Below are 144,179 nucleotides of genomic sequence, written 5' to 3' on the forward strand. Positions count from 1 at the left end.
TATCAGTACTGTTTCTGGCCAATAAGCAAACAGAAAGGCAGCTCCTGCTTCAAAAGTATAAAATGTGATTTAATGGAATTCCACAGAAATGTAGTATTAACTCTAAGCATACCCTTCTCTGCCATCCTTTTCTGAATCCAGCTTGATATCAGGGTAGGAACTTGCAACTTATCTGATGTTGTTAGATTTCAATTTCATCAATCTCAGGCAGCAAGTTCAATCACAAAGTTAGAAAGTTATAAATGGCAGTTTCCTACAGAAAACTCTGGGCGTCAAGTATAATATTAAAACAAATATTTTAGTAAAACAAGACATGGAAGTATGTTTATGGTGATTCTCAATCTTCCAGGTCATGGCTGTCCTAAAAGTGCTTCTTCTAAAAGGCAACTGGGCTTTTTTGGAAAGTAAAAAATCCAAGAAAGAAAGTCCAGTTGCCTTTTGGAAAAAGCTCCTTTGGGATAAAACATGGAAGCTTGGACTAAAAGCAACTATAACAATAAAAATATGCTATGGCTCCCCAAACACATTGCATTCAGGCCTGAGAATATAGCTTGGTCTTTTCTTTTTTCTTTTTAAAAAAACAAGTTTTATTAATTTTCTAATTTTACAGCCAAATATTTATGAAGCAATGTGGTGATTGGATAGTCAAAAGTCCAATAGCAAAATCTTTTGGTACATAGTTCAGGGTACATCAACAAAAATTCCCTCTCCAATTCCCTTAGTTACAATATCAAAATCATATTAATACATTTCTAGGTATGACACAGTCAATTAGAGCAATTATCAATATATTTTCACATATACTTATACATGTCCTGTTTTTAAATTTTACCTAATTTCAGTACAGTATTCCAGATTAGCCTGTAGTATCTAAAAAAACTTAATTTATGGGTAATCCACATTTCCCCTATTTCATTATATAGTAATTATCATGTCTGAAATACATATATTGTTCATTTAAATGCATTCTTGTTTTATTTCAAGAACATACTCTATTTATCATTTTAGTAATTCATCAATTATTAAAAAGGTATCTTTTGTTGTGTCATTCCAAGTTCTGTAATATAATTCCAAGTTATGTTCTAGTAGCTAATTTTCATTTGCCTTAAAAATCTAAATCCTAAATATGAAGACAGTTTATGTCTTCTAAAGATTCCCCTTGGCCCATTAATTTTTTAAAAAAACTCTATCATTACAAATCCCAACATTAAGAAAAAACCCATTTTTAAATCTAATTCTAGCTTTCTTTTTGTGCCAAAAAGCTTTCCATATCAGTGCCTTTAGATTCTCAAGTGTGTCTCCCTTTCTTCCTAAGCATGTTGTTTGAATCCAGGGAGACCATCCATTTGTCAATTTTTCAAATAGAGCGACCCCTTTATAGTCATTGAATTATTGCTCTAGTAGATCAAATTTCCATGTTTGATGTAGTATAATTGACATTAGTTCAGTCTGGTCTTCTTCTTCTTCCAATCTCATCTGGCTGAGGAAAGAGGTCATGTCCGGTGTTATAGTTGTTGTTTGGTTGGCTAGATTCTCAATGTACTGTGTTTGGAGGCCTCTGGCGTCCTCCATTTTAGTATTGCTTTCTTCAGCTTCTGTTGTTTGTTGAATTATAGGTTTTATAGTTGAAATCAAAATTTGGGCATCAAGGTTCTCAGTAGGTTGTACTTGTTGTTCTTTAAGGTCCCCTATTTTAATGTTAATTTCCTCCTCTTCTGTTGGTTTTTGGATTGTCAATTCATCAGTTGAATGAATGAATGAACGAATGAATGAACCTTTATTGTCAAAGTACAACCATGTATACATTGAGATTGGCTGAGCCTCCCTTCGTGCCTCTACCCCCAACTCATAGTGACAACAAACCCTCCATCTTATTACACCATGTGAGTTAATTGCACAACACACCGGCCTCGCAAGTCAATCATACATAAAGTTTATAAAATTATTTCCTGTTCAAGAGCCTAACAGCCCATGGATGGAGTCGAAGTCTCATTTGGAGAGTTTGCTTTATCATTGGCAGGATTGTTTCCAGTATAAGTTTATAATCAAGTGGTGGATAATATTCCTTCATTTCTTTGATGTTTACAGACAGGTCTTTAGTGAAGGCTATTTTAGTAAAAGTCAGTAAATGTCCACCTCCACTATTCCTAAAGATTGTTTTTCAGTGCCAGGTGTTCCCAATTCTTATCTTTAAAGATAATGTTAAGGACAAATCTGAGTTACAGCCAGGTCTCACAATAATTAAAAGGTTTACTTGCTATACCAGGTTTCGCCACGAGATGTCCTCAATAGTATGTAAAATCCTTTTCCAGACTCACATGAGGCTTTTATCCAATTTATCCATTTCTTTTCTTTTCCCCTTCTTTCACAGCTTAAGAAGTAAACAGTGTAGTAGGTCCCTGCAGAAGTAAGAACTTTTTAGTAGCCCCAAAATTCCAGAAGTACAAGTAAGGTTGCTTAATTATTTAGCTTAATTATTTCCATTTCTTTTGAGGCTTTAAAATTTTGGAACCCCAAGTAGGCAGTCGCCGCTCTTCCAAGAAAGGGGGAGAAAATTTTCAGAAGAGTCCCACAGGAAAGTAATTAGGGAAGTAAGAAAGGTAAGGTCTCACCCAAATCCCCCAGATTGCTTTGTTGTGCTTGATGGTGATTTTGGCTTTTGGCAGGGAACGGCTTAGTGATCGGCCATGTTGATGGCCGATCTTTTCTTCTTTGGGCCAGAGGAGCTGCTCGGGATCAAACGGATGGCTGCCACCCTTCCGCAATTGCTCAGAGGGCCTCCTCACGGTCGTCCTCCAGGGTGACTTTTGACCCTTTTCAGGGTTCTCCAAGGAAGAAAAACCGGACAGTGGGGAGTGTCCTTTCTGCACGTCTGCTGGCGCCACATGTGCAAATCGGAAGCCCAGAGCTTGGTCTTAAAGGACTCCCAGAACCTCAGGAGAATGGCTACCTTATGTATATCTGGGAGGATTCTGTTCCAGAGGTTGGGGGCAGTGACAGAAAAAGCACACTTGCTTAGTCTCTCAAAATCAATTCTTTAATTGAAGGTCACCCATTCCCCCTGAATGTAGACAGGTAAAGGTTATTGAAAATAGCCCTCAGATAAACAGGTCTTATGCCACAAAGGGTTTTACAGGTAACAAGCACTTTGAATTGTACCCAGAAACCAGCTGGTGGCCAATGCTGTTTGTGAAGAAGTGGTGACACATGGCAATAACACAGAAGACCAATTATTACTTGCACTGCAACATTTTTAACCACTTTGTTAAAAAATACAGGTTAAACACTTGTAACTTCTGGATGGCATTCAAGAGCAGCCCCATGTAAAGCACACTGCAGTTCCTCAGTTGTGAATGGCCTCAGCTGTGAGGTTCTTCTGGTAGTAAAGTCCCTCCTGGCTACAGCTGCAACCTACAAATTGAACAGGACCTGCAAGTCCAGGAGACACTTCCCTCCAAGTTGTGTATCAATCTTGATTAGCAACAGAGAAGAAAATTTGTAGCTCAGTGTTGAACTGTGGGATCCATAGTGCTTTCTGAACTTGGTTGTTTTCTTGCAGATGTTTCATTACCAAACTAGGTTAACATTGTCAGTGATAGCAAAGAATGGTAATGCAACATTTACAAGAAAACAACCAACCTCAGAGAGTACTAAGGCCCCTCACAGTCTTGAATAGTGAAATTCAATCCCCTCTAAGATCAATGGTGGAAAAGTCCCTGACTGAGGGGAAGCCAAACAACCAGAACCAAACAGTCTTGTCAGGACTGAACCAAAGTCAGGACTTCTGGAGCAGAAATCACTCTGTAACTCTGCTCCAGGTTCTTGAAAAAGCCAGACTCTCAGCAGGTAAAGGAGTCCCTGTAGATTTTACTCTGCTAGTTTTTGCTGACTATAAATGGTGGTGCTCATCTCTGTTTCAAGGCCTTTGAGCCAGTGCTGTCTGAAGACATTTTTACAGTCATGTGACCAGCATAACATCATGGAGCACTGTTACCATCCCACAGAAGTGGTGCCTATTTATCTACTTGCATCTGTATGCTTTTGACTACTAGTTTGGCAGGAGCTGGTGTGAGGAAGTGAACTCACCCTGTCACGTAGAGCTCGGGTCTTGAACCTGGGCTGCCGGCTTTCCAGCTGATAAGCACAGCCTCTTAATCACTGAGCCACTGCGCTGCCCTAGACTCCCAGTATCTGCACATACAGTATTTTTTCCTAAGTAAGGAAGATTGCATTTGTCTTTATTAATTCTGATTATATTTCATACTTTTCAAGATCATTTGAAAAGTTGTTTCAAACTTCTGCAATCTTAGTTATTATACCCAATGTTATGGCATCAGAAACTTTGATAAGCATTCCATCCACTTTTTCATTCAATCCTTAATTAAAAGTTTAATTAAACCCTGTGGCATCCTACTAAATGCATACTCTTTGAATATATTTTTCAAGTCCTCTATGGACCAACTATCAACCATACAACAGAACTCATTTGTACCAGGATCTCAGATGGTATTTTTCCCAAGGCTTAACTAAAATCGAGACATATTATATCCATAGTACTCCCACAATCTGCTGAATAAGTTATCTGATCAAAAAAGAAAAGAAAAATCCTGAGTGACAAATTCTTGTGGATTTGTTCTTAACACTTCTCACTATCATCTGATAATTCTATTACTCTCAATTTGCTTACAGATTAATTTCTTTATAATCTACTCTGAGATTTTCCTGGAGATTTATTTATTTTATTTAACTTATATACCGCCCCATTCCCGTAGGACTCAGGGCGGTTTACAGGGCAATTAAAATCCTACCATACAGAAGTTAAAAAATTTAAAACAGTTAATTAAAACAGTTAATTAAATTAGAGCCCAAAATTTAAAAGTTAAAACATTAAAACCCAATTAAAACCCCTCAGTCTAGGCCCGACAGCTCAAACAGCCACGTTTTCAGGTCCCGGCGGAATGAGCGAAGGTCAGAGGCAGTCCTAAGTTCCATCGGAAGTTGGTTCCAGAGGGCAGGCGCACCCACAGAGAAGGCCCTCTCTCTGGGAGTCACCCGCCGGCAATCCTTTACCGGCGGTACCCTAAGAAGGCCCTCCCTGTGGGAGCGCACTGGACGAAGGGAACTTGATGCCAGCAGCAGGTGTTCCCTGAGATAATCCGGACCCAAGCCATTTAGGGCTTTCTAGGTCATCACCAGCACCTTGAATCTCACTCGGAAGGCAACCAGAAGCCAATGCAGTTCGCGGAGAAGAGGTGTTACACAGGCGTATCGGGGAACTCCCATCACAACTCGCGCGGCCGCATTCTGCACTAGTTGAAGCCTCCGAGTGGTCCTCAAGGGCAGCCCCATGTAGAGAGCATTGCAGTAGTCTAACCGGGAGGTCACGAGCGCATGGGTGACTGTGCATAGGGCATCTTGATCCAGATAGGGCTGCAACTGGCGCACCAGGTGAACCTGGGCAAAAGCCCCCCTGGTCATGGCTCCTATATGATCTTCAAAGTTGAGCCGTGAGTCCAGGAGGATGCCCATGTTGCACTGTCTGGTTTGTAGTTGCCTGGATTTTTGTTTTACTTCTTTCTGAGTAAAGACATTTTCTCTTCTCTGGTCATCTGGCTTCACCCATTCTCCAGTGTTTCTCAGTTGACAGGCAGAAGTTCCTGGAATCCGGTTCCTTTGGCCCTAATGTCTGAACTCATTTGAAGTGAATAGTTGATCCAGATAGTCTGAATAACCTTTCCTGCTCTATAATGTATGTGTGGACATAAAAGTGAAGTATGTCTGTGGCATTACCAATGCATAATTAATACCAAGGTGCAAATGAAGTGGCAGCAGATCCATCTCCAATTTCCTGTACTCTATTTGATTCACCCATTTCCAATAACAATCTGGTATGGCATGAAGGGAACCTTTCAATTTTTAATTATGACCTTCACCTTCCATGCTAGGAAGAATTAGGTTTTTTAATCTTTCCCAATATTCTTCTTAATAGCCTTACCACTGACAGTGTTGATGATAATACCAATCCTTTTGTATCAAGCCCTCTTATCATAGATTTAAAAGCAGAATTTGGATCTAAAGCAGGGAACCAAAGGCAAAGGCTGATTTATAGCAAGAGAAGGCTAATACCTATTCCTGATGGGCTTTTGTTAAAGGTCTCGGATGGTGCAACAATCATGAAAGCTGGAAAGGGTACATCTGCCCTCAAATGACTGACGGGCCTTTATTATCTGCCTTAAGCTGGCTGGTGAGGTTCTGTCTGATCCTATTCTTTTTAGCAATCACTGCACTTTTTCTTACAGGGGTGGGTGTGAGGAGTAGATTTCTTGTGCTTCTGTCTCAGGACAAGGAATTCATTTAATTTTCATATGAGGACATTATTCATTCGCTGATGCATTTTGATTGTATTACTTGGCCCTGAACTCTGCCCAAGCTGCAAACTACTTTGTGCAAATGTGTTGCTGGTTGCTTTAATCTCCTCCAAGCTTTGCAATGAAGTCTTGCTGCGAGAGCAAAAATGGCAAAAATGATTTCGGGGCTTATAAGAGCATTTTATTTTTATTTGGCGGGCTTTTCTGTTTACCAAGTATTTTTAACTCATGTTCCTTCAGCTGTCATCAGTATTGTACACAGTCATTTCAGCTGATTATTTTATATACTGTACTACATTTAGACTACCTCTATAGTAGCTATGGCAACTACTTCCCCCTTAAGCCCAGTTGAAGATGTTGGCTCGCTTTCATTTAGTTGCAGAAAGGGAGAAATGTTCTTATAAGACCCCAAATCATTTAAATTATTGCAGATTTTCATATTACTTTCTGCAGTGTTAGATGACTGAATTCTTGTTTCCTTTTTTCTGTTTCTCTATTGTTGTCGTCATCATCATCTTAAAAAAACTTGTTCTGTTAAAGGTATGATGAGGTAGAAAGAGTGGCTTCCAAACATGAAACTTTGGACTTACCTTTCTTGCAACTTCACCATTATATTAATGCATAAAAATGTAACAGGACTCAGAATATAAATAAGAGAAATAAAATATTTAAAAAATCAATTTAAATCAGTTTAAACTCTCGTGGCACAATATATCCAAAGATTCTTTATCAAGGGAAGTATTTTTTTTTCTTTAAAAAAGAAATAGTAATTTTTCTTTTAAAAAAGTAAAACAATACTAGATTTTAAACTGTCCTTGGGATTTTCCAGTTCCAGCTGCCTGGTTTTGAATGCTTTGTATAATAGTACAAAGGTCACTGCTATTGTAGATATTTTATTGCTTTGTTTTATTACGTACTAGCAGTAGGGCTTTCTTTTCTAGATTGCATGCTTTTTTGTTGGCTTTTTCATTTTTCCATTTATCTATGGAATTTTTGAAAGGCACAGATATACAGTATGTGACAGGAAGGCTCATAGCATGCTGCCTTAAGCTAGATCAGATGATTTCTCTGTTCAACCTTGTATATATATCTAAGGGTGAGAAATAATACATTGGCTCTAGGACCAACAACTCTGAGAGGACATTTCATTATAGCATGTGACGATCTTCAGCAATAGGAGCTCTCCGAATTTGAGAAGAGCACTTGAGCCCTTTTCAATCCCAGTAACTCCTCTGAAAATATCCTCTTGCTTTTAAAAGCCTGATTGCAGTAATGGAAGGGAAGATCCTGGGAAGAAGGGAAGTGGGGCTTTTGAGGAGAAGCATAGACTTCTGTCTGTTCAACTGTAGAGATGTGATATGATTTGAACATGCTGTACCAAGGTCAAAATGATTTGCAAAGTTGCCTCTATCAAAGAGATGGTACTGAAGTGTAATGTTTAAATGGAGTTACTTATGAAAATCATGCAACCAAAGAAGATTTTCTTCTGTGCTGTAAGAAGAGGACTATATCTTTTTTCTTAGCTGGTGTCAGTGTATTCACACATTATCATCTCTTCTATCCAATCTGACATCACAGCTCTGTGATAATATACCTTTTTGGATCATGTTTCATAAAAATTTCCATAAGTGCAAAGCTGGAATTTGAGCTATGTCTGGCCTTTATATTGATTCCGTTTGTTTCTTTCTTGAACCAGGAAACTAAATTCTGTAGATGCAATGTGTTTTCAACGATCCTTTCCCTTCCCACACTGATTATTTTCATTCAAATTGCACTGTAAGAACTTGTGAATATTATCTCAGACTCTTTTTAAATTGCTGCTAACCAATCTTTTGTTAAGTATTCCTTTTGCTTTACAACACAGAGATGTAGAAGGGATTTAGTCTTTGCGAATTTTGATGAAAATTGGCCCAGTATTTTGGGATTATTAAGGAGGGCAGAATTAATTAATCCTCTAGTTTATTCACTGAATTGTGTGGAAGCCTGAAGAAAAGATGGGCTGCTTTGGTGAATAATAGAGAAGCACCATGCTTACACAAAATCCTATATACTTCTGAATCATTTTAGACAGTGTACATCTTCCCACTATGGAAAAATCATGGTTTAAGAACTGGCAACCGGTATCCACTTTCAGTTTTCTCATCCAATAACAAAAGGAGCTTCATTCAATAAGGTTAAAATCAGGATAAAAACTTTCACAAGGCAAAACGCTGAAAAGAAAAAGAGGGGAGAAATTTACAATTGTTCTTGGCATCTGCATTCCACAGGTTTTTCCCCCTGGAAATATCAATGAATGGAAGCAAAGGGAGAAGACCTGATAACCTACATAAAAATGTTGATCAGTTAACCAAAAGGAGAAAAAGTTGAAGCAATTTATATTTTTCTTCATCACACTTTTTCTAAGAAATTAGACCATTTTCTTCTACTATCAACAATTTTCAACAGTCTTCATTTAAATTTGCCCTCATCATAACCTCTGAGTTATCAGCATGCAGTTGATTGCTACCTGGGGATATGATGCCATTTCACTCATTATGCAAGCTATAATTTAGTGGGATTATGTGTCTCATTCGTATAACAATGGTACATGGATGAAAATAGCGGTCTCCTTGCCTCCACACCAAAGATACATAAGCAAATAGATAGATGCATGTTTTGCCAAAGATGATTTGATGCATATCCCCTCCCCTAATATTCATGTAGTTATTAATTTTCAGAAGAAAGGTCTGCTGTACTAAATGGAAAATTTTGGTACAACACTTTGGCTACAAGACTACATTGGTTCCCTGTTCATATGAATCTGTTAACATCAGTTGATATTAAATATGGAGTCCTTTGTGGTCTTTGAGCTTGGGTATTCATTTGCAGATGTTTCTGTCAAGCCCTGTGGGCTCGACATTGATGGGAGGGGGGAGGGAGATGACGATACTGGGGAGTAGGCCAGCGATGATGCCGAATGGCTGAGAGGTTCTATGGCCCGGCAGACAGACAGCTGTTCAGCATGGGAAGGCCTCAGGGACGAGAACAGCAGCAAAGATGTCCGCCAGGAGGAAGCTAGTGGGGAGACATTAGGGAGGAGCCAGCAGTGGCTAGCGACAAGGACGAGGCCCAGGGAGAAGCCAGGGGTGGCCCTATCTGAACAGCTGAGCAGCGGCATGTTCCACAAGCAGCTGATTGGTGCAGGAGCACCACCCAGCAGTGTGAACTGAACGGTCTAACAGAGAAGAGAGCCGGGGCCTGCGTCACGATCTTAACGTTAGCCACCGGATGCTGGCTAGGTGGATAGGGGGGTGGAGCTGGTGGGCAGGACTGTATGTAAGGTGCTGGGAGGAAATCACTTTGCTTGCTGTGATTAAATGCTGGTCAGACCATTCCAATTTTTGATGTCTACCACTTGTTTTCTGTGGGAACCAGGGGTTGGTAAGGACACTGACAGAAAATTAGTGCTCCTCTTTGCTTTGTCCCTACCCATTACCCTGTGCTCTGTTCAGGGAATGGCTGAGGGTACACATGAGATGGAGCTTGTGGGTGAAGGGGGTGAGCCAGCTGAGGTGGCAGCGCCAGCTCTAGATATGAGAAATGAAGATGTCCAGCTGGTGGTGCAGTCCAAAGTGTGTGAGTGTTAGGCATATGGTGTTAGCCTACAATGTTGGGTTGAAAATATATTAACCATAATGCTATGTCTTTAAGATGTTAATTGGCCAATGGGTGTGTAAGTGTTCTCATGGCCATAAGAGGAAGCTAGGAGCGTAGTTTTTCTCTCTCTCTGATTTCACTGATCTCTACTGTTACTGTTTTTGCTCTGCTGTTAGTTTACTACTGTTGTAACCTAAACTGTGTATTGACCTCTGGACCGGTAAGAAGACTTTGATTACTCCTTGGACTGTTGCTATTGTGAATGACCTGGACTGTTTATTTTTGACTGTGCATTTTTTGTTCTTACACCACCTCAAAAGTAAACTACTTTTTGTTTTTATAACTCAGTGTATTCTTGTGTGACTTTACTGCTCTCAGTACCATTCCTTGTCTGTGCAACTCTTTGGTAGCACAAGGAGACCTCTGCACAACAAATTCCTTAACAGTGAGTCCTGGCCTGCAGGTACAGTGAGCGATACACAGATGGTTCCAGGGGTGACACAGGATGCAGGAGCCTCAGGACAGTGGTGGCATAGTTCAGCTGTCACTGGTTTGGTAGCTGGCCAAGTACACATACCGGGCACTTTGGGCCACCCCATGATGGAGTGGAGAGAGAGGCGTCTAACGGATGATGACTGGAGCTATTCCATGGCACCAGGGTGACACACAATGGATGTTCTGAGGGAGAGGTTTGGAGAGGTTGGATTCCAGGATCCCCCCTCATGGCTGAGGTGGAAGGTGGGACCTGAGATGGCTTCATGGCCACAAACGGGGACCCGGCCAACCCAGTTGGGCCAATCAGGTTTTGTTTGTCCAGCCCAAAGTTGAAGTTAGGTGCCGGCCATGCTTCTGACACCCCACAGGTGAGAAGTTCCAATCAGGGTGTGTTCCTGCCCATTCCAACAGGACAACTGCAGGGTGCATGGGAAGGAAGGTCACTGATGGATACAAGCACGGCTCCCCCCAAGGCATCCAGTTCCAGAGGCCGGATCATTGGCCCAGCAGGGAGTAGGGACTGGGGAACAGTGCTCTCCACCTGTGGTTGACACTCTACAAGGCCTGGGATTGCTCTTGGGGTCATGGGCTCAGGGGATGGCCTGGGGTCCTCCATCATTAAAGGTGATGTTCAATGGGAACCCGGATCATTTGGCAATGTTCTTAAGTCAAGTCATTAACCATTTGGACCAATATGCCTGCTTTTATCCATCCCAGTGGGCGATGGTGGTGGCGGTAACTGCACGGTTGCATGGCAAAGTGGCGGAATGGGTGGCGGATTTATACAGTGACCATGCCAGGGAATTTGCCAACACCAGCCTGTTTCTGGAGACTCTGTGTTCCTGTTTTGAGGATGTATCATGAGTTCAATGAGCAGAGGGGGGTTGCTGGCACTGAAGCAGCAGGGCCGGTCCATGGCTGACTATGTACATGAGTTCTGGCAGGTGGCCAGCAGGCTGTGGTCCTGGCTGGAATGCCTGATGGTTCACCAATTCCAGGCAGGTTTGGACTGGCACCTGCACCAGACATGTGTCTACTGTGGTGTCCCAAGTCGGTTACATGACTGGTTTTGTGTGGTAGTGGACCTGGATGCAGGACTGCAGGAATTCCAACCAAAAGGAGATGGCCCCTCAGTGCCATGCAAGGCCATGGAGAGACCAAGGGACAAAGGATGGAGGGCCCAGGGATCTGGTTCAGGTTCCTCTGTGGGTATTCCTCAGCCATCATTTAGATGCTTCTTCTGCAACCAACTGGGACATCAGGTGGCAGAGTGTCTAGTCCTCATTCCAGGGGGAAAGCCAGGGACCCCCAGGAGAGCTGAAGCCACACCCAAGAAGACCCCAGAGAAGTTGAGGGTGGCACATCAGGCAGAGAGCCCCACCCCTCAAGGGGGGATCACAGAGGAGGAGGAGGCAACAGCTGCCACACGATATCAGCTGGTAGCCTATGACAGTGAGGATGAGGCAGCAGAGGATCCAATGGTAAGTGAACCTGTACAACCGTTTGTCATCCCCATCATTTTGACAGGTCTGCAAACAGGCCACCGTGGGGAGTACAGGGCCCTAATCAATTCCAGCTGCACCTGTTGCCTGATCAGCAAGACCATAGTGGCTGAGATGGGGATCAGAGTGAGCAGGTGGATGGCTCCCTTCAGGGGGGTGCCCTCTGGCTACTCTCATAATGGAGCCAGTTTGGCTGGAGATGGGTGCCTATTGGGAGGACCTCCGGTTTATAGTGGTCCCCTCCATGACAGAGGCCATTATCTTGGACTAGCATGGCTGGACAAGTGGGGCCCTACGATCTGGTGGGAAGGGGGATACTGAAAGTTATGGATTGGTGTTAGCCCTCAGCTGCCTGCTCATGAACAAGCAAAAAAAGGTGGAGAGAGAAACAGGGAGGCAGCAGCGGTGCTAGAAAAACTACTGAGGGCACACCTGTATGTGAATCTGTCTAAGTGCGAGTTCCACCAAACACGGTTGGATTATTTAGGGTACTGGATATCAGGGGAAGGGGTGGAGATGGACCCTGCTAAAGTCAGGGCCATGCTGGAGTGGCAGGCACCACAGACCTGCTGTCAGCTGCAGAGCTTCCTGGGATTCTCAAATTTCTACCGGCAGTTCATCCCCTCATTTGCTATGGTGGCCCTACCCCTAACGGACCTGCTCTGCATGAAACATACAGTAGGCAAGCCACACCCCGGTCAACCACTTGCGTGGATTTTGATCTGAAAAGTAATTGACCTTTCTAAGCAGGCCCATTTTGTTCCGTGCAAGGGTTGCCATCCACTCGTAAGCTGTCTTAACTATTCATCCCACAGGTGTACTGCCTGCACAGGGTGCCCTGATGGAACATATTGGATTGGGGGGTGCAGTTCATGGCTCGCTTTTGGTGTGAGTTCATCTGTTCCATCAAGTCGTCCCAAGGACTCAGCTCAGCTTTTCATCCCAGTACCATTGGGGCGGCTGAACGGGCCAACGCTATGGTGGAATGGTATCTGCGGTGTTACGTCTCTTACCAACAGATGGACTCGGTTGATCTATTACCATTCACAGAAGTAGCATATAATAACACAATTCACAGCAGCACCGGCTTCCCCCCTTTCTGGGTGGTACATGGCCACCCATGAGTGTTTTCAGGGGGACCCCTCCCCATGGCAACCCCATGATTGGAGAGCTCACATTGGGGGGGGTTGGGGGAACAGGAAGAAAGCTTTACTAAAAGCAGAGGAGGCCTCAAAGGTGCAGGCAGACAAGAAAAGGAAGCCCCAAAAGCCTTTTCGGGTAGAGGATATGGTATACTTGTCAACTAAGTACCTACGTCTGCGGTTGCCTTGCAAAAAGCTAGGGCCAAAATTTATAGGGTCATTCCAAAACATGCAGGTTATTAATCCGGTAGTCATGTGACTACAGCTATCCCGGCGTCCGGGGAAGATACACCCAGTTTTCCATTGTAGCCTACTGAAACCGGTGGAGGGGACCCCCTTGTCGCACATTACAGCTATGTCCTGAGCATCCTAAACTTATACACAATATAGTCTTCATCTTGTCCTCAACTCATGAGTAAAACTAACACTTTCAGAGAACATCATATAAGTCAGCTTTATCATGTTACAAGTTTCTTGTGTGCAAAATCTATAATGTTCTAACACTCATGATCATGGAGGCCAAAGTAGGTAATCTATTGAGAATCAGAGAGAGAGGTGAATTTCTGGCAGTGTTAGGAAATGCAGGACCACTCAATCCTCTCTGGTTACTGGTTAACCTCTACTACAAAAATTTCTCTCTTAGGCTTTATCCTGTCCATGAACAATATATTCTTTGAGCTTCCTTTTTTGCCTGTCATCCCCTCAATTTCTATCCATGCTTACAAGATGCAGATATCCTTTACTTTATTTGAGAAGAAGAAAGGGATGTATTATCACTAGTTCATTTGACACTGTTCTGAAATGAACTCGGCAGATATCTTTACTTGAAATGCAGTGGCCATTCATTTTCTTCAGAATAGACTGAGAAATGAGATTTTGCCACTTATTTGCCAGTTTCTATTAGTTTTTTTCACCCTTCCCTTGAAGTAAAAGATATGGGTGCCATTTTCAGCTTTCTTGTTCTACAAAATATCATTGCTTGCTTTTATTTCACTTAACAAAAAAACAAATGTTGGATGGTGCCCAAGTGTGCAAGGATAAGCAAACAATCCAGCCTGTAGAAGTCCAGACAGAGTCCCTGATTCAGATCCTCTCCATTTCTCTGCAACATCTTAACTTGTTGATGTTTTTCCTAAAACATCTGCTGCTAACATTGGATGTTCCCTGATGAAAATGCAGCCATTTTCTCTATTCCTTTAACATGCTTTTTCTTGCTTTAGAAATTAGGTGCAGCAGAGGGGGGGGCGGGGTTGGGATGTAAGCTAACATAACGCTGTGGTGGAAACCCAAGGACAAGCTGATAATGTTTTGGTGGGCTGAGGAGCTGAGGAGAAAGCCTGAGCTTTAAGCTATTTGGGGAATGTCATTTATGACAGTTTATTGGGGGTGGGAATTGCACTTTGTTACTTTGTATGGGGTGGGTGGGAAGGGAATTTAGCTTTTGGGTTCAACTATGTAGTGCCGATATTTTGTTTCCCGAATAAAAGATTCTTTAAGGAAAACAATGCCTCAAAGTTCTTTTGAAGGGTTTCATCTATCAGAACCATGACAGATGACATGTTGAAAGGGGATCACATCAAAGGCAGAGGAGAAAATTGATTCCTTGCCTTTAATGATTGATACATTGACAAATCAAACAAAAAACATTCATAATGAGTTGGAACAGATGCAGTCGAGATAAGATAAGGATTTACAATGGGACAGCACATTTTGTGCCAAAGTTATTTCAGTAACAGGTGGGTAGTGCTCAATAGTGAAGACAAGTTGTTTAGGCTATCACAAATCTCTTTGTTGTTTGGAATAAGGTTACCCCATAATTTTCCAAAGTTGATAATGTATTTTTCAGGGGGAGGAAGAAACCAGCCAATCCCAAAGACAATGGTATCATTTCTACTAAGTCTGGAGTCATCATAGATTTCTTTTGATTTTTTTTAATTAGGAACTAATCTTATTTAGGAAATTTATGAAGTTGCCTTGTGCTGAGCTACTTTCCTGGAACAACTCATTTACTATCAATATCAACTGACAGCAGCTAATTGGTTTCACTTAGGAGTTTTTTCAGACTATCTAGAAATGCTGGAGGCAAAATTGCAAACTTTCTATGAGGAAAGCAGATGTTTTCAACTGGGCCATGGACCCTTCTTATTTAAAGCATCATCAATATGTGTAAACAGCTTCATGACCTTTTAAAGGAATACCTTATTGCACTGTTTCTCTTTGTTTCCTTTCACAGAAAAATTAGAGGGTTTTCTTCTCTTTAATGTAGCCACTTATTTAACCAACATGTGATACAAGACCCAATGCAGCCTCATCACAGAGGGTTGCTGGACACAACTATACTGTTTAAAGGTATGTGAAAGAAAGTTTGCAATGATGACCAGAACAGGATGTTTTGGGAAGGTGAAATAGACAAAAAAATACTTCTTTGTACATTCTTTGCTATAATTAAGTGGCTACTTTTTCAGTAAAAAGAGATAGCATGATTTTATTTTTATTACTCATGATGTTTGATAATTATCAATAGCAAGTCATATTTAATGAGATCTATCAGGGCTAACTAGTGTCTTGGATTGAAAAGCAACAAAATACTTTGGATAGTACAAAAGTAAGGAACTCATGCAGAGATCCCACTGTGTACTCTCTATATGTATTAAATGAAATATTCCATTATTCAGCAGTAACTTGCAGGAAACAAGAATAGACATCCTAGTATTTCATAAAGAACAAACATCCATGCCATTCACAGGAGGTTTCACAAAGAAATCATGTTAGATTTGCTTCGAGCAAAATTGTAGAGCTGGAAAGAATCTGACAGTCATATACACTGAGGGAGCGTGCCATCGATTGATCCATCCATCCATCCATCCATCCATCCATCCATCCATCCATCCATCCATATCTAACAATATGGTTCATACTTTCCACATTGATAAAGATGTTTGTTTGTTGCAGCAAACCAATAAAGAATCTTGTGACACCTTGAAGACTGACACATTTTCTATGGAAGGAGCTTCTGTGGATTAAAGCCTTCATCAGATGTACGAATTATTATTACAAATTGACAGAGGAGAAAAATGAATAAGGTCATAGGGAAATGAAGTGCAGAAGATAACAGGTTGTGACCGCACACAAGCAGTGGTGATAACAAATGTACCAGACACTGTTAACTTCCCTAATAGCTGCATTATTTGCAAAATTCAGATGCATATGTTATGAATAAGACATATTTTTTAATTTGGTTTTTTAACTTTTGTATGGTGGATTTTTTAATTCCCTGTAAACCGCCCTGAGTCCTCAGGGAATAGGGCAGTATATAAATCTAACTAAATAAAATAAATAAATAAAAATATACCTCATGATCTACGGTAGTTCCTATTTGCATTTAGTCATATACAAATTGTTATACTTACAATTAAATGCTTAAGGAAGAGAAATACAGCTAAATTACAGAGGAGAGGGATAGTAAATAAGCTCACAAAATTTGGAAAGATTTGTTTTTATTCAACTTAATGATAGCAACACACACATACACATTTTTTTAACAAAAGCAGATGTAATATCAAGAATCACTAAATGTGATGATTATGGAAGATCCAGACTATTTTGACATAACTAATCACAGCCAATATTTATGTCCTTCACTAGAGAAAGCATATTTTGTTATTTATTTATTCAATTTACATGCCACCCATATCCTTGATATGGCGGCTCTAATTTAGTGATGGCTCAGTGGGTTAGGACGCTGAGCTTGTCGATCAGAAGGTTGGCAGTTTGGCAGTTTGAATCCCGAGTGCCGCGTAACAGAGTGAGTGCCTGTTACTCGTCCCAGCTTCTGCCAACCAAGCAGTTCGAAAGCACGTAAAAATGCAAGTAGAAAAATAGGGACCACTACAGTGGGAGGGTAACAGCGTTCTGTGCGCCTTTGGCGTCTAGTCATGCCGGCCACATGACCACAGAGACGTCCTCGGACAAGCGCTGGCTCTTCGGGTTTGAAACAGAGATGAGCACCGGCCCCTAGAGTCGGAAACAACTAGCACGCATGTGCGGGGGAAACTTTACCTTTACCTAAATCAAAAGAAACATAACAATAATGTATAAGAGCCAGTTGATCTTGTTATGAAGGCACCAGATTAGAGATGTTGAGTTCTAGTCCGACCTTAGCCTGAAAGCTAGCTGAGTGACATTGGGCCAGTCACTCTCTCTCAGCCCAACTCACCTCGCAGAATTTTTGTAGGAAAAATAAGAAGAGGAAGATGTGTTGAATATATGTGTGGTGACTTGTGTTATTTGTAAAATTAATAAAAGCAGGAAACAAGCAAGCAAACAAATAAAATTTGTATATCAGTATACAAGCTCATTAACAGAAAGATTGATTTACAACATTTTTTTTCACCTGGAATTTAAATAATGTAGTTTTTCCCCCCAAAGATATCAGACTTGACCAAATGTCTCTATGAGAAATGAGAAAATATATTGTAGGAAGACAGCAACACCCTCCCCCCGTGGAGAAAGAAATATTTTGGGGAATATTAAAAAGCAGAATATTATATTTCTCCAAAGGAATAATGGAGATCTTTAAAAAGGTAGAAACTTCTCTCCCCCTGCCCCCACCCAGCCAGAAACTCAGCAGAAACCAGCTCTGTAGAAATGCAGATTTGGTGATTCATTCAAGAAGGCTAGAGCCAAGAAGCTTGGAGCTGATGGGATTAGAAAGACAAAGACCTCTAATATCTACACCCCCCACTAAACATGACCTTTAGGATATAATAGGATTAACCCACCACCAACAGAATACCAAAAGGACACACTCAAAAGCTCAGGTCAAAGTTCATGCCACAGGAACAGGAAGAGCCTCAAACACAAAAGCCCAAAAAGGTATAAAAGTCCACCACTCCCAGCTACAAGTGGTCAGCTGCTCCCGAGCCATGTGTCTTGTTGTTCTGCTCTTCAATAAACTACAACCTTCTTTCTAAAGCAGTCTCCATTTTGTTTATTTCTGGCTTGGACTGGACCCTGATGAAGATTTTTATTTCAACAATATTATAAACATTAATTTTAAAAAAGCGCTAGCCTGTGGTCTGTATCTCATTTTTATTTTACATGCCAGACTTTCCTCTTTGCAATCTGGATGGGAATCAGAAGTCTCTCAGAATTCTGATTAGTAATATTTATTAGAAGGACAGTTAAGGTTACAACATGAGAATTCCAGCAGGAATTTTATTTTCAGTTGATGCAGCCACATATAGACAATTTATGGCAGCAAAACCATCTGTCATGTTTTTATCCTCTATAATGGTATGTAGGAATGACCTTGAGAGACAGGAGGGAGAGCCACAAACTGGACAACTGATGTGTAAAAGATATTTCCACCTACAGGAGGAGGAAGGGTTAGGATTTTAGTTTCCCTAGTTTTCAGGAAACTTAAATGGAAAGGAGGGGAGGAATACTTTTAGTCCTGCAAGATTCTATCATTGTAATCTTGCAATAAAGATAGAGCTAGTATTCCCAGTTGTGCTTCTTGTCTGAACTATCTTGAAGGGTTATGGAGGAGAGGGCTGGAAGCCTGTTGTTTTTGTGAAGGTGGTGGGGTGCCTCAGTCTGACCATTTGGTAACTGCTATTTTATTACTTATCAGTTTGTGAATATATCACTCCAGATTTCCTTCAAGGCACTAAGTATAAGAGACTTATTAAACTACTAGAATAACCAGGTTTGCACAATATAACTAACTCAGCAATTCTCTTCCTGCCCAATTTGTTCACTGGCAATTTTAGACTTCTCAGGTGGCATAAATCAGACTGGAAGTCATTTGTTTCCTTTCTTTCCTTTCTTTTTTTGCTTTAATGTTTTAAGTAGAAAATAAGCCCCTTCATAGAATAATTTGGATTGGTAGACAAGGTTTAGTGGTCATACAAATTTCTAACCATTTGTATCCCTTTTTCTTGTCCTATATGGCACAGAAGTGGATAAAAACCATAATAGCTTTGCAGAGGGAGTCTTTTTCAGATGTCATTTCTGCTACAGCTGGAAGAAAGGTTTACTCCTGTAGTTTAGTTGCCATTGGGAGTTTAATCCTAAACAGACCTGTATCTGTTCAGTTAATTGATTCAGTTTTGCTATTTACATTGAATACCTTCAATGGTACAATTATTGTCATAGCCTCATCACAGCCCGGTTTGGAGGAGGAGTTGGAACTGGGACTATCCAATGGGGATGGCACGTCTCCCTTGGAATGTTTGGAGAGGCCAGGCTGCAGACAATGCTGACCCAGGCTTCTCAGGCATTGAGGGAGGTGGTCAACCAGATGGAGAGCTCCCTGACCTCACAGACACAGGAGAGGATCAGCTGCAGGTGCTGATAGGCAGCAGATGCCCTCTAATGAAGAGCAGCTGTCTCCTCCACTTGATCCAAGGCCACAGAAAGTAGAATAGAGGCAAGCTCAAAGGAGAGTTGTGACGCTACTTAGGAGAAGGTTGCCTTGCCCCTCCTCACAAGGAACACCTGGTGTGGGTAGACTTCAGGAGAAGCCAGGGAGAGTTTGTCAGGAACAATTGTTTGTCTTGGCTTACACTGCCCTGCCTGTGCCTTGTCTTTGCTTTGTGGATTGCCTTTGCCCTTGTGGACTTGCTTGGCCTTTGTATCTTGACTGTGGACCTTGCCCTGTGAGCTTGCACCTTCTCTTTGGACTTTATTGTTTACTGGCTTTTGTTTGGGGAACTGAGGGTGGCTGCCTTCAGGGTAGTGTAGTGTGGAGCCTTACCGACTGTTGTAGGGCTGTTTGTTGGGGCCTTTAATCAGAGCAATAAAGGACTCTAAAATGCCTAGGTGACCTGGGTCATAACAGCTATATATGTCCTGCAAACAGAACCTGTGAATCTCCTGACTGATTTGGGTTAGAAATATCTTAGTTCAGCTACAGTAGAGTCAACTCATAGGAAAGAAGTAGAATAGAAAGGGAATGTGTGAGAAAAGGATTTTTTTTCTTAAGATACCAAACTCTTTCATTTGATCAGAGCAGAATGCATGGATGTGTAAAATCAAGAAAGGATCACAAAAGAAAAAATGTTGATAAGAAGTTTTTTCTTCCATTTCTTGTTGTTACAATCAGCTGTGCAATCTTATTTGATAATATATGTCTAACTTCCCTTTTTACATCAATTGCATATATTACTATTTATTACAAAAACAAAAGGTCCTTCAGTGCTCTGCCAGTCAGTTGGACAAGGTGGCCATCCAACTGGACAAGGAACTCACAGGTCTCTTAGCAAATGGCCTTCAGAGGTAGTCACACTGAAGTCAAGACTAATATCCATCCATCCCCAGACACTTCCATGAGTTGGTCCAACCCTGTTTTGAAGACAGCCAAGCTGGTAGCCAGCACTACATTTTGTGATAGTGAATTCCAAACTTTAATTATATGTTATATGAAAAATATTCAATTTACTTAATCCAATTAGATTAAATCTTACTTAACAGGTTCATGCATACAACATGCTGAGTTTGAATAATGTTCATGAGTTGTTTTTTTATGACTCAGCATGTTATTGAACTGCTATTTTTGTAAGTTCATAGTTCAATGTATTTTATGCACCTGGAAATATTGGTGAATTAGGCAACCAGGCTAATGTATGAGTACCTATATGGCTGTAATATATGTCCTGGACCAGGATGTAGTTCTTTGGCAGTCATCAAGAATATTCATGCCTGGGATTCCTGGGAAACACCCCCCCCCCCAACAATCACAATCAGTGAACACTGATTTTTGGTTCATTTACTGCTACAAATCAATAGGTTAACTAATATCATTGGTTTTGGAATATACTGTCAAACTGCATGAAAAATTGAACACTTGCAAGCATTATGGCATTAAATTAAACCACATGGCTAAACAAAGGGCATTAAATCTGAAAAATGGCGAAGTACAATGTGGGAAAATGTGCATTGATAAAACACCCAAAAGAAACAACAGTAATTATTAAATATGCTCCCATTATTACTTTCTGGGAAAACTAACTTTTGCCTTCATTTCAGACTGAAATAAAGTTCTGGTTTTTATTTTTCAAAGTACAATGACAGCTAGGCACATCTGGATGACTCTCTTGCATTCACAGATGGAACTGAGCAAATACTTCACAATGAATAATTTATTCAGCAGATAAATGCAATGTTCCCAACTTGATCATGAACAGATCATGAAATTCTTCTTTATTTGAAATTATTCATGAAGTTTTTCAGCAGATGACTTTCTATTCACATTTGGTGCACAGAGAGTTGGCCTCTTATATTTGCAATTTGCCATTCATAGTTGTTCAATAAGACTTATGAAAGATTTGGTATTCTTTCCACTTTCAGGCAAGATGAACCAACCTAACCAAAAGAAAGCATAAACTGTGCATTGCTGGTGTTGGGTAGGTAGAGGCATAATGATAGAACTTGTCTCCAGATTATACTGAATTTTGTGTTTTGATATAGTTGGGAGATTCTTGTTCCTATTTTCTCCCTGTTTGAGGGGCAATACAATTTATTCCAGGTTATAACACAACACCCAATAGAGTAGACCAGGGGTGTCAAACTCAATTTCACTGAGGGCCACATCAGCGTTATGGTTGCCTTCAGGGGGCCGGGTGGGCGTGGCCAGGTGGGCGTGACCAAGTGGGCGTGACCGGGTGGGCGTGGCCAGCTCAATGCTGCTCACTCAGCGCAGCTTACTCGAAATGCCTAGGTCAGGAGAGAACACGTTGCACCAGCTAATTTGATGTGGGGACATCTCATTGCCCCACAAGCTCTTCACCTCCCCAAACATCTGCAGCCAAGCATGTGCAGAGGATGGAAAGGGCCTTCTTCCCAAGCCCAGGCATGATTGGTAGTTTGTTAGCTCAAATGTAGATAGCCTCCTAGTCTCCAAGCTTGGAGAGAGAGTGTGTGTGTGTGTGTGTGTGTGTGTGTGTGTTCCTTCTTCTGCCTTGACAGATCTCTGGAGAGCAAGAGGAGGCAGGGAGCAGCACTTCCCAGTCCTGCATGAGGGAGGCTGGCCCTTCTTGAAAGGGAAACCCCATTTCCACTCATGCGTGGAAAGGATGCTGGCTGGTTGGAGCAGCCTTCCCTCATGCAGCTTCCCTGCCAACTTATGCTCCTCTCCAGAGATCTTCCCTCAGCAGCGGCCGGCAAAGAAGCTCGCACGCGAAACAAGCCTGGCAGAGGAGCCGGAGCAGCGAGCAAAGACGCCCGGCCTGGATCCTGCAAGGCCCGGCCGAGACGCGTCCCCAGCAGCGGAGCTGCTCCAGCTCCTCTGCCGGGCTTGTTTTGCATGCGAGCTACTTTGCCTGAGGCTGCTGGGGACGTGTCTCGGCCGGGGCCTTGCAGGATCCGGGCCAGGCACCTCTGCTTGCCCTCAGAAGCACCTGGCCCAGAATTGCATGCGAAAGAAGCCCGGCAGAGGAGCTTCAGCACAGATGCGCCCGCGGGAGCTGAGCCGCTTGTCTCCTCGTTCGGGCGCTGTGGAGGGCGAGCCGAGGCGCCCGGGCCGATCCTGCAGCGCCCCAGCCCAGATGCCCCCACGAGAGCTGAGCCGTTAATCTCCTCGTTCGGGCACTGCGGAGGGCGAGCCGAGGCACCCGGCCTGATCCTGCAGCGCCCCAACCCAGATGCGCCCGCGGGAGCTGAGCCGCTTGTCTCCTCGTTCGGGCGCTGCGGAGGGCGAGCCGAGATGCCCGGCCCGATCCTGCAGCGCCCCAGCCCAGACGCGCCCGCGGGAGCTGAGCCGTTAATCTCGTTCGGGTGCTGCAGAGGGCGAGCCGAGGCGCCCGGCCCGATCCTGCAGCGCCCCAGCCCAGACGCGCCCGTGGGAGCTGAGCCGTTAATCTCGTTCGGGTGCTGTGGAGGGCGAGCCGAGGCGCCCGGCCCGATCCTGCAGCGCCCCAGCCCAGACGCGCCCGCGGGAGCTGAGCCGCTTGTCTCCTCGTTCGGGCGCTGCGGAGGGCGAGCCGAGGCGCCCGGCCTGGATCCTGCAAGGCCTGGCCGAGATGCGCCCCCAGCAGCGGAGCCGCTCCTCGCCCTCCGCAGCGCCCGAACGAGATTAACGGCTCAGCTCCCGCGGGCGCGTCTGGGCTAGGGCGCTGCAGGATCGGGCCGGGCGCCTCGGCTCGCCCTCCACAGCGCCCGAACGAGGAGATTAACGGCTCAGCTCCCGCGGGCGCGTCTGGGCCGGGGCGCTGCAGGATAGGGCCGGGCGCCTCGGCTCGCCCTCTGCAGCGCCCGAACGAGGAGATTAACGGCTCAGCTCCCGCGGGCGCTTTTGGGCTGGGGTGCTGCAGGATCGGGCCGGGCGCCTCGGCTCGCCCTCCGCAGCGCCCGAACGAGGAGATTAATGGCTCAGCTCCCGCGGGCGCGTCTGGGCCGGGGCGCTGCAGGATAGGGCCGGGCGCCTCGGCTCGCCCTCCGCAGCGCCCGAACGAGGAGATTAATGGCTCAGCTCCCGCGGGCGCGTCTGGGCCGGGGCGCTGCAGGATAGGGCCGGGCGCCTCGGCTCGCCCTCCGCAGCGCCCGAACGAGGAGATTAACGGCTCAGCTCCCGCGGGCGCATCTGGGCCGGGGCGCTGCAGGATCGGGCCGGGCGCCTCGGCTCGCCCTCCGCAGCGCCAGAACGAGGAGATTAACGGCTCAGCTCCCGCGGGTGCGTCTGGCCCGGGGCGCTGCAGGATCGGGCCGGGCGCCTCGGCTCGCCCTCCGCAGCGTCCGAACGAGGAGATTAATGGCTCAGCTCCCGCGGGCGCCTCTGGGCTGGTGCACTGCAGGATCGGGCTGGGCGCCTCGGCTCGCCCTCTGCAGCGACCGAACGAGGAGACAAGCGGCTCAGCTCCCGCGGGCGCGTCTGGGCTGGGGCACTGCAGGATCTGGCCGGGCGCCTCGGCTCACCCTCCGCAGCGCCCAAACGAGGAGATGAAACGCCAAAGCATGCCAGCAGAGGTAACAGAGCGGCTCTTTCTCTGGCCTCCTCAAGTCCGCCCCCACCCACACAGCAAGTAGAAAAAGGTCCCACTCACCTTTCCACTCCTCCTGTTTCTTCCTCCGTTGACTCCACGTGCAGTCCAAAGAAGCAAAGAAGTTTGTAGGCAGTCCCACAAACCAAAGAAGTTCATTCAATCAATTCGAACTTTGAGAGTTGTTTTTTTTTTTTGTGAGCAGTTTGAATTGATCGATTGAATTTTTTTAGTCCCACTTTTTTTTTGGAACTGGGAGGAGGCTGCCTGGGCTCTGGCCAATGAGCTGTTGAGGGGCTAATGAGCTGCAAATGTTGCTGGGCTCCACCAGCACTTGCCTCCTACTGAGCAGGTGCTCAGCCGGGCCGGCGCCAAGGTGGTGGGGGCCGGACCTTTGTAATTTCTGGGAGAGTTGTGCGGGCCGGATTCAATCATATGGCGGGCCGTTTGTGGCCCGCGGGCCTTGTGTTTGACATGTCTGGAGTAGACACACACCTATTAAAGCCTGTAATTAATCATAATAGTAAAGTTGGAAGGAACCTTGGAGGTCATCTAGTCCAACCCCCTGCTCAGGCAGGAAACCCTATACCATTTCAGACAAATGTTTGTCCAGTCTTTTAAAAACTTCCAGTGTTGGAGCATTCACAGCTTCTGGAGGCAGGTTGTTCCACTGGTTAATTGTTTTAACTGTCAGGAAGTTTCTCCTTAGTTCTAGGTTGCTTTTCTCCTTGATTAGTTTCCATCCGTTACTTCTTGTCCTGCCTTCAGGTGCTCTGGAGAATAGCTTGACTCCCTCTTTGTGGCAGCCCCTGAGATATTGGAACACTGCTGTCATGTCCCCCCTTGTCCTTCTCTTCATTAAACTAGACATACCCAATTCCAGCAGCCATTCCTTATATGTTTTAGCCTCCAGTCCCCTAATCATCTTTGTTGCTCTTCTCTGTATTCTTCCCAGAGTCTCAACATCTTTTTTACATCATGATGACCAAAACTGGATGCAGTATTCCAAGTGTGGCCTTACCAAGGCATTGTAAAGTGGTATTAGTACTTCACATGATCTTGATTCTATCCCTCTGTTAATGCAGCCTAGCACTGTGTTGGCTTTTTTGGCAGCTGCAGCACATTGCTGGCTCATATTTAAGTGATTGTCCACTAGGACTCTGAGATCCCTCTCACAGTTACTACTATTGAGCAGTAGTAACTATACTATACATGTACATTTGGTTTTTCTTGCCTAAATGTAGAACCTTGTTTTTTCACCATTGAATTTCATCTTGTTAGATAGTGTCCAGTGTTTAAGTCTGTCCAGATCCTCCTGTATCTTAAGCTTATCTTCTGGAGTGTTGGCTATTCCTGCCAGCTTGGTGTTGTCTGCACATTTGATGAGTTCCCCATCTATCCCCTCATCCAAATCGTTGATGAAGATGTTGAAGAGCACTGGGTCCAGAACAGAGCCCTGGGGCACCCCACTACACACTTCTCTCCATGTAGATGCGGTTCCATTGAGGACCACATGCTGAGTATGGCCAGTCAGCCAGCTACAAATCCATCTGGTGGTGATGCTGTCTAACCCACATTTTTCTATCTTATCAAGTAGTAGTTTGTGATCTACTTTATCAAATGCCTTACTGGAGTCCAAGTAAATTATATCCACAGCATTCCTCTGATCCACTAATTTTGTCACTTGGTCAAAGAATGCACAAGCAGCTGAAATATGACTTTATAATATTTTACACTTCATCAGAACCTCCTGGCTTAAATTAATACACATAGGTAAACAGAACTGGGCTTTTATTTTTTTTTAAAAAAATCTCTAACTAAAATTACAAAATTACAAAAGCCTAACCAGACATGGTTCTGCAACAATATGTGATTTTATGGTGTTCTCCAGATGTGTTAGGATTACAGCTTTCATGACTCCTAACCAGCATGGCCTACATCACCTTAAATATCTAGGAACTGTCACTCTAAAGCATCTGGAGGGCATGCAGTTAAAGGAAGCAATTAATGAGATAAATGAAAATACGAAGAATCAAGCAAGCAATATACTAATCTGGAACTGACAAAAAGAAAAACATGTTCTCTGATGACTATAGAAAAAAAATACTGTTTAGTCATCTCAAAGAATAGCAAACAGCAATGAATTTTGGAAACCCCCAAAGTATAGGTAGCCCTTGATGCACAACTGTAATGGAGCCTGGAATTTCCATTGTATATTATGATGGTTGTAAGTTGAGGCATCCACATGACCCATTCAATTTACAACATTCTTTGTGGTGGTCATTAAACAAACATGGAGGTTTAATCAAACACTGTGGTCATTAAGCGTACCTTTTCTCTGTAATGGGCATTTTTCCCCCAAGAAACCAGAAGTAAATTATAGTTTCCAGCAAAAACATTGCAAATTGTGGTCACATGGTCACAGGATGCTGCAATACCATTTCAACGGCTGTCTCCCCTCTACCCATCCCCATCTCCTATAAATACAGGCTAGATGTCAAGCACCTGAAATGCAATTATAGGATTATGGAGGGGAGGGATGGCATTTGAAACTTCAATATGGATTGTAAATATCTTCTTTTCAGGGGGTGGGGGGAGTCCTTGTAATTTTAAATGTTTACTAAATGACCACTCATAAGTTGAGGACTAGCTATATAAGGAATGAGGTAGCTTTGAGAAAAACAATATTGTGGGGAAACAGATTTTGTCCTCATTATGCACAATGCACAAGTAGTATAGTGCATAAAGACAGTGTACTGTACAATGTTGGGATTGACATCAAGAAGACGCAGATTCTAGTTTGTTCTTTGCAATGGAATCCCAAAGATGCTTTTTCAAGAGGCAACTGGACTTTCTTGTTTTTCTTTGAAGACCTTTTGCTTCTCATCCAAGAAGCTTCTTCAGTTCTGACTTGATGGTGGGGAATGGAACGATTTATATTCCTTGCAGACAGTTGGTCATTTGACCATTTCACCAATGCATGGTACAACATAGGAGAACAAACCTATGAGGGCAAGATTCTGTAGTCTATCTGCATTTAAAACACAAAGTCCACTCTTTTGAAGACAACAAAGTCCACATTTTGGACAGAGAGTACCATTGGTTTGAAAGAGGGGTTAAAGAGGCCATCTATGTCAAAATTGAACAGTTCTCTCTCAAAAGAGGGGGATGGATACAACATCATCTATCTCCTGTCTACAACACCATCCTTTCAGCAGTTCCAAGAAGGCTCCACAGCCATTTGCACTACTCAGGTGACATTGAAGACACAGATAAATCTTCAAGTGACCTCAATGACTCTCTAAAAGAATGCAAATGACCAGTTGTCTGCAAATAATTTAAATCCTTCCGTTCCCCACTGTCCAATCAGAGGTGAAGAAACTTCTTGGATGAGAATCAAAACATCTTCAAAGAAAAACAAAGTCCAGGTGCCTCTTGAAAAAGCACCTTTGGGGCAACCATCACCTGGATGACTGAGAATCGCCATAGATACTTTGCAATGGAAATTCATGGGGTGGACCAGCTTCTCTTTCTTTCAGTCAAACAACTCACATGGTTGTTGTTGTGAAGGAAAATGGGCATAGATAGTGCTAGGTATGCTCTCTTGAGCCCCTGAATGAAAAGGAGGATTATATTTGAAAGAAAGAAAGACATGGAAAGGAGCTCCAAGTCATTCAGTGTATGTATTATATCACGAGAAAACACTGAACTGTTTGGTCTCGTATTTCACATCTTATTTATTTGATATTTGATCCATCTTTTAGTCCCATGTATGAATGGCATGCAAAAACCCTGTGCTTATGAATCCCTATTTCTATTCTTTTGTGTAAACTCACAGCTTCCATCTTCCTCACAGGTTTTAACAAATTATACAAAAAGTAACATAGTAAACTGAGTGAGAATATTTTGTTTGGATTTCACAAATGAAGGGATAAGTAACTATGTAGTCCTGTTACACAGAAAGAAATAATGAGCTGAAAAATCTGCACCAATAAGAAACCTTATGGTTTTGGTCTCAAACGAATGGTGATGCTGATACCGAAACTGTAGAAGGGATTTGTTTTAAAGTGGTGTACAAAACTAGACCAAGCCACAAGCTGAAAATAACACAGCTGGAATTTAAAAACAACTCACCTAAACTTTGCAAAATAGTTCCCTAACTTCTTAACTTTGAAGCTCAAAAGTGCCTCAACCACATAATGGGTTAGAGCCACCCCTGCTGGTCCAGGGAAGTACAAATTAGGCCTCTCTGCATGAGATGTACATTCACAGGAGAGGGCCTATGGCATTTCCATTTCTGGTCTCCATCCTAGTTGACATCTTTACTTCCCCCCATGGGATCAATAGAAGCTGGGCTTAGCAGATGCTGCAAGCAGGAAGGAACAGTCAGATCAGGCAGAGTAGAACTTTTTGTAGAATTCTGCAGCAAGCACAATTCTTTTTTGCAACTGTTCAAAGCACCCCTATTTCCTGTACTTTCTTTATTTTATGTAAACAATAATTATTTCTCCTAACAGATTTTATAAGAGCAGCTTACAATGATTAAAATACTAATTAATTGATGAGGTGGCATTTTTTTTCTGTTTTACAACTTACACCATTTGAAGCCTCCCTGGCTGACCCCAATTTTCAGTCTGAAAAAAGGCCAATAGCAAGATTTTTTTTATTAAAGAGTTTTACAAAAACAAGATTTTACAATATATCCCCAAATCCCCCCCACCCCAAACCCGCCCACTTCCCCCCCACTTCCCAGAGCTAAATACAGGATTATAGTTATAATAATCTTATTCTAAATAAAAATATGCATAATATACAATTAATCAAATTCATAATGTGCTTTAACTCCCCTTTAACTGAAGCACAGGAAGCGAGGGAGGCCGCAACCCACCAAAAAGAAGGATCATCTCATTTACGATAGGCCATTAAGACACACCTCTTAGCCATTCAGTAAATAAGTGTGAAAACACTGTATTTCAGACATTAGTCTTTTTCTAAAATGTTCTTGTCTTTTGAAAGAAATTTTGAAAATACATTCGTTTTCGTTAATGAGAACTGATGGGGAAAAAAGAGAAGATTTTTCCCCCTTGCATAGTAGGTTTTAAAAGGAATTCCTTTTTGTATGATATGCAAATCACTCATCACTTGTTGTGTGAGAGTCCAGATTCACCCTCCTAGATGAGATACCCATAAGAAACATAATCCAATCCTGAGTTATATATGTCTGAAGATTAGAATAATTTAGATCATTAAGCAGCCACACTGAGAAAAAGCAAACTGCCTCCTAAGACAGGTGGCTGCTGTAGCCACTTCATGATGTATCACTTTAAATATCTGCTCAGATTGATGTCTGTAGGTGGATGCACAGCTGTTGGATGGAGCATGAGTACTGCTTTTGCTGCCAGGAAAAAAGTCCACAGAAGGGAGTGTATAACAGAAAAGAACAACAGGACCCATAGCGGGTGGATATGAAAGATACAACTTCCAATTCAAGCAGTGGAGATTTAAAGATTTCCTATCAACAGAGTAAAAAAACTCCCAGGGCAGGAGAAGAACCCTTCATAATATTCTTTGTTTTATTTAATTATGTTAAGTTTTTAAGAAGAGACTGAACAGCCATTTGTCTGAAATGGTATAGGGTTTCCTGCCTTAGCAGGGGGTTGGACTAGATGACCTCCAAGGTCCCTTCCAAATAATAATAATAATAATAATAATAATAATAATAATAATAATAATAATAATAATAATAAATATAATAAATATAATAATAATAATAATAATAATAATAATAATAATAATAATAATAATAATAATAATAATAAATAATAATAATAAACTGGTTTTGTTTTGCTTTGTTTTTTTGTAATATTTGGTTTGCTAGTTTCCACGGGAATTCAAAGGTCGCTTTTCTTCATACCCCAAGTCAGGTTGTTGATCCCTTTCTTCTAATGTATCCTGAATTCAGTCAAAATAGTTTTGAGCTGAAGTCTGTAATTGCTCCTTGGATGAGTCGCTCTATGTGCACTTTGACTGTGGGATTCATTGGGCCCAAACCAACTGCCACACAGTTCTCAAATCGTCTGAGGGTTTGTATGGTTCAGAATCTTTTCCTTGTGAGCCTTTCTAACACAACACTTTTCTTCCCTTGCTTCCCTCCACCCCACATTACGCTTTTGCATGTCTAGATAGATCTGTTGTGTTATGTATTTAGGCAAAACACTCAATGTGTTCTTGCAGTCTTCTGTTTCCTAAGCACAGTCCAACCACCTTGTGATCTCAGATCTCCCCTACTGGGTATATGATACTGATTTTTTGCAAGCTTCTTGGAATATCGGGGACTTAAGTTAATGCAAATGGTTGACTTTCAAGCACCGTCAGGTCAAATCCACATTTTCCGCTTGGCCCCTCGCTGCTATGGGCCCCTCACTGCTTCCTCATGAATGAAGACACAACTCTCCTCTCACTACCAGTCCATTACAATGCATCCCATTTGTGTTTTCCAGACTTAGTTCAAAATGGCTGTTTTTGATCTGAGGCACTATAAACCCTTCCAGTGCTTCATTTCATTTTAGTAACAATAACACCTCTGATTGGCTGCAGTACCTGGCATGGCTTCTCTGCCCGCCCACACAAGAGGCAGTTGGTAAAGCTGTATAGATAGGAAAAGCAAGAAGGAAGGGATTGACCAATTGGGTCTTGCGGTAGTCTGCATTGAGCACCAGCCCAGCCTCATTGCCAATTCACTGCAAACTAGGCTGGAATTTCTGAAGTTGGCTTAAGAAACAGCTGAGAGCAGCATTTATGTCTGAACTGAGCTCAGTATCACTCTCAGTATCACTTCCTGTACAACGTTAACATGGTCTAGCCAGCTATTCAATTATCCTGTCATCAGTCTGTTGTTTATTATTAATGTATTGTGTATTCTCCTGCAGTTTCCAAACTGAGCCTCCACATTATCATACTCCACCAGGCTATACAATGCTTTGTTTTCCTATTTTCTTTAAACCAGGAATAAGCAATTACAACCAAAATCCAGATTCAGCCCTTAGCCTCTTTTTATGGTTACCAGAGCTGAAGACCAAACAAAAGAAATTTGTCAGGTCAATCATATAGCTCAGGGGTGTCAAACTCAATTTCATTGAGGGCCACATCAGCATTGTGGTTGCCCTCGGGGGGCCGGGTGGGTATGGCCGGGGTGGGCATGGCCTACTGGGTGGGCATGGCTAGAGTGCGAATGGCCTACTGGGTGGGCATGGCCAGCTCTACATCATTGGCATCAAGGGTGCCTATGGGGGCCTGGGCAGGAGTGGGACAGATCTGGGGATCTCTGGCAGAAGGAGGGTCTCTGGGCCAGGGCCAAGGCAGTGGGGGCCGTTCCCTCACTGTTTCCAGGATGGCTTCAGGGGCCACATGAAACCACTTCGCGGGCTGGATCTGGCCCCCGGGCCTTGTGTTTGACATGTCTGATATAGCTAACACACATAGTAGACTTTGTTTTTTCTATCACCATCCAACTGAGAAAAAAGATTAAAGATCTCACATCCTTCTGCACTGTTCACTATGCCATTGTATAGTTTGACTGCTAAAATATGAAAAAGTCTGCTTAAAAAAGTGCCTACTTCTGTTTTAAAGAAGGCAAGCCAAAGTTTATTGACTGAATGTAGTTCTCCAAACCCTGTTTTGGTATTTTCTGAGTACTCAATATTGTCTTTAAAGATATGGCCACCAAGCCAGGAAGAAGGAAAAGGCTGAATGGGCATCACCCTACACTGTTTATGACTGTCCACATATTCCATGGCAGTAACTTAGAAAAAATGGCATTGGTCTGTTTCAACACAGTCATTTCCTGGAGACAGTATGGCAGGGGCCCTTCAATTTAAAATGTGACTATTGACTCATAAATATTGTATTTACCTTCAGGACACTGCAAAATCCATTATGTTCACAATAGACCAATACATCCTCTCATATTTCTGTCTTTGTTGGCATGTTTACATTTTGCTTAAAGGTGTTGATACACTATTTGGTTACAAAGATAGATTTTCATCAATATCTTTATTCTACAGCCTTCTTTTAGAGGTGTTGCTCAAAAAGAGATTTGTCTTTCAGCAGAATTCAGCTGAAGCTAATGACAGTTAATCAGGACCCAGTCTTTCCCCATGAATATGAGGAAAAAGTATATGGACGTTCTTTGCAGGTGCGTTTGTGTGTGTGTTGGTGTTTTCAAATATCATTCAAAGTTCTGACTTTGAGTGAGTGTCCAAGTCTGAGCAGAGCTCTAAGGTGAGTTACAGCTCAGAGTTCTCTCAGGAAAAATCTGCATTTTGACCTAGAGGGTCCTGATTGTCTTGAACATATAGCTTGCACTGAAAAATCATAAACTGTGAACAAGAAAGGATGCTCTCTTCAACCAATATGAAGAAAAAGCAAAAACGTGATTATAATCAAACTAGGACTTTTGCACGAATCTTTTACAGAGCAGAAAGTAATAGCAGAAGAAGGAGCAGAAGGAACTAACAATGCAAGAGGAACTGTCTTCTGTGTAATTTGGTCTTGTAAGGATAGGAAAAAGATACAGGTTGGCAAATGAAAAACTGATGCAAAATGTTTTCAATGGTTCATCTAAATCAGGGGTGTTAAACTGCTGGCCCGTGAGCCAGTTGCATCATACAGAGGCTGCACCCACCCCAGGTCCAGCAATGCAAAAAAAGTCACGATATATTCTAATAAATAACAGTGATATATGGACACAACTGGGTAGAGCAATGACTTTGATTTATGAAGAACTATTCTCTCTGAGAAGCATGAGGAAATTGGACTGGAAACACGAGCTCCCGCTGCCAGGGAAGCCACATCAGCATTAGCACTAATTGAATCTCATCTATAGTGATCAGGAAGGCTGGAGTTGGGTGAGCCTCTTATAGTATAAAATAGCAATGAAGTGAATTGGAATCAAGGAAGTATTTTCAAAGAGAGCAGCAGAATTGGTAATTGAAAGAAATGCCATAAGGATGATTGAAGAGAAAGAGGTTATGAGCCACTATTTAATTATGCCTGAATCAGAGGCAGTTGGTCGTTCTTCCACACCAAGAAATCAAAGATACAGCTGCATCATTTTCTCTGGTCTAATAGATTCACCCCTTTTAATTTTATGACTAAAAAGTCTTTGTGATCATGAATGAAAGCAACATAAAAATGCATATAGGCTGTTAACTGTACAATGAGTCTGGCTGCAGCCATCTTCCTCTTCATTCTAAGTTGCCACATAGAACGGAGGGTGGGGTGGGGGGCTTGCCCTGGTCCTTCACTGCTCAAAATAATCTTCTGCCCCATGGGAACCAAGGTCATCTACTGCTCCCACAATCAGGGACTGGGCGTTGTATAAGAAAACCCGCCAAATGAATACTGTATATTGGGGAATGTAGTGATGATATAGTTTTTTGGGGTGGGACATTATACATTGTAACTGGGGAATTTTTTAGTGGGAATTTCAGACTTGGTTTCACTTTTGATAGTGCTGATACTTTGTAACTAATAAACATGTTCTTTGAGGAATTTCCAAGCCTCGGAGTTCTACTTTATTTGTCTCTGTCTGTGGGAACTATGACATAGGCTTAGAGAAAAGAAATTTCCTACCTCTCTTGCTTATTTCCTGTCTTAGATGAACAAGTAATTCAAACTATCCACTCATTTAAGTGCTGAGTGAAGACTGTATCAAGGGGGCTGAGCATCCACATTTGGGTAATACGTTTTAGCCAGGACTTTTAATGGGCAGGCCCTATGATACATCTAAGCTGGACTTGCCTTACGTGGCAGATTGGTAGAAGGTCACAATCTTTTTTTTGCTCTTCCCAAAACTACTTGGCTAATTCTGATGCAGTGAAGAATCCACTGCCAGCCAGTCAAGTTTGACCATGGAATGGGAAGAGTGTACATCCTGTCCTTTGCCTCAGGAAGCACAGTGTTTTTAGCTGGTCTGATTATCGCTAATGATGTGTGATAAGTAATACAAGACAATGTGGGACATCTTTACTGGTCCCAGGGACCCTATCCTTGCATATGAACTTTAACTTCAGTAAGGCATTTTATAAAGTAGGTCACAACCTACTACTTGATAAGACAGAAAAATGTGGGTTAGACAGCATCACTACCAGATGGATTCGTAACTGGCTGACCGGCTGTACTCAGCGTGTGGTCCTCAATGGAACTGCATCTACATGGAAGGAAGTGTGTAGTGGAGTGCCCCAGGGCTCTGTTCTAGGCCCAGTGCTCTTCAACATCTTCATCAACGATTTGGACGACGGGATAGATGGGGAACTCATCAAATTTGCAGACAACACCAAGCTGGCAGGAATAGCCAACTGTCAACGTTGCTAACATCAAATGTTCTTGCTTTGACAAAAGATGAAGAAGCAGCTATTTCATATTTAAAACTTGTGTGTTACTTTAGAGCTAGAATCATTTGTTGCTGGCAGGGAGGAGGAAGAATGTCTTTCAAGGCTGTTTTGAAATAAGAGAAGATAAGAGTTTGGCGGGTTGTCTAAAAGAAGGGAAAACTGACCCTTCAAACTAATTGGAGAATGTGATTAATGACAGCAATGAAAAGGAGGACAATTGTGTTTAATATATTGTGCTAAGGGGAGGGGAATTCAGATTTGCTGATGTTATAGGGCTCTAATAAAAGACTTTTAAGGTAAACAATGCCTCAGAGTCCTTTGAAGAGCTCATTCTGTTGGAAACTTGACACCAACACTCCAGAAGATAGGCTTAAGATACAGGAGGATCTGGACAGACTTGAACACTGGGCACTATCTAACAAAATGAAATTCAATGGTGAAAAAAGTAAGGTTCTACATTTAGGCAGGAAAAATCAAATGCACAGGTATAGTACAGGTGGTATCTTGCTCAATAGTAGCAACTGTGAGAGGGATCTCGGAGTCCTAGTGGACAATCACTTAAATATCAGCCAGCAGTGTGCTGCAGCTGCCAAAAAACCAACACAGTGCTAGGCTGTATTAACAGGGGGATAGAATCAAGATCATGTGAAGTATTAATACCACTTTACAATGCCTTGGTAAGGCCACACTTGGAATACTGTGTCCAGTTTTGGTCACCACGATATAAAAAAGATGTTGAGACTCTAGAAAGAGTATAGAGAAGAGCAACAAAGATGATTAGGGGACTGGAGGCTAAAACATATAAGGAACGGAGGGGACATGACAGCAGTGTTCCTATATCTCAGGGGCTGCCCCAAAGAAGAGGGAGGCAAGTTATTCTCCAAAGCGCCTGAAGGCAGGACAAGAAGCAACGGATGGAAACTAATCAAGGAGAGAAGCAACCTAGAACTAAGGAGAAACTTCCTGACAGTGAAAACAATTGATCAGTGGAACAACCTCCCTCCAGAAGCTGTGAATGCTCCAACACTGTAGGTTTTTAGGAAGAGACCGGACAGCCATTTGTCTGAAATGGTATGGGTTTCCTGCCTGAACAGGGGGTTGGACTAGATGACCTTCCAACATCATCATCATCATCATCATCACCATCACCACCATCTTCCTCCTCCTCCTCCTCCTCCTCCTCCTCCTCCTCCTCCTCCTCATTATTATTATTATTATTATTATTATTATTATTATTATTATTATTATTATTATTGTGTTACTGATCATCATGGATTATAACTGTTGATCCTACAAGTTGTTGAATTACACATTGGTTTATAAAAACATACTCTATTTGGTTTGAATACCTATTTGTGTTTCTCTCCAGGTTATTCAGGAACCTTATCTGAAAAAAATGACCTGAGTTATGAAAACTCTAGCAATGCCATTTCTGGTTGCACTACTAAGCAATTACAATCTGGATAGGACACGCATGGCCAGGGAATTCCTGCTGGCTTCTTCCATAATAGAGTTCTACCATCCCCTAATATAAAGGCAGATAGTCACTTATTACAGTACTTATAGAAACAGTTTCCCCATATCCTCAGACCCAGGGCTGCTTCTCCTGAAGGACTGTGTAAATGCTTGCATTACTGTTATTGCTGATTTTTTTTACAGCTTTATGACTGATTTTTTTTGTATATTTTTTCTAGATTGTCCACTTCAGTAAAGGATTCAAAGCAGATTGCTATTTGATGATAACCATTTGATGATAACAGCATTTCTTACTTCAGAAGGGAGAGAACTCCAAAGAGCAGGAACCACAGGCTTCTAAGAAAAATGACATAATTTGAAACATTCGTAGAGAATCAAGACAACTTATTAAAGTGTATATATAAAGTGTTATTCAGATGTGAAACAGCGACAGAACAAATAAAAAAATGCATACAAAACTGATGTAAAACTTTAAAGAATCAGTCACAACACAGTAATGGGAAGAATTATGAAACAAATCTATAAAATTCATCTCTATAATAGAAGAGAAAACGGGTACAAAATGTTCTATAAATAATATACAATTCCACCAATAATTGCCAAAAAAGACAAACTGTACGGTATCAATGTTGGAAATGATACGAGACAGAAGGAACACTTCACCATATGTAGTGAACTTGTAAACACACACACACACACACAAGAACTGGAAAGAAATACAGAGTGCTACTGAGAGAATTTTTAGAAACTAAATTTGAAATGAAATAACAATTCTTCTTACTAGGCACAATTACAAAACATATTAACCCCCAAATATCACACTTTACTAAGATATATGTTTATGGTTGCAATGATAAATTTAACACAACGTTGGAAAAGAAATATATTACTAAAGATATCACACTGGGAACTTAAATGTAGTGAACATGCCAAAATGCTAAAATTAACAATATATAATCACAACAGAAGTTTAACCAAACTTGAACAAGACTGACTTCCATACATACTATATATAATGCAGCAAGGCAGATGTAAGTTTTTAGATTAACACTAACCCCTTAGTGCAGGGGTGTCAAACTCAATTTCATTGAGGGCCACATGAGCATTGTGGTTGCCCTCGGGGGGCCGGGTGGGTATGGCCAGGGTGGGCGTGGCCTACTGGGTGGGCGTGGCCAGCTCTACATCATTGGCATCAAGGGTGCCTATGGGGGCCTGGGCAGGAGTGGGACAGATCTGGGGATCTCTGGCAGAAGGAGGGTCTCTGGGCCAGGGCCAAGGCAGCGGGGACCGTTCCCTCACTGTTTCCAGGATGGCTTCGGGAGCCACATGAAACCACTTCGCGGGCTGGATCTGGCCCCTGGGCCTTGTGTTTGACATGTCTGCCTTAGTGTTACGGGGGAAAAGAATTGACTAACAAATTGAAGTCGGAAGCATACAAATTTAAAATGTTTATAAATATTGAACATTAATTGGTATACAACAAAAGGAAAGTTAGAAACTAATATTTATCTGTAAGGTTTTAATAGTTCCCCCATATCCTTAAATAATAGTTATTATTAAATAACTATTATTATTAGAGAAGCTTTGGCCCCTAGATCAGAAATTTTAATTCTTTCTCACAGTGTTAAAACAATTTACTGTTATTTATGGTTATTTTCTTATCAATATACTGAGCATTAATTGTACAGTCTCAATTACACATTTGTCCATTTATTGATTTTATACTTCTGTATCAACTATTCTATTTTTGTTTTGTTTTCTCCCATTGCTTGCTTTTTTTTGCTCTTTTTTCTAATATAACAGGACTAGGAAGGATGCATTCCATCCAGGAATTGACAAAAGACATCTGAAACTAATTGGTGCTGTTTCCATTCTATTCCCACCCCCGAATCCTGACTGCAGAGTTCAAAAATATTCATTTACTTATGATTTGCTGCAGCTGGAGCTTTATCATCTTCCCCAAAAGGAAAAAGTTGCAGGTTGGTTGGATTGAAAGAAAGTTCGTTTCTTCAGGAAGGAATGCATCTCTGTCTCCTTCAAGATCAACCCCCCCCCCAAATAAACATTAACTACCTTAAGAATTGACCACCACAATTCTCCTGACCATATTTTTCTCTATCCAAAAAATGTCATATTCCAACATACAGCATCCAAACCACACCACACAGTCGACTGCCACACAAAAACTAACCCTACCATACACAAAAGGGGTGTCAAAAATAGCAGCCAGAATTCTCCAACCCCTATAAATTGCAATAGTCCATAAAGCCACAGCCACACTCTGCCAGGAATTACCCAGAACCAAAGACAAGATACAGAAGGTTGAAAGAAACAATGTAATCTACAAAATCAACTGTAACAATTGCAACCATTTCTATGTGGGACAAACATCACGTCAATTAAAAACCAGGATCCATGAACACCGGCTAGCAGTCAAACACCACAATCCCAAATCCTTAATCTACCTATACCAACACCAAACAGCACCAGTTTGATTAGAACAACACTAAAATCATTGGCCACACTACGATCCACCACGATTGTGAGTTCATTCCACAAGCAATTCCATCAACAGAAACATTAACCTACAACCAGCCTACAAACACCTCAGAATACAAATCAACTGCACAACCAACCAGAGACAGCACCAACCCTCAACCAAACCACACAAGCCACTTGTCCCCCCTCAGCAGTTCATCTTCCAAAACCCCTGACCTGAAGTAACCTCCCCATCACGAGACCCAATCACAAGCCTTTCTCTGATGACTTATACCTGACCCATAAGAAGACCCTCATTTGACACACCCATACCTGAAGCCCTTATATACAGAAGAGCACTGGCACAGACACCCCCTAAATGCCACTGAAATTGTTACCTAGCCTGGTAACGAAAGGTTTGGAAACCAACCCAAAAGCTGGGAGAACAAACCTTCACCCTTATCTCTTGACCATACTGAAAAAACTAGGAAGTGCATGGATCAAGTTGACAAAAGGCTAAGAATATGCTATAGAAGGCCCTATCCACCTATGTTGTTGTTAGTTGCGAAGTCATGTCCGACCCATCGTGACCCCATGGATAACATTCCTCCAGGCCTTCCTGTACTCTACCATCTTCTGGAGTCCATTTAGGCTCACACCTAGTACTTCAGTGACTCCATCCAGCCACCTCATTCTCTGTCATCCCCTTCTTCTCTTGCCCTCAACTTTCCAAGCATTAGGCTCTTCTCCAGTGAGTCCTTTCTTCTCATTAGGTGGCCAAAATATTTGAGTTTCAATCTCAGGATCTGGCCTTCTAAAGAGCAGTCAGGGTTGCTTTCCTCTAGGACTGACCAGTTTGATCGCCTTGCAGTCCAAGGGACTCACAGGAGTCTTCTCCAGCACCATAGTTCAAAGGCTTCAATTCTTTGGCACTCAGCTTTTATTATGGTCCAACTTTCACAGCTATACATTGCAACTGGGAAGACCATAGCCTTGACTATACACACTTTTGTTGGCAGGGTGATATCTCTGCTTTTTAGTGTGCTGTCTAGATTTGCCATGGCTTTCCTTCTGAGGAGCAAGCATTTTTTAATTTCTTGGCTGCAGTTCCCATCTGCGGTGATCTTGGGGCCCAGGAAAATAAAATCTGTTACTACCTCCATTTCTTCCTCATCTATTTGCCAGGAATTGAGAGGGTTGGATGCCATGATCTTCATTTTCTTAATGTTTAGTTTCAACTTTTGCACTCTCCTTCTTCACTCGCAACAAGAGGCTCTTTAGTTCCTCTTCACTTTCTGTCATTAGAGTGGCATCATCTGCATATCTTAGTTTGTTGATATTTCTCCCAGCAATCTTAATTCCAACTTTTCATTCATCTAGCTCTGCCTTTCTCATGATGTGCTCTGCATATAAGTTAAATAGGCAGGGCGACAGTATACAGCCTTGCCGGACTCCTTTCCCAATTTTGAACCAATCAGTGGTTCTCTGTCTAGTTCTTACTGTTGCTTCTTGACCCGCATATAGGTTTCTCAAGAGACAAATAAGATGGTCTGGTACTCCCATCTCTTTAAGAACTTGCCACAATTTGTTGTGATCCACACAATCAAATGCTTTAGCATAGTCAATGAAGCAGAAGTAGATGCTTTTCTGGAACTCCCTAGTTTTCTCCATGATCCAGCATATATTGGCAATTTGATCTCTAGTTCCTCTGCCTCTTTGAAATCCTGCCTGTACTTCTGGTAGTTCTTGATCCACATACTGCTGGAGTCTAGCTTGTAGGATTTTAAGCATAATTTTACTAGCATGTGAAATGAGTGCAATGGTGCGATAGTTTGAACATTCTTTGGCACTGCCTTTCTTTGGAATTGGAATGTAAACTGATCTTTTCCAATCCTGTGGCCACTGTTGAATTGTCCAAATTTGCTGGCAAATTGAGTGTAGCACTTTTACTGCATCATCTTTTAAGATTTTGAATAGCTCAGCTGGAATACTGTCACCTCCACTAGCTTTGTTGTTGCTTAGCTTTCCTAAGGCCCATTTCACATTCTAGGATGTCTGGCTCGGGGTCAGTGACCACCTCATCATGGTTATCAGGGACGTTAAGCTCATTCTTGTATAGTTCTTCTGTGTAATATTGCCACCTCTTCTTAATCTCTTCTGCCTCTGTTAGGTCCCTGCCATTTTGGTCCTTTATCATGCCCATTTTTGTATGAAACGTTCCCTTTATCTTTCCAATTTTCTTGAAGAGATCTCTGGTTCTCCCTATTCTATTGTTTTCTTCTATTTCTTTGCACTGTTCATTTAATCTTTATGCTGTTAGTTAATTCATTTTGGCACTTTCAGAATTCTGACAGATTATTTTCTACCATGTGTTAGTCTCAATACATTTCTTAAATTTCATATGGTAAACTGAGCCACATAAATATATTGCATAAAGAATTATAAACAATACATTATATTGTAATTTTTTTCCCTTTCTTAACTTCAGATACATATGTATTCAATTATTTTAAACATTCTTTCTCATAACCTTCACCTTTATAAATGTACTTTTTTCAAAGCAGAATTTTCTAAACATATTATATCTGAAAATTTACATTCTTAACATTAATCTCTTCTTCGGAGGGTGGAGGAAGGTACAAGGGGACCAGCTGTCCTTGAATTTCATCAAGAGAGAAGCTTTTTGAGGAAGTAGCAAGAGTAGTGATCCATGTAAATCAGTTGTTCTTGATTTTTAAGGAAAATAAAACTGAACATAGTCAAACATGTGTCATGGATGTGAAGAAAGTGGATTTTAATTTGCTCAGAGGATGGTGAATAGGATCCCATACAGGAGAAACTATTGGAGAAAGGAGCTCAAGAAGGTAGTGGGGCTGAAATAATCGTGGTTCAATTTAAATCACCCGAGCAACCTCCCCCACCCACCCCTTTTTTTTGCTAATTCAGTTCATATAAATCAGATTGGTGTGTTTTGGATCCTGTTGATTAAACAATGCTATCTCTCAGGATCCAGGAAATGTCTTCCCTCTTGCAGCACTTTCCACCTGAAATAGCCTCTCCTCAGAGATCTGTGTGCTCCCATGTATGTTTGGAATTTTTAAAAACCTTGTCTCTTCTCCTGGCCTTGGAACTGTGGAGGCCCTAATTAATTGTGGTTTTTATAGTAGTTGTAGTGAATATTGTTAGACCATGCACAATCTGTTCTCTCATTTTATTATTTTTACTCTTTTAAAAGGTAATCTGCCCAGATGTTCTCTGTAGTTGGGTGGCTTTTGAATATAAATAAATACATTTAATCAAAATGTCAAACCAAACTGATTTTCAATTTGATTTGAACTATTACATTGATTTAATTATCTGAATTGGATCACTGAATTATCTGAACTGCTTCTTAATTAGGGAAGGCTTAATTGCAATACTTCTCTACACTGAAATAAAGTATTACCAGGCTTGAAAAAAAAACCACTGGCTGAACACTCACATTGTCTTTAATAAGTTGACACTTTAAAGCAGCTGCATCTTTTTTTTAAAATTCACATGGAAACCCCAAAGTCAAAATTCTTTAATGAACATCACAAGGACACTGGTTGCATACTTGCTGAAGTCCAAATCTCTACCAACTAATTTTTAAAATTTAGGGGTTTTCCCCACAGTTCGGATCAAGTGCTCTCCAGCCATAAAATTAATCTGGCAGAGAAATTGATATCTCTATTGTTAATCCCAGTTGCCACTATTCTGTTTCCCATGGAGTATGTGCTAAGCAAAGGGATCATTCAATCTCTTTGGTTTGATTGGCCTCTTCTTTTCTCAACGCTTGGAACTGGATGGCAACTAAATTAAACCCATTCACTAGTTGAACCACCCATCAGAATTCACCCTCTTTCTGTGTGCAAGAGAGAAAAAGTAGAAAGGGCTAAGTCTGTACTTGTCTTTGCCTGTGGGAATGGAGACCTGGAGCTAAAATCTCACTCCTCCCTTTACCTGTTGCCTCTCTCACCAGGTGGCAATTGAAAGAGAAAGTTGGCTCAGGTAATAACGGGGGAACTAAAAGATGACCAAGTCATAAAGATATGACAAAATAAGTCATTGGGAAATGTTTATCTTGGCTTTGGTCAGGTGAAGAAAGGCTCATATGTAACTCTAATAGTATTTTGTTTTTAGCTGTTTCTAGATGGTCATGCTCATCAAAACTATTCCATCAACCTGCTTTGCAAAGGTGCATTCAACTCATTTTCTCCTCTTTTGCAGCTTTACTGGTAGCAATATAGCTGAAATTGGTCTTTCAACATTTGCAAATTCTGCTGGCATCATTTGTGAAAATATAGTGTATGTATGTAGAACTTTGCAGTGTTATATAATGTTATTTTAAATAATATTACAACTTAGTCTATTCAAAAAAGAGTATGCCAATACGTATTTAAATATAACAAATGCTTTTGCATTTTTAAAAAGAATTATAGAAAGCAGTGGTTAGAATGCAGTACTTCAGGCTACTTCTGCTGACTGCTGGCTACCTGCAGTTCGGCAGTTTGATTCTCAGCGACTCAAGCTTGGCTCAGCCTTCCATCCTTCCGAGGTCAGTAAAATGAGGACCCAGATTGTTGGGGGCAATATGCCAACTCTGTAATTAGCTTAGAGAGGGCTGTAAAGCACTGTGAAGTGGAATATAAGTCTAAGTGCTATTGCTATACAGAACAAAGCACAGTATATTTGAAATGCAGAAAGTTGGTAGTCACAGTTTACACAAGATTTTAGCAAAATTACTTGAGATACCTCAGAGGAAAAAAAATACCCAATGCATGGAAAAATGCTAAAGTGATTCTTATATGCAAGAAAGGGGCCCAAGATGATTTAAAGAACTATTGCCTAATAAGCCTTCTTTCAATCATCTACAACAGGGGTGTCAAACTCAATTTCATTTAGGGACACATCAGCATTGCAGTTGCCCTCAGGGGGCTGGGTGGGTATGGACAGGGTGGGCGTGGCCTACTGGGTGGGCATGGCTAGAGTGCATATGGCCTACTGGGTGGGCGTGGCCAGCTCTACATCGTTGGCATCAAGGGTGCCTATGGGGGCCTGGGCAGGAGTGGGACAGATCTGAGGGTCTCTGGCAGAAGGAGGGTCTCTGGGCCAGGGACAAGGCAGTGGGGGCCGTTCCCTCACTGTTTCCAGGATGGCTTCGCGGGCCGCATGAAACCACTTTGCGGGCCGGATCCGGCCCCCGGGCCTTGTGTTTGACATGTCTGATCTACAAGGTTTTCACTGGGATAATAGCAAATAAGAATATTGAAAACATTAAATGATGCACAGCCAAAGGAGCAAGCAGGGTTCAGAAGTGGCTACAGCACAATGGATCACATCCAGGTTGTTCAGCAAGTCATTGAAAGATACAAGTACATCATGCCTCTGTGCATGGCTTTCATTAACTATGAAAAAGCATTTGAGTTAGTATTCCAGAAAGCAATAATTAATGCATTGCTCAACCAAGATGTAGACACTGCTTACATAAACTTACTACAATCAATATATGAAAAAACAATGGTGACAATTTACCTTAATGATCTTAAAGTGGAAGTCGACATAGAACGAGCTGTATGACAATGCGATACAATATCACCTATCCTTTTCTCAACCTGCCTCAAAGAAGTATTTTATAAACTTGATTGGGCAAAAGATGGAATAAAAATCAATAAAAGGTTCCCCCGCACATGCGTGCTAGTCGTTTCTGACTCTAGGGGCCGGTGCTCATCTCCGTTTGAAAGCCGAAGAGCCAGCGCTTGTCCGAGGACATTTCCGTGGTCATGTGGCCAGCATGACTAGATGCCAAAGGTGCACGGAACGCTTTTACCTTCCCACTATAGTGGTCCCTATTTTTCTACTTGCATTTTTATGTGCTTTCAAACTGCTAGGTTGGCAGAAGCTGGGATGAGTAACAGGCACTCACTCTGTTACATGGCACTTGGGATTTGACCGGCCAAACTGCTGACCTTCTGATCGATAAGCTCAGCGTCCTAAATCACTTGCTGTTTGCAAATGATGTTCTCTTCTCACAAGATGCAGAAAAGCTACTAAGACACATACAAGAGCTGCACGAAGCAGAAGAACCACTTGGCTTAAAAATAAACCTGAAAAAGAGCCAGGTTATGTTTAATAAATTCACTAAAGAAAGAAATAAAATATATCTGGAGAAAAACTAGACATAGTAGACCACTACATATACCTTAGCCAACAGATCTCAATGGAAGATGATACAATAAAGGAAACTGAACAGCATGTTAAATGTGGTTGGCAGGCATTCGGCAAGCTAAGCATAATTTTCAAGAACAATCTCCTGCTATGCTGGAATTGAAAAATTTTTGATCAATGTGTGCTATCTGTTCTAACCTAAGCATTGACACTCACCTCACAATCGATACAAAATCTACAAGTGGCTCAAAGAGCCATGGAAATATACATGCTCTGCATTACAAGACAAGATAGAAAGAACTGCACATGGTTTGGAGAAGAAACAAAAATATACAGTATCATCAAGAGAGTAAAAGAATTGAAATGGTCACATAGCAAGAAAAGCTGATGGCAGGTAGACCAAGGCAGTCATAGAATGGATCCCTCTTGATATAAAGTGTTGTGTACTGGGTTCGTTGCTTGAGAGAAGAGACGAGGCGAGTGAGTTCAGTCAGGAACATTCTTTATTGCTTGCAGGAACTGAACTGGGGAACAGGGCCGCGAATGTAGCTATTTATACCCTGGCCTCTAGGTGGCAACTAATAGGTTTAAAGCAACCTATTGCTGCCCTAGAGGCAGCCAATGGCAGCACTGGAGATGGGTTGTCTGAGGAGCTGGGAGCAGTTAGCCGGTTTCTTGCTTAAGCAACCTTCCAGCATTCAAACCCCCACATGGTACACTCAGTAAAACAAGGCCCAATACATTATATAAAGCATCTACAAAAGGGACCTAAAACAAGATGGAGCGACTATATGAGCAAGTATTGTCGACCCAATTGGCAAAAAAAAAGCTCAGGACTGTATTAGTTGGGAACATGCAGAAGAGACCTTCATCCTGCAGTGGATCAACAATGGCTAAAATGATGATGATGATGAACCTTAGCCAGGACATCTAAAATGTACATGAAATATACTTAGCATTACTTGTAGGGTAGGGAAAGAAATAAATTAGAAACTATGGTTCATAATTTTGGCTTGTCCCCTAAACCATGCTTAGTAATTGGTATTAATTGAAAACTGATACAAAGATATTTAGTCTTTGTTTTGTAGCTGCTGCAGAGGAGAGGAATTATATTGCTCAAATGTGTTCCTGTAGCACCATTATAGTTTATTGATAATTCTGAATAGAGTCAGTTTTAATAGAGCCCATAAATATATTCATTCTGTCTGCTGCTCTTTTATTAACCAGCCTTTCTTGACTTCCCCCTTCCCAGACACAATGTTCTTGATTCATATCAGGCTACTATGTGCTCACAATTCATACATTTAGAAAAAAAGAAAAAAGCAGGAAACCTGCAATTCAGTTTTTAGTTCATAAGTATTGATCTTGAGATTTTGGTCACAGCCCCAGGTAGCTCCAAACACTGTTAGTAATTGTATTGTTAATGGGCACAAAAGAGGTAATTATTATATACATCAGTGGAGAGCATCTTTAGTGTGTATCAGTATATTGCATGCTCCTTCTTCTAGATGGGATGCAGGCAATTGTATATTGGCATGCAAGATAGTCTCTAGATGGACTTTGTACTTGTGGCATACAAATTATAATGTGCTGGACTGAGTGCTACTGTCATTATTGTTATACATGTGAATGATATATGATCAAGGCTAGCAATTCAGATTACTAGACTTTAGTAAGACTTTCTGTCTCACTGAAAACCATGTTGATCAAAGCAATGATGGGTGGCAGAAGTGGATCCATCTAGCAATGATTAAGGCATATGGAAAATTATGACTTGGCAAGTAATGAGAATAAAGAGCCTGAGTAAACAAATGGAAAAAAATGCTGCTGTTTTATTTGTAGTCTGGACAGAGTCTTCAGAAAAAGTGATTGGGCTGAGTGGAGATTGAGTGACTAGAGAATACTTCCTTACACAAATGTTTGTGCTCCCACCCACCGTGTATTAAAGCATGCATGTACACATGGAAGAATGATTAAAAATGCATGATTGATTTTAACTGATATGATAAAACTTTGAGAGAATTAGAGTACAAGAATCATCTGAGGTCCTGAAAGTGAGTCAGACTATTATTTGGTAATGTCAAGAGTGGATCCTAGGGACAGTGAGCCTGGAAGTACAGTAAAAGAAAAAAAGTGAAAAAAAGCACCCACACCCCACAATCAAACTTTGAATGAAAGTTAGAAAGTCTTCATGCAGAAGAATTAAATGCATATGTGTTGTTGTACAACCAGCTGAAGCTATTCATATAGAAGAGATTATGTGCTTGCCATATGTCGGACACTTTCTTTCATGGTACCATGACATTCTCCCTCATCCCCCAGTTCATTTTTATGTGTGGGAGTCTTATCACAAAAAACAGAATAATAATAAGGGAAATACCATTTGCTGAGATGGCATTATCTATAAAGCTAGAAATATCTGCTCATGTATTGGAGAATGTGGCTTGGGCAGCTGAGAAGACATAAAATGAAGCAGGATGAATAAAGTGTCCCAAACAGAGTTTATTAAATGTGCATGTTTTTAAAAATGGTATAAGTTTAAGTTTATTGAATTTATATACAGCCCTTTTCCCGTAGGACTCAGGGCGGTTTACAAAGTATTTAGTTTAGTTTAGTTTTTTTTTAGTTTTTTATTAAATTTTTATTCCGCCCTTCTCCCAAGGGACTCAGGGCGGTGAACAGGGCATATGATAAAAGTACAGAACTACAAAAGTTAAAATAGAATTAAATTAATGCCCAAGATAAAACAATAAAATATACAAATATTTAAAACCCAAATTAACTCCCCATCAGGCCAGGCCAGCTTGTTCAAACAGGTGGGTCTTTAACCCGCGCCGGAAGGAGCTGAGATCCGGTGCCATCCGGAGCTCCACCGGCAGTTGATTCCACAAAGCCGGGGCGCCCACAGAGAAGGCCCTCCCCCTGGGGGCCACCAGCCGGCATTCTCTGACTGGAGGCACCCTGAGGAGGCCCTCTCTGTGGGAACGCACAGGGCGGAGGGGAGTTGACGCCGGCAGCAGGTGGTCCCCGAGGTATTCCGGACCCATGCCATGTAGGGACTTGAAAACCATCACTAAGACCTTGAACCTCACCCGGAAGACAACTGGTAACCAATGTAGCTCGCGGAGCAAAGGTGTAACATGGGAGTACCGGGAAACTCCCAAGACAACTCTCGCGGCCGCATTCTGTACCAGTTGGAGCCTCCGAGTGGTCTTCAAGGGAAGCCCCATGTAGAGAGCATTACAGTAGTCAAGGCGAGAGGTCACGAGCGCATGAGTGACCGTACACAGGGCATCCCGGTCCAGATAGGGCCACAACTGGCGCACCAGGCGAACCTGGGCGAAAGCCCCCCTAGTCACAGCTGCTACATGATCTTCCAAGGTAAGTAGTGAATCTAGGAGGACTCCCAAGTTGCGAGCCCTATCCACGGGGGGCAACAGCTCACCCCCCATAGAAAGGGATGGAACATTTTGAATGTCCCGGGATGCCGGAATGTACAGCCACTCAGTCTTGTCCGGGTTGAGTTGAAGTCTGTTCCTCCCCATCCAGACCCGAACCGCCTCCAGGCAACGGGACATCACAGCGAGGGCATCACTGGGGTGGTTTGGGGTAGAAATAAAAAGTTGGGTATCATCAGCATATTGATGATACCCAACTCCAAAACCACGAATGATCTCACCCAGCGGTTTCATGTAGATGTTGAACAGGAGAGGCGAGAGAACCGACCCCTGAGGAACTCCACAAACGAGAGACCTAGGGGCCAATCTCTGCCCCCCTGCCAACACCGACTGCGAACATCCCAGGAGATAGGAGGAGAACCACTGAAGAACTGTGCCTCCCACTCCCAATCCCCTGAGACGCCGCAGCAAGATACCATGGTCGATGGTATCGAAAGCCGCTGAGAGGTCTAATAGGACTAGGACAGAGGAACATCCCCTATCCCGAGCCCTCCAGAGATCATTCACCAGAGCGACCAATGCCGTCTCCGTGCTGTACCCGGGCCTGAAACCCGATTGGTACGGGTCCAGATAATCCGCTTCATCCAGGACCAGAGGGAGCTGATGCGCCACCACACTCTCAACAACCTTCGCAAGAAAGCGAAGGTTGGAGACTGGACGAAAGTTGTTCAACACAGCTGGGTCCAAGGCAGGCTTCTTGAGGAGGGGTCTCACCACCGCCTCCTTCAAGACGGTGGGGAAATTACCCTCACTCAAAGAAGCAGATATCACCGCCTGGAACCAGCCTCGTGTCCTCTCCCTAGCTGCATAAACCAGCCAGGAAGGGCACGGGTCCAATAAACATGTGGTGGAGCTCAGCCTCCCCATAATCCTGTCCACTTCATCAGGGGTCACAGAATCAAACTCCTCCCAGATAACATTGACAAGACCGCCCGTGTCCTGATCGTCAGACTCTGCCCAGCTGGAGTCCAAACCGGTCCGAATCCGAGCGATTTTGTCCGACAGATGCTGACCAAACTCCTCGGCACGACCCTGTAAGGGATCCCCCCTCACCTCCTGATTAAGAAGTAAGCGAGTCACCCTAAACATTTAAAAATGTATTGACATTTAAAAATGTCAATACAATACAAAAGTTAAAAACAGTTAAAAATAATTAAATTTGATCCCTGAAAAATATAAAACCCCAATTAAAAACTCTCAGCCTGGGCTGGAAAGTTGCGAGCCCTATCAACGGGGGGTAACACCTCACCCCCCATCGTTAAAGATGGAATAGTCTGGTTAACCCAAGATGCCGGTATGCACAGCCACTCAGTCTTGGCAGGATTGAGGCAAAGCCTGTTTCTCCCCATCCAGACCTGGACCGCCTCCAGGCAACAGGACATCACAGCAAGGGCATCACTGGGTTGGTTCGGGGTGGAGAAAAAAAGTTGGGTATCATCAGCATACTTATGATACCCCACCCCAAAACCACGAATGATCTCACCCAGTGGCTTCATATAGATGTTGAACAGGAGGGGAGAGAGAACCGACCCCTGAGGAACTCCATAAACGAGAGGCCTCAGGACGGATCTCTGCCCTCCCGTCAACACCGACTGCGAGCGGCCCAGGAGATAGGAGGAGAACCACCATAAAACGGTGCCTCCCACTCCCAACCCCCTGAGATGCCGCAGTAGGATACCATGGTCAATGGTATCAAAAGCCGCTGAGAGATCTAATAGGACTAGGACAGAGAAACAACCCCTGTCCCGAGCCCGCCAGAGATCATTCACCAGCGCGACCAATGCCGTCTCCGTGCTGTGACTGGGCCTGAAACCCGATTGGTACGGGTCCAGATAATCAGTTTCCTCCAGGAACAGAGGAAGCTGATGCGCCACCACACTCTCAACAACCTTCGCCAGAAAGCAAAGGTTGGAGACCGGACAATAGTTATTTAAAACAGCCGGGTCCAGGGCAGGCTTCTTGAGGAGGGGTCTCACCACTGCCTCCTTCAAGGAGGTGGGGAAGATACCCTCCTTCAAGGAAGCAGTTATTACTGCCTGGAACCAGCCTCGTGTCTCCTCCCGAGCCGTATAAACCAGCCAGGAGGGGCACGGGTCCAACAAACAGGTGGTGGAGCTCAGCTTCCCCATAATCCTGTCCACATCATCAGGGGAAACAGGATCAAACTCAGTCCAGATAACATGCTCAAGACTGTCCGACTCCTCCACGTCAGACTCCACCCAGTCAGAGTCTAAGCCGGCCTGGATCTGAGCGATTTTGTCCATCAGATGATGACTAAACTCCTCAGCCCATCCCTGTAAGGGGTCCTCCCTCATCTCCTGGTTAAGAAGGGAGTGAGTTACCCTAAACAGGGTGGCCAGGCGATTATCTGTGGACGCGATGAGGGCAGCAAAGTAGTTAGCCTTCACCGTCCTCATCGCCGCAAGATAAGACCTTATAAAGGTTCTTAGCTGCAATCGGTCAGATTCGGATCGGCTGGACCTCCAACTGCTCTCTAGACCCCGTCTCTGATGCTTCATCACCCGGAGCTCCACAGAAAACCATGGAGCCCAGCAGGATCTGCACCGAGTCAGGGGTCGCAAGGGTACAACACGGTCAAGTGCTTCGGTGGCTGCCCTTTCCCAGGCATCCACCAAGGCACTGGCCGGGTTGTGAGTGAGGGCAATGGGTATAGACCCAAGTGCCATCTGTAACCATTCTGGATCCATTAGGCGCCTGGGGCGGAACCATCTGGACACAGTAGTCAGAACTGGTAGCTAATTTTGTGTTGCCCAGGCCCAGAATGGACTTCCAGAGGTGGCATCCACACAGAGAACTGGTTGTTCACGTATTTGAATCCCACCACTGTATAGATATGTGCATAAGAGGGAAGTGAGGCATCTCCTGCACTTTGATAATCATATTATAGGAAATTAAGAATAGAAAAAGGATGGCATAAAGAGTACCGTACTGTAAAGAACAAAATGAAGCAGACAGAGAATATCCCAAAAGTGCTACAGATGCTGACCTTGTTTGCTTGACATTAAAGACTAGAAGAGACAATACATTAGCCATGAACAAAAGGCTGATCACAAAAGCCTTTGGCTTGTGGCACAGTGATAAATATAGGGAGCTGCTTTACAGAAAGGAGAGTTCCAATGCATCAGATGAAATCAATAGCAGCAGAGGAAAGTTGTAAGTTATGCATTTAAGCAGGAACTGTTTCAAGGTAATTCACACATTTGTGCCAATAAATTAGACCCAAAGTGATGCTAAACCTTTTGGCTGACAGTTTTCAGCCTTCTGTGCTGCTCATTTGTTTTCTGTAATGGGCATTTTGGATACATTTATTTGGGTAAAAGAATAGGTTTTGAGCAAAGATATAGTAAGGGATTCAAATTTATCCAGTCAATTTCATGATCAAAAAGATGTATTCCTGGTTTATCTGAGATTAAAATAGATATGCTGTTATTTGTGGTAACCCTTAATGGACTTTTGTTGATACCAGGACTGAAATTATGCTTTATGGATTTATTTTATTTATTTAATATCTCACCTTTCTTATTTTAATAAATAACTCAAGGTGGGAAATATATCTAATATTCCTTCTTCCTTCTGTTTTCCCCACAACAACTTTGGAAGGTGGGCTGGGCTGAGAATAACTGACCAGCTCAAATTACCCAGCCAGATTCATACCTAAAATAGGACTAGAACTCAGTTTCCTTTTTTTGTAGCCTGGTCTAACCACTAAACCAAATTTGCTGCTATTTAAAGGTAAAGGTTCCCCCGCACATGCGTGCTGGTCATTTCTGACTCTAGGGGCCGGTGCTCATCTCCGTTTGAAAGCCGAAGAGCCAGCGCTTGTCCGAGGACGTCTTTGTGGTCATGTGGCCGGCATGACTAGACGCCAAAGGTGCACAGAACGCTGTTACCTTCCCACCGGAGTGGTCCCTATTTTTCTACTTGCATTTTTACGTGCTTTCGAACTGCTAGGTTGGCAGAAGCTGGGACGAGTAACAGGCGCTCACTCTGTTACACGGCACTCAGGATTCGACCCGCCAAACTGCCGACCTTCTGATCGACAAGCTCAGCGTCCTAACCCACTGAGCCACCGCGTCCCTTTGCTGCTATTTAGATTAACCTTAATCTGTAATTAAATATTATCTTTATATATATAAGAGATGTGATGTGAAAAGAAGAGATCTTTTATTGTAATTTAAGAGCAAGTGAAAAATTACTAGTCACTTTCTATATATTTCTTCCTTTTTTCTATATTCTTAGTTTCCTTTCCTTTGTCTTTCTATCCTTTCTATTTTTTTTCTTTTTTTCTCTTGGCACCTTTTATTCTTTCCATTTTTCTAAATTTTGTTTAGGTTGTATTAGTTTTTACTACTGCAATTATAATTTTTAATAAAAATTACTTGAAAAAAAAACTAGCATCCAAAACATACGATGTGACTTACAAAATGAATTATAATCATTATCATGAAAACTTATGCTCGGGTGAGTGGCCTGTGATGTTTCATTGGATGGCTTTTCTATGGCTGATATTTTCTAAAATGAAAAATGACGAAAACAAATATTCTTTCTCAACCCTTTATGCAATACGATACTGGTAGAAGGGTGCGAACATGTTGCTGCCCTTGACAAGCAATTAATTTCAGGACATGAGCCTTGATTAACATCAGCCATAACATTTAATTACTTATATGATGAGATCATCCATCTCAGAGCCATTTCGTTCATACTGTAATGGGAAGACAAAAAAAAAATGATTGTACTGAAGTAGACCACAAGTGCATTATGTTTAGAGATAGTCGAGAATGTTTTTTTTTCTCCAGCTTTTGGTCTTACTGCTTTGTTTTCCTCAGTTGTCCCAAAAAAAAAAAGCAGTGGAATTAGTTGGGAAAGTTTTCTTGACTACCTCAAAGAAGCCATTTATAAAAAGAAACCACATGCTACAAATATATATTCTTCTTCTGCTTTTAGGAGATATAAGCATATAATAGTGCAGATTATTGTGAGTTAGAAATTCTTATTTTTTCATCAGATATAAATACATGTCCCCACTTTGAAACTCTTTCACCAGAGCCTGAAGACCTGTTTTGCTATCAGGTTTGGAGAACCCAGAGTGAGATGGAAACCATTTTATTTTTATTTTTATTTTTATTACATTTATATCCCGCCCTTCTCCGAAGACTCAGGGCAGCTTACAAGCTTAGCAGTAGCCTTCATTCTATGTATATGCCTGCTTGTTAGGGCTTTCACACACACTGCAAGCGGCATTATTACAAAGTCAGCTTATTGCCCCCAACAATCTGGGTCCTCATTTTACCTACCTCGGAAGGATGGAAGGCTGAGTCAACCTTGAGTCTGGTGGGACTCGAACCTGCACTAATTGCAGGCAGCTGGTGTTACTTAAGGAGGCATCAAGTGACATATCTGATTGACTGTTGTTGCCGGGGGGTGGGGGGGGTGGGGAGGGGAGTTTTTATTCTTTTTAGATTGGGTTTTTATATGAGCCCTGGTGGCACAGTGGTTAGAATGCAGTATTGCAGGCAAATTCTGCCCACAATTTGGAGTTCGATTCTGATGGAGCTCAGCCTTCCATCCTTCTGAAATCAATAAAATGAGGAGCCAGATTGTTGGGGGGTGGGGTGGGGGAAATATGCCGACATTGTAAACCTCACAGAGAATCCTATAAACACTATGGAGCAACATGTAAGTCTAAGTGCTATTGCTATTGTTTTTGTAAGTTGCCCAGAGTCCCTGAGAGTGGGTGGGTGGCCATACAAATGAAGGAAATAGCCTATCATAGAAATAGCTAGTCATCATATTCTGTACAGCTGGACAAGATCAAGCAAGCAAGAACTACAAAAATTTCAGGAAGGCATCTTTAGTTCTAATATTGGAGTAAATACAAAATCTTGTAAGAATTTCCCACCCTTATTTATTTGATTTCATTAAGGTAGAGTCTCTATAAATGATTTAAACTGCTGCTTTATAGGTTCATGAATGAGACAAACAGCCAAGCTATCTTTTAATGCTTATTTCTACTCTCCCTTCTTTTCCTTTCCCAGCTTCTTCACTTCAGCCAGTTTTCTCCCTGTCAGACATGTATTCTTTCTGCAAGAAAAATCAAATGGTGCATAGACAGGGAAAAAAAATCCCTTAAAGCTGTGATAGTGGTAATTAAAACAAAACAATAGCCTGTAATGATCACCTACACTGGCATAGTGGGAAAACTGTTACATGGTCATAAAGGTAATAATATGTTTGGTTGTCCCAAAGGTCTCCTTGACGGTTACGTCTTTCAGGAAAAAAGGTGGAGGCTATAAAATATATTGCTGAAGAAATGATGGCACCTACTGCTTGTTCTGTTTTTACAGTCCATGCAAAAAAGCAGCTTAAAATAAAGACCTATCTAAGACATTATCTATGGGATACACCTGATGGGACTGTTAATAAGTGATCATTATATTTTATTTATTTTTATTTATTTTAATTCCATTTATATCCCGCCCTTCTCCGAAGACTCAGGGCGGCTTACAAGCTTAGCAGTAGCCTTCATTCTATGTACCGTATATGCCTGCTTATTAGGGCTTTGGGGGGGGGGCTAAGCGGCATTATTACAAAGTCAGCTTATTGCCCCCAACAATCTGGGTCCTCATTTTACCTACGTCGGAAGGATGGAAGGCTGAGTCAACCTTGAGCCTGGTGGGACTCGAACCTGCACTAATTGCAGGCAGCTGGTGTTACTTAAGGAGGCATTAGCCCACTGCTCCACCAAGGCTCTAGTAGTAGATTTAGTAGTTCCCAGTGTTACCTCAGATGAACAGTTTGGAATACATAATTTGACCACTAGTCATATTTCTTCACAACATTTATCTGCGTCATTTTATCATTTCTGAAATTCTGAAATTTAAGATGTCATATTTGTCCCATTATTCATTTCATTTCAAATTTATTTTTATCACCCCTGTGTTATTATGAAAGAGAGCATATCTATCTGCATGAGCGGGCACCTGACTATACACCTTAATTGATAAAGCAATGTGAATTTCATAAACTCAGCAAACTGACAATACCTGAAACCATCAAAACACTGTTTATAAATTGTTTTACAGTTTTCTCAAACCTCTCTTAATGTCAACAAGGCATCTTCCCCAATGTTCTTTCTCATCAGCTTCAATGTTTTTTAAAGTCAACTTTTGAAAGGAAAAAGGGAGATGAAAATGATTTTAAGAAATGCTGCATTTTAGCATCTGGAAATCTTAACAGCCATCATTTAGCAGAATTCTGTGACTTTTTAGACCAAGGACTGGATTGCATCCATATGTCATATACGAGGTAAGATTCAGCCAGAAAAGAAAGAAAGAAAAGAAAAGAAAAGAAAAGAGAAAAGTTATATTCATGTTACTCTGGAAGTTAATGATTTCAATCATATGTAAAGGTAATGGAATCTTTCTTAATGTGAAGCAATATCCAAAATAAGAGTGAAGTTCCTTTTCCAAGCAGGTAATATGCAGTCAAAATTAACCATAGAGCAGAAAAGGTAAGATATTTAATAATTTTTCCTTTCAATGATACCAAATATTACCACTGGATGTCACATTATTCAGATGCCTTCCATAGTGGATGTCTACTATATTCTTTGGGAAGTCAAGTAAAAGTTATTTCGTGCTTCCAGTAGTGCTAGCACATGTTTTAATCTCCTTCCCAAAGGGTGGGGGGGAGGGACATACAAACACTTCTGGTCCTGCTCTTTTGATGACACTAGCATTTCATACTTGTGGACTATGACTGCAAATTAAGGAATAAAGTGGATGCCTGGGGGACTTATGGTGAATTGGAGATGGATCAGCAAAAGGGAGCCAATGATTTTGGCAAAGATCAAGGAAGTGGGCAATAGTCCCTGGAATCTCTTCAGATAAGGAGAGGATGGGAAATCACCCACAAGGAATCTGCTTTTTGTGAGGAGACACAGCAGTTTCCCACAAGTGTGACTACTGAGAGATGCTCGCAACTGTGGTGGAGCCTTTTAAGGACACCACATTTATAAATGTCATTTTCTAATTGCTTTTGGAAATTGCCTATTAGCCATCTTAAAGCTATTTGAGACATTCGGTATGTCAAGTTTTAAAAATCACTGGGTGATTTTATTTTCATCTTTGAAAAAAACATTTAACTTAAAGAATTTGAAATTAACAGCAAAAAGTGAAATAGGATTTTGATCAATTAATGGATTAAGGGCCTAGGTAAATTTGAAAATTTTGACTATAAGATGTGGGAATTAACCATAAAAAATAGTTTCTTGTGAGAAACATGCTTATTTTGGTTACCCTGGCTATTGTAAGCTATAACAAAGATACCTTATAATTTTAGAAACTGAACACTAGAGGGGACTAAAGTTTCTAAGCAGAAAGAAAAAAAATAAGCCTGCTCTTGATATTTACATTTATATTTCATACTTCTTAACTGTCCATTTCTCTTGGACTTAGTAAGGAGAAGAGTTAGCACAACTACCAACCTGCTGGCACAGTAGATAACCCCTGTCCTCTCTTTTCTGAGGGCAGGTATTTACATTTTATTATCAATATACATTACTGATGGGCAGAGAAATCCTACTTTTAGCTCTCATTCAATTTAACAAAAGGAGACTTGCATGAGAAATAATTTGAAAGGAGCAAAACATTTTGGGAAGAGTGTAATAGTTCTGTACTTATTTTGAGATGAAGCAGCCAAAGAATGTTTAGTCTTTCCCTATATAATCTGCTCTGTAAATAAATAAATAAATAAATAAATAAATAAATAAATAAACCTTTATTGTCAAAGTACAACATGTGTACATTGAGATTTGCTGAGCCTCCCCCCGTGCTCTCTGCCCCCAACACACAGTGACAACAAACCCTCCATCCTACCACGCCATCTGTAGTCTTGTCACCCAATTCACTTAAAGGATTTAAGTGGCTTTATCATTAATGGCAGAAGCTATAGTCACAACGTGCGAGGGAGAATTTTATCCTTGAGAAATGCCTGATTTCTTCTTTCACTATCACTATTTGGAGAATTCCCTCCTCGACTGCTCTACCCACAATTTGGGTGGAGAATCCTGAAACCCCCTCTTTGTCCACCTAAACTATATGAATATATCCTACTTAATCTATTCAAGGGGGGATGATAATGTATGTACAGTTTTAAAAACTTAAGAAAATTAATACTACAACATAAGAACAAACAAAAGCACATCAATACAAAAAGAAAACAATGACTTTAACTTTTTTTGTTTTAACAAGCAAAAATGCCAATATCCTGTCTTGAATAGTAATAAAAAAGTGTTTTTCTTGCTGGCTGAGAGACAACAGCAAATGCCTCCTTTGTCATTTATTTTATTACTATTCCATTTCATCAATTACTTTGCAGGATTTGGCTCTTTCCCAGACATGGCAATCCTAGCCAATTTCTCAGTTCATTGTTCTCAGAAGGTTCAAAATTCCTCAGGTCCTGCTAGGTGCTCTAGAATCTCTATTCCATTCTGTATATTTTCTTAAATAGATTTTTCTTAAATATCCCATTCCACTGCAAGCAACCCACTTACATTATGCATCACTCCATGTAACAACTGGGAAGTTTCCCATCCTTCATTTACCAAACTTTATTACAATTTTTCCCAGATGCACTAGTCCAGGGCTTTTCAACTGTTGGCATGCGTACATTGGCACCTGGCAGGTGGTACGTGGCCCTGCCCAGCCTAGCCAAGTGTAGTGGGGGAGGGAAGGAGCCAAAGAAGAACAGCACAGAACACCCTGAGAGAGAGTCCTCAGGGGCTGCAGGGCTGCTGGGACGAGACGAAGGCCCCAGGATCTGCACTTCTGACACACCTGGAAGAGAAAGCAGGAGGAGGGGGGGGCGGAGATAGTCAGAAGAGAAAAGGCTTTTGTCAGAGAAGCAGTGAGTGAAACAGAGACAGAGGAAAGGCTTTTGGGGGGAAGTGTGTATGTGTGTGTGTGAGAGAGAGAGAGGGGGAGAAGACTTTTGGGGGAAAGTGTGTGTGTGTGTGAGAGAGAGGGGGGATTTACGAGCAAAGGCTGAGGAGAAAGAGAGAGGAGAAAGAGAGGAAGCAGGGCCGATCAGCCAACTGACTATCAAGGTAGTGGTGCATAATAATAAATCTGGAGATATTCATCATACATTTGTCAGTGCAAAGGGAAAGTGATTCAGGAACTGCCACTGAAGAAATTAAAACCGGTACTTTTTTCCTTTCCCCACCCCTACAGTTTGTAAAATTTTATTAGATTACAGAATAAAATACAAAAATACAAAAGCAAACAGTAGGACACAGTGGGGAGGAAAAAGGGGGGAAAGTGAGGGGGAGAAGGGAAAAAGATAAGAAAAGGCATTGACTTCCGACTTCCTCTCTTGCAGTAGAAGGAAGCATTAACATTGAACCTCAACTTTTCACTTTTCCACAATATTACAAACTAGCCATTTCTATAAAAACAAATGAATCTAACCAGTAAAATCCAAAAATCCCTCCCCTTTTTTTAGTCAGCAAATTTTTGACACCTTGCAAAGCACTGGTAGTACTCAAATATTGTCATGTCCTAAAAGTGGTACAATCTGTGAAAAGGTTGAAAAGCCCTGCACTGGTCTTCTCTCTTGGAGAAGGATGGGACAGACTGAGTGGAGAAAAGTCTTCTTACAGAGCAAAGCTGTACATAGGAGGCACAAATTGTGAGGAAAATCAGATTAAATTCTGGTTAATGGGCTAAGGTGTAGCTAGATTTTACAAACCTGGCGTTCCTAAGCTAGAGAGCTATCCGTTTTGCAACTGATACAGTTTAAGAAAGACTAGACAAACCGTGGTCAACAGGTTCATCGTTTCAGAGATATTTTCTTATTTAAACAGAGAAACAGAACGAGCAAGGGCAGGCAAAAATTCAGTGGGAGCGGGTGTGAGTTTTGACTTCTTGCTGGTTCACCATTGTAGAAACCTAGCAGGGAACATTGGAAATGTGACCGTGATAGCCCAGAAGTGTCACAATACTGAAGTAGGAACAATTTTGCCAAATTTCAATCCCAAGGGAATCGTGGATCACATATTTGTAAGTTAGCCCATTTAAGGTAGATTGATTTAAAAAAAAACATTGCCCTATGATGTGCTGTTTGCCCAACTGAAGGTTAGAAACAATCAGATGCAAGATTTAAGAAAATTTATATGGGTACCCAACTCACTCTCAGTGACTCCTGGTGGCTTACAAAGATAAAAATGTAATACCAAAAACAATAAAACTTTCCTTTTAGTAGTTTATAGTTTTTGTTGTAAGAAAAAAAGTTTCTTTTGATCAATCAAAAGTCTAGAGTTTATTTAAGGAACAAATTGTACAAGAAAATAAAAATAATGTCATTGAAAGTAATTATTTTTAGAAATACATTGGAGAGTTCAATGTTGCACTCAGCTTTCTACATTTACCCATTTATATAGCACAGGCAAAAAAAAGCAAATCAATGTTTTTGATTAATCTTTGGTCATCTATGGAACTATTTTAAATAGCAAAGGTTTGTCTAGTGAAGAGAGCATACAAACTAACATGTCACATTCAAAGCTGTTGTTTGATCATTTTCCATTGAAATCATTGCCAATATGACTTTTCTTTTATATAGCTCATTGTTCAGTCATGCAAACAATTCCCCTTAGGGTCCGAGTAAGCTCACTGCAGGCTCCATGTATAATCCTGTTATTATTTTGAGTATCAAGGGAGAAAAATTACAATGTGACTTTATGTACTTTGAAACAGGAAACGAGCAGCTATTCTATTTATATATTTGATTTTTTAAAAAATCATATCTAATATTTCAGAGAAACATTGTATTATGCAATTGATATATCAGTTGGAATGCTTGAAGAGATGGACACACTCAGTTTTAAACTCTAAACCACAGTTTTAAATAATCATTAACAAATTCAGATAAACCATGTAAACCATGTAAATTAATTCTCTGGTTCTAAGAATCTAAACCATTTTAGTTTAAACATCTCAGGGGAATATACTTGTGACTTTACTTTTCTGGGTTAAACTATACAATGGGATTTCTCATTATAGTCTCTGTTCCCAGATTATATGCCATCTATATGACACATACAGGACACTATTGTGTCCAGTATAAATTGGTGACAATCTCCCAAAAGGATCATTTTATTGAAAAAAATGCAATTTTGTACTAGTTTTCCTGCTAGAGCTGTGAAAAGCATTTGAAGAGGCACTTTGCAAAGCATGTTGACATAAGCAAAGTGTAGCTCCTTAAAGCAAGGAGGCAGCTGTGCCCTCCAGGAATCTTGATGCAGCTACTTTGAGGCTTATTCAGTGCTGGTGAATGATTGCCTTTTGATGTGCAAAAGGCACATCACTGGGCAATTAAAGACCACACATATTAAAAGTTCTAAGGTTGAGAAATCCTAGGCTATTGCTGTATGTTTTGCAGTAGAACTTGAAGTAGTGTGGTCCATTAATCCATGGACAGTCCAACAGTGGAAGCCCTCAAAGCAACTGCATTGTACTTTTTGTAGGTTACAGCTATCCCAACTCCTCAAGAAGTTGTGTTTTATCCCACCAGTGTCCATTGAAAATGATCTCTTTCCATGAGCATTTCTCAGAGTTTAGAGAAAGGAACTCATTTTCAAAATGTGTTTCAAAATATATGATAACTGCAACAAATTGTATGCACAAAGATGGAAAGATTTGGCAATAACGAAAGTGGAGGAATGGTTAGTAAAGTTGATGGAATTACTGAGATGGCCAAACTGATCTGTTTGTTCAGAGAAAAGACAAAATCTATGTTTGTTGCTGACTGGAAACCACTTATAGAATTTTCCATAAAATAGATAAAAATGAACATATGATCTATGGGTTTGATGATTAGAGAGGATAGGTCACAGAGAGAAGAGAGCAGAACAGAATAACAGAGTTGGAAGGGACTTTGGAAGTCTTCTAGTCAAGCCCCTGCTCAAGCAGAAGACCATATACTATTGCAGAGAAATGACTGGGGAAACCCAGGTTCAAATCCGCCTTTAATCACAGCAGTCTTCCAGTTAAAGGTGCCCTCCTCCTTTCTCAGGCCAACCTACCTCACAAGGGTATTGTGGAGAACAGACTGAAGGAGTGGGTGCAATGTACACTATCTTAATTCCATGAGGCATTAAAGACATGAAGTAATTCTGCCAAACAGGAATGTCCTTTCCTCCAAGAAATACATTTTTTTAAAAAAAAAATATTTGTAAACAGTTCTTAAGGGGTTTGTGGGTCAGACACTATATTAAAATAGAACTAATTTAGTTATAATTAGTTATAACTAATTGTAACTAATTATAATTTTTATATATAATTATACTTATAAAGAATCATGATGTAACTTTAGAGAAAGAGATAAATCTACAATTGTCCTTATAACTGCTGAAAAGAAGATTGGAAGCCACTTCTTTTTTTTTCTTTTCTGTTTGTCTTCTTTTCTACCTTTTTTTTGCACTTTCACTTTCTCTTTTCAAAAACTTTTTTCTCCTCTTACTCTAGTTTGTGTTAACTTTTACTCCTGTTTTCAAACTTTTCAAGACAATCATGTTAAAAATAAATAAATGACACTAAACCTCATTTTCTAATAACTTTCAGAAATTGGTTATTAAATTATTTTAAAGCTATTAGTGTCAGGCCCAAAATCTAGAGTGAAATGTGGAAATTCTTCCAAGCTGAGTTCTTTATTGTTTCATGTCCATAGACAAAATCTTGCCAGATTGAAGAGTCTATCTGAATCTACAATAAACTCTATGAACTATAAAGGAGAGCCTGTCTTCACTCTCTTTCTCTCACACACAATACCTTTCAATGTTCCTGTAGCATAGAGGAACTACCAGCGGGATAACATCAAGAGCACAAGAAGTGATAATGCACTAATGAGGCCACACACTTGGAATACAGCACACAGTTCTGTCACGGCAAGACAAAAAAAAAATGCTCGACTTCCGGTAGCGCTGCCGCGCCGAATGGCGGCGTTCTGAAGCCGCCCGATCCTGGGAAGCGTCAAAAACGCCTGGAGGCAGCGAAAATCAGCTGTTCCGTGGCACCAGAGCTTCTTCCTCGGGAGAAGAGGGAGAGGCGAGCCTGCCTGGATAGAGGTAGAGCTCCCCTGTGATTCTCCCCAGCAGTTTGGGGGATAACAGGGTGAGCCCCCTCGGAGCCCAGGCTTTCTCTGCTCCCAGGACGTTTTTGCTCCAAAAAAAATGCTGACATAATTGTGCAGTAAAGAGCAAAGGTCTGGAAAAGGGTCTGGAGCCTAAATCGTATGATGAATGAGTGAGAGAGCTAGGTAAATCTAGCCTATTGAACAGAAGGATTAGGGGGAACAAAAATGTCTTGTAGTACTTGAGGGGCTATTACAGAGAAGATAGGATTGACGTAGTCTCTAAAGCACAGAAAGGCAGGATAAGAAATAATGGGTGGAAGCTTGTTAAGGAGAGATCCAACTAGAAGTAAGAAGAAATTTTCTGACAGTGAGAATAACTAATCAATGGAATAGCATGCCTCCTGGAGCTGTGGGTGCTCCATCACTGGAGGTTTTCAAGAGGGTGGACAGGCATACATCTGGAATGGTATAGGAATGCCTTGAACAGGTGGTTGGACTAGAAGCTTTGAGGTTCCTTCCAGCCCTATGAATCTATGTGCTATGAGTTGCCCATTACTCCTCTAGAATGCACCCTTCCCTCCTGGAGATGGACCTCCTCACCACCCCCCATCACAATTAGAGACCTGTTAAGTTTGTGGAGTTTCCTGGTTAGCTTACCTTTATTCTTGACAAAAAGAGAGAAAAATTAAACATAAGTTTAAGAATGTAAAGAATTGAAAATAAATAGCAAAATCTAAATAAGGCTTTGATCTAAGAAGTTATAAATGAAATAACAATCCAGACCATTTTTGGAATATTGAGACTTACTACAAGATTTTGGAAGTAATATGAAATATAGAGCTTTTTGTGGGAATTAAATTTTTTGTCTATCAAATCTCATAACACAAATTGGAGACTTTCTGACAGAGGGGATTAAAGACTCCAGACAGAACTGTAAACAAATGTGCAAACTTGTCTTTGATTTTCAAATAGTATGGGAATTTACAAAATGGCACAAAATGTTGTAACATTTAAAATACTCCAATACTCCAAAGAGTGAGACCAGAAATTAGCAACTACTAATATCGGTAATGTCAGCAATGAAGTCTATTTTTATGGATAGATTATGTCCAAAGTTGTTAAAGAAAGAATTACAATGTGAAACAAATTTAGCTGGATTCAGAAATATTAGAATTGTAAATATTGGATAATAAACAAGTGTGGATAATAAGACAGCTAAAGTGGAAACAAAAATGATAAGCGAAAAGAATGACTCCAATAACGACTTTCTACTCTCTCTATAAAAGAAGTTGTTAGTGCTTTGAAAATGAAAATGGAAATACCAATGATAAACCAAGAGAATGTCCTGAATAATAACTTTTTACTGGATTTAGAAAAGATGTTTACTAAAACCTCAAAGAAGCCTTTAGGATGTCAAAAAAAAAATTGAAGAGAGACCAAATCCTTTGCTAACGTTTGAAAAATTAAGGATCAAGACTGTCATAATTAAAATAGAAGGGATATAAAGTTGAATTGTTTGATCAAAGTTAAAATAAGAAATGTCTCTATAAAGCTCTGGTAATTCTTTACAGACTTTTGCTGACACCAGGACTGAAAAATTGATGATTTATAGATTTGCATGTAGATAAGAGACAGGTTATGGAAAGAGATATTTGTTTGTAACCTTATAGGGGGTGAAGAGCTATTAAGTTGATTTATACTTATAGTGAAGATTGGAAATCACTTCTTTACATATTTATTTTTAACAGTAGGCTTGTCAATGCTGCAAACATTGACATGTTTTTGCACTGACAATATAAGAGACAGCCTTTTATTTTGACTGCTGAAGGGAGGGGGAAAATATCAACAGGATGTTTGGAGAAGATAAGAAAAGTCCGTGCACAGAAAGGGAAGTGAAATTTCAGATGTAAAACTAATTGGATAATGTGATTATGACATGTGAATAGGGGTGAGAATTGTGCATGATACCATGGGTTTGGGGGGAGGAGATTTCAGATTCTGGCATCCCTCCATGAGTGCGATGCTTCCTTTCATTATTAAGATTTATTAGATAAACAATGCTTGAAATTTGTTTGAACTGTCTCATTTATCGGAACCATGACAAGGCTGTTATAGCACTGCTTTTATTTTTAAGTGGGAAAAACTCTATTTTTCCATCTTGAAATAACAGCAACTCAAAACTTAAGTAACTTAAATAATACTGCATAGAAATTTCATCTGTATTGTTTTGTTACTTCCCAATAGGGATGACTGTTGTCCCAGTTGCATTGAACTGTTTACAACAATAGCCACAGTCTGAAGAACAAATGCAAATCTGATGAGGTACAAAAGAGATTGTTCAGCATTATTTGGGAACTGCAGAGGCCCTCTTCCAGAAAATGATTCCTATGACATTTTCTCTCTGTGCTTACATTATTATTCCCCAGGTTTAGTAATTCTGTTTGGTAGATGAAATAAATTAAGATCAATCAGCAAATTCAGCAGCAAACCCTTATTCTGGATTAGTAGATGAGTAGCAACCATAGCACTGGGGAGGAAATAGGTCTCTATTTCCTTATAGAACCCATTCTTTCCTTGGGGTATTTTAATCAAGGGTTTCTCAGAAGTAGTCTATAAGTGAATGGGTTAAGACTGGAGACAAAGCTCTTCTGACCTCTCTGAATTTACTCTTGTTTTGAAAAGCTATTTTCCAGGTTAATGAAAACAGAACAAAGTCTACATACTCATTTCATGAAATTTACAACAACAGGTAATTGAACATACAGAAAAGGCAACACATGACTTGTTGACTATCCATGTCTCCAGCACTCACTGACAGCCATTGAGCTCAGTGGTGGGATTCAGCCAGTTCGCACCACTTTGGCAGAACCGGTAGCTATTTTTTTGTTGCCCAGGCCCAGAATGGACTTCTGGAAGCAGTATACACACAGACAACCGGTTGTTCACATATTTGAATCCCACCGCTGTTTGAGCTACAAATTTGGTCATTCAGCTGCCAATTTGCAATGATATGTTCTGCCCTTTTTTTAAAAGCTCCAAAGCCATTGTTTTTCTTTCTCTCTGTTATGCCACTATTAATAAATGACATTCTTATATTTGCATGGCATTGCTTGCCTGTGTTGGTAGACTGGTTTGAAATAATTCATTCAAATTTTACCAGTTTTCCCTGAATGATTCTCACCCCAAAGTAGAATGTTTTAGAATCTGATAGTAGAAGCATATGATCAAAATCAGAACCAAAGCATCACTAACAAATCTATGTTCTTTTGTTAGTCCACAGGAAGCAACTCTTCAGTGCCACCTAGTGAAACAGGACACTGAAATAAGGTCAATTTTATGCATCCAGTTTTCTCTGTTTTTCAGCTGTCTTAAATTTATTTATTTATTTTATTTTATTTTATTTTATTTTATTTTGACTAAGAATAATCATCATGGCTTATGTCAAACTATGAAAAATTACACATCATGTATAGTTAGCTAACTCCATGCATATTTAGTTAGCTCCTTGTTTTATTTATTAATGTAATTTGAAAAACTTAAATGAATTCACCTCCAGCATTTTATTTTTGTTTAAACAAGATAAGGTTACCATTTTTAAAGGTTGCAATGCTATGTACCCTTCGTTTAAAAGCAAGATGCACAGAGTCAGATAATGAGCTTGTCTGTGCTGTGAGGGAAGAGCATGTTGAGAGGTGAGCAACTACGGCAGTGATGGCAAACCTTTTAGAGACCAAGTGTCCAAACTGCAATCCAAAACCCAATTATGTATCGTCGGGTGCCGGGTGGGCATGGTCCATTGGGTGGGCATGGCTGTAGTGGTAACGGGAAACTGGGTGGGACTAAAAAGTTCAATCAATCAATTCCAATGAGATTTTTTTCCCATGAGAAGTTGAAATTGATTGATTGGTTGAACCTTTTTTTTTTGCACACAGCAGAGGCCTAAAGTGAAAAGGTTTTATAAAACCTAGCTGAAGGCCTAGAACTGGGGCAATGGTGCGCGTGCCCACAGAGAGAGCTCTGCATGCCACCTGTGGCATGCGTGCCATAGGTTCGCCACCATGGAACTAGGGTCAAAAGGGGCCCAAAGGAAAAAAAACTTATGAGATTCACTTGAAGATACTGGGTATCTTTAGCCTAGAGAAAAAAAGATTATGTGGAAACTTGATAGCTTTTTTCCTTTGTTCCTATATCTGAAGGACTGTCATGTAGTACATAAATAAGAATTGTTCCTTGTTATTCAAACATAGTGTCAAGGCTCAAGAATGACACATGAAGTTACTTTTGAGTAGCTTTCTTTATTTTTCTTCACCAAATAGACAGAGTCTTGCCAGACTAAAGCAACTATTTGCATAACTATAGATCAGGCATGTCAAACTGTTGGTTCATGGGTCAGATGCGTCACGCCGAAACCGCGCCCACCCTATTGCCAGCAATGGGGAAAAATTGCGATACATCATGCAATGTCACGTGACGTCACAAGTTTGACATGCCTGCTATAGATATACTCTGAGAAATCTAGGCAGGAGTCATTTTAACCCTTTTCCTGCTGACCAAACTTTCTAAGCTCTGCAGTCTCTTTGCCATTTGAATTGCAACTCCTTTCTTTGAGGAATCCAAATTACATTCTACCACATCAAAGACTAATAAGAATTAGAAATGATTAACAATGAAATAACTACTTCAGATGGTAGTAGAGTGTTCACTGATGGTGGAGCTGTTATAATAGTGGATTTTCTTGGATACAAATTCCCTTTTCAGTGTTCCAGATAAAAAAATATTTCATGTTTTACTATTTCTCCAGGAGGGAAGTGTTCTTGCATCACAGTTGTTCATAGAATTTTGATTTGGCAACATAGCATCTTGAAATGCCAGAGTTCTGTCCAGAACTTCTGGGGAAGCCTTATCAACTTTCAATAAAACACCAATGCTATCTCATGAAATTGTGGGATTCTTGCATAAAACAACCTGACAATGTGCATTCTGCTAAAATGGGATTTGTTTGGCTTTCGGCATTATAGCTCAGCTATTGTAGGTTGTGAACAGTTATTTATGGCTTGGTATTATGTGAATCTAGCCAATTGTGGCTCAATCAATGTACCATAATGAAACAAAAGCTAATATATAGTGTGAATGCACTTTGTTATTTGAAGAGATGTCTAAAGCTATTTTTAATGCATAACATAAGAGCCACAAAAATGTTCACTTATCTGCAGGGATGTATGAGTCAATTTATCTACATTTCAGTTTAATGTGCATTTAGTCATATATATGCTCTATCAAAATTTTGCCATTAAAAATACCATAAAAACTTCATCTTTTTTTCATTTATGCATAGTTTTCCCCAGCATTTATTTTTTGCATGCAACTTTCCTAACACATGGATTTTGTGATCAGTTATTTTACTTCTCTGGGGCATAATATATAGTCCCCCACCCACTAAGCTTTTTATTAATATTTAAATGCTCTGGAATGGTTTTACTTTAGACCTAGGCTTATCATGAATAATCCAAAAAAGTTTTGTGCTCATTAAAAGAGTATGCATTTGGACAAGAGAGATGTCATTTAGATCACCATCCCATCTCTTTCTAACTATCATCTGTTCCCTTCATTGTTGTCTGTAGGATAAGAACTATTTTGGCTTGGAGAGGATGGAAAGAAACATTTTTAAAAATATTCATATCCATGGAAAACATGATGCAAGTTATCTGTTAAATCTTAAAGCTTGATTTGGGATTAACAGGTTTATTGAATGGGTTTAATTTATTGTTTATGGATAAATCAAATGACCCAGGATTTATGATATGCTTAATTATACAGTATGACTTGTAAACTGAGAGCATCTATCCTTTTGCTTCATTTTTTGAAGCATGCAAATTCATAACTATGTAGTAACTATATAATAATGTATGTACAGATAACTGGCATATTTTGGAAGCAAGATCAGAGAAGCAAGGACTACATAGACTTCAGCAAGTGAACTTTAAAGCTATTTTAAAGTAAATATAGAAACTTGGAAACCACAACAGTTTTGCAGTCTCACTTATAGTGATTTCATTAAGTTAGTCTTCTTTGCTCTGAAATGTTTCTTCCCAGGTTTTCTGCACCCTGGACTGAGTTGCCATTTATAAGGTAAACTGCCAACTACTGTATATTGATTATTTCTACTCTGCCTTCCCTTCCCAGCTTCCTTACAATTTCTCACATTAGTTATAATAGAAAGAGTGTAGTTTTAGAGAAAACTTTGTCCCCCAAAGTAATTTCCATTGAATTCTGCAGCCAAGCTGTGCAGTGATTTGTATCTGAAGGCAAAAGTGTGCTTCAGAACATTTGGGAGCACACAGGAAAGTGTGAATGAGCAAACTCCTTGACAAAATTGCAGGCATCTGTGTTGCCTTTCACCTCCCATCTGAGCCTTTCCTCAAGCATCAGAATGGCAGATTTGTCAATAAAGCATCACCCTTGACACAGGTGTGGGATGAGGCATCTTTTGGAGCTCTGCAGCCATCACCAAACAACCCAGCACCCAAAAAAAGGAGAGAGTGAACGGTTGAAAGAAGTAAAAAAAAAGCATACAGGCAAAGCAAGATAAAGCACAACGTGGAAAGGTGTAAGAGGCATGCTGGCCATGACCAAGAAAACACAAGTAGAAGAAATTCCAAAGAGAAAAAATTAGGTTTTGTAAAAAGAAAACATCGATATATAATAGTAATAGTATAGGAGCCCTGGTGGTGCAGTGGTTAAAGGGCAGTATTGCAGGCAGACTCTGCCTGCAGCGTGGAGTTCAATCCTGGTGGGGCTCAAGGTTGATTCAATCTTCTATCTTTCTGAGGTCAGTAAAATGAGGACCCAGATTGTTGGGCGGTAATTTGCAAATAATGCTTCTACATTATAACCTGCCCAGAGTGCAGTAAAACACCATGGGGCAGTATATAAAGCAATAGCAATAGTATAAAGCATAGTATATAAGTAATAGTAATACTATAGAACACAGGAAAAATAATAGAAATTGTCGTAATATTATAGAATATATTATATTCTATAGTATAGAAATAACAACAATAGAATATAGGCTAAAGATAATAAAAACAAATATATTTGTAAGTTTCACATATCATTTTTACATCTTTATTTTGCAAACTAAAACATCTCCCTAATCCTTATATTCTGTCTAAACCTAATCCTTGGTCCAGTGCTTTTATGTCTTTCTTAAGTCTGGGTCAATCTAATTGGGTATGGTTTAAAAGAGACCCCATGATAATAAGCACCTGTCTTAAACCAACCCCATTTTTTTCCAGGGGCACAGCTGCTTTCCGGGGTTCTTATATAAAGTGAAGCCTACAAGGCTGGTGGAATAGCATTAATTCACTTGCAGAGAAACAATGTGAGAAAGTACATAAAGCCAGACAGCATTAAAGATGTATATTTCCTTTTTTAAAACCAGGATAGAATTGAACACAATTCAATGGCCTGGAAAAAAAGCAATCAATCTGCTGAGATGTCTTCCATCAGGAACAAATAAGAGTTTTTTAATGGATGACCCCCCCCCCTCACCATAAGATTACAGCAAGCTTGCTCTCCGAGAACTCTTCACAATAAGAATAATAATTCAGTGAAGATTGTCCTTACTGAAAGGGGAAAAAAAAGAAAAGAAAAGTAGAATCTGGCCCAAGTTATATTTCCTTCAGGATGCTCTTGCAGTTCATTCTGTTCTGGAAAGTTCTGCATCAGTTGCACAAATTTCCTCTCTCTTATGATAAACTATAAATAAGATGAAGTATTGATAAGAAGGGACGCTGTGGCTCAGTGGGTTAGGACGCTGAGCGTGTCGATCAGAAGATCGGCAGTTTGGCGGGTCGAATCCCGAGTGCTGTGTAACAGAGTGAGCACCTGTTACTCATCCCAGCTTCTGCCAACCTAGCAGTTCAAAAGCACATAAAGATGCAAGTAGAAAAATAGGGACCACTACGGTGGGAAGGTAACAGCATTCTGTGCGCCTTTGGCATCTAGTCATGCCAGCCACATGACCATGGAGACGTCCTCGGACAAGCGCTGGCTCTTCGGCTTTGAAACGGAGATGAGCACCAGCCCCTAGAGTTGGAAACGACTAGCATGCATGTGCAGGGGAACCTTTACCTTTACCTTTTATTGATAAGAAATATCCATTGGATTTTAAATATTTTTAAAAAATATAGATGTCCAGCCAAATTGCTAATCAGCTCATTGATAATATGCCCCAGGGATAAAGTTAAATCCTAAGATGAGCCATGATAGACAAGTTGCTTTAAACCAGCAATGAATAATATTAGACTACAGGGTTGTACCTGGCCCCTGGCTTCTTAATTTCCTAGGGTCATTTCTGCTGAAAATTGACAGCAATCATTTGCTCTAAGCAGGGTAAATTAATAGCCATTGTAATATATAAAATTTATATATAATTCTTTAACCTCCCCCCCCACACACACTGTCATTAGGAAGGTTTTCTTTTATCCTAACTTCATTATTTTTATAAATAACTCAAGGAGGCTAACATGCTTCATACTCCCTACTCCTATTTTCCCCACAACAACAACAACAACAACACTGTGAGGTGGGCAAGTGACTGACCGAAAGTCACCCAGCTAGTTTTATGTCTAAAGCAAGGGTAGAACTCACAGTCTTCTGGTTACTTGTCTGGTGCCTTAACCATTAAACCAAACATTATACATTATTTATTGTAAAACACAAAACAGTGAAGCAGAGAAATAAAACAATGGTTCCTTGAGTAAGGGGTTAGTCTAGAAGAACTCCAAGTCATTTCAAATGTTGTTATTCTATAACAACAAACCTCTGCCTTCAAAACATTGTGATTTTGGCCTTATGGTAAGTTTGTAGAGTTAACCTATGTTTGTAGGGCTAATCTGTCAGTCAGAAAACACCAGTCCCCCATTCCTTTACTTAGCTCCTTATCATGGCATTTTATATAAACAACGGAAGATCATTTTTATTATAATTTTCATGGCACTGCCTGCTATATATCCAAATTCCAAAGAAACAATGAAAAAAGAATCCCAAAGAATAAATTTCAGCCTCTTCTTTTCAGCCTGAACAATCTATAATAATTAGCTTTTTCCATTACTAGATACAGTATGGTTTACACTAGATCTAAAAACCTCTAGAAAGTATCGTATGTTAGAAAAAGTACAGACCAAAATGTACATATTCATGCACTTTTTCCCCCAAAATATTTTCAGGATTACAAAATGAATTTAAGATGTCAAACAATGAGAAACTGACCAAAATGAAACATGACAGATTTGCCCATTCTTCATTATGGTGGTGTTATATATAGCATACCAATTTTTGGTGGTTGATTGGGCCTGTAATACACGGAAGAAATATGTTGTGACAAGAGGAAGAACAGTGTGACGTTCATTATACATTTTAGGGACAGTCTAAGCAGCTCACTCATAGCTATTATGACATTTCAGCGTTCACTACAGTAGCACGTTCTGTAGATTTTGCTTATGCATAAGCAAATATTTGCTTGCATAAGCAAATAATATTAAAAACAAATATCCAGCAATTAGCATTTGTACTAAAACTGGACTCCATGTGTATACATAGCTTTTGTAGGCTCTGGGCTCTTATTCTTCTACAAAATCTTCTCTTGCTGATATCTAATGTTGTGGGATCTGGGCTGAGTAATCAGGATGACCACTAGAAGGAGCAAGAAATCCAGAAAGCTCTCTTTTCCGCCATCTTATGAAGAGTCATTTTTTTTTTTTGCAGCTTACATCTGGTAGCTCTGATATTGAAGAAATGAGCCTGTGATATTTTCATTTCTTTTCTTGGTGTCAAAATGGTCCGTTTTGAGGGACAAACAATTTAATTATTTTATCCAGATTTTTCACACTGCCTCATGGGACAGAAAATGGCGCAATTTTTAAAAAAAAGTTTTGAAGGTACAGCATTCTAATAGAAATGGGATTTTTTTTGCCTCTTAAATACCTCCTACTCAGGCTACACCTTTTAAAACCAAGGTGTTGGTTTTAATTATGATTATGTAATTATGAGCTAAAACAAATGGAGCTCTACCTCTTTTTAGTTTAGTTTAGTTTTAGTTTTATTTGATTTCTATACCGCCCTTCTCCCTAGGGACTCAGGGCGGTTCACAGGGCATATATAAATAACAATACAAAAGTTAAAAGGAAATTAAACCAGTGCCCGATTAAAAACAACAATAATAAATACTAAAAATCAATTTAAAAACCCATATTCCCCCATCAGGCCAGACCAGCTAATTCAAATAAGTGGGTCTTCAACCCGCGACGGAAGGATTGGAGGTCTGATGCCATCCGGAGCTCAACCGGCAGTTGGTTCCATAATGCCGGAGCGCCCACAGAGAAGGCCCTCCCCCTGGGGGCCACCAGTCGACATTCCCTGACCGGAGGCACCCTGAGGAGGCCCTCTCTGTGGGCACGTACTGGGCGGAGGGAAGTTGACACAGACACACCACTGAGTAACTGTTAAGCAGCATTTAAACAGATACGTGAATCAGTACAAGCAAAAACCCCAATACATTACACTTGCAGTGGCCTTTAGTTAGACAAATAAAAAGAGATATTGATTGAATAATTATGCTATTGATTGACAGTAATAATGATTTACTAAGGGACATACAGTATTCAGTGGTAAGTTTCCATCAGTGGAAACAGTTTCTACTGATGGACCAGAAAGGAAGCAATTTCCTTTTCCTCATTCATCTCCTATACTGCACTTTTTTTTCCCAAACAGGCCCCGACATTGGAGGAATGTATCCCCCATTCTGGCAACTCAGCTAGTTTTCTGGATCATGTTTGAAAGCATGTGGGAGACAGGACTGAGAGTTGGAGAAAAAGAAGAGGTAACCCCATTATGCCTGCAGAGATCCACTAGACTAGAGCAAAGAAAAATACCACATCTCAGCAATACAAAGGCAAGTTCCTTCATCACTTTGCTATTACACAAAGTCTAAGACTGTATGGGAAGTATGAAAGATCTGCTGCCTTTCCATTCTTTCCAAGCTACGACAAACTTTAACAGGAAGAAGTGGCTGAATAAAGCAGACTGAGTCCAACAAAGTCAAACTTTTCATACATAGGGCACAAACGGCAGCAGTCATTTTATTGTAAAATAACAATTTGAGTTGGGCATTAGTCATTAATCATTAGTCATTAGTTAAGCAATAGGGCATTCAAGCGTGGACTGTTAGAAGAAAGAAAAAAATTATTAGTCTCCACCGTCCCCCTCCAACCCACATGTGAGAACTCAGGTTAGAAGCAAAATGTATTTACAGTACCTCCAACCAGCTTATTTATTAAATTTATATGGCAGCCTATCTCACAAGTGGTCATTATGGGCATTGCACAGCAAAAAAAGGTACATAAATAACAAACTTTTTTTAAAAAAAAATCACATACAAGAGATTGCATCAGCAAATGGACCACCTGAAAACCTCTCCAATTATCTGAGAACCCCAGCCCTGATGACAAAACAAATTTTGAGGGACATCAGTAAAATAAAGAGGGACAGATAACAAACAACTGTTAATTAGTTCCCACCCAAGTGACCCTCGATACCTAATTCCTAGTTATTTTCAGGACAGAATTAATTGGCACCTTGCATACTCCTGATATTGCTATTCCATTAAATCAGTGCTGAGCATCCATTTGTATGCATCCCTAAATTGATCAAGCCATTTGCTCAATATATTCTCCAATTGCTGCCTTGATAGTAATGGAAGAGATAGCTTTGACCTTAATAAGAAAATAAGGTTCAGTTACTGATCTGGTCTATGTTTTTGCAGTGAGTGGTTTTGACCTGTTATAATAACAGTTAATGATCTTGAAGCTTTTCTACTGATGCCACAAAGGAAGACCAGACAACAAAAGATGTACTTTCATGTGTAAAAAAGTGACCCATAAACAGGATGCATTGTCCTCACAGCTATTGGCCTAAATTACACTAGCTGAAGGAAGAGCTATCAGTGAAAATACCATTTAGAATCAACATAATTAGATTCTATTTCTAGTTTTGAGATAGTGTTTTGATTGCAGGAAGGTGTGCCTTTCGATCTTTAGCACCTGCTTCCTCCTAAGGTTATGAAGAAGAATGCCTGCTGTGAATTTAATGTCTCATTTCTACCTGCTGTTGGGGATTGGGGAAGATTTCTCCTTCCCTGTGCAAAATGCTAATACTGCATATGCAAATTCTTGTCAGATGGCATCAGGTTACAAGATGACATGAAGGTGAGGATGGATAAGATGCATTTGCAAAGCAAATTCTACCCTGTTCTAGGTCAACACAGTTGGACTAATTATAGTATTAAGAAACTATGTGTATTCATTTTTAAAAAAATAAAATCTCCCACAAACTATGCTTATTTTTGTTTAGTTAGTCTCCTTTGAATGAAACCTGCAACTGAGGAAATCAAAAGTTTAATTATGTACATGGAAAAGCTTAAAGTACTCAGATACACAAATTGACTTAGAAGGGTAGAGTGGGAATAGTTGCTTGATATGAAGGGGTGTGAGTGGAGACATACATACAAACCAAGACTGATAAATTATAAAACATATTCAGGATTAACTTTTCTGGAAACAAGAATGGCTTAGCTTATTTAGGAAGCAGGATCAGCACATTTTTCTTCTTCTGACTAAATCTCCATCAAGTGTACAATAGATGAGTGGCAGATTGAAACCAACATAAGCTAATGTTTTCATACAAATTACTGAGAAACAAATACAGTGGATCAGTAAGAGGATTTTCTTTTAAATAGCTTCTCTGCATCTGAAAGCCCTCTAAAAAGTGAAAAAATATTTCTTTCTCTCTTTTTTTAGTTCAGTAATTAGAAGACAAAACCTATTTCAAACCACAAGATGAGTTTCAGAAGGCTGAAGGGGCTATTCTCAAAGGAATCATTTTACAATTCTGTTGAGATTATTATTTTTTAATCATCAGGAGACTTTGAGGATTGTGGTTTTCATCAGAATCCTCCAATGAATTAGGATACTCAACCTCTCCAGACTGAAGTGTTATATTAATTAAACTAAGATCCCTGAATCATTCAGGAACAGCCACAAACAAGTTCTTTCAGGTCAGAGAAGCAATATTTGAAAAAGCAGAGCATCATAACTTTTACAATCCAGTGAAAACTTATGGTAGATACCAATAACTTTAATGTTTATTTCTTTTTAGAAGAAAAATTAAAAAAGATAATAGAAGGGCTTTTGCTGCAGCAGTCAGGAATAACCCAGGGGAAATAAATGAGATACAAACTGAAAGTATAACAGATAGAATAGTTTTTATCAGGCTAATATTTTCTTTTCTGTCTCATCATAGAATCAGAGGCTCTAAAGTCAATTTGCATTTGAACTCAACTAGGGAAGGAGAACTTACCATATTCTTGGTTCATTGAGCTGCCCTTACTAGTAAAAAGTTGTCTCTTGCTTTCGGTAGAATCTGTCTTCCTATTAATCTAATATTCTATGTCATGCATTGAAATAGGCCTTGATTTTCTTTGGAATGTGCTTTCAGCTTTTTTAAGACTGAAAATATAATGCACAACCTCTGCTCAGGGATAAATATATTTAGCTCAATCAGTCTCTCATCATGTGGCTTAGTTTCTAGCCTCCTGATCATCTATATTGCCTAGCTCTAGTTTGTCTGCATTCTTCTTAAATCATGGTGTCTAAAACTGGAGATAGAGCTTGAAGAAAAGTCTAATTTTTTTAAAAAAAACAGGTTATTACCCCATTACATTCACACATTGATAATTTCAGATTCAACCTCTTCTCAGTCTCCACTATTGCTTAAATCCACTAACTTTCCACTTGTTTTTTATTACTTTTCCTGTCTTCTACTCTCTGAATTATTGTAAAGTCCTGTAATAACAAAAATACTATATGTATCTGATGAACTGAGCTATCACTCGTAAAACCTTACGGCCAAATAAAATTGCTAAGTCAAGGCTGTTTCAATATTCTCCATTCCACAGATGCAGTCATGTTTCTCTGATGGGTTCTTAAAGTGTTTTCAATATAGCAGTGCTGAAGGAATTGTAGCAATAGCAATATACTATTTCATAATGCTTTATGGCACTGTCTAAGTGGTTTACAGAGTCAGCATATTGCCCCCAACAATCTGAGTTTTCATTTTACCGATCTCAGAAGAATGGAAGGCTGAACCTGCAATTAGTGTAGGTTCGAGTCCCACCAGGCTCAAGGTTGACTCAGCCTTCCATCCTTCTGAGGTAGGTAAAATGAGGACCCAGATTGTTGGGGGCAATTAAGCTGACTTTGTAATAATGCCGCTTGGGGTGTGTGTGTGTGAAAGCCCTAATAAGCAGGCGCCTTCATAGAATGAAGGCTACTGCTAAGCTTGTAAGCCGCCCTGAGTCTTCAGAGAAGGGCGGGATATAAATGGAATTAAAATAAAAATAAATAAAAAATAAATAAACCAGCTGAGTTAACCAGTTGGCCAGGATCGAATTTCAGGCAGTGGGCAGAATCAATTTACAATACTGCATTCTAACCAGTGCGCCATCATGGCTCCTTATATTATATCTAATTCCAATCCTAATTATTTTCCATAGATTGGAAAATTTCAGTAATTAACCCGAGGAACCTTTTTTCAGCTGGTTCCTACTTCTCTGTGCCATACTATTTATCTTTAACTGATTCTAGATATCATTTAGTCTCTGTAGAAGTTTGCTTGGCACACTCCAAAGATCTAATGCTCTCTACGGATAACTTCATTCTCTTCAATTTTTGTTCAGTTAAATAATTCTAACTCAGAAAAACAGCTTAGCTGTTATTAATGAGAAGAGGACCAAGGGGAAGAACTTGAGCTATAATCAGTAATTTAACATTAATCTCTATGACCTAATTTATGGCATAGCAATTACTGATTTGTTATATAATCTTCTCACATTCAGATACCAGGTTAACTACTTTGTAGGTTCCAGATACTCCTTTTTGCTGTTTTGAAAGTTGAAAAGTTCTCCACAATTTTTCAAAGATAGCGCAATAAGTATTGTTAAATAGTTTCATTACATAGTTCTTTCAATACCATATAATATAACTGATATTAAGAGTAAGATATATTCCCTGATTATATTTCTATCAATCTCAGTCTTCAGCCCTGCTCATTGAATCTGTTTTTAAGAATAAGTATGCATAAATATTTTCTTGTTAGGAAAAAAACTGAACCAGAACTATATAATATAATATATAAAACTATATAACAATATATAAAATGCCATTAACCAGAACCAGAACTGGTTAATGGCATTATATATATTAATTATAATAACTAACTATAGTTAATAGCATTTTATATAGTGTACACAGAGACACAATTTGCATAAAATTTTATAAATAACTTCAGTGAACAACAGTATAGACAAGTAAACCCAAACCAATTAGCTGTTTACTTACTATTGCATTTATACCTTGCCTTGCTTTTTATAAACTTGCCACGTGGAGGGGAAAAAATCCAAATTCCTAATATAAAATATACAATATCAAGTATCATAAGGTGCAAGCTGCCTGTTGAAGTCTATGGGGTAATCCTTAAATTCCAAGATGTGGATGGTAAGTAGGCAAAGGCAAAGACCATGTGCTTGAAGGATTGTGGAAATTGAAGAGGATATACTTAAATATATAGAATCATAAATCAGAGGGTTGGAAGGGATATTGGAGGATTTCTAGTCCAACTCCTGCCAGTCCTCCTACTGTCCTGGGTATGGCTAGTCTAAAGAAAAGAAGAAATAGGGGTGATGTGATAGCAGTATGCCAATATTTGAGGGGCTGCCACAAAGAAGAGGGGGTCAACTTATTTTCCAAAGCACATGAAGGCAAGACAAGAAACAATGGATGGAAACTAATTAAGGAGAGAAGCAGCCTGGAATTAAGGAGAAACTTCCTAACAGTGAGAACAATTAACCAGTGGAACAGCTTGCCTTCAGACCTCGTGGTTGCTGCATCACTGGAGCTTTTAAAGAAAAGACTGGACATCCTCTTGTCTGAAATGGTATAGGGTCTCCCACTTGAGCACGGGATTGGACTAGAAGACTTCCAAGGTCCCTTCCAACTGCATTCTGATTAAGACTATCCAATCTTTAATTGAACACCTTCTTGGCTTTCACTCATGAAAGTCAGGCTGTTCCATTGCTTTATAGCTCTAACAGTCAGGAAATTTGTCTTTACTTCAAATTTGAATCTCCTTCTTGAGATCTTGGTTGATTCCTCTTTGCATTGTTTTTTGTTTCACTCTCTGGAGAATGTCCTAACTTTCACTCTGTGATATCCCTTCATAGATTAGAATATTAGTATTATAGTTTACTAGCCTTTTCTTCTTTAAGTTAAATATACCAGGTTTCTTTAACTGCTGTTTGTAGGATTTACCTTCTAAGCTCCTTATCATCTTTATTACTTTTCTCTGTACTCACTAATTCTTCAGCATCCTTTTTGTATTGTGATGCACAATACAATGTGCATCCGGATGTGGTCAGATCAGTACAGCACAGAGCAAAACTATCACTTCCTGTGATCTTGACAGGAACTACAACTCAAAGTCTCCTGATGTCTAGCCTGGTGCCTGAAACCACTGTATAAAACTAGCTTTTCCATGTGTTTGAATAATTGATTATGTACCATCAAATTTAAGCTCTTAGTTGCCACATAGACAGATTTTTCTCCACAATGATCTGTTATCTGATCCTTCAGGAGTGTAGTTATGATGTTTACTGCACTTACATAACACCACTAGTTACTGAGGGCTGATAAATAAAGTAATCATTCAAAAGGTTGTCCATGCTAAAACAGTCATAATAAACTGATTCCTAATCTTGCCCAATTGTCTGTGAATTCTTTAAACATAAAAAAATTATTTTATAGTCTCAAAAGTATTGATACACATCTTTGTTAAACCAATATATCTGTCTTTGTTAGAGGTTTTTCCCCCCTCACTACTGGCTTCAGTGGGGTATTTATCATTTTCAATCCAGGCATTGAAGATTAATTGCTTTGTGAATTGGCTTAGTGCAGTTGTGCCTAGCTGCAGGAACCAACTAACAATTATTCTGAACATGCAATAAAGAAGCTTGCTTTTGTGAGAGAGATAGACAATAGAAAATCTCTCTTTTTTTAGTGGTTGCATTTCTTTTGGTGGGGCCAAAGTGGGCAGACTGAATTAACAGGTGGGTAACCCTGAGACAGAAATTAGTGGGGCACTCATTGACTCTTTGACATAATCCCTTCCTCCTTATGAAACCTAATCTTTCCTCTCATTCCCTTGTGGAATGAATTCAAGAGCTATACAAGGTTATGCAGAAAGTCCATTTCTGGTTTAATAGCAAAGTTCAGACAATTCATTTCTGAAGAAATATAAGCACTATTGGAGGATGTGGTGAAAGAGAGGTTTAAGATAGGCATTCAGAATGGTGTTTACCTGCTCACTGAATTGCAACTGAATTCATACTGAGCATAAAAGATGGGGAACGTTTTGAATGTCAATATCAGAAGTTGCCAGCCATTGTAAAGGAAATGAAGGAAAAAAGAAATAGGACATGATTGGCCTGCAGCTTCAGAAAGACCTGGGTGAAACAGCTTATTTGGAGTTTTTTCGGTTATAGTGAAGTCCATATACAGAAGTGAGTCCACACTAAAATATCTTAAGGATAACTGTGCTAGGATCAGGATAGAAGGACTTGAAGCTTTTTGATCTGGCTAATTCTTTCAGTTGTTTTAAGGATCATCAGTCATGGTACCTTTCTGGACTATCTTCGGCACCCGAAGTGGAGGTCATTATTTTGCAGAAGTTCTCTTCCTTCCAGAGTGGACAGTTTCAGTTGGGGTGGGGCAGTGAGCTTCCATTGTGGGCATGTCACAGCATTCAATTCTCCCATTTCATATCTATATAAAGCCATTTTGGTTGGTCAGCCACTTCTACTTTTCTATGGAATGGTATTCTTTCAGAAATAAGAGTGACTCTGGCCCTTATATTCTGAAGACTATACAAAGCTAAGAAATAATTATAGGAGACTACTTTGTAGAACATCCATTTCCAATTTAATTTCGTTTTAATAACAAAAATCTTTTAAAAATAAGGGTTTGGAAGAGTGTGGTTTGTGAGGGAAGAAGATTTTGGGAACACCCTGGACTTTAATTTTCCTACCCTCAGATTTAGTGGATAGAGAATAAAGTTATTCCTGAGGGTAGAAGCCCATAAAAAAATAAAGCTGCTCAAAAATGACTGAAATTCCTCACTATTGGAGGAAAGGGAAATTGTTTGGATATTGTCTCAGAATTTCTCCAGGGAAAAGACGATTTGTCCCAAAAACTGGAATGAGAAACTGAAAAAGGCCCATTGCAGGAATTTCCTGTTCTGGATTTCATTAAAGCATAAGAAGCAGGGAGACTGCCAACCAATGAAGTACAATGAAAGACAGAACTCAAATCATTGGCTAACTCAAAACTGTAAATTTTTCTCTCCCTGGCAGTAGAAAAATTATTCTCTACCTTCTGACCAAGCAGAATGTAACCCTCTAATTTTGGGGCAGATGCCTCTTCCAGATCTACAGTACTTGAATAAGTGAAGATGGCCATGTTTGCATGGTAAACATATTGGATCATTCTGAATGGCCTCTCCCAAAGTTCAGGTTTATAACATTGCTAAGTGATAATATTCTGCTGAATTTCAGTGCAGTGACTGAAACTCCAGACAGTCTGGCCCTTCTTAGGACCCCTAATGGCACAGTGGTTAGAATGCAGGATTGCATTCTAACTCTATCCACTGCCAGCAATTCGATTCTGACCAGCTCATGGTTGACTCAACCTTCCATCCTTCCAAGGTTGGGAAAATGAGGACCCAGATTGTTGGGGGCAATATGCTGAATCTGTAAATCTCTTACAAAGGGCTGTAAAGCACTGTGAAGTAATAGATAAGTCTAGTGCTACTGTTAATTCTAACTATTAATCTTTTGGAGGACTATTCAAAACTTATATAGACTTTAAACTTACTGGTTGGATCTAGCAAGAGTCTTAGGATTTGATAAAAAGTCTGTAGTTTTTATATTTTACATTACATTCATTTTTTTGCTCCTATGTCTCCACTGAATGTTGAAAAGTTAATTTCTGTACTTGGTCACTTTTTTCAATTCTTTAGTACAACCAGCCATATCTACCACATGTAAATAGAGGGATTTTCAAAAGAAAAACATTTTTATAATAGGATAGGAGTTGCTATCCCACATAAGAAATGTTCATATCTTCTTTAAAACTCTCAGTACACAGTTAAAACTCTTATTTGGAAGTAGAACTGAAGCATATTTCAAGTAGAATGGCCCAAGAAGTGAACAAGTGGTTGCTTTCCTCAGAACTATGTTGGTTAAATGTTATTGCCTAATATTTCAGAGTAAAAAGACTATTCTGGGATGGTACATGACACATGGTCTAATACTTTTCATTATTATAATGTATTGGAGCGTTAGCTGTTTTTATGCTTAGAAATAAAACTGGGTAATTTTGAATGTTGTAAGAAGGTTAAGATTCTGTCTAGACAGTATTTTATTTATATATTTGCTTATTTATGAAACTTACTGTATATGGCTGCCCATTTCACAAAAAGTGACCCTGGATAGCAAACAACAATTAATTAAAACAATAAATATATAAACATTTATTAAAAATATAAATACAAAAAGCACAAAGCACAAGAGATAGTATTTAGAGGAAAATTGTGCAGATGTGTATACAATGTATATATGTGTATTCTAACCAGAATATCACACATAACGAAGAAGATCCCAGAGGTCCTCTTTACGATATGGGATACATTATCTTTATCCCATAATATCTTTATCTGGCCACTGAATAAACCTTGATAGTAGTGTCAGTATTTCACAGAACTAGCATTTCATTAACACATTGCTTGTTGAATAAGTACATAATGGCTGGGCTGAGACAGCGTATGAAGCTATCAGCTGTAGCTTGCAAGCCACAATGCCAAACCAGACTAAACAAGCTGCATATGAATTAATATGGCAAGTAAACCTGGGTACATAAATGTATGTAGTCCTGGTGATGCAGTGGCTAGAATGCAGTATTGCAGGGTAACTCTGTTCACAGTCTAGAGTTTAATCCTGACCAGCTCAAGGTTTATTCAGCCTTCCATCTTTCAGTAAAGTGAGGACCCAGATTGTTGGGGGGAATATGCTGAGTTTGTAAACTGCTCTAAGAGTGCTGTAAAGTAGTATGGAGTGGTATATAGGTTTAAGTGCTATTGCTATTATGACCAGTGGTTTTTATAAGAAAAAAGTGTCACCATATACTGTTGGTAATAGTTAACTGGCATGTTTTTTGTTTTTTGTTTATCCATTACTAGGCTGCATTGGTAGGCAAAAGCTAGGGATAGTTGAGATGTTTATGTCATTTATCTTCCCCACAGTCTAGGAAGGCAGGATAGAGTGAGATAGTAACTTATTTGATAATACCAATCCAACTTCATACTATTCTTCCAACACTCTTTCCAGTAAATTAGGCTGGGTACTATTGTGAATGGCATACATAAAACATGACATTCAGCCATGATGTTGGGGGAACAGGGAATGGCCTTGAGGGACAGAAGGAAGAGCTGCTATCAATACAATGGTCAGATAACAGAGGTCTGAGCCTGGGGCAAGAATGCAATATGGTGAAATGTCTCAGACAATCATCTTCCTAGTTTGCACAAAGATAAAAGGGGATAGGAGGGAAGTGCATTCAGACTTGCAAGAATCTGACTATAGCTTTAAAATAAAAGTAGTACTGACTTACATGGCAATGATGCCTAGTCTAATATACCTTGAAGGTTTGATATATTCCCAGCTGATAAAAAAAGTGTGTGTTTGTATGTGTGTGTGTGTGTGTGTGTGTGTGTGTGTAGAAAAAGATGGTGGGAAATCTCTTGTAATATGCCATTATCTGAATCTTTAGAATATCAGGTTATTATTACTCTATTTGTAGAATGCTTTTCTTTTTATTTTTTTCAAAGGCATTTGAAAACAATTTAATGACAACCCGTATTTAGTCAGATGCTGACATTTTATTTTATTGCATGTTAACATGTTCCAGGGGAAAGGATCCTCAGTAAAATAGACTTGGGAATTTAGGTACACAAAATAAAAAATGGAAATCAGTGTAAAAAAACCTGTTCTGTCCAGGGTTACTGGTGAGTAAGCCTCATGCAACCATTACCATTTATCTAAACAATCATACTCCTCAATTTATTCCTTATTTATGATGCAATGATGCCATTAGGAAATCATATTTAAAAGTTCTTATATCAAGAGATCTTTAAGATGCTAATTTCTAGCTAAAAGTTAATTAAAATGCATCTGGAAATAAGAATAACAGCAAATGTTAATCCAGTGATAACATGTCAAATCTACTTGTTACCCAGAGAAAATCCAGGGAAATTAAGTATATTTCACTTCCATTAAAATATTGTAAGTTTCAAATCTAAGATTCTACCAACAGATCAGTGAAATCAAAGTGAATCTCAGATCAATTTTGTTCCAATGTGACCTCAATGTGCTTTAATTTCTGAATTGCAATTCATGGGGATATTTTAGTGAAATGTAGCTTTGTGATTAACAGTACAATCAAATCCTACTGAATCCAATGATGTGCATTTGTTAGTAAAGGAGTATAGGGTTGCAGTCTCTACCAACTGAAGATAATAGATAAATTTGTCAACTCTTTGGCTGACATGAGATTCATATTGCAACCTCATAGATGCTCATGAAAAATTCTAATGAGACCATAACAGTAACTGCATATAGATTGATTATGTGCTATCAAGTCCCTGTTGACCCTTAGTGATCAGATAGATAGACTTTCTCTATGATGATGTGTCCCTAAGCTGGTCCTTCACGTCTTTCAACTACGCATCCATCACTATTGTAACTGAATCTATCCACTTTGTTGCTGGTCTGTTTCCTTCCATCTTTGTAACATTTCAGCCTTTTCGAAAAAGTTATGACTCTGCAATATATGTCTGAAGTAGAATTGTTTGAGCCTGATTGTGCCTTAAGTGAGAACACTGGGTTGTTCAATGACCTATGTTTTTGTTTACCTGGCTATCCAGTTTTCTCCAATATCAAATTTCAAAAGTGCAAGTACTCTTTCTCTTTTACTATTTCATTCAAATTTCACTTCTGTAAAGCATTACAGAGAATATCATTGCTTGCAATCTCATAATGTTTAACTGCATGTAGAACTGCAGTCTTATTTACACCTAACTTATTCTTAAAATATAAGCCATTAAAAATAATAGATCTGGGCTACACAAATCCAACTGATCTCTAGTTAGTAGTAAAGATTTATGAAACTCTTAACTCTTTACATTCATCTCTTGGTTCCTAGACTAGACCACATGGATTTTGTGGCTGAAATAATCTTTGCCCACAAATGACTAGTGGGGTGGAAATGAATTTTTCCTTCTTTCCCTGGCATAGATTGCTTTTATTTGTTAATTTAGTTTAATTAGTAATCCTTATTTCTATCAGCAATTGTATGTTAAGGCTTACATCACTATGAACAAGTACTATTTTTTTTTTAGATCTGCTACTTGGTTTTCTGTATTGGTAATCTGACCTTCAATACATGAAAATAAGAAATAGAAACTTACTTCATATATGAATATTCATATGGTGATGATTTACTTGTGTGAATTGGTTATTGTAACTGAAATTGTATGGATAGCACATTAATGTTTAGAATATATTATTCAAACATAATACTTTATAATAATATCCTTTTATGTATTCATCTACCTGTGATCAATCAGAAATCAAATTATGCATGAACCAAAGGGTTATCTCTGAGCAATTACTCCTGAGTATTCACAATTACAGAAATTTTATAAGTGGGTGAGCTAGTGATAGATGTATATATATCTTTAAAAAATAAACTTCCCAAGATGTTCCATATTTTTATTTTAAATAACTTATATTTCCCTCCAACATTTTGGATAGAATTTATTTAAAAACACATAAAAATTCTCTCAGGGAGATGGGCAGTAGTATGAAATATAGACAGACAGACAGACAGATCAATAGATAGATAGTTAGATAGATAGATAGATAGATAGATAGATAGATAGATAGATAGATAGATAGATAGATAGATAGACAGACAGACAGATAGACAGACAGATAGATATTTTTATGGCAACATGAAACATGTCATTCACACCCAACTGAATGAATTAAATATTCTGCAAAATTGTGAATGCATGGTAACGTTTGCCTCACATGAGGGGGGATGAAATTTGATAATCTCTTCAAAAATCACTGCTAAAAGAATAGTTTGATTATGCAGTAATAAAACTAGCTGCCCTAAAATTTATATGAGGAATTACCAGATCAAAATATATTTACTCTGTTCTACAGTCTTTTAGGATCAGATTTCAAATGAAAAGAGCCAGATCAATTTCCAGGGAGGATTCATTAAAAGAGAGATCACAGAGATATAGAACAATAGAACTTTACTGGCTGTCACCAACAGTTTATAATGTGTTATTAATAAGCTACAGCTCATAAGGTACAATGATGCTGCATTGTCTCAGTCACTGGGTGGAAGGGCCATATTTGCAAACTGATGACTACTCAGCCTGAAGTAGGTCCTCAGAAGCAATAAGAAGCAACAGGACAAAGATTGCAACTTAGGAACTAGCGGCTAGCCCCTGCAAAAAGTCCAGATTTCTACTTTACTGCCACATCTACTCCAAAAGCACTATCACCACACCTAATACAGTAAATGCAAACAGATTAGGGAATACTTCATCTATTCTTCACCCAGTGTGATATATGCCATCATCTGCCAGCAGTTCTACATAGGATAAGCTTTGGGCAAAAAGAATTTGTGGACACAAGTTTGACATCAGAATTTACAAGTACAGAATAATATCAGAGCAGTTCAACCTTCTAGGACACTCCATAGCACATCTCAAAGTGATGTTAATTGGGGGTAATTGCAGTCTCAAAAGGTCTAAAAAACACCATGTTTTTAATGCACTTGATATCATTACTTGATAATCTATTGTGTTCTGTCTCATATACAACCTGCATTTTCATAACCAACCTAGTTCCCCATTTCTGCTAGGGGAAATAGAAATTTTGCAATCATTTATCAAGAGCAAAACTTCCTTTTAGCAGTAGCAATGGCACTGCTGCTGAAAATGCTTTTCCTTCAAATTCTTTGGAACCAAACTAAAGAATCAAAAGTTGGGGAGGCTGCAGCCCCTTATATGTAAATGATTGTTTAGTGATACACAGAATAAAATCTTTGGGCTTTTAGCTAAATATGTAGAAGAATGCCAGACTCCACTGATGAGAATTTCTTTGTAATTCTCTTTTCCTTTGTAATGATTTCTCAACCAAATTATTTTTCTTCAGATGAAATGAGATGTGAACAAAAATGCAGGAATTTTTTTCTTATCTGGCACTAATTTACATACACCCTCACTTCAGAGGTAGTTTGGGGGCATAAGCAGTGGGGAAAGGCATAGTCTTTTTTTAAACCTCCCTTTAGACTTTTCACAAATATCTGCCAGTATAGAACTAGAAACAGAATTTTGCCTAGCAATAGTATTTTAATTATACATTCCTCTTATTTTTGCAACCTCAATCACCCTGGCTCCTTTCCATATTTCCCTCTATCATTATCCTGTCTTCTTGAGTGATCCTGCTTTCTGATTGAAAAATCTTCATAGAAGGCTTTAAATCCTTAGAAAGTAATTGTAGAAGTTATGGAAGCCACAGAAATTGAAGGCTTGATCATGCAATAAAAAATGGGACCTGCTTGCCTGCCTGCCTACCTATAGGTCATCTTATAACTAAGGCAGTCTTTGACTTACAACCATTCATTTAGCAACCACTCAAAGTTACAACAGTACTTAAAAAAGTAAGGACTCATTCTCACACTTATGACTATTTCAGCGTCCCCACGGTCATGTGATAAAAAATTTGAGAGCTTAGCAACAGGCATGAATTTATGATTTTTGCAGCTTCCCCAAGAAGCCAGATTTGCTTAATGACCATATGATTCACTTAACAACTGCAGTAACTCATTTAACAACTAGGATGGAAAAAAAAAGATTGTAAAATAGGTGCAACTTAATAACTGTCTTTGTTTAACAATGGAAATTCTGGTCCCAGGTGTGGTCAGTTATCTGTAAGTAGTGCAAGAATCTAAGCAGAGTTGTATTAATATTTCTCTTTTTTGGAAAATAACAACAACCCATGTCCTGTATAAGTAATGCCAGACTCCACTGATAAGAATTTCTTTGTAATTCTCTTTTCCTTTATAAGAAATGCTGAAAAATGCAGGGGATATTTTCTACACAGTACTGTGCCAATAATTCCCAGAGACAGATTTTCTTAATGTTCTACCTCTATTTATTTACCTGCACATCTAATGAAAAAGACTGCTGCCAATCAGAGCTCATGCACCATCAAACATGAAGAAAAAAACAACATGAAGGTGTTCTCATTTCTTTCTGTTCTTTCTTTGAGGTAAATTGAAAAGATTTCAAGGGGAAAAAAGATGCAATGGAACAGATATAATGAAATGCATTGACAGAGAATAGTTTGAAATTCTATAACATTTTAGCAGCACATGTAAAATATCTAAATAATTATCCACATGAATCTGGTGATAGATCTTTTTTATAAATGGTTACACCTGCTATATTCCTTGTCATGGTTGTTAGTACTAAGCCTTTAGCTCTCTAATGAGCTCTGCATACATATGAATATTCACATCTGCGACTGGACTACCACTTTCAAAAAAGGTACATTATTAATCTTCTCCCTGTTGTGATTGCCTTTTCCTGTTGTTTGCTGCCAAACAAATGTTTCAGTTCCACAAAGATCAAAGCACATGTTTGGCTAGGAGGTGTGGCAAACAGATTGACTATCCACTATTTGTTTCTTATATTTTCAAATTCCTGAAGCTCACTTAGAATAATTACATGAAAAACACAGAAAATCAACAACCAGATCTTCACTAGCTTATGTCCCAATTTTATAGGTTTAACCCTTAAAAACAGTGTCTGGCAGGTAAATACAATAGACCTCCACCCTCAGTAAATTTGTTGAGCTGCAGAAATCTATTATAAACTATAGATAATCCTTGACTTATGATCACAATTGAGCCCAAAATTTATGTTGTTAAGTGAGACATTTGTTAAGTGAGTTTTGCCCCATTTTACGATCTTTCTTGCCACAGTTGCTAAGTGATTCACTGCAGTTGATAAGTTGGTACCATGGTTGTTAAGTGAATCTGGCTTCCCCGTTGACTTTGCTTGTCAGTTGTGAAAGGTGATCACATGACCTTGGGACACAACAATGGACATAAGTATGAACCAGTTGCCAAGCATCTGAATTTTGATCACATGACCATGGGGATCCTACAAAGGTTGTAATTGTGAAAAATGGACATAATTCACTTTTTTCAGTGCCGTTGTAACTTTGGAAGGTCACTAAATGAACTTCTGCAATACCGCTTTACAATATCTTGGTAAGGCCACACTTGAAATACTGCATCCAGTTTTGGTCACCACGATGTAAAAAAGACATTGAGACTCTAGAAAGAGTACAGAGAAGAGCAACAAAGATGATTAGGGGACTGGAGGCTAAAACATATAAGGAATGGTTGCTGGAATTGGGTACATCTAGTTTAATGAAAAGAAGGACTAGGGGTGACATTATAGCAGTATTCCAATATCTCAGGGGTTGCCACAAAGAAGAGGGAGTCAAGCTATTCTTCAAACCACCTGAAGGCAGGACAAGAAGCAACGGATGGAACCTAGTCAAGGAGAGAAGCAACCTAGAACTAAGGAGAAACTTCCTGACTGTTAGAACAATTAACCAGTGGAACAACCTGCCTCCAGAAGTGGTGAATGCTCCAACATTGGGAAGTTTTTAAGAAGAGACTGGACAGCCATTTGTCTGAAACAGTATAGGGTTTCCTGCCTGAGCAGGGGGTTGGACTAGATGACCTCTAAGGTCCCTTTCAACTTTATTATTATTATTGTCTATTGTAAGTCAAGGACTTACATTCAACTTATGTGGCTTCTTTTTTATTGTTTCTTATAAACATTTCCCTGATTTAAAACCAGTTTGCCTACTAATTCTACAGAGAATGCAGTATGATTTATTCAGTTGATAATTTTCCCCCATCAACATTTCAAAACATTTGAAAGATTTTGACATTTTATGAAAATATTATGTAATTGTATAATGATTTGCACTTGTACAGCTATGTGATAAAACTGATAATGATAATGCCTCGGAAAAAAATGTATAGATTACAAATTAGTAGCAATGGCTCTTTCACCAAACAAAATATCAACTGATTCTAAAGGAACCAGCAACCTGATCATTTAAAATTATTTTTTGCCTATCTTTTCACCTCACTAGCTTACATAACATTAGCAAATGCCCACAAAAGCAACACATTTAGACCAATGAAGCCAATCAAGCATATGAAAAAAAAACAGTACCAAAGCTGGCACTTCAGTTATGTAGCTTTAATTTAATTTATTCAGTTTAACCACTGCTCAACTCTAAACTAACTCTGGCTGGCGTACAATAAAATGAAACAAAGTACAAAATACAAAGAATACAAAGGAAAGAAGAAAGGAAATAAAGAATTAGAACAGATGGTGAGTTGTGCAAATGAAAAAATAAACACTTTGATATCTGTTGTTGTTAGTTTGGTCTTTCTAGTTAATTTTAGTTCTATTTTTTCCAGTATGTTCCATCTCCTTCATTTACTAGAGTGTGCAGATCCTGTGCATTTTTCATTCTTGAGTTATGTTATCAACCTTGCTGATTGACTGAGCAGATGGGTATTGATGTTCCTTCCTCCAGTTTTAATCATACTCATCTTCTTCCAGTCCAAATTCCTTTAACACATATGCAGCATATAGGTTGAATAAATCAGGGCAGAGCATACAGCCTTGCTCTTATTCCTTTCTCAATCTGGACCCGGTCCGTTTCACCATATTCTTTTTTAAAATATAATTTTATTGAAAAAAAATTAATAAGATAAAAACAATGCAAATATTAGAAAAGAAACAAAGAGATAAGGAATAATAATAAGAAAGAAATAGAAAAGAAAAAGGAAGAGAGAAAAAAGAAAAGATTATAAAGAATGAGCTTTTGATCTTTTTGACAACAGTTATAAATGTATTTATTTTACCCTCTCTCTCTCGGGTTACATAATAACAAAAGGCAAAGATATGTGTCCAGGATAATGATGCAGGATCCAATATGGGTCAGTCATCTGGAAAGTTTGCGTTCCATAATAATTTACTTCTTTCCATGAGATATCCCTTTTGATTTCCAAAGTAAAAATTTCAAGTTCATTTGCCTTCTTTTTTTAAGGTCAGTGCCATTAGTACTCCAAACGATCCACAACTCATTAACAATGACAAACCATTGTCATTAAAGCAATCACCTGCCTCTGACATTTTCCTATATTGCTATTGCCCAATATAAGTGGCTGCTTGCTTTGGCTGGACAGCTGGGATGACCTGCCCAGTATGAGTGATTCTGCTCTGACTATATTCTCTTGTCATGCATTCCTTACATTCTTCACTCATCCTTTTAAGTACTCCTCTTGCACAAGAAGCTCATACATTGGGATTTGGTGGAAAAATAAAAAAAATAGCTGGAAAGAAAGCAGAAATATTTGTGATGATAAAAATGTCGAGATGACAACCATGACCATGAGTTTCTTTGTGCATGCATCATGACACACATAAAAAGAGGGCTGGGCTTCATGCAGTCACTACCACCATCGTAACTGTTTTATCCCCACAGGGGACATCCTTGAAAAAATATAAATAACGTGATAGGTGAGTCTTCCTGGGATCTTTTATAAACACAGTGCCAAAAATAACAAGGCTTGAGAGAGTTAGTGCAACAATCTGATTGATCCCATAGAACAGGGCTCTTCAAGTTTGAGGACCCCTGCCATAGAACATTGAAACTTATGATGCAGTAAAAATAGCAAGCAATAATAATTTCTTAAAACTAGGCTATGATCTTGTACGTATAAGATACAAGGTGCATGTATCCAGGCTGTGTGCTGAATGTATCTTGCTTTTTGCTGGGTTTTCCTTTATAGTCTGTTTCAATTTTCTTCTATGTCTTGAATATGTTTCCCTAATTTTCTCTTTTTTTCTCACAGCTTTTTTTTTGCTTTAACTTTGAAGACTCCCAAATTATAACCCCTTATTTTTGTTCTCTCTTCTTATTTCTTCTCCTTATCACTCTGTTTTATCAAAGCTCCCAGGGTTAAAATAAGAATAAGAGTTTAATTTTTTTGTTAAAAAATAGATTTCTTCCTTCCAGTTTTTGCCTCTGCATATTTCCACATCTAGACAGTGTAGGACTTAATTTGTACCAGTGCTCAGAATCAAAATGCTGCTATATTGTATATTCTGCTGTTTTGTTCCTCACAGAGCACTAAGTGCTCAGAATAATTAAACACAGTATGATGATTTTATTAGCTAAACATTTTTAAATGTGTTAGTATTCTACTGCCAAAGCATATATATTTCAGGCCCCGTCCGACCAGCCACCAAGAACAATGAATCCGGAACGGGAGCTGGTTCTCCTAAGCCACGTTTATTAGTCTCATAAACAGTTGCTCGAAGACAGACGAAGTCAGCGTTGATTTCACAGCACAATCAACGCTGTTAAGTAACCGGCAAAGCCGACACCCACCACCACACCCTTAATTGCTCCACCACGCCCTCACCCTACTTAACTACCGCCTCCCAAGGTTCCCTCCTTTTGGCTCCCGTCCCACCACCATTGCAGCCGGTAAGCTACCCCCCAGCCCAAATCACCCTCCCTTCCCCCAGAGCTCCGCCTATGCTCATCTTTCCCCTCGCCTCCCCAGACCGCCGCGAGTTGTGCCCTGAGCCCCTCCCCGGCCCACCGGTAGCCTCTGCCACCCCCTGGGCCACCCTGGTGCCCGTTCCTGTTCTGCCGCTCGGGCGCTGGGCAGCCACCGGCCACTCCGTCGTACGACCTCTTCCCGGCCTCCTGGTTGGTCCCAGAGGCTGCTGGGCCACGTCGGCTTCCCCGCCCTTCTCTCCGGTCCCTGGAGGCCAGCAGATCGCTCCGTGGCCGCGCTCGGCGGCCGCACTCCTTCCCGGCTTGTCGGTAGCTTCCGGGGGCAGGCAGGCTGGTCCGCGGCCTCTCCAACTGGCAGGCGGGCCGCCGCTGCACTGTTCCCACAGCTGCTCCTCCCCCCGGACTGTCGGGATGGCGTGGGCGCGGGCGGCTGTTTCCGGAGCCCAGCAGTTCATCGGAGAGGCGAGGAGGGCGGCGAACGTCCCTGGAGGCCGGTAGGTCGCTCCGTAGCGGGCGGGCGGTTGCTGGCATGCTGGGGGGGGCCGTGCGCTGTCCTGGCCCTCCGGGAGACCATGGGCACCGGCGGCAGGTTTCGGGGCCTGGCGGGTTGCCCCGCGGCCCTACTGAATGTCGGGCGTGCCAGGCCCGACATGCCGCCCCCCCTACCAAGGGTCCTCCTGCAGATGTAGAGAACAAAGTCACACAATCATTCACCCCGCATACACCACCGTTACCCCTACCTCCCGGTTTGTTAGGGTGAGCACGGTGGAATGCCCGGACTAAGCGTGGGGCATGGACGTCTCCCCGCGACACCCATGTTGCTTCCTCCACCGGGTACCCCTTCCACCGAAGGAGATACTGTATGGCGCCCCTCCGCACCCTGGAGTCCAACACCTCCTGCACCTCGTATTGATCAGCATGTACCGGCCCGGGACCCCCCTCCCCAGTCGCTGCAGTGGCCGCAGAAGCAGGCTTCAGCAGGCTACTGTGAAATACTGGGTGGACCTTACCCAAGAACTTCGGCAACCGCAATCGCACCGTCACTGGGTTTACCACCTGCACCACCCGGAACGGCCCGAGGTACTTAGGTCCCAGCTTGCGGCACGGGACCTGTAACCGTAAATACTTGGTGGACAAGTAGACCAGGTCCCCCACCCGTGGTGTAACAAAAGGCCTCCGTTTCTTGTCTGCCTGTGCCTTGGCTGCAGCAGCGGACCGATCTAACGCATCCTTTGCAGCCCCCCATGCGGCCTTGATTTGTCGCATCCATTCCTGCGGTGAGCGCGTAGGCCCCTCCTCCTGGGCGCAGTCAGCGAAGGGAACGAAGTCATGGCCGGCGACCACCCGATATGGAGAGAAGCCAGTACTGCTATGAACCGCATTATTGTACGCCACCTCGGCGAGCGGTAACAGGTCCACCCAGTCAGTTTGCTGGAAAGAAACGTAGCTCCGTAGATACTGTTCTACGGCGGTGTTGGCACATTCTGCGGCCCCGTTGGTGCTGGGGTGATAGGCCGTACTCAGCCCCTGCGATGAGCCGATATGACGCAGGAACTCTCTCCAGAACCGGGCTGTGAACTGCACCCCCCTGTCCGAGATCACACGCCGCGGCACTCCATGCAATCGGTACACTTGCGTGAGAAACAGCCATGCCAGCCGGCGAGCTGATGGCAACCCCTTACAAGTAACAAAGTGTGCCTGCTTGGAAAACAGGTCGACCACTGTCCAAATGACGGTGTGACCCTTGCTCTCTGGGAGGTCCACAACAAAGTCCATGGCGATGTCTTGCCATGGCCGAGTCGGGTCAGCCACCTGCTGCAACAGCCCCAAAGGCTTCCCAACTTGGGGTTTTGTGGTAGCACAAACATGGCAACGCCGTACATAATCCTCGATGTCACTCTTCATGTGGGGCCACCAGAATTGACGACGTGCTAGATGTAAAGTTTTCACGAACCCGAAATGTTCTGCCTGCTTGGTGTCGTGACAGCCATAAAGAACGCATGGCCGCACAGTTTCAGGTACATACAATCGTGTTCCATGCCATGCCAGGCCTTCCCGCATAGTCAATAGTCCCGGATTACTCCGTAACCAGGCGTCCTCGTGCAGGGCCCTTTGGATGGCCTGGTTCAAATCCTCCTCCATCACCTGTCCAACATTCCCTGAACCAACCCCCTCCTCCACCAGTGTCGGGACGAGCGCCTGCACCACCTCCTCCCTCTTGCTGTCAAATTGTGGCATGCGGGACAAAGCATCCACCAAAAAGTTCCGACCCCCCGGCACATACTTCAACAAGAACTGGAAGCGACGGAAGTATATTGCCCACCGGACGTGCTTAGGCGACAAGCGGCGAGGGGTCTGTAGGGCCTCCAAGTTTTTATGGTCCGTCCACAGTTCAAATGGATGGGAGGCCCCTTCCAGGAGGTGCCGCCAGGACTCCAAGGCCCAACGGACCGCAAAAGCCTCCTTCTCCCACACCGCCCAGGCCCGTTCAGTGGGAGTCAGTTTCTTGGAGGCATAAGCGCACGGCTGCAGGACCCCGGAACTGTTCCGCTGAAGGAGGACGGCCCCAAGAGCAACATCGCTCGCATCCGCCTGTACGACATAAGCCAGGTCGGGGTCGGGGTGTCGCAAAATGGGCTCTTTAGCGAAGAGGGACTTCAATTCCTCGAATGCCCGCTGACACGCTGTGGACCACTCCAATTTAAGCCCTGGTCGTGGGCGTGTCTTTAATTGTCGTGTGCGAAGAAGATCCGTTAATGGCAGGGCGATGGCCACGAAGCGTGGAATGAACTGTCTGTAGAAGTTGGCAAAGCCAAGGAAACTTTGCAACTGTCGACGGGTCCGCGGAGCCTGCCACTGTTGAATGGCGTGTACCTTTCTAGGATCCATCTCCACCCCTGCTGCCGATATACGATACCCGAGGTAGTCCAGCTGAGCCCTATGGAACTCACACTTGGACAGTTTAACATAGAGCTGCGCGTCCCGCAGTCTTGTCAATACTTGGCGCACAAGGAGTACATGCTCCTCCAAGGTGTCCGAGTAAATAAGGATGTCGTCCAAGTACACCAAAACTCCCCGGTACAGGAACTCATGCAAGACCTGGTTGATCAATTGCATGAATACAGCTGGGGCTCCCTGTAAGCCAAACGGCATCACTCGGAACTGGAAACTACCAAGGGGACAATTAAACGCAGTCTTCCACTCGTCCCCGGCTCTGACCCTCACCCGGTAGTAGGCCTCCCTCAGGTCCAACTTGGTGAATACCCGGCCTGTCGCCAAGTGGGCCAACAGGTCCTTCATCAAAGGAAAGGGATAGAGGTGCTCCACACACACCGCGTTAACCCCCCGGTAGTCCACACACAAGCGCAGGCCCCCATCCTTCTTCTCGCGAAAGAGCACCAGCGCCGCCACCTGAGACCGTGCTGGTTGGATAAACCCTCTCTCCAGGTTTTTATCTATGTACCGCCGTAACTCCTGCATCTCCTTCGGGGACATGGCGTACATACGGGGCTGAGGCAGTCTGGCATCAGGTTCGAACTCGATGGCACAATCCGTCGGCCGGTGGGGTGGTAACGAATCGCACTCCCGTTCATCGAAGACGTCCATTAAGTCAGAATAAACACGGGGTACGAGCACCTTCGGGTCATCCATGGCCCCGCAAGCCTTCTCCCGCGTCCCCGTGTCGTCCGGCCCCAGAAAGGAATGGTGGAGAGGGGGCTCGGGGCCCAGACCCAAATGAAGATGATGGCAACCCCCCTCCCACCAAATCGTGGGGCCCCATTTGTCAAGCCAGGTAAGGCCCAGGATAACAGCTTCAGTCATAGAGGGCACCACAACGAAGCGCAAAGTCTCCCAATGGGCCCCCAACTCCAGCCGGACTGGTTCGGTAACATGAGTGATAGGAGCCCCCCCAAGGAGCGACCCATCCACTTGCTGGAAGCGAAGGGGAGTCACCAAGCGTTGCAGCCGGATACCCACTGTAGCTGCTGTTTTCCGGTTGATAAGACACCGGGTGCTCCCTGAATCGATCAAAGCCTTAACCGCCCGTCTCTGCCCAGACACGGGGCTCACCAGTACCACTGGGAACACGAAGGGACACATCGGGGCGCTTACCATTGGATCCTCCTCCGGCTCCAGATCCTCAAGGTCTTCTGTCACTGTGGGCTGGGCGGTTACGGGTCCGGTCGCCAAGGGAGGAGTCGTCACCCAACGAGTGTCATCGGTTGCCTGATAAGCAGTTCGGGACCGCTCCGAGGTCTTCCTGGCAGGCAAAGCCCGTGTTGAGGTCGCAGGGGGAACCATTCGGGCCAGCGGAAGCGGGCATTCAGCCGCCCGATGACCCGGCTGGTCACACCGGAAACACCTAATACCAGGCCGCGGTGGCTGTACGGAGGGGGCTTTGGCCGCCGGCAAGCCAGGCCGCTCCTCCGCCTTCGCTTTTTCGGCCGGCCGCCGGGCTCCGGTCACCCCCTCAGACCTTCCTCGTGTATCCTGTAAGCCAATGTCCAACTCAACAGCCACCCAGAACCAGTCCTGCAGACGGGCCGGTACCCCCCTTACCACGCAAGCTCGCCGCAAGGCAATGTCCAGCCCAGCCTTGAAGTGATGCACAAGAAGACGTTCTGGCCAGGACCGAAGCCTCCCAGCCACCTTCCGGAGCTCCCCAACATAACGCACCGCCGATCTTCCTTGCTGGCACAGATCCAACACCTCGGCCTCGGCGCGGAGCACCCGTGAGATATCCTCAAAACGGGCCCGTAGAGCCTCCAGGAAAAGACCAAGGTCCCCGAGCTCATGGGCATGATCACCGTATTTGTCGGCCGCCTCTCCTTGTAGACACGCCGTCACGGCCACTACCATCGCCCAGTGGGACGTGTAGGCCGGCCCGTACTGGTCCATATGGTTAATCACCTGGCCCAGAAACATTGCCAGGCGGTCTGGATGACCATCATAGACCGCGGTCAGGGGCAGTGGGCCCCACGCCAGCCCTGGACCCCAAGGACCAAGCGGCATCCCCTGGACTGGAACCCCCCCATCTGATCGTAACGGCTGTTGTCTCGGTCTTCCGGGCACACTATCCCAGGGAGCCGTGCTGCTCGGTACTGCCGTTGTGGGAGCCGGGACCCCGGGACCCCCGTGGACATCAGGTTGACGGACCGGGCCCTGAAACCTCGGGCTGTCCATACGGAAGCGGGGCGGGCTAGACCGTCGAGTGGGAGCACCTGGGAGGGACCACTGCCCCTGGTCTGACTCATCTGGAACAGACCAGAACCCAGGCTCCCGACCCCTCACTTCCCCGAATCGCTCTCTGAGAACCTCCATGGTACGGCTGCCCGGGGCGGTGGAGTAGCTCCATTCTTCACCGCTGTCCTCCATGAAACACCGCTCCCTCCACTCTGTAGACGCACCTTTGGGCCGGGTCGTCTGGCCTTGGCCGAGCCTTTTGTGATCCCCATCAGAGTGTGTCCACCGATCGCTGCTGCGGCCCCGCACTCCAGCCTCCTGAGGCCCTGGACCAGGGCCGTCGAGAGGGGGAGGCCTTTCCTTCTGCCGCACCGAGGGCAATGCCTCCTCCCCCACCTCCACCGACTCCAGGAGCCCAGCCGCAGCTCCAGCTTCCTCCTGCTCCTCAGCCAGGGGTGCAGGATCTTCCGTACCTTCTGCCATAGCAAACTCCCAGGGAGCGCTCTTCAAAGAGTAAAGGAACGCTGACTTACTTTCAGGCCCCATCCGACGAGCCACCAAGAATAATGAATCCGGAACGGGAGCTGGTTCTCCTAAGCCACGTTTATTAGTCTCATAAACAGTTGCTCGAAGACAGACGAAGTCAGTGTTGATTTCACAGCACAATCAACGCTGTTAAGTAACCGGCAAAGCCGACACCCACCACCACACCCTTAATTGCTCCACCACGCCCTCACCCTACTTAACTACCGCCTCCCAAGGTTCCCTCCTTTTGGCTCCCGTCCCACCACCATTGCAGCCGGTAAGCTACCCCCCAGCCCAAATCACCCTCCCTTCCCCCAGAGCTCCGCCTATGCTCATCTTTCCCCTCGCCTCCCCAGACCGCCGCGAGTTGTGCCCTGAGCCCCTCCCCGGCCCACCGGTAGTCTCTGCCACCCCCTGGGCCACCCTGGCGCCCGTTCCTGTTCTGCCGCTCGGGCGCTGGGCAGCCACCGGCCACTCCGTCGTACGACCTCTTCCCGGCCTCCTGGTTGGTCCCAGAGGCTGCTGGGCCGCGTCGGCGTCCCCGCCCTTCTCTCCGGTCCCTGGAGGCCAGCAGATCGCTCCGTGGCCGCGCTCGGCGGCCGCACTCCTTCCCGGCTTGTCGGTAGCTTCCGGGGGCAGGCAGGCTGGTCCGCGGCCTCTCCAACTGACAGGCGGGCCGCCGCTGCGCTGTTCCCTCAGCTGCTCCTCCCCCCGGACTGTCGGGATGGCGTGGGTGCGGGCGGCCGTTTCCGGAGCCCGGCAGTTCATCGGAGAGGCGAGGAGGCCGGCGAATGTCCCTGGAGGCCATTAGGTCGCTCCGTAGCGGGCGGGTGGTTGCTGGGGTGCTGGGGGGGGCCGTGCACTGTCCCGGCCCTCCGGGAGACCACTGGCGCCGGCAGCAGGTTTCGGGGCCTGGCGGGTTGCCCCGCGGCCCCACTGAATATTGGGCGTGCCGGGCCCGACAATATAATTAATTGTGGACCCTCTCATCACCACTCTGGTCACCAGAGTCCTGCCCTATAGTACTAGGGTGGCAGTCTGGTGTAGTGGCTAGGGCATTGGATTAGGATTAGTGAGACCCTGGTTTAGTCTCTTCTTAGAAGTAGAAGCACACCTGGGAATTTTAGGCTTATTACTTTCTCTTCTCACAATATGTGACATATGGATATTATTTTAAGAGAAATAGGAGGAGGCCATATTTATTTTTTATTTAATTTCTATAGCCACCTATTTCAATCAAGCTACCAATAGAGGAGAATATTTGTAGCTCAGGATTGAAATGAGAGGTCCTTGGTGCTCTCTGAGCTTGGTTGTTTTCTTGCAGACATTTCATTAGCCAGTATTATGATGATGTTACATAATTTGGGTAATGAAATGTCTGCAAGAAAACAACCAAGCTCAGAGAGCACCAAGGACCCCTCAATCAAGTGACTTTGGGCAATTAACAGTCATTCAAGTGACTGGGTGGAACAAGTGATTCTGGACAGTGAACTCCTGAAGAAAAGGCAGAATAGAAAAGTAATAAATAAGCATAGCCAAAAAGTGAAGGTATCAACTGAAAAGGTGTATTACAGCCAAGTACTTAAAATACTGGGTTTGTTGACCAGAAGGTTAGCAGTTTGAGACTTAAATACCATGTGATGGAATGATCTTCCATTACTTGCCCTAGCTCCTACTGAAAACATGTACATGCAATTAGACAAATACGTACCACTTAGGTGGGACGATGCACTTTCAGCATACAGTCATATATAGCATATATCTGAGTACTGGTGGTCAGAATGCAGTATTGCAAGCTAACTCTACCCTCAGCATGGAGTTTGATCCTAACGGGGCTCAAGATTGACTCAGCCTTCCATCCTTCCATGGTTGGTAAAATGAGAACCCAGATTGTTGGGGGAAATATGCTGAGAGAGTTCACTATGGAGAGGTATAAAAGTCTAAGTGCTATTGCTATTGATATAGTCATGCTGGCCACATGACCATGGAAATGTCTTTGGACAAATGCTGGCACTTTAGCTATGAATTGGAGATGAGTACCATCCCCTACAGTCAGGCACAACTGGCAGGGGAAACCGTTACCTTTTACTCTTTTTTAAAAATCAACTATAAAAGTCCCATATCATAAGCAAAGTTATCCAAAGTTAACATTTAGTTTTTCTGTATTTCAAAATAAAGCTGAATATGGGTTTCACTATTTTTTTTAAGCCTATCATTTTCTATATGTATCGGAATTTCTATTTCCATGCTGGCTAGGTGTCAAAGTCACAAAGTAACTAGAGAAGGTCAGAGAAGTAGAAAACACAATTGGGGTATATATATTGAGTAAATTTTAGAGAAATGGCAATTCTCTCAGGTCAGAAAAATAAAAGATCTTTAAAGGATTCTTTGAACATTGGAAAGAATTGCTAAATGTTGTGTTGAATTCCTTTTGATCACTTTGATTGATATTCCTAGATGAGTTTTTTAAAGCAGTATTTTTCAAGTTGGCAGCATACTGGTTAGTGAATTCTGGGAGTTGAAGTCCATACATCTTAAGCATGCCAACTCTGAATGACACTGTTCTCAAGGGTTTGTAGGATTAGTAGATTTATGATGCAAGCAAAAAAGTATATATATTATTCTTTTCTTTCAAACTTTTTACATTATTTTTGTCAGATGTTAACTAATGACAGGTAGTATCTGCCAAATACAGTATTTGATTGATTTAGTAGAATTCTAGAACCCATCTGGTTAAGTGCTACCTGCCATTTTCTTTCCGCAAATATCCTTAAAGTATGCACATTTAAGGCATTCTGGTTCTAATTTCCTGTGGTGAAATGGCATCAGTCCTTTGGCTCTGATTTCTGTTCATAATTCCAAGCTCCTGATTCCCCGCTTGGTGCTGCCAAAAATATGTGTTTTATAGGTCTGGTATAATGAATACGATATCCTCATTATTGCACTGGGAGATAATTAGGAGAACTAGAATTAAAGTCCTAGAAAAGGAGACCGAAGGAAATGGGAATAATTTAGCCTTGGGGAGAGAAGACTGGGAGACGTGGATATGACAACATTTTCAAATACTTGAACACAGTCAAGATCTTTGAAGACAGTGAAGATTTATTCTCTACTATTTCAGAATTTAGGACATGAAATAATTCCATGTTTATGTTATAGGAAGGTACTGGAATTTTGGAAACTGGTTAGCCTGAGATGTTTTGCTGCCTGATCTGAAGTATGAGACATGTGTCCCCAAATCTCTGTATAGAAGCTGATTAGACATTATCATGAGGATAAAGTAGAAGACACACCAGTGTCTGAGAGGAATATGAAAAAGCTCAACAGAATATGTAGAAAGAGGGGATATAGCTCTGCTTCTGCTGCCTGAGACAGGTGTCTCTTTGGTCTGATGGCAGGCCCAACACTGCTGGGCAATCTAATACTTATTGCCTATAGCCATATTTCTCAATTTTAGCAACTACTGAGGAAATCCATATATTTAAAAGTTGCTGAGGATGAGAAACACTGGTTTATGAAAAGTTAATATGATTGGAAGAACATCATTGGTTGAGCTCCATCATTGGTTGAGCTCCATCATTGATTGAGCTCCATTGGTGGTATGAAAATTGATATGCATAACTTATGCTGACAGAGTTTTCCAAAGGTTGTTCCTAAATTAAATGTATTAATGTGAGTGAAGAAGAAAATTATTAAAAACATGATGGGAATATCATTATATTATGTATAATTAATTTTGATTACATGTAATAAATGAAGGAAATCAAATTTAGTTTGTTCCTGGTCCAAACTACTACTTTGATGCCTACTACCTGGTCCCTGGTATGGTCTGTAAATGAATGCAGCCCTTGGATTAGAAAAAGTTGTGCATTCCATTGTTCAATTTACTGCTTTTTCTGTTGGGGCTGGAGACTGGGAATCTGATTCCCCACGTGCGAGAATCTTTTTGATGTATAAGTATTAGATCAATGCCCTGTTCCCTGCCATGTCATTTATATATATATTGAAGAAGATTTTTGTCAGTTCTGGTTGCCTTATTGCACAGAGAGATGACCTTCTGGGAGACTGAATGGATTACTCTGAGGATTGGGAATAGTTAATTTGCAGAATACATGCTTATTATATTATATGTATAATATAATGTCTATTATATATTATATTATATCAATATAATATACTAGTGGCAGGCAGGATCCTGTCATAAAATACATTATGGTAGCAGAAGCAGAACACTGGTCTCTAGATTTTTGATGACAGATCAAGGTTAATTTCCCTTAGGATCAGATCATTTCTTCTCTTTCAAAAATGTATCTCTTTTAAGTAATATAAACAAGTATTAAGATTCAAATGTCATATTTAGAGGAGACCTGTTGAAACCAATGGCATTTTAGTTATAGTTAGTTATGGCCTCCTTCCTTGTTACCTTCTGGGAGGAGGCTCCGTGGTATCTGAAGCAGAATATCCAGATTCAGTCATAGTTTTGTGCCATACAGTATTAACATTATGAACTCTAAAGCTTCCTCCTTCCGTTATGTATTCAAGATGGACAGTGATTAATAGTTATATGTTACTTATATGTAAGGGCATAGGTGTATACATATGTTGTAAATAGTATGTTTAAATGTGTGTTATGTGTGTACAGTCTGAAGAGCAAGCAACTAAATTTCATTTTTAATGTGTGGCATTGTGCCCACAGTAAAAAATGACAATAAAGGTTATCTAATCTAATCAAAGTAATGTGTCATCAAATGGACATACTATTGGATGTACTGTTTTTCAGGCACAGAAATATTTCTAGATTTTGTATGCCTTCCGCATAACAAGAAAGTACTTTGTGTATACTGTTTGTGCATATACAAAAAGTAATGCATTGTTAAAGAAATGGGGGAATACTGTAGTGATTATCATTATGCTAGATTTGTGACAGTATGCATATATTTTCTGAATACATATTATTTTAAGCAGACACTTGCAATAAACAATCACTTAATGAGTTTTATGTGTGCTGCAAATTACTTTTTATGAGGCTTGTTTGAGATGTTTCAGGCTCCAGAGGAATCTACCAGAACTACTTGTGCTAACGTGTGTTGCAACTAGAGCCCAAGGCAAAGCAGACATCTGCCATCAACTGTCATAAAATATGCTTTGCAGTTATGAAAACACTACAACAGGGTTGGGAAGAACTAACAGTATACTAACCATCACACATTATTTATACCTTTTTAAGAGAATCAAAGCAATGTACTGTATCTTAGATCTTCTCAGACCAGGAATGGGAGCAACTGGAACAAACGGTGAACTTGTGCAAAGGCTGTCTTGGCCAAAGCTTCTGTATGCTTCTTGAGTAGGAACCATGAGTACAAATAGACTCCCAAATTAAGTAATACTCTGCATGAGGAAGTGCAACTAATTAAAGATTAAAGGTGAAAGATTCATAGAGATAGAGCCAAGCAAAGCCACCTGGTCTTCCTCCAGACACTGCATTGATATCACCATCCTGGTTCTGCTATACCTACACCCTACCCGTCATAGTTCCAGTGCTCCTGCCTACCTCCTCTCCTGCCCTCAGTACTTTGCCACCCCTCACATTTTCTTCAAGGCCAATGCATTCACTCACCCATACATATACCACACTTACCACACTTACCACCAAACACCCACTATACCATTCACCTTTATTTCAGATATGGCTAGTGGTGACCAGAAGATTGGAATTTACAGTAATTGTCCTTCCCTCTTGACAAAAGACTCATTGTTGTTGATTTAAAAACTACATATTTGCTATTTTTCCAAAATGGGTCTAAGAGTCTGTCTGACAAAACTGCTTTCAGCACTGATATTTTTTGTTGTTGAATTAATTTTTGTTAAGATTTGAATTATATTTTTACATAAACTTCTTTGACAACATCTAATCCTGACAGCTCCATTTTAGATGTAACTGATAGAAAAAAACCAATTATCCATCCATTAATCACTACCATTCCATAGATCCTATCATTCCATAGATAAGAAAATAATGGTGAAGACCACACATAATACTGAAGGGTAATACTAAAAAATCCCCTTCATGGATTACTGCCTTGTCATGGTGAAGGGGCTTGCGTAATTCAATGAAGATATGAGCTATGCCGTGCAGGGCTACCCAAGACAGAAAGGTCATAGCAGAGAGTTCTGACAAAATGTGATCCACTGGGGAAGGAAATGGCAAACCACTCCAGTATCTTTGCCATGAAAACCCTATGGACAGTACCAAAAGGCAATACGATATGACGCTGGAAGATGAGCCCCTCAGGTCGGAAGGCGTCCAATATGCTACTGGGGAAGAGCAGAGGGCTAGTACTAGTAGCGCCAGAAAGAATGAAGCGACTGGGCCAAAGCCGAAAGGACGCTCAGCTGTGGATGTGTCTGGTGGTGAAAGGAAAGTCCGATGCTGTAAAGATTTTTTCTCCATAGGAACCTGGAATGTAAGATCCATGAATCAAGGAAAGCTGGACGTGGTCAAACAAGAGATGACAAGACTAAACATCGACATCTTAGGTATCAGCGAACTCAAATGGACAGGAATGGGTGAATTTAATTCAGATGACCATCAGGTATACTACTGCGGGCAAGAATCCCTCAGAAGAAATGGAGTAGCCTTCATAGTCAATAAAAAAGTAGGAAAAAGTAATACTGGGATACAATCCTCAAAATGACAGAATGATCTCAGTTCGAATCCAAGGCAAACCATTCAATATCACAGTAGTCGAAGTCTATGCCCCAACCACCGGTGCTGAAGAGGATGAAATTGACCGGTTCTATGAAGCCCTACAGCACCTTATAGAACTAACACCCAAAAATGATGTCGTTATCATCATGGGGGATTGGAATGCTAAAGTAGGAAGCAAAAAGATAACCGGAATAACAGGCAAGTTTGGCCTTGGAGTACAAAATGAAGCAGGGCACAGGCTGATAGAATTTTGTCAAGAGAATACGATGGTCATAGCACATAGCCTAGGACTGGGGCAACGGTGCATTTGCCCACAGAGAGAGCTCTGCATGCCACCAGTGGTACGCGTGTCATAGGTTCACCACCATGGCTCTAGGGAAAACAAACACTTTTAATTTACAGGTGGAAGAAGAAAGAAAGTTACTTGAATTTCTAATATCCATGGGGACTTTGATGCAACTTGAGTTGTTTGTTGAACTTACCATTGCAATTTGAAGCTAAACACATAGACATTGATAAACTTAGCTGAGCTGATTTCAAAGAGAGAAGCAGGGTCAGTTCTGGTTTATTCTTGGATGAGAGACCAAGAGAAAATCCCAAGACTGACAAAATACATATGAAGAAGGGGGAAAAAACCTATTTTCATATTGTTGTCAAGAAAACTACCTGGATGTGGCCATTGAGGCACCAGGATTCTAGCTTTATTCATGAATCTCTTTGGATTTATATGCACCTTTTTATAAAAGTTAAAAATATAGGTATGAAGCAAAGCATTGAACAAATCATTCTGTCCCGGGTTTCTGTGTCAGTTTAAGTTCTATATTTCCACTATATTTGCTTTCTTTATCAGTAAATATCATTTATTTTTCATATACAGTTTTTCCTAATGGATGCACAGATATGTTTATAGTTCATTCTTTAGTAAATTACTTCGAAGCAATTTTCTCTAATATATGAATTTGAAAATAATAAAGTATTATCTTGTAAGCATGTTTGGAACTGAGAATTGGTTTGCAAAATTTGAAGCAGTTCGCTATCTAAAAGTTAATTTGAAGAAGCTTCAGTCTAAAAGTTAATTCACACATTAGTACAGTATATATAAATAAGATTGGCTTGCTTAAAAATAGATTTTATCTCTCCCCACTAAATCTAGCATTATTTCATGACAGAAGTGTGACTTACGTGGGTTGAATATTGAATGGGTGACCATGGTCATGAAGAAAGTGAAGTGGATAGTTCATATCGATAGAATGAAGAAGACAAATTGTAAAATACATATATGAAACCAGAGAGAGAGAATGAGGAGGCAATTGCCACCCCCAGGTATTCTGCTTCTTTATTGCTGGAATTATGGCTGCTTGGAAAGACAGAAGCCACAGTAACAGCTTCCCTACTAATTAAACAGGGAAGAATGAGATGAAGCCATGAGGAGGCTGACAGAGCTTGAGGATCACCCAAATAGTGGAAGTGGTGTGCTCTAATCTTTTGCCTGGGCTGCATGTCTTTCTTGGCTCTTTGTCTGCATCTTCTTTGGTGCAAGGAGGAGGTGCAAAGAGTGCAATTTTTTGATTCTCCTCTTCACACATTTCCTACTTCGTCTTTCGGGGGACAAAGGCATCATATGAAAGAGCAGCCTGGGCATGGAAGAGATGAACAGGAACCAAGAAGCCTCTCTTGGTAAAAGGGGTCCTGATCAGAAACTTTCTGTAGGAGAAGTAGTGGTGATGGTGGTCAGGAGATTAAATTTTTCTGCTAGATGGGTGTTGAGAAGAGTTTCTGTATGGTGCATAAGGACTCAAAAGATGGAGGTGGGGGAAGAAATCCTTCACTTGTTCCATTTTTGCTTCCAGTAGCAAGGGATTTGGAAGTGTGACCAGAGACAGTGTGTATTGCATACATGTATAAAGGGGCAGAATTTTGATCGCACAGTTACTTTGATTTTCTTGGCTTTTTGGATTCCCCCTGTGCATGCCCCTCTTTTTGTTGATTTTGTACCTGATGAATAATGTTTTTCCCTTCTGGAGAAACAGCTGACTTCAGTATTTTCTGCATATGCAACTGTGGGCAAAAGAAAAGCCTTCTTCTAGCCTTTATTGAGACTCATAAGGCCTTCAAACTTGATAAAGAATGAGGTGGCATATAAAACTTCATTCCTTCTGCTTGAGCCCTCAGCTATTCAGCTGTCTTGCCAGATTATTCCTTTCTTAGTAGCTGCTTACTACTGAAACCCTTGTTCTCAGAGTATTCTTCAACCAGATTTATTGAAAAGGAAATGCTTTCGGCTGTGGAAATCTTGGCAATTAGCATGTTTACTTTGCTACCCAATTCATCTTTAAGTTGATCATATATGTATGCATGTCAAAGGTTTCCTTCCCAAATGAGCAAGACCAAGGCCCGTCTTAGGTGGGAGTTTTAAATGGTGAAATCAATACCTGGAACATCTATTAGTTACAAAGAGCCTATTTTGCCCCTTAAAGCTTTCCAAAACTTCCAAAAGTGAAAAAAGGCCTGCATATTTATTCCCTGCATATTGTGTGATCTCTTGGATACCAAAGGGTTTTCACTTCAGTGTTCTCCTTAGCTTTGCAAGCCCTATATCTAATTTCTACTTTCTGTTGAGTTGATTCATCATTCTGGGCAGAGCTCTTTTGCATTTTGAGAAGGGTTTTTTTTTCATTCCACTTCAATGCATTTCAGAGGTCAGCTGCAGAATACTGCTCTCTTCTATCATCCCATTCAGCAGATTACTCTCTTGGCAAAGATCGTATTTTATAGTCAACAGAGAGAATCAAGGTCGGGGAATGAGACAGAACAAACAATGACTATTATTTTCTTTTGATGGTGGCTGGTGGATTTGTAGGCAAAGATTTGATTTCTTGCTTATTTCCCAAATCTTTTTTCAAAGTGTGCAGAATAACAGAGTTGTGTGCACGTGGTGTAAGAGGGACGTAGAAGGGAAAACAGGGAATTGTAATGGTCAGTCTATTTTCAACTCAGGCAGGAAGCCCAAACTGTTTCAGACAAATGGCTGTCCAGTATCTTCTTTAAAACTTCCAGTGTTGGAGCATTCACAGCTTCTGGAGGCAGGTTGTTCCACTGATTAATTGTTCTCACTGTCAGGAAATTTCTCCTTAGTTCTAGGTTGCTTCTCTCTTTGGTTAGTTTCCATCCGTTGCTTCTTGTCTGGCCTTCAGGTGCTTTGGAGAATAGCTTGACTCCCTCTTCTTTGTGGCAGCCCCTGAGATACTGGAAGACTGCTATCATGTCATCCCTCGTCCTTCTCTTCATCTCTGGTCCTGGTGATTTGAACTTCTCTAGGCTGGACAGGGGCTCACTTACCTTTTTCACGCCTATTTTAACTTGTGTTTCTAATCTGTTTTTTACAGTACTGTTTTTGATAGGTTGGACTGTTTTTTCCTTTCTGTAAAGACGGATGCAAAAAATGACAAATAGTTCTGCTTTCTCTCTTCTTGCCACTTTTCCCACTAATGGACCAATCCTTTCTTTAACTTTTTTCTTGTTTTTTTTTACATGTTGAAAGAAGCTTTTTTGTTATTTTTGACTTTTATTGCAAGCCTTAGTTCATTTTGAGCCTTAGTGTTTGTTTTTAATGTGTTATTTCCAGAGGATTAGTTCCAGCTGAAAGAGATATTTATGTAGCCATGGCTTATGCTATTACATTAATGGAAATTTCCTTGATATAGTCATATCTAGGAATGAACACTAAAGACAGGCAATTTGGAAAATTCCTGAATTCTTTCCCCCTACCCTACATCTCATGAATTCCTAGAGTATTTTTTTAAATCATTGGATATATGGAAATATGGTTATATCTGTAAGCAAAAATTGGTAGCTAAATCTCTCTTTTGGTTCATGGAAGCATGATAATGAAAGGGATTTCTTTTCATCTTCTATTCATTTAAATGGAAATTATTTTCAAGTGAGTTTGTGTTTGAAAATTGGACTTTAACTATTCAAAAATTGACTTCGACGCTTTGACATTCTGCTATCAGACAAGAATTAAATGTATTTTTGTCTTTTTTGCTTCCTACCAGTATATTTAGTTTAAAGGTGTGTTATCCTCATGACTACAAATATTGAAAATAAGAAAGATAAGGTGAAAATAGATGAAGATAAACAAGGCAAGACTGATTCAGGACTAAGAAAAGTAAGTGATTAAAAATTAAACATGTTTGTGTGCACATATACATACACACTCCATTCCATAACACTTTGATAAATGGTTCCTCGTAGATCTGTTTTCCAGTAAATGCAGGTTGTTTATTAAATTACACTCTAATAGCATTGTTCCAACATCCTGTTTGAAATTTTTAAAACAATGCAGCCATTCTCACAGTAGAAGCACTAGAGATAGAATGGTGAAGTCTAATTTGAAATCATCATCATCATCGTCATCATCATCATTTAAAACTAGACTCAATACCACATTTGGCTGTAAGTATAATTGTGAAGTAAAATTGCATTTTTTGGGGGGGGATTTCACATCTCCTTAATAGAACTTATGGAAACATATTCTCACTGTTTTATCTTTAAAGTAGTTATATAAGATAAGTGTAGCCAGAGATCTATAAGGAAAGCCTTCTGCCCCCAAGGCAAACTTCTTGTGCATCTTTGCACCTTCTCTTTCCTCTGGCTTGAGCAATTGAGGGTGGCAAGAGAAAGAGAGGTGGGGGTCACCTGGTCACTTCTCCTTCGCTGCAATAGAAGGTGTGAGTCCTGTGAAAAGGTAAAAAGAAAAAGAGAATAATCAGCAGCAAGCAACAGAGAAGTCATGAGGACTTCTGAGGGTTCTGCATTCAATACCTGGCTTGGCCACTGTTTGCCCTACTCCAGTTGAGAAGAAGAGGAAGTTGACTATATTGGGTGTCTTTTAATACAAATATATTGTCAGTAATACATTGTGTCCATTGGCTTTGGATTTGGATTTCCCCCTCTAACATCAGAAGGAGCATTATTATAATGGACTATCAGAATAGCCTTGAGGAAGAGGAGGAAAAGCTACATCCAAGGCAATGGTCAGATAAGAGAAATCTGAGTCCAAAGCAGAAATGTAATTTGAGAAAGGGTCTCAGAATTGACTCTCCCTAGTTCACTTGAAGATAAAGGCAGGGCACTGGAAGACACTTTCAGATTTGCAAGATTCTACTACTGTAACTCTATAATAAAAGTACTTTTAGTATTCATAACTTTGGTTTTCATACCCACCTCAATCTCCATTTCCACCTGCATTACATTTACCAGTCATCAGCAGTGACACAAGGCTGTCAAAATACCTTGGGGAGCACCTGCGGCCGGCGTCAACTTCCCTCCGCCCAGTACGCTCCCACAGAGAGGGCCTCCTCAGGGTGCCACCGGTCAAAGAATGCCGACTGGTGGCCCCCAGGGGGAGGGTGTTCTCTGTGGGCGCGCAGGATTTATGGAAACATCTTCCGGTTGAGCTCCGGATGGCGCCTGATCTCCGCTCCTTCCGGCACGATCTTAAAACCTACCTCTTTGAACAAGCTGGCCTGGCCTGATGGGATGGGGTCGGGTTTTATAAATTGATCTTAACCTTTTAATCTGTATTAATTTATTACGGGCATTGCTGTTTAATTACTTTTTAATTTTTGTACCTTGTTTTTTATTATGTATTGCCCTGTTCACCGCCCTGAGTCCTTCGGGAGAAGGGCGGTATACAAATTAAATTAATAAATAAAAAAAGAAATAATAAAAAGAAATCAAGAGGGTGACCATGACTCTGTGACACATCTACAAAAGGAGTTGACCTCTGATTTCAAGTCCATGGCAGCCATCTTAATAGTTCCTCCCCACTGAGGTTCCTTGCTAACCTCTTCCGCTGCTTTATGCTTTATGCTTAGAAAGGGTATAAATGACATGTATCAGGAAATAGTTGGATTATATGAGTATAGACGTCTAGGAAAAGTTCAAAATGTCTGAGCTTGTTTCCCCAATTTAATATAGTTTCCTGTCCTCAAATAAATAGGTCCTGAAGTGAGCTGGGGGATACTCTTATAGTTTTCATCATTCAGAAATCTTTCCATTTCCTTCTAAATGTCAGCAATGGAACTTCAGATATTTGGGAGTTCTCATTTTACATACAAATAGAAGGTTTTATGGATTTTAAAGTTTGCCTCTTTTGTTTACTCCTTTGTTTCTTGCTCTTTTTCTTTTTAATTTTTTAAAATATTTTTTGGTATTGTAACCTACTTAGTGCTCTTTCCTCAAAATATTGGTCATGATGTATATTAGAAGCTCAAGGTAAGAAGACATAAAATATAGTCATGTTCTTCTACCAAAAAATCAAATTGTTTTATGATGTTCCTGACGTTACCCAGAGCAGTTCACAACTAATTTCTCGGAAGAATTTAAGGCAATGAAACTACAAATCTTAGTGCCTAAGTTTTAGAGCCTGGAAAGCAATTTTCCATCTTTTTTAGTGACCTTTAGCTAAATATTACAAATGCTCTCCAAGAGCCACAACTTGTTTTCTACAGAAGCTCTTCTAACCTTTCAAAGCATTCTTTCAATGAATATAATATTTTTCAAATAAAGATTTGCTATAAAAACAATGGAAGATGAGAAAGAAGTAGGCTGAAGAGAGGAAAACCTTGCATCCTAAAAGGAAATCCCTTTCTCACCAGTCAGCCAAGTATTTGTCCTCATTAGGTAAAGGTAAAGGTTCCCCACACATGCGTGCTAGTCGTTTCCAACTCTAGGGGCTGGTGCTCATCTCTGTTTCAAAGCCGAAGAGCCAGCGCTTGTCCGAGGACGTCTCCATGGTCATGTGGCCAGCATGACCAGACGCCAAAGGCACACGGAACGCTGTTACCTTCCCACCGTAGTGGTCCCTATTTTTCTACTTGCATTTTTACGTGCTTTCGAACTGCTAGGTTGGACGAGTAACAGGCACTCACTCTGTTACGCGGCACTCGGGATTCGACCCGCCAAACTGCCGACCATCTGATCGACAAGCTCAGCGTCCTAACCCACTGAGCCACCACGTCCCTCTATTTGTCCTCATTAGTAGCTTATTATTTTCATTAATAGATTATAGACAACATAAAATGGTAATAAAGAAAACAAATACATATTATGTGTCCAGCAGTGAACATTTAGCTAAGTGGATTCTTTTATATTGCCAATATTTTTCTTTGCACCACAGAAACAGATGCTTGCATTGAAGCAGAGGTCTTTCTTTGTTTCCTCTGTCTCTAGGAAACCTATTTAGATAAAGACAAGCAGGTAAGGGGCCAGTGAATGGAAGTTCTTTATACAATCAGTTTGCAAAACTTACGGGAAAGATACACTCCACACCGATGCAATATAGAGCACGGTGATCTTGATCAACAGGGTATTATATACTCTGATTCACCTGAATGGATTGTTGGTGGAAAAATGACAGTCTGGATGTGAGAAAAGACTGTAACAAGTTAGGACAGCAAGTGGTGAAGAGTATTTGGGCACAGAATTGGGGTAGCAAAGGATTTGGAGGGAAATGTGATATGCTTGGGGTTGCCATTTCTCCCTGCTGGCTCATCATGTATCCAGACATCTATGTTGTAATCCAAACAAATATTTTGAAGCTTGTCTGCGTCAGCTTTAGTGATAAAAAGAAGCTGAGGGAAGTATTAATTTATATTCCCATAGGAAAGCTTCTCTCCTAGGAATAGAAGGAAGAGCTGTTGGACTAAACTGCCATCAAGGATAAAATTGTAGAAAACTGCAGACATAATTCTTGGGTAGGAATTGAAGTAGAAGCTTGAAAAATGGCTGGCAAGTAAAATAGAGTAGATATAAGTTGGATGTTGGAGACGTACTATTAGTTTTAAGACAAAGAGAGTTTAGCTTGTGATCTTCAAATGGACTGAATAGTTTTTATACTTCTGAAGGCTTGTTAGTTCCAGAGTAATCCAAAGTCCTTGAAGTAGAGTTAGTTACAATATAGACAAGATCAGTATGGCATGAAGAGCACTGAGAAACAATCACAAACAGAGAGCATGGAACGAGTATCAGAAGGTACCAATCAATGCCATTTTGAATTATGATTTTTGTACTGTAAAGTACTAACCAGATCTCCTTGCTTTGTGCCAGCAAGCTTGGAATCTTGCTTGGTTCCATTCCATTATGTACGGTGATGGGATTCAAATATGTGAACAACCAGTTCTCTGTGTGGATGATGCTTCTGGAAGTTCATTCTGGGCCTGGGCAACAAAAAATTAGCTATGGTTCTGCTGAACAGGTGCCAACCAGCTGAATACCACCACTGATTATGTAGTTTAAGACAGCAACAAAAAAGAACTCAACAAAGAGTTTCAGAGAGCTATTAAAAGAGACCAGAACTGGTGTTGCAACACCCTTTGTAAAGAGTTTGAAGATGGAAATAGACAGGGAGAAGCAGAGAAAAACAAAAGATCTGTGGCTGCCACTGCCTTATAGAACACTCTTCTCCCCCATCACTCTGGCAGGGCCCACCCTGTTAGACTTCTAGAAGGCCATTAAAACCTGACTCTTCTACCCAAACACTGGAGTAAAGGGGTGGAACCTGTGGAGGATTGTTTCACATATCTTGGTAGGTTGACTGATAATAAAAGAAACAAAGAAAAGAGACATTCCCAAGGATGGGCTCCAGCACGAGTTTGAAAGCTTGGAAGAGAAAACTCTGGTCCCAGTGCCTGACCCAGATTCGATCTTGCAACATTATCCTGAGATACGTATATTTGTCTTTATTTGTAAAGGATCTCTGAACTAGAAGGTCTCAAGCAAAATTGTTAGGCTAAAGGACACAATTAAGGAGCATGAGACGCTATTGCTGATGAACACTGGATAATTGAAAAGGCCCAGGAATACCCTAAAATGGGCAGTTTCATCTAGTAGTTAAAGCACCAGGTTAGAAACCAGAAGCCTATGAATTCTAATCATGAACCTAGACATGAAAGCCAGTTGGGTGACTTAGGCCAATTACTCATGCTCAGCCCAAGTTACCTCTTAGGAGGAGAAAGTAGTACTAGGTATGCTCACTGCCTTGAGTTATTTATAAAAATATTAAATAAAATTTAGGATTTCATTTAGGATATTTTAGGATAAAAAAATCTTAAAAAGGAAGCACTGGCTATTTTATTTTTAATTTTTTTAAAGATTTGTATTGCTGCCCATCTTAAAACAACACTGTATGGCTCATAACTTTAAAAACCATAAAAATATATAACAAAAACTAAAATCCTGCCCCGTTAGTCAACCTACTAAGATATCCCAACAACCCTCCACAGGTTCCACCCCTTTACTCCAGTGTTTGGGTAGAAGAGTCAGGTTTTAATGATCTTCTGGAAGTTTAACATTGATCTGTGGGGCGGGGGGAAGGGTGTTCTATAAGGCAGGGGCAGCCACAGAAATGGCATGCTTTCTAGGTCCCATTAGATGCAATATTTCAGAGAAGGGACCTGGAACATGCCCACCCTAACTGATCTAGTACGATGGGCAGAACATGGGGAAACAGACTGGCACCAGTTTAATAAAGTCACAAGACAAGGCCGCACATCCTCCCCTTTTTTATTTAATCTGCAGTATATGATGAATATACTTTAAGGGAAGTGGATTAGAAGATGAGCCACAGTTTTCAATTAGAGGAATAGTGATCAATAACCTGCATTATACTGTGTATTCAGTCAGTTCGCACCACTTCGGCAGAACCAGTAGCTAATTTTTTTGTTGCCCAGGCCCAGAACAGACTTCTGGAAGCAGCATCCACACAGAGAAATGGTTGTTCACATATTTGAATCCCATCACTACTGAAAATGCAAAGGATCTGCAAGCTCCAGTAATGAAAGACAAGGCAGACAGTAAAAATTGGTCTAATATTACATATTAGAAAGCTAAATTAATGACAAAAGCCAGTTTTAGAAATGCCAATGGAGATTTCAAAGTAGTAAATGGCTTCCTCCCTTTAGGAGCCACCATCAACAGTAAAGGAACAAGTAATCAAGAAATATGTCATGGATTAACACTTGGTAGAGAAACCATAAAGACCTTGGAAAAGATATTCAGATATTGTGAAGTGTCTATACCTGTAAAGCAGACATGTCAAACTCGCGATGTTACGTGACGTCACGCAATGTATCGGGACGATTTTGCCATTGCCGGCAATGGGATGGGCAGGGCTTCCGCATGACGCATCCAGCCCGTGGGACGGCAGTTTGACACCCCTGCTATAAAGTTTAACATAGTGCAAGCAATGTAACATAAATGGAAGTGAAAGTTGGACTTTGAAGAAGTAAGATAGAAAGCATATCGATGCTTTTGAACTTAACATCAAGAAATGAGAATACCATGGACGTGCAAGAAAAAAATTATATCATTGAACAAATCAATTCAGCACTCTCACTTGAGGCACAATTGACCAGGCTCTTAGAATTCATGGGTTTTTCTTTGGGTTAGATTTCTATCTGAATAAGAGATATTCTATTCCACTTGACCTCCTGCTCAGTGTAGATGGATAATGTAATATGATTCCATTTTTAAAATGTAACTTAGCTAAATCAGACATAGAATACTAAATAGAAGAGAATGAACTTGGAATTCTCTATTTTAATGAATTTGAGAGACAATTAAAGTAACAGATTTGCTTCCTTAGACAAAGAAAGATTCAGCTCCCAGATTTGTTCCTTATATTTTGTAGATATGTTACCCACCACTAAATCCTTTTTTTAACTGTTAGGCTACATGGTGTGCAAATAATGTTTCTTAGAGACAATGATGCCATTCAAAATGCATAGGAAGGGCAGATAGTTTTATGGTACTATGTTATGTTTTGTAAGTATGTGTGAGATAGTAAAATGCAAACAATACACTTAAATATATGTTTATTTTTGGCCTTCGAATATTGCTGTGAAATCTCTTTTCCTTCCATCCCAACATTAAATGCCAGCTGTTCCTGGACAATGTAATAGGATTGTATATGTGTTAGATTAAACAAGCCAAGGAACAGAAGGAATTTGGTTTGGTTGTAATTGTTCATGTAATTTAACTTGCCAGCAATTCTGGCCAAATGAATTAACCTGCCCCGCTAATAGGTAATCACCACCTGCCTTTAAGAAGCACTACCATTCTTCTAATAATAAAATGGTAGTAAATATACCCAAGCATTTTATTGAATTGTACTGTATATAAAGCTAAAGCACAGTATTTATCTTAAGGCTTCAAGAAATCATTTGTATTAAAATGGGAAGAGTTGCATTTGACTTTAATGACAACATACATGCAATTGAGAATACTATATATATGAAATATGTATTGAGGGGGTTAAATAAAATTACTTGGCCCGAGGCATTAGGATAACAAATCTGTGAAAATAGAAAGCAAGCAATGCTTGGTTGATCTCAGTAGGGAAGAAACATTTTAAACAGTTTATTTTAAGAATCTTAGGAAGCAATAGGGACATTGATTCTTAGCATATAAACTATGGGGGAAACAAAAAGGTCTTTTGGGTGCCTTTCTGAAGTAACAAGCTTTATACAAGAATGCTGATCCAGGTAAATTACTTTTTCTGGCATTGTTCTAGAGAAATATCCTAGATTATCATTGTACCCTTGGGCATGCTTTATTAAAATGCATCTTCCTCAAGGAATTAAATGCTTTTTACACAGGCAATATGTGCAGATAAATTAGATAATCTAAAATGGGATTGTTTCAATGAGAGAAATACATTATATGTTTTTCAAACTTTCAGTTTTATATCTGGACAGTTAAATTTGTAATTACAGATAATCCTCGACTTACGACCGCAATTGAGCCAAAATTTATGTTGTTAAGTGAGACATTTGTTAAGTGAGTTTTGTCCCATTTTATGACCTTTCTTGTCACAGTTGTTAAGTGAATCATTGCAGTTGTTTAGTTAATAACATAGTTGTTGTGAATCTGGCTTCCCCATTGACTTTGCTTGCCAGAAGGTCACAAAAGGTGATCTGATGACCCCAGGACATTGCAACCATCATAAATATGAGTCAGTTGCCAAACATCTGAATTTTGATCATGTGACCATGGGGATGCTGCAATGGTCGTAAGTGAGAAAAACGGTCATAAATCACTTTTTCACTTTGAACTGTCACTAAACGAGCTGTTGTAAATCAAAGACTATCTGTTTATTAAGTGATTGTAGTTATCCTAGAAGACCTGGTCCTACAAAATAATTGATAAAAAATTAAATGCATGCTCCATTAGAATAGATATATCAATTTAAGCCTGGCCTACATTTAAGCCTTCTGCCCAGTAGTATTTGCTCATGAATGAGGTCTCAGTCTTTCTGAATGGGATTATCAAATCTACATTTCTACAGAGCTGGCCTGCTTAGTTTGTTTGGGGCTATTAAGAAAAACTGAGCCTGCTTTTCTGCCTTTAAGATCCTTTGGGGAAATATAATATTCTGTCTTTTTAATATTCCCCAAAGTATTTCCCTCTCTTGGAGGGGGGGAGCTTCCTACAATACAGTGCAGTCGCTGACCAATTAATACCAATTAGATTTTCCATACAAGCCTTTATTATGGTGGTTATTGAAGTTTATTCTTCAACCACTGATGCAGAAGAAGAAAAGGCTGATGAATTGTAGGATCAAGTTCAATGAAATCAGAAGAATGTGTAAGATGTGCTGCTTGTAATTGGAGATTGGAGTGTCAAATTTGGAAACATTAAGGAGAACATGTAATTAGACTGTATGGCCAAGGAAACCCAAATGAAGCAGGCAGTATACACAGTTTTCAAACAACCAAATATTCAAACAACGAAAATGATATACTGTATATATGGAATATATATTGTAGAAAACTGTACTGGAAGAAGATTAATGTGGTTTTAAAAGTGGAGGAAGAAAAATCAATAACCTGTGCTATGCTGATCATATTATTCCGACAGCTATTTCATAAGCTCTAATAATGAAAGTCAAGGAACACAGTGAAAATATGGAGCTAAAATTATATAAATAAAGAAAACCAAACTAATGAAAACAGATACAATGACTTGCCTTAGAATCAACAATGAAGATATTGAAATAGTGAGTAGCGTCTGCCTTTTAGGATCAATCAATCAATCAACAGGAACAAGCAGTTTAGAAATATGCTACACACTAGCACTTAATAGAGTTGCAATGAGGACCTTGGAAAGAATATTCAAATGTGATGCAACTATAATGTATCTACAAAGATCAGAATAGCACAAACAATGGTGTTCCCTGTGATACCCTATGGAAGCAAAAGTTGGACTTTTGAAGAAGTAGGATAGAAAGTAATAATGCTTTTGAATTTTTTAATTGAAAAAAAAAAACAACGGCTGAAAATGGCATGGACAGGCAAAACAAACAAATTTGATAAATCAACCCAGAGTTTCAGTTCAGCTCCAATGATTAGGTACAAATTATCCTACTTTAGACACATTATGTAAAGACCTAGCTTTCTAGAGATGCCTCTACCATTGGGAAAGATAGAAAAAGAAAAAAAGGATTGTCATGGGAAAAAATATCTATATGGTTGCCAAGACTTAACAATGATTTGAAGGTACGAATCCCAAGTGCCGCATAACAGAGTGAGTGCCTGTTACTCATCCCAGCTTTTGCCAACCTAGCAGTTCGAAAGCATGTAAAAATGCAAGTAGAAAAATAGGGACCACTACAGTGGGAAGGTAACAGCGTTCCGTGTGCCTTTGGCATCTAGTCATGCTGGCCACATAACCACAGAGATGTCCTCGGACAAGTGCTGGCTCTTCGGCTTTGAAACGGAGATGAGCACCGGCCCCTAGAGTTGGAAACGACTAGCACGCATGTGCAGGGGAACCTTTAGCTTTACTTTTACATCATCAATCATCAATCATAACTGTGTATAGATACATTTATTACTTTGAGAATTAGATTACTAGGAATTTCACTTTATCTTCTGTCTACCTATCATCTAACCAAATAAAAATTGTGGAGTCCTTGTCCTGAAGATATTACCTAGTTTGGTAGCAAAACATCTGTAAGCAAACCAAGCTTAGAGAGTACTAAGGACTCTGTTCAACCCTGAGCTACAAGTATTCTCTTATAAAATTAGTACATCTAATTATTAGGAATCAGGCTTAAGTCAAAGAAGACTTTGCCTTTATAAAGCTTGAATGCTCACACCATCATCAGTTTGCCTAACAACATATTAAGATCTTAAATCAGGTAATAGTTCATTCAAATTCAGTGCACAGCATGAATGACAAAGTTCAGTTCCTGCAAATAATAGACCTGTTCCATAACACCTTTAGCCCAATCATCACCAACTCAGTCAAATCTCCTTACAACTGTTAAAAATAATGATTTGAGAGAACATAGAATCCTTGTTACAGGCAGGATTTTGAACAGGCAGGATTTCGAAGAGGCAGAGGAACTAGAGATCAAATTGCCAACATACGCTGGATCATGGAGAAAGCTAGGGAGTTCCAGAAAAACATCTACTTCTGCTTCATTGACTATGCTAAAGCCTTTGATTGTGTGGATCATAACAAACTCTGGCAAGTTCTTAAAGAGATGGGAGTACCAGACCATTTTATTTGTCTCTTGAGAAACCTATATGCGGGTCAAGAAGCAACAGTGAGAACTGGACATGGAACCACTGATTGGTTCAAAATTGGGAAAGGAGTCCGGCAAGGCTGTATACTGTCGCCCTGCCTATTTAACTTATATGCAGAGCACATCATGAGAAAGGCAGGGCTAGATGAATCAAAAGTTGGAATTAAGATTGCCGGAAGAAATATCAACAACCTAAGATACGCAGATGATACCACTCTAATGGCAGAAAGTGAAGAAGAACTAAAGAGCCTCTTGTTGCGGGTGAAGAAGGAGAGTGCAAAACTTGGGTTGAAACTTAACATTAAGAAAACCAAGATCATGGCATCTGGCCTTCTCAATTCCTGGCAAATAGATGGGGAAGAAATGGAGGTAGTGACAGATTTTATTTTCCTGGGCTCCAAGATCACTGCAGATGGGGACTGTAGTCAAGAAATTAAAAGACACTTGCTCCTCCGGAGGAAAGCCATGGCAAATCTAGACAGCACACTAAAAAGCAGAGACATTACCCTGTCAACAAAAGTGCGTATAGTCAAGGCTATGGTCTTCCCAGTTGCAATGTATGGCAATGAAAGTTGGACCATAAGAAAGGCTGAGCACCAAAGAATTGAGGCCTTTGAACTATGGTGCTGGAGAAGATTCCTGCGAGTCCCTTGGACTGCAAGGCGATCAAACCGGTCAGTCCTAGAGGAGATCAATCCCGACTGTTCTTTAGAAGGCCAGATCCTGAAGCTAAAACTCAAATACTTTGGCCACCTAATGAGAAGGAAGGACTCACTGGAGAAGAGCCTAATGCTGGGAAAGATCGAGGGCAATAGAAGAAGGGGACGACAGAGAATGAGGTGGCTGGATGGAGTTACTGAAGCAGTAGGCGTGAGCTTAAATGGACTCCAGAAGATGGTAGAGGACAGGAAGGCCTGGAGGAATGTTGTCCATAGGGTCGCGATGGGTCGGACACGACTTCGCAGCTAACAACAACAACAACAACAGAATCCTTGTTCAGTTTTTCAAGGAAGTGCCTAATGCAGTATATTGTAGTGTATAGTGTATACTAATCATAGAGCAGCATTACAAAATCAGTGAATATGTCCAAAAAAAGAACATATAAATGTACACTAAGAAATATAAAGTAAAAAAGTACTAAAATGCACAAATAAATGGCAAGTAGAATAAACTATTCTGTAGTATAGAAGGAGTATGTGTATACATTGGGAAGATTCTTGAGTGTAAACTATTAGTTTTTGTATGGTAACACCAATAGCAGGGAACCAAGTTGTGAGTTGAGAAGAGTGGCTATAGAAATAAATAAACAAACAAACCTGAGTTGCTTTTTTAAATGGTTTCTGTATGCTTGTGTGCCAAAAAGCAATAGCATTTCTCATCCTTTGCCCTTCCAGAATAACTTAACAGCAGGATGGCTATTAGGATTGAGTGCCAATTTATATAGAAAGGGACACACAATGAAACTTATGTAACTGATTTAGTTCACTTAAGCTGAGAGGGGCAAGATTTTGTTTTCCCAATAACATTAAAGGCAAAGTTTTGATCTTACCAAGAAAGCTCTAGCAGCAAACAGAAGACATTAGATAGCAAGTTAGATTGATGGATATTTGGCCTTCCTCCAGATTCATAGCAGGGTGTGTGTAAAATGGAATACCGATCATTTCAGTTCCAGATTTGTGTGTTCCCAATATATTTCTAGGAGGTAGGTAGGAAGGTAGGTAGGAAGGTAGATAGATAGATAGATAGATAGATAGATAGATAGATAGATAGATAGATAGATAGATAGATAGATAGATAGATAGATAGATAGGCAGGCAGGCAGGCAGGCAGGCAGGCAGGCAGGCAGTTTGGTTTAATGGTTAAGGGCATCAGGCTAGAAACTGGAGACTGTGAATTCTACTGCCTTAGGCACAAAGCCAACTTGAGCCACTCATTTGCTTTCAGCCGTAGGAAGGAGACAATGTCAAATCATCTCTGAAAATCCTTGCCAAGAAAACTGCACTGACATGTCCAGACAGTCTTCAAGAATTAGACACAATTGAATGGAAGACATTATTTTATTTTTAAAAAAATTAAAGAATAAAAACAATACAAATTTTGAAAGAGAAAATTAAGAGAAGGAAATAAGTAAGTGAAAAAAAGTACAAAGAAAGAGAGAAGAGAAAGAAAGGAAAGGAGGAGGAGAAGAAGAAAAAAGATAAGGACAAGGCAAGGCTTCTAGTTTTCTCAACAGCAGTTACAAAATATATGTATATTTTATCCTCTCTAAAGTTACAACATAATTCCCTTCTTTCCATAATTTACTCCTTCTAATCACTAAACCCATAAATCACAAATTATTATTTTCTTTTTCAGGAAAATGTCCACAGGGGTTTCTAGTCACTAATAAATGTAGTTATTGTCCCTTCTGTAGTCAAAGAAGTCATCGTTCCCATCTTTGCCAATTATTTGCTAATTGCAAACATAGCTGAAATTAAAAAAATACATTTGGAAAGCATATAGTATTTACTGTTCTGTCACTGGGTTCAGTCTATGTATTTTCGTATCAAAATCAAAAACACAGACATTTGTTAATTTTTAAGGAAATAGAGAAAGTTCTAGCAGAAATGTCGGGATATGTATATAACCTTGCAAAGCAAATATTGCAAGATAGAAATAAATTGATTTGGTTTTTTTGTTTGTTTTGTTTTTAGCAAAATCATCAAGTCTGGATGTACATCACTCATGTTGCTTTAGAAAGTTTATTAAGTTTTATTCTGTACAAACAATATGGGATGCATGTTAGTTCCCAAACCACTTTTATGGAAGATAAGGTGAGGAATAAAGAAGTCACATATGTCTTATACAGAGGACATACTCTCTCTTAAATACTTGTGGCTTCCTTTTGGGAAATGAAACTGAAACGTAAATCTTCATTTTAAAGGGAAAAAAATGACCTGAATTTAAAAGGTTCAAAAGAGTAACTTTATAGGACAAAACAAAACAAGTATAAAGTTGACAGATTCAAATTATCTTGGGGTAGACCTATTTAATGCAGAATGCAGCCGCGCGAGTTGTGCTGGGGGCTTCCCGATACTCCCATGCTACACCTTTGCTCCGCGAGCTGCATTGGCTGCCGGTTGCTCTCCGGGTGAGGTTCAAGGTGTTAGTGATGACTTACAAAGCCCTACAAGGCATGGGTCCGGATTACCTACGGCAACACCTGTGGCCGGTGTCAACTTCCCTCCGTCCAGCTCCCACAGAGAGGGCCTCCTCAGGGTGCCTCCGATCAAGGAATGTTGATTGGTGGCCCCCAGGGGGAGAGAGTTCTCTGTAGGCGCGCCAGACCTATGGAACCGCTTGCCGGTTGAGCTCCGGATGGCCCCCGACCTTCGCTCCTTCCGGCGCGATCTCAAAACCTTTCTTTTTGAACAAGCTGGCCTGGTCTGATGGGTTGGGGTTGGGTTTTATAATCGGTTTTAACTTTTAATAAGTATTAATTTATTACAGGCATTGTTGTTTAATTACTTTTTAATTTTTGTATCCTGTTTTTCATTATGTATTGCCCTGTTCACCGCCCTGAGTCCTTCGGGAGAAGGGCGGTATACAAATTAAATTATTAAATTAAATTAAATTAAATTAATTATTGTAAAAAAACATGCTAAATTAGAGAGATATGGCTGAAAATGTGTCAATCCCCACTTAAAATGTAGACTAAACTTCCAACATTTTGAATCCTATTCCTGTCTTAAATTGTTTCCTTTTGATTCCTTGTCTCTGCACTGGCTGAAATTTGCATGTACCAGATGAAGGTTCGAACATACAGGATTCATGGAACAACGGGTCTCTTCCTCACATAACTGTTGCTGAAGGGGTGACATGATAGCAGTGTTCCAATATCTCAGGGGTTGCCACAAAGAAGGGGGAGTTAAGCTATTCTCAAAAGCACCTGAGAGCAGGACAAGAAGGAATGCATGGAAACTAATCAAAGAGAGAAGTAACCTACAATTTCCTGACAGTTAGAACAATTAATCAGTGGAACGAGTTGCTTCCAGAGGTTGTGGGTGCTTCAACACTGGAAGTTTTTAAGAAGACTTTGGACAATTGTTTATCTGAAATGGTACAGGGATTCCAGCCTGAGCAGGGGGTTGGACTAGAAGACCTCCAAGGTCCTTTCCAACTCTATTATTCTGAATGTGAAAGAGATTTCCTCCATCTCACAGTTGCTTTACCTAAGATCCCCCTTTGAGAATAGAGTCTAGCTTAAAATGGTGAGAAGTTCCCTACCTCTAAACCTTGCAGTTTTCCAGGAGTTGCTATAATAGCTTCTTCTTTCTTCTGTACTTGCTCTTTTTGTCTCAGTGTTTCTTTTTCCTAGACTTTGCTGTTCTGTCCTTGGTTTTTGCTGCCATCTTTTATCCAACTTTTTCTACAGACCAACATTTAACTAATTACTGTCATAAATAGCAGTCAGCAGTTTAGATGGCAGTCTAAGATAGTCATATCCCCATAATCCCAATTTTCTGGGACAGCTTCCCCTTAGTTGAAAATGACAGGTTTCCAAAAGTCAAAATAAATAAATCCCTTCAGTTTGTTCTCTCTAGCCTCAGCACAATACCCTCTCAGTTGTTGACATCTGAAACAAATATTCTGATCTGATTACCAACTGAAGCAATGCTCATGGGAAAAATCATTCCTGTGACAGAAATATTGATTACATAAATACTCAATATACATAAAATCTCCATTGAAGGTTATGGACTATAGTCTACCAAGTTAATCCAACGCAGGTTGTTAGATAAATATTTTTCAGCTTTCCAGTTTAAAGGTGTGTGAGAATGATCCCTGTGAAAAACAGGGTTGTGTAATACCTATTTCAGCCCGTTAAACAATTAACCTACATGACCTCATATATATATATATATATATATATATATATATATATATATATATATATATATATATATATATATATATATATATATATATATATATATATATATATATATATATATATATATATATATATATATATATATATATATATACCGGTATATATATATATATATATATATGGATCTTTGGTCATTCGGGTTTTTCCCTGTGTAGAATTGAAGGTGTAGGAGCAATGTTGCTCCTACACCTTCAATTCTACACGGGGAAAAACCCGAATGACCAAAGATCCACATACAAACACCCGCGAAAACCTCAGAAAACTATATAGTTTTCTGAGGTTTTCGCGGGTGTTTGTATGTGGATCTTTGGTCATTCGGGTTTTTCCCCGTGTAGAATTGAAGGTGTAGGAGCAACATTGCTCCTACACCTTCAATTCTACACGGGGAAAAACCCGAATGACCAAAGATCCATATATATATATATATACCGGTATATATATATTTGGATCTTTGGTCATTCGGGTTTTTTCCCGTGTAGAATTAAAGGTGTTGGAGCAATGTTTCATATATATATGAAAACATACTTGTTCGAACAAGCCGGCCTGGCCTGAGGGGGGATTGGTGGGGTTTTTACTATCATTTTACTGGGGTTTTTATTATGTAGCAACTGTTTTTATGGGCATGTATTTAATTACCTTTTAACTTTTGTAACTCTGTGTTTTATTCTTGCCCTGTACACTGCCCTGAGTCCTTCGGGAGAAGGGCGGTATAGAAATATTAATAAATTAAATATAAATTAAATTAAATTAGGTTTCTGTTTTGTGGTTGTGCCTCGTTATCATTGTGGGTTCAGATTTGCTTTTTGAATGGTTGTGTGGTGGTGATCTCATGTGATGTTATCATGAGTTTGGGTCTGGTATCATTCTTGGTGGTTGGGCCTCGTCTGTCAATCAAGGCGGGTTTCCAAATGGCTGGTAGGTGAGAGGTATCATCTTGTTTATTCATGCTGTGGGGGCGTTTTTCTATCTCAATGGCTTCTCTGATTATTCTGTTGTTAAAATGTTCAATTTTGGCGATAGTTTTGGTTTTTTTAAAATCAATTTCATGTCCCGTGGCTTCAAAGTGTTGGACCAGGGATGAAGTTTGTTCTCCCTTTCTGAGTGAGTTTTTGTGCTCTTCAATGCGTGCACTTATTCTTCTGTTGGTCTGTCCGATGTATGTGGTGGGGCAGGTGGTGCATGGGATTTTGTATACTCCTTGGTTTTCTAACCCAATTATGTCCTTGGGGTTTCTTAGGATGGTGGATATTTTTCTGTCTGTGTAGAATGCTGTTTTGATGTTGTGTTTTTGGAGGACCTTGCTGATTCTGTCTGTGGTCCCTTTTAAGTATGGGAGGAGGGCTTTGCCATTTTCTTGTTCTCTGTCTTGGGTTTTTGTGGGTGTCTCTCTTCGGATTAAGTTGGTAATCGTGTTTCTTTGGAATCCATTGGCTGTTAGTACATTAGTGAGAGTGTGTAGTTCGGTTTTTAGGTGTTGTTCGTCAGCTAGGTGTTTTGTTCTGGAGATGAGTGTCTTGGCTACGGAGTTGATCTGTGCTGGGTGGTGGTGTGAGAGTGCGTTCAGATAGCGGTTTGTGTGTTTTTTTATGGTAGATAGTGTGTCCTAGGGAGCCGTTGGATTTCTTGTAGACTAAGACATCAAGGAAGGGAAGTTGATTGTTAGCTTCTGTTTCCATGGTGAATTGTAAAGAAAAACTGGATGACTTCCTCATACACCTCAATAGCCTTCACCCCAAAATACAATTCATATACATTCATATATATATATATATGGGATATGGTGGCTCAGTGGGTTAGGACGCTGAGCTTTAGACTTCCTATTGTATTTTAAAGCTGTATTTAAAGCTATATTATATATATATGTGTATGTGTGTGTGTGTGTTTGTGTGTGTGTGTAATCAGCATTTGGATTATATATATCATAAATGCCTATGACGTGTTGTTGATATAAAAAACATTTGTCTGCTTTTATAAATAAGGAACCCAAAAAGTACAGTAACAGCTTTAAAATACAATAGGAAGTCTAAAGGGAATTAAAATTGAATATTCAAAAAGATACTTTGTCAAGTCATTTGGATATGCAGTGTACAATAATTGCTAAGCATTTTAATACTTAGTGATATGTCTGTATTACTGCAAGAAGAGCACAATGAATAGTTAAGCTTATTGTAGATAATATTTCTTAAAGCTCTACACAATGATTCAGATAAACTGTGTAAAACTACTCAACCCCCTTCTATGCACAAATACATGAGACTGTGACACTGAACAGGACGTGTAGATATGGGTAAGTTTTGTATGTGTCAGATTCTGGAAGAGGCACATCATAAACTAAGATAACAAATATTAGGAATTGGATCTCAGAGTGTTTGGTAGTAAGTCAAATAGTTAATAATTTAGCTAAAAACAAGGCTATATGGGTCTGGCTTTTTCTCTTATCATTTTCTTAAAGAATGGCATTTCCATCTAGGGGTGAACATTCTAGGGTATTTTTAAATTTTCCCCTAGGAGCAAATATTAAGTTTGGGGAGAGGATATTCTGTAGTTTTCATTAGAATGCCATGGTTTTAACTAGAGATGTATTATCAACATCAGCATCATGACTCACTGAGCTTCCCAGGAGCTGATGAATATCTTTAGTCTGAACAAAGCATGGCAGGATGATTGCTAGCAGAAAGGAAATTCATTTAGCATGTGTCCTTCTTAGTTAAAAGACCCATTTCTTAAAGTATTTCAGGATAGGCTCTTGATTCCCCCCACCCTTCTTTTCACAACAACATTGCCCTCAGAGATTTTCCACTAATTTCCTCCTTTGTGGTATCAGTAGGAAGAGCCACTATATTTCTAGTTTCTTGCCCAGGGTCTACACTGAAAGACAATAAAATGATTTATAAAGAGCCCATGATTTTGTAGCATAGAGGTTTCTGGAAAAAAACCTCCCACCTAATTTATGTCACAGCAATAGAAGCATTACGGAGAGTTCCCAGAAGGAAACTTTGGCTGCCAAGTATAACCTCTGACTGAGCCTGAAGCTCCAAATGTTAACAATTGCTAGCTGTTTGATCCATAAATCATTTATAACATATTTTATTGTATATTAGTTTGTACTTTAGTCTCCCTTTGAAAGCTAAACTAGATGATACATAAATTGTGCCCTGTTTTGCTCCAGTTCTGAATCACTGCAAAGGGATCCTTCTCTCTGCCCTCAATTTTTTTGGAGGAAAATTCAGGAATGAGAATATTATGCTGTCACTTTCTTTCTTTGTTACTGCAATACCAGTAATATTTATTATTTGTAAAATGCCACAGACATCAGACATTAAATTATAGAACAGATACAGACCTTAGAAATCTGGTTTTGTTATTTGATCATCATTTATTTAATGATGAATACTATGTGACATTCTAGAATGTAAACTATCCTTGGGACTGTGCTCTTGCAATATAAATTTATTTATTATCAGACTTCTTAACCATCCATCTCCCTCACAAATTTCTTTAAGTGCTTTCCGTTTTTAAAAAATAATCATCTGCAATAATGAGGAATTATGTACTGTTATTAAGAGCCATGGTGATACAGAGGTTAGAATGCAATATTGCAGGCTAATTCTGCTGACTGCTGACTGCCAGCAGTTCAGCAGTTTGATTCTGACTGGCTCAAGGTTGACTCAGCTTTCCATCCTTCTGAGATTGGTAAAATGAGGGCCCAGATTGTTGGGGTAATATGCTGACTCTGTAAACTGTTTAGAGAGAGCTGTAAAGCACTATGAAGTGGTATATAAGTCTAATTGCTATTGCTATTGCACCATTAAGAATAAATATGTTTTATCATGTTTTCAGAAATGAAAGTGGGAAGAAGAAAAACTTAAGCAGTAGCAATTTGGAGGAAATATAAGCTATGTGAAATACATTTCTTAATTCCCTTACAATTTAAACAGGCAGCAGAAATTGAAGGTTGATATACTGATTAATCAAATGTAAATTGGCCACATAACTTGGTACCACCCCAGTGTTTCATTAAATTAAAAGTTCTTTTATTAGCAAAGAAAACAAACCCATTGATTATTGAACAAATCAACTCAGAGTTCTCAGAGATCTCACTCAAAGCACAAGTGATCAGACTCAAATTATCCTACTTCAGACACATTTCCAGCTCTATGGAAAAGACTGTAATGACAGGAAAGGTGGAAAAAAAGAGAAGACGATGACAAGGAAAAAGGTTACAGTGGTACTAGGTGCACCACTAGAACACCTAACCTGGTCTTTTAGGTTTTCTAGTGCTAGGTGCACCACTAGAAAACCTGAAAGGCCAGGTTAGCTTTAATTATCATGGAGGAAAATCTATGAGGTTGCTAAGAGTCAACAATGACCTAATGGGATATAATCAATTACTTTAGGATCATCAGAATAGGCAGACGTCAATATATAAACTTAATCTGTAAATCCATCAGTATAATTTATATTACTAAATATAATATAATAGTTATGATCCGTAGGGTCATTGGTGCTCTCTGAGCTTGGCTGTTTTCTTGCAAACATTTCATTACCCAACTAGCTAACACTGTCAGTGCCAGAAGGGAGAGGATTTGTTCTCTGTTTATATAGAAGTGGCTTACCCTGTTAGTGTTGGTGGGGATGTTCTTGTGATTCCTTGATTAGACTGTTTTCAAATTGTTTGATTGTTTGTCTGAGTTGATAATTCCTGGATCGAGTTATTATTTACTGCTTGTTAATCTAGCATTAATTTTAGTGTTACTTTCTGCTAATTTGGGTGTTGATTATAGGTGAGGGGGTGTTTTGGTCCTTTTGTTTCCTTTCTAGTTTTTTGATTGTCTCTTTGGAGTGCTTTGTAAATGTAGTTTATCTCCATTTGCCTGTTGATGGCTGATTTGTCTGAATACCAGTTTTTCAGGTATTCTTTAGCTTTTACACGTCTAGGCCTGTAAATAGGCCATTTTGAGACATTTCAAAAAGAAATAAGCCTGTAGGATGCAATGCTCACACATTGGAAACTGTATCTTGGTGGTTCCACACTGTATCCCCCCCCCCACTTTTGCTCACTTAACTGCCACAGACATATTTCTGCCTCCTGGGTAGACAGGATGGCTTTACTGAGAGAAGAGGTGGGGGTAATAGGTGAAGTGGACTAGGAATCAGCTTTGAGCCAGTTCCAGTGGTGGGATTCCAATATGTGAATAACTGGTTCTCTGTGTGGATGCCGCTTCTGGAAGTCCATTCTGGGCCTGGCTATCAATTCTGCCAAACTGGTGCAAACTGGCTAAATCCCACCACTGGCCAGTTATCTTTTGTAGCCCAACCTATCTCACAGAGTGATTATTGTGGAGAAACAAAGGAGAGACAACTATTTTTATGTTACTAATTAAATAACAATTTTATTTAAATTTAATATCCTCTATATTCATTTTTATGAACAATTGCAGGCATAACATACCTAACACTCTTTCCTCCTCCTATTTTCTCCACTTCAACAATCCTGTGAGACAGGTTGAGTTGTATGTTACCTTGAACTCCTCGATGAAAGGCAGACTATGAGCCTAATAAATAAACAAGACCATAAAGTGACAGTTTTTCATATCCAGGATAGAATAAAAAATAAATGAGCTGGCAACACGAATCAATTTGATTACACAAATGAAAAGCATGAAGTGCTTGCAATTCCAGAAGTGCGCCTTAGTCATATTTATCCTATTGAAAACATCACTGATCTACTATGTATAATTTTTGTCATCTCTTCTAATTCAAATGGATCCCTGTTCGGCATCGTTGTGAAGGAGAAAGACTTATAGGCTAATGGCATAGAACATTTAATACGAGTTTGATTACATTAGCAACTCAGCACTCTCTGAGAAACTCGTGACCCTAACTGTGGAGTTGCTCCATTACAATCAATTTCTGATAATACTGTATCAGGATGAAATGAAAGATAATGACTTGCTCCAATTCTTCTTATAAATGAGTTCATCAGAAAAAGAACAGTCACTCCTCACCCTTTCTGACTAAATTTTGCTTCCTTCCCCCCCTCCCCCCCAGAGACCGGCAGTACCTGGACTGCTGTCTTTTAGAAAAAATCTAAATCTTTAAAAAGCTTTAAGAAACCTGTCTCTTTCAGTAGAGTCTGGGCCAGGCAATTGGCAAATGTGTGATTTTATAATTCTTTTTTGCATATTTATTTATATTTATATTATTTATATTTATATTTATTATAATATCATTATTGTTTATAAATAACTCAAGATGACAAACATAGCTAATATTCTTTTCATTTGTTATTTTGGAATTTAATATGCTTTTATGGACTGTGATGATGAATCTCTTCAGCAAGATAAGAATTTAGTTTATGCTGGAATTTAAACATGAAAGATGAAAAAAACAACTAGTGAAATAAAGAACAGACTATAAATTGTTAAGAAAACTTTTTTAGACATAAAGAATATTCTGACCTCAGGGGAATTGGATTTAAAACTAAGAATGTGAATGATAAATATTATGTTTGTTCAACTATCCTTTGTAACTGAGAAGTATGGAAGTATACAAGGAAATGAAGAATTGGCTATAGCCTTTAAAATGTGGTTTTAAGGAGAAAATTGAGAATATCATAGAGTCACAAAAAATCAAATCTACAAGATGACACAGGAGAAAAGAAGCCTCACAAAAGGCCATCAAGCAAAGACAACTTGGATAAAACTGAGACACAACTCTATGCAAAAAAGAATCCTGTTGGAAGGAACAGTGAAAGAAAACACGTAGGGAATCACAAAGAGAAGCCTGGAATGGCAAAAGATAATCAGTGGATGGGTATAAATTCTGGGCAATGTGCCACTGTGGCACAATGATGAACAATGGAGACTCGTGGTCATCCTCTTTCTTGAAGAAGACACTTGAAATGAAGTGATGGACTGAGAATCACTGTCAGAGCCCATTTCTTTGGTGTGGGGGAGCTTTTTTCTCTTTCTCTTTCCTTCTATGGGTTCTGCCATACTCCTGGGGGGAGGGGGGAGGCCTATGGGGAATTGCATGTGAATTATCCTTTTGCTTAACTGCTACAGTGTATGCTTTCCACTTTCTCTATCTGCTTGCTCTTTGAACTATTCTCAACCTGGGATGAGACAGGAATGTGCCTCTGGCCAGCTGGCTTATCTCTCGCTGAGGAAGAGAAGGTGCAAAGGCCCGACACCATTTTCACAGCCTTGGGAATGGAGCCTTATCAGTCTCATTCCCACAGTGGACTTAACACCTGGGGATTGGCCTGTTTGAACTGACCGGATGAACTGACCGGTGGGCTTTGCTTTTTGCTCCTTTAACCTATTGATTTTTAGCGGGAAACCCTCAGATCCTGCCTTCTATGCCTGCTGTCTACTTCTAATAAAAGTTCCTTTTGGGATGAATCTGTTCTAAGAGTTCTGCTTTCTTGGAAGAGGTCTTGAAGCAGGCCCTTACAATCACCCAGAATCTGGTGAATGAGGGTAAAACATCACTGAAAACATCAGTGCAATCATTGAATAATTTTGAGTCAGTTTCTATCTCTCTCAGCCCAACTAAGCTCTTGGGATTAAGAATATAAGAACAGGAGAAAAGCATGGGATAATAGGAAAATTATGCTTTTCCCCTAAAGAAAATTCCATTTGGCCAAAAGGGAGCTAAACATAAGAGAATCTTTTTAATGCAAGAACTTGGGCTGATCTTTTTGACTCAGCCCTTTCTTATAAATTCAAACAAATGCTCATTATCACATAAAGCTGTAATCTTAAAAAATGCCTTTTGAAGTGTGAACCCAGGAAGCATCATTAAGACTTCAGTACACAAATAGCTTGTCACATTTTGCCTTCAAGCATGCGTGCACCTGCAGTACTGGAAAATAAAACAAAGCACTTCAGTGTTTCAGAGTACAAGCACTCAAAAGTAGAATACCATAGGTTGGTACATCCAGGAAACATTGATTTGGTGTGAAAGATATAAAGGGAGGGAGGGCTACTGAGTTTTCAGTAGCTCATTATCAGTTTATAGCTGAGATGATGAGTACATGAGAATAGCGAAGAATAAAAATGTTCTTTGAATGAAATAATGTTCTTTTCATATGCAGATGCCTCTGCCTTGCTTGGCCTTCTAATTAGGTTTGATTATAAGAAGCAACAGAGTGGCAATGCTTGGTCATTCTAATTAAAATGACCCATATCCATATTGTAAGCCATTTTGTGCAACAACAGCAGAACAATATAATGGTACATTTTCATGAAAACATTTGCCTAGGTTCACCTACTCAATATTTGGGAAATAAAGGCTCTAGATTGTTCTTTTGGCAAATTTCCACAAGCAAACCATGCAAATTTTAGTTCCAAAGAAATGTTTTCATAAGGTGGATACCATGGCAACAAATTACACCATCCACAAATTCTGACTCTATAATACAGAGTCCCAGCTGGAACACACTTGTATTACTATTGATTGAAAAGTGGATTAAAGTTTTATTCTGAAAGTTGGGTGATGTGGAGAAATACCCTAAAAACGAGTCACCTGAAGCCAGTGAAAAAATATAAATGAACTGGGATGCTCTAACTATAACACAGAGTTTGGTAAAGATAAAATACTTAAGACAGAGTAGAAGATAGAGTGTTCGATTTGGCCCAGGAGAACCGTGGATCAACCCCCAGTTGTGTGTGAAACTTACTGAATGGACTTTATGAGATCATTATTATGAAAATAATATGATAGCAGTCTCATAAATGTTTCCCTGAGTTCCTTCAAACCAAACACACACTGTAAATACACTGAATCTTTCTCTTTCTTTCTTTCTTTCTTTCTTTCTTTCTTTCTTTCTTTCTTTCTTTCTTTCTTTCTTTCTTTTTCTTTCCTTCCTTCCTTCCTTCCTTCCTTCCTTCCTTCCTTCCTTCCTTCTTTTGTTTCCTCCCTCCCTCCCTCCCTCCCAACAGTTGCTGGAATAATTGCCAGGGAACACCCTAACCCCTGCCAGTATCTACTGGAATAGAAATATAAAGAATTGGCCTAGAACCTGAAAACAAAACATTTCTTCACTGTGTTATAGAATTAGTTTTACTCTGAAATTGAAAGGGATCACTTGTAATGTAATGCTAACTTCAGAGCAAAGGAAATGACATAAAATTGCCTAAAGTTGTGGTTAACCAATCCTCCACAAAGAAGTTGCTTTTGGCTCCAATGTGAATTAATCCATTCCTTTTATGACATTTCATAGTGTTTTTATTACCATTTTTCCTTATATTTTCTCACATGCTCAGCCAGCATGATTGGAAAGTCCTTCACTTGTTTCTCTCTTTTTTGCCTGCATTTCTGTTAATTTTGCACTTGTTTCTATACCTTTTGAATCAAGCATCAGTATGCTTTCTACAATAATATTCTTGTTAGATACTGGGTTCGTTGCTTGATTGACGAGACAAGGCCAGTGAGTTCAGCAAGAATCATTCTTTATTTGCTTACAGGAACTGAACTGGGAAACAGGGCTGCGAATGCAGCCTATTTATACCCTGGCCTCTAGGTGGTGGCCAATAGGTTTAAAGCAACCTACTGCCACCCTAGAAGCAGCCAATGGCGGCGCTGGAGACGGGTTGTCTGAGAAGCTGGGAGCCGTTAGCCAGCTTCCCTGTGTAAACAACCTTCCAGCAATTAACCCCACATGATACTCTTTAGTAAGACAAAACCCAATACATTACAATTCTTATTTTACTTTTGATGGGCAATCTTTCCCAAACTGAAAGACCTTGTGGAAGGATTCAGAAAACAATTGTCTCCTAGCTGCCATCTTTTTCTTCCTTGTGGTGCTTGGTGAATATAATATGCCACTGGAGGGACAAGTTACAAGACTACTCCTGGCTCTGCATCATTATCCCATCAAGAAAGGTAGACAAGCCACTACTGAAATCTTAGCTGAATTGCAATAAATATTTCAATATAAAGCAAATATGTTGCCTTCCTCCAGCTTATGATCTACAGTATTTGTGTGGGAATCCTAAAAGCTGTCACTCATGAGTGTCTTTGGCCCATAAAACACTGTGGCTATGGTTCTTTTCCTTTTTTTTTCTAATTCTTATTCCCAGTGCTTTTTTTGTAAAAGAAAAAGGTGCCGGAACTCACACATGTCATACAACCCGCCTTGCCTACCCTACAAGGTTCCATCCAAAAAAGGTGCCGGAACTCCGTTCTGAGCATTCTATGAGAAAAAAAGCCCTGCTTATTCCTACATTATATGAAATACTCAGAACAGCAAGTTGCAAATCCTTATAATAGTTACTTTCCATTTACTTCTATTTATATAAGAATAATCACCCTTACAATTTTAAAAGACATATTTAATTGTCTTAATTCATAGTGATGAACACAGTAAGAATTAAGAATTACTTAAACCAGATGCTGGTGAAGAAAGTGCTGTTGGCTAGTGATCTCTTCAGCTTTCAACCTACTGTAAGTGTTGTTTAGAAAATGGCAGCTAGTAGTAGAAAATGTCAAATATGAAGGTGGGTGAGCCACAGTGAATTATTGTATTGCTTTTTCCTGTGCTTATCCTTTTCTGTATCAGTCTTTATTATTATGAGCACCAGCTTGCTTAGCAGAAGATACTAAAACATATCTATAATGGGTCTCCCTAATGGTAACACATGCCTTTCTCTTTATCTCATTGAGAAAGCAATATGATAGACCCTGGATTTTGGAAGTTTGTACTGAAACTGAAAAGTGCACAAAAGGGGTAAATGTATTGTAACTTGGAATAGTTACTGATTATCTCCTATTGACCAAAGCGAGAGCTGCTACTACATAAAGACCCTACCATCATTAACAATTGCATAAGTATGTTCAATGGTAGGGTCATCTCTTAAATCATACACATTGCTCTTATTCTCCACTGACAAAACCAGTTTAGAGGCTGGTTTTAGAACACAAAGGCTACTCCTTCATTTCCTAGTTGCAATTGCTCCTCAAAATTTCCTCTCTATTCTCTTTCACATGACAACAAAGCTTTGGTATTTTTAATGTTATGGACTTTTTAAAACCCTGTTGGCTTTCAATATCTTGAAAGTTTGAAGTTTGAAAAGCTTCCTTTGAGAGCTCAAGGTGTTTAAGGGCTTGGAAGTATAAAAAGAAATCTTGCATCTGAACTCATGAAAATTCATAAATTATTGCCTATTTTTATGCTAAATAATATCATTGAACCTCTTGCCATTTAAGTCCATTAGATGACCTACATTTCTAGCAATGTTTGTCACTAACCAATTTTCTATACCTTACAGAATTGTGTAAGAATCTACTATGCCTGGTTCTTATCTTTTCCTAATAGCCCCAAACGTATTTTTTCCTAGTAAGTCTGAGTTGCTCCTTTCTGAGTTATTTCCAGTTATTCTATTTCTATTTTTCAAAATGCAGCAATGGGATATATATCAATATATTAAATGCAGGTTTGCTATATACTTCTGGATTATGGTAGTGTAAGTGGATTTCATCATACACTCTGAAATCAAAATTGGTTCTGTATTGCATGTCCTCCATCAGAACTATGCTTCTGTTGTTATGGACAAAGTACTGAAAGTGAGATTCAGAATCATTGAGAGTCAAAACCTTTCCAGAGACTAATGAAATCTTGATGACGGTTTAGGAATGTTTCAGTCAATATCACACACTTCTGTTGAGGCTTGGTTCAGCATAGGAATAGTTGATCTCTGCAATGAGAAAATGGACAATGAGGTTTAAATAAGAAAACTTGGTGCTTAGACAGATTTACAGTCAAACGTCTCCAACTTTGAAGCATTCTTCAGGATTTGCCTTTTCATTTATAAAAATATAGGTTATTTTTTTTTTTGGGGGGGGGGAAATTACTTGAACAACAAAAATTAGTAGAATGAATAGAGGAAAGAAAAGCTTCTAGTGTGGAATGGAAAAATCAATTCCATTTCTTTTTATAGCTTAGCACAACTGAGGAGGAGATTGTAACAAGGATGCATTTTGCACTGTTTGAAATACCATTCTCTGATTTTCTTTGCTAGGAAATTGTAAATTCAGATGCATACTATGAGCCCAAGAGAAATTCAGCATTTCTCTTGAGATTATTCTTTATCTCTCAAATTCCAACTTAAATTCCGTTTGAGGCATAAATGGCTAACAAAAGCCTCTGCCTCTACTTTCATGCCTTATGAAACTTTGTTTTGAGATTGTAAGTATCTTGGGAGAAATTAACCAGCCTGTTTTAAAGAAAAATAAAATCTCTGTGTCTTGCAAAGACACTGATTATGTTCCCAGGCTAGAAAAGACATATGCTGTTACACTTATACACATTTGTGTGTGTGTATGTGTACGCCTTTCTTCAAGTGAACTTTGCTAAGAAGCATTCCTTCCCAGAAAAGTATAATCTTCTGTTTAATTAGTGGAAAAGTCACAAAGAGGGCGACAAAGTGGGGGTATGTATGTATGTATGTATGTACATAAGTATTTGTTTAACCAACTTATACAGGCACCCATCTCACAAATTACTCTGGGCAGCATACAAAAGGACCAGAAAAAATATTAGCATCTTTAGACTCCCTAATCTCCAGGAAATAATAAAGGAAGAGAGAACACCACTGAACTCGCTAGTGGCAAATAATAAAGGCACAGGAAAGGGGTAAAAAACTGGGCAAAATGCTGTAGTAAGATTCACTGAGAAGAAAAATGTGGTTGACAGTGTTACAGGAGATGGCAGTGAAATCAGTGTCACGAAATGGTGCGATATTCTGTAGAAACACTTGAACAATTTGAGAGGCAAGCGAGGCAATTCCTGGAAAAGGGTCTGTTTTACGGTTATGGGAGGCAAGGTACAGAGCTTATTCTGAAGAGTAACTACCTTAACAAAATCACTTGCCCTTCAGCTAGCAGAAAGAGTTAAAATAATGCAAGGATCTTTGGTGCCCAGACCATGATTGATCACAGAGTTTTTCATCTTTCCTAAGCACAAACAGAAAGCAGGAGGGTCACTGTGGCATAGACATCAGTGTCCATGGAGCAGGAATTGGAGATTAAAAACAAACACAAAAATGCAAGACGGCAGTCACAGCAGTAAAATTGTACAAGGCTTGGATCATATTATTGCAACCACCATCTTTCCTTGTTTGTCCCCTACAGATGTTGGGTAGATTTCCACAAACAATTGACTAGGTGCAGCAAGACCTGCCCCTCACAGAAGTCCTGAAAAGGCAGGTCTTTCATTGTGATAATAATACATATTTTATCTTCCCATATATAGATCTCTTATGTATACAAACGATCTCCTACTTTCTGTGATCACCCATTTACATTTATTTGGCTTGTCCTTCCTCATACTTGCCCATCCTGCATTAACTACAGCTGTGTCTTTAGCAGTTTCTAATCACGTTTAATATGTTGCTACTCTGACAAGATGAAAGAGAAATATTGATGTATTCACCAAAGACTTCAACTGGAAGGTATCCTGGCTTGTTTCATGAAGCACTTGGAGTGCAAATAGCTTTTAATGTTACCATTCATGCTGCTCTTACTTTAGAAAGAGTACAGAAAAGAGCAACAAAGATGATTAGGGGACTGGAGGCTAAAACAAATAAGGAAAGGCTGCTGGAATTGGGTATGTGTAGTCTAATAAAGAGAAGGACGAGGGGGGACATGATAGCAGTGTTCCAATATCTCAGGGGCCGCCACAAAGAAGAGGGAGTCAGGCTATTCTCCAAAGCACCTGAAGGCAGGACAAGAAGCAACGGATGGAAACTAATCAAGGAGAGAAGCAACCTAGAACTAAGGAGAAATTTCCTGACAGTTAGAACAATTAACCAATGGAACAACCTGCCTCCAGAAGTTGTGAATTCTCCAACACTGGAAGTTTTTAAGAAGACACTGGACAACTATTTGTCTGAAATAGTATAGGGTTTCTTGCCTGAGCAGGGGGTTGCCTAGAAGACTTCAGAGGTCCCTTCCAACTCTATTATTATCATTGTTATTGTTTACTGTAAACATCCTGTGTGCCACAGAAATCATGGATTACATACAATAAAAGGACTCTGTGTATAACAATGATCAGGCTGTTGGAACAGTGTCCCAAAATTGTCAAAAACTCCTTACAGGTATGTGAAACAGCAAAGCCACGATGCATAACGGCATAACCACTTGAAGTGAAAGGAGCATGGGTCACTTGAATTGCCTTTGCACTCCTCTAGAACCTGGGATTTTTTTCCCCTAGGATACCATGACTTCAGTTTTCCAAATACATGTGGATGGATTCATAGTCTCAATCTTCTTATACCATTCTGATATTGCACTCTTGGGGCAAAACAATGGAAAACCCATTTTTTTTCCAGGGAAAGGGGGTGCTGCTGCTTGCTTTCTTCTCTTGGCTTGGCCTTTTCTGTGATGGGTATCTTCCTCCTTGCCAGACTTGCACTTGGGCAATAACTTTCTGACTTTTGTCCCTGGATCTTAGTTCATAGATAGTCTCCTAAGTGACAAGCAGAACAAGAAGAAGAGATTAGAAAAGCAACATAAGGAGAAAAATAGTTTTTTGTTGTGAAGAAACTTCATAGAAGATGTTTCGCTCTCAGGGGGATCTATATTTCAGTTTAATAGCTGTGGTTAATTTGTCAGCAAATAAATCCTTAAAACTCATATTGTCCCATAACTATACATATAACAAAAAAAAAACCAACCCAAACATTTTTTCCCAAATGAAACCAGTCAAAATAATGCTGCACCATCAGGTACAATTCTGGTAATAATATGTTAGAATCAGAGAGAGATCCACATTGTGTCTAGCTGGACATTTTTGTATTATCGGTTAAAAGAACAGCCTTCTTTCCTTTTCACACAGGAACTATGAGAAAATCTCTGCCTTAGGAACCTGAGAGATAATTGAATTCTAAAGGATAAAAATGATTCAGTCTCTGTGACATTATCCTACCCTCTTTCAAAAAAATCTTGTAAAGAAATTCTGAAAGAATTTTGCTTTCTGAGCAGCGGGATGGCCAAGAACAGTTAGAAAATGGCAGAACTGTTGGGAAAGACCTATGCTGATCTAGAACAGCCAAAGGTCAGGAGGAGTCTACTAGATCCATTTCAAACTCCTATATCAAATGTGATTAAAAGGTGTATTTTATTTATTTATTTGAAAAATTTATATGGTCATCTAACTCACTTTCAGTGACTCCTGGTGGCTTTCAAAGATAAAAACCCAATACAAAAACAATAACGCTCAGCTCCTTGGCAATAACAGTCAAATGGGGGTCCATCCCATTTTGGGGTCCCCAGGTCTGTTGGCAAAGCCAGGTCCTCAGGACCTTGTACAAGTGTGTCAAATATGATTTCATGAATTATTTAGCATACTGTGGCCTGAGTATCTTCTTCGTGTTTCATGTGCTTGTGTACTTGCTCATTGGTGTACCATGCAACAAATTTTCTGAAAGACTTTGCATTAATTAGTTATCATTTTTGTATCATTCAGGATTAAAAGATCAGCTAAAAGTTAATCTACATTGGTAGGATGAAATGGCAGATTCTGGAATAATTAGAAGCAAATTGTTAGCACAAACAAGGATTATCCACCCCAGAAACTACATGCATTAGATGAATCATTATGTCCTATGACAGCGATAGTGGCTTGGAGTCACATTCCTTTGTACAGTATAATAAATCAATATAATTCTAAGTTAATATTTGAGATTTTGGAACTAACTCTGGAGCTCATATGTATGTGCCTCAACACAGGAGCAGTCCTTATAGCAAAATAATTTGGTTTGAGAAGAATAAACCTTTAATCTTCCTAATATGGGCAACTGCAGTCTTGGGATTTTTCTGAATGAGAGTAAGGGAGATCAATCTAGGCAGCATAACCAACTTAAGCACACAGCTGAGAGCAAGAGGAATATTTTAGGCAATCAACATTTTGTATTGAATGCTATACTGCCTGAAGAGTTTCCTTTCCCTGACCTAATGCAAATGGCAATACCGTACATTATTTTTTTGTCAGATGGAGGAGAAGGAAAATGATTGAATGGTAGAAACTGGGGATTTTTTTCTTTCTTTCTTCACATTCCACTTTACTACTTCAAAACTGAAGCTCAAGAGCGAGTAAGAGAGAGAACATACTTAAGATAACATGGGTTTGGAAATATGGATACTGCCTGAGAAGAAGGCCATCAGATATGTTCATCAGTTACAGGAGCAGAAAATCCAATCAAATTGAGTATCCCCTATACTGTGTTAAACATGCAGAATTTCTCCCTGTTCCCCACAGAAGGGAGATAACATTCTGTAAAACAGAAGGATACAATAAGTTAACATCCATATCTCTTTGATTTTTGACCTTAAGGCAGGGGTCTCTAACACCAGTCTGTGGACTGGTACCACTCCCCCTTCCCCATGGACCTGTCCATGGCCCATTCCTCACACTTGCACAAATTCAGCTTTGCACACTCACCCCCAGCTAACGTGGAATGCTTGAAAATATGTTTGAAACAGGGATATATGCTACATATTACAAATACGCATTTTCCCCAACTTTTATATACCATAGGTAGATTTGAATCATTAATAATCTGATTAAATTGGGCAAGCATAGTTATGCAGCTGAACTCCACACTTTTTCTAGTATTTGCTTAACAATGAATGTTCCATTGATTTTCATTGTGTTATTTGTTACAAAGTAGATAGATACATAGAAGTTTACTGATTTTGAAAGCAAGCATATTTACTCTAAGCGGCATACACTGATTTAACATTGTAAGTAGTTGGTAACAACTTTGGGTCATTTTTTGTAGTTTGTAACAACTTTGGGTCAGTTTTGATTCATGTTTTATACTATATAATACACTACATATTTTCATGTTATTGTATTAATTGTATTGAATTGGGCTGTAATATTTAATATTTTTTAAATTTTTGTATGTTGTATTTTATTGTATTGCCCTGTACACCGCCCTGAGTCCTTCGGGAGAAGGGCGGTATAGAAATTAAATTATTATTAAATTATTATTATATTATATTAGATTTCTCAGGAGAGAACAGTCCTTTGCATGAAAGAAAACCTATCCAAAGATGACACGATGTTGGTATTTACAGTGCAATGGAACTGAAAATAACTGGCAAAACTGGTTTGAATTAAATTACAGTGGAATTGCCCTTTGAAGAATAGCAAGAAATAGCAAATTTAATCACCCATCCTTAGCACAACAATGTGGCTCTCTTTGCAATGTCTCAAATTAAAAAATGGAAGTTCAAGGTCCATTGCATATGGAAAGCTTCTTCCTCTGAGACTTTGCAATTAAAAAGAAAAAAGAGAAATACAATGGAAGTAATTACTAAATCGTGCATACAAATAAATGCTACCATTTAATCTAAAGATCAAAATATTTCTAGATCCCATTATACGGTATACAATGCCCTGGTGAGAATTAAACTGTGTTACTGAATAATTACCAGAACATGTCTACTGTGTACAAAAGACATTCAGCTGATAGAGCAGAAAGTAATGGCCATCATCTATATACTGTTAAACTCTTAGTGTCTATTTGATTGTTTTTAACTTTCAATTGGGTGAAACAATGTATCACAGAGAAATAATTTTTGAATCAACATACCTTAAAATTCTAACTTAAAGAATGTAATCAGTAAGAGACTTCGCCAATCAGTCTCTGGCACTTCAGAGCCCAGTATGAATGCACTATGGTTTTTCAAGAATTGACACTAAGCAGAGGAATCTCAGAGCTGTGACATAAATATCAGTGAAAGCTAAGTCCACAGTCCTAAGCCTTATGGAAATGTTAAATATTTTGGATGGTTCAACTGGAACAGAATGGTTCCATCACTCAAGGAGGAAGATGTAATGTGAGCATTGATACATGGCATCCTTTGGTAATGCAAAAACCCTATTTGGAAGTACAACAGGCTTCTTAGTTTTGTAAAATGACAGTCACAAAGAGGATTTTCCTAGCAAGAAAAGAGCACACATATCATTATCTCTTCATTCTTATTGCTGGGGAGAAGTTTGTATTTAATAGCTTATATTTACAGGCTTCACATACTGTATAAACCTGCTATTACTGTATACAAAGCTGAGTGACCATTTCAGATCACTATGAGCAGATTATGATTACTATAATTTTTAATAAAAAAGATCCAAGAAAGTTTGCTACTGTTATACAATAAGGGCAGGTGGAGTTCCTTATGGTCTGTTTTCTGTTCAAACTCTCCTGGAGCTGCTATTTTACTCATGGAGAAAACAGAGAAGGACTTAAATATTTTGTCGAGAATAACATTTATAATACTAATATTGGAATAACATTTGAAGCAGAGATGTGAAATTGTTCCCCCCTGTTCTTTCACTTTCACTTTTGTTCACAACTTTCTAATGCTTTTTTTGATGACAATTTTTAGGCCTACACTGTCTCCCCTAGGGGGCAGTAAAAAGACACAAAACTCCTTTGGCACCATCTAGTGGCATATAAATTTAATAAATTCAATTCAATTCAATTCAATTCAATTTTAATTTTTACAGCATTTACAGCATTTTACAGGACCCAGATTGTTGGGGGCAATTAAACTGACTTTGTAATAATGCCGCTTGGAGGGGGTGTGAAAGCCCTAATAAGCAGACATATACATAGAATGAAGGCTACTGCTAAGCTTGTAAGCTGCCCTGAGTCTTCGGAGAAGGGCGGGATATAAATGGAATTTAAATAAAAATAAAAATAAATATAATAAGCCTAATGGTGAGTTTGTACCTGATGTCTAACATTTAGCTGATCCCTGAATGTGAATTCTAATTTTGAAAATAATATTGGGATAGAAATATAAAAAGGAAAAGCTAGTTTTCTTGAGCAGTTGAGCACTGGGCAGAATTAGGCAGAGTAGAAGTTAAAGTTAGTCCTTTCAGAAATAAATAAAAAAGGAACCAGTAAAAGGAAGGGAGCTAAATGTAAGGATGACTTAAAATGCATGAATGCATAAAATGCACTTTGAGAAGTGAGCAGGAAAGGTAAGGAGTTAGACAATTAGGGCCTAATGAAAGCCTTGCAAGCACAGCTATTGATAAATCTCAGTTAAAGAATTATCTAAGAAATGCACACAGTCTTAATTATGTCTAAGTGCCATGATTAATGGTGAATACATGTGGAAATGAAGAAATTGGAAACTATTTCCTAGTAATAGGGTCTTTTTGATTTCCTGGGGATTCAAATTAGGATGGAAAAGGTGGCAGGGTTTTTATACCTGTAACAGCTTCTGGGGGAAAAAGGGAAATCTTTTGCTTGCTTTCTCCTATATAACTGTGAAAATATTTGCCTCATTCTATTTCATCCAGCCTCAATTGCAAGCTATCGTCCCAGAAAAGAATACTGAGAAGCAGTGCTTTTTTTGTAAAAGAAAAAGGTGCCGGAACTCACACATGTCATACAACCTGTCTTGCCTAGCCTACAAGGTTCCATCCAAAAAAGGTGCCGGAACTCCGTTCTGAGCGTTCTATGACAAAAAAAGCCCTGCTGAGAAGAATAGCAGGTTAAGCATCGATACTTGAGCTCCTTGCAGTAAATATAATTCACAGGCTTTCCACAAACAGCTAGTCATGAACTGTGGTTCATCTTAGAATGAAAAATATTTAGCCACAGTCTTTTAGGTAAGTTCCTTACTTTCAGTCAAGATCCACATAGTTTGCCAAGCCAAGATGTGGCTTGTTTGCAACTTACTCTGCTTTATGAAACTAGCTAAGGCAATTTGGGAATGATTGATTGTTTTAGTGCAGGCATGTCAAACTGCTGGCCTGCGGGCCAGATGCGTCATGCTGAAACTGCGCCCACCCCATTGCCGGCAATGTTGAAAAAGTTCCGATATGTTGCATGACGTCACATGACATCGCAAGTTTGACATGCCTGTTTTAGTGTGTTTGAAACAAGCAAATATTACTTCTATAAATAAGTAGGTTTAGCATATTGTATACCCAGTTGTTTATGAAAACAATTTATGTCAAAAGATGAATTTTGAGGTTAGCAGCAGCTCAAAAGTCATT

The sequence above is a fragment of the Vipera ursinii genome (genome assembly GCF_947247035.1).
Source record: "Vipera ursinii genome assembly, chromosome: 2".
Taxonomy (NCBI): Eukaryota; Metazoa; Chordata; class Lepidosauria; order Squamata; family Viperidae; genus Vipera; species Vipera ursinii.